The sequence below is a fragment of the Haliotis rufescens genome, unplaced genomic scaffold, assembly GCF_023055435.1.
Source record: "Haliotis rufescens isolate VD_foot unplaced genomic scaffold, xgHalRufe1.0.p SCAF_8, whole genome shotgun sequence".
Taxonomy (NCBI): domain Eukaryota; kingdom Metazoa; phylum Mollusca; class Gastropoda; order Lepetellida; family Haliotidae; genus Haliotis; species Haliotis rufescens.
This window is the reverse complement of record NW_025964372.1, coordinates 23038933-23183111: the sequence shown is the minus strand read 5'-3', so window position 1 is coordinate 23183111 and position 144179 is coordinate 23038933.

The following is a 144179-nucleotide window of genomic DNA, read 5'->3' as shown; positions in this document are numbered from 1 at the left end:
GTGGGTTTGCCACGTAGCATTATAACGACAATCCTCCTTGCTAACGAATTATCTACCTTTACGAAACTTCTAAATATGAAAAATTGCACGTTAAATCTTCCCATCGCGTAAATACAAGCTTGAGGCAAGATTAGGCCGGTATATTTACGTCAAAATTATTACAATTTGCTGCAAGTATTACAATTTACCTTTTTATTACAATTTACGTCGTAACATGACGTTTGTGATCGGCATACGACGAAGAAGTTTTTATACTCCAGCAACGTAATATCATAAATTGGCATTCAGTTGCAGATTTGGGAGGATTTGGATTGAATGGTTGTATGATTTGGTAATTTGTGTCTGCAGGAGTATATAAGATACCAATTCGTTCTCTTTTATTAATCATTTTACTGTCTGTTATTCTAACCAGATGAAAAGACTGCAGTGGTTTTTCCTCAATGAATCCCCTTAAAACAAAATCTCTGAAATAGGTGCCTGATGTGAATGCCCGCTGATCTATTTCTTTTTCTTACTAATGAGAACGCTACAGTTGTGAAAACAACAACCTGTAAATAGAGCCATTTACACTTAGCGAATATTGGAAGCTAAAAGACGTAATAATATTTCCATAGTGATAAGTAATATCTGCTAAAAGTATATTGCTTGAAACATGTCTGAAATAATCACAGTACGCGCATGTCATTTTCTATTCCGTTTCATCAAGAATTTTAATTAGAATCCGACTTTATAGCCATCTAAGAGACAAGTGGCAAGAATTAATCTACCTGTTGAGATTTAAATCTGTTTATGACATATACGCGCGACTTGAATTGCTTGACACCTGTGACCGGACGTGGAAGTCACGTGACTAGCCTCCCTTTGACCCTCAGAGGGCGATTCATGGCCATGCACCTTATGCGTCACATGTTGACCTCGATTGGGGCTGGTATTATTAACGACCGTGCCCGTATTGTGAGTAATGAAAACTGAAGCCTGGAGTCCGCGGAAACATATTGACCTGTCCAGTTCAAAGCGCTACAGTAGGCAGTGTACATGGCTTTTAACACCTACAGTGGTGTGATGCATCGCTCACACGTCTCAAGACTGGGTCGTTAAGAGGACGACCTAGAAGAAAGGGTTCTCTTCACGGGGCAGCATTTTTAAAATTCCTGAAACTGTCCCTTGATTCCATTGTATACGTATTGTTTGTGTTCAAATATTGTTTGTTTGTTGTTTAACAAACACCGCACTTTATGACAGTGGTCTTTAATAAATCAAGTCTGGGCCAGAAAATCCAGTGATTGACATCATGAGCATCGGAGTACGCATTTGGGATATGATGCCATTCACTAACCAAGTCTGCGAGCCTGACCACCCGATCCCGTTAGTCGCCTCGTACGGCAAGCATGGGATGCCAAATACCTGTACTAGGTAGATAAGGGCCATTGGCGGACTATTTTTTTTCTTTCTTACGTTTATAGTCTTTTATTTTTGACCAGATCTAGTATAAACATTAAAAAAGAGTAGTGAAAAAAAGACGAACGCTTGCATTTTTTGTGAGCAAGTCTTTTATCCGAAATAAATTTTAGACCATATGTTTGTACTTTTTTTCAGTATCTCACAAAAATGAGGTTGGCTAAAGACTTGTTGATGTTCAAATATAAGAAAACAACTTGTAGTGTTGCTGTAAGTCCCAAATAAACACAAAGTTGCTGGAAAGAAAAAGGAACAGTTTTCATTTATATGGACACATTCAATAAAGTTCATAACAAGTACATAATAAATTGAAGAGACGCTGTGGGTTTCTTCATGCCTTGATCTTTTGTTTTAGACAGACCTTGATCTAATTGAATATACTCCGCGGAGATCTAGAAAGGATTATGTCGTGGGAGAAGACCGACATGCGAATCGTGTGACTGCACAAGCAACGTGAGATTAATGATATGCCTGGATATACAGTCGCTCTTGGTCGATGCCCGTGTTATCGATCACTGGTCCCCAGTACAGCGCGCTTTCCCTGGTGCGGACAAAGTAGTCAGGATCGGACTGCCCCGATCTTGGTTCCAATCACTTGGTTGTCGAGTTAAAACTCGAATTTTATAACTGCCTCCCGTGAATATGCAACACTTTTGCTGGCGTTTAACATCATCCATTCCCTTCTTCCCATCCAGCTGTATCAAATAATAACTGTTTGCATATTTATTTTCCCAAATAAATGGTACGGTTGCCTTCTATTTTTCGTGTTCGGGCCGGAGCGATCAACAGATATCACATTTCCGTTTCCATGGCGACATGGATTTAAAAAGGAACAAAAAGGGTTGATCGAGAATAAGATAGAATTAAGTTTTTGGGGTTATAACGGATAACAGCTTTTGAAAATTTAAATAAAAATGTAAGGGATCGTTAGAAGAACATCTGGTCTGTAAGTGACTTTTTTGTTTGATCTGTCAGATTCCTTGTCCGGAGATACGTCCCAAAATGAGAGTTTTTGTGCATTCAGTTGTATTAAAAAGCACTGTGGGTATGTCTATGATCGATTTGTGGTCGGAGAGCAGACAGTAGCACTGCTGTTCAATATGGAAACGAAATACGTGCTTCCTGTTTCTTAATGCCTGCCTGCTCTTTTCTTGAAATAACTCGACATTTGGTGTCTTCTCCATGCATCAACGTTTCATGGTAAATAGTGCTACCTGTGAGTTCTGGAATAGGCCCCCAGTAACTTATGCTGGTCGTAAGGGGCGTCTTAAAGGGAGACTGGTTTCGAGCCAATTGGCAGTTGCAGCAAATGTGAATAAAATAGATAAACAAGCACGTTGTTTCTCAATAAACCCACATGTTTAACACGGCACTCAACATATTCCAGCTACATGGCGGCGGTCTGTAAATTATCCAGTCTGAACCAGACGATCCAGTTTTGACATAGTGAGCATTGATCTATACGCAGTTTGGCTACGATGACATGCACCAACCAAGACGGTGATCCTGTACACCGTTTCCGTTCACCGCGTCTTGCGACCAGCAAAGGTTTCTAAATAAATTCTAAGCCGGATCTTAACTGGATCTTCCTCCTGCATACACCAATGTATCTTCCTCCTGCATACACCAATGTATCTTCCTCCTGCATACACCAATGTATCGTCCTCCTGCATACACCAATGTATCTTCCTCCTGCATACACCATGTATCTTCCTCCTACATACACCAATGTGTCTTCCTCCTACATACACCAATGTATCTTCCTCCTACATACACCAATGTATCGTCCTCCCATATACACCAATGTGTCTTCCTCCTACATACACCATGTATCTTCCTCATACATACACCAATGTATCTTCCTCCTATATACACCAATGTATCTTCCTCCTACATACACCAATGTGTCTTCCTCCTACATACACCAATGTATCTTCCTCCTACATACACCAATGTATCGTCCTCCTATATACACCATGTTTCTCTTTCTCATACATACACCAATGTATCTTCCTCCTATATACACCAATGTATTATCCTCCTACATACACCAATGTATCTTCCTCCTATATACACCAATGTATTATCCTCCTACATACACCAATGTATCTTCCTCCTGCACCCACCCACGTATCTTCCCCATGCATACACCAATGTATCTTCCTCCTACATACACCAATGTGTATTCCTCCGACATACACCCACGTATCTTCCTCCTGCATAAACCAATGTATCTTCCTACTCCATACACCCACGTATCTTCTTACTGCATACACCCACGTATCTTCCTCATGCATACACCAATATATCTTCCTCCTACATACACCAATGTATCTTCCTCCTATATACACCAATGTATCTTCCTCCTACATACACCAATGTATCTTCCTCCTATATACACCAATGTATCTTCCTCCTATATACACCAATGTGTCTTCCTCCTGCATACATCAATGTATCTTCCTCCTACATACACCACGTATCTTCCTCATGCATACACCAATATATATTTCTCCTACATACACCAATGTATCTTCCTCCTATATACACCAATGTATCTTCCTCATGCATACACCAAAGTGTCTTCCTCCTAAATACACCATGTATCTTCCTCCTATATACACCAATGTGTCTTTCTCCTACATACACCAATGTTTCTTCCTCCTACAAACACCAATGTATCTCCCTCCTATTTACACCAATGTATCGTCCTCCTGCATACACCAGTGTATCTTCCTTCTACATACACCAATGTATCTTCCTCCTGCATACACCAATGTATCTTCCTCCTACATACACCAATGTATCTTCCTTCTGCATACACCAATGCATCTTCATCCTACATACACCAATGTATCTTCCTCCTGCATACACCAATGTATCTTCCTTCTACATACACCAATGTATCTTCCTCCTACATACACCAATGTGTCTTCCTCCTGCATACACCAATGTATCTTCCTTCTACATACACCAATGTATCTTCCTCCTGCATACACCAATGTATCTTCCTCCTACATACACCAATGTATCTCCATCCTATATACACCAATGTATCTTCCTCCTACATACACCAATGTATCTTCCTCCTGCATACACCAATGTATCTTCCTTCTGCATACACCAATGTATCTCCCTCCTATATACACCAATGTATCTCCATCCTATATACACTAATGTATCTTCCTCCTATATACACCAATGTATCGTCCTCCTGCATACACCAATGTTTCTTCCTCCTACATACACCCACGTATCTTCCTCCTACATACACCAATGTATCTTCCTCCTACATACACCAGTGTATCTTCATCCTATATTCACCAATGTATCTTCCTCCTACATACACCAATGTATGTCCATCCTATATACACCAATGTATCTTCCTCCTACATACACCCACGTATCTTCCTCCTACATACACCAATGTATCTTCCTCCTACATACACCAGTGTATCTTCATCCTATATACACCAATGTATCTTCCTCCTATATACACCAATGTATCCTCCTCCTGCATACACCAAAGTTTCTTCCTCCTACATACACCCACGTATCTTCCTCCTACATACACCGATGTATCTTCCTCCTACATACACCAATGTATCTTCACCTTATACACACCGACTTATCCTCCTCCTACATACACGAATGTATCTTCCTCCTACATACACCATGTATCTTCCTCCTACATACACCAATGTATCTTCCTCCTATATACACCAATGTATCTTCCTCCTACATACACCTTGTATCTTCCTCCTGCATACACCAATGTTTCTTCCTCCTACATACACCCACGTATCTTCCTCCTACATACACCAATGTATCTTCCTCCTACATACACCAATGTATCTTCCTCTTATACACACCGACTTATCCTCCTCCTACATACACCTTGTATCTTCCTCCTGCATACACCAATGTGTCTTCCTCCTACAAACACCATGTATCTTCCTCCTACATACACAATATATCTTCCTTCTATATACACCAATGTATCTTCCTTCTACATACACCAATGTATCTTCCTCCTACATACACCAATGTATCTCCCTCCTAAATACACCAAGGTGTCTTCCTCCTACATACACCATGTATCTTCCTCCTACATACACAATATATCTTCCTTCTATATACACCAATGAATCTTCCTCCTATATACACCAATTTGTCTTCCTCCTATATACACCAATTTGTCTTCCTCCTATATACACCAATATATCTTCCTCCTGCATACACCAATGTATCTTCCTCCTGTACACACACATGTATCTGTCTCCTTCATACACCTATGTGTACTAGTATTCCTCCAACATACACCCATGCATCTTCCTCCAACAAACACCCGTGTATCTGTCTCCAACATACACCCGCGTATCTCCCCCAATTTGTTATTGACAAAATGAAGCTGGGAGGTTGTGTTGAAGCAACCACAGATATGTGTATTCCTGCAACATACACCAATGTATCTTCCTCCTGCGTTGTGTTGAAGCAACCACAGATATGCCCTGAAAAAGGTGTTCTGTTTCAAGGATGCTGAATATATAACAGTCAGCGACAAAAGTAAGTCTGTAACACATTATCTACACAATGTAGCAAAGAAGTATGAATCATAGACCACAATAGTTCACTTTTTGAAAACTCACCAGTTTCCATCCAAGGATGTGTGGAACAAAACCGTACAGAATAAAATAACAGAACACAAAACTGCTCATTGACCCACATGTCTGTGAGATCACCCTGAATTAAACATATTTAGTAACATTCACAGTAAACTTGTACCACATGGACTGTGGAATATGTGTAATTTGTACAATATGCCAACTAGACATATGTACATTCATGCACTTGTGAAGCTAGGAACACTACCAATAACACCTGGAAAGTGTTAAATGTGTGATGTCCAGTGCGATGACATAATAAAGCACCAACTGCTGTGTTGTACAGCTTTAGCTGATGCAAGGAACACCCTCTATGAGCATCTATTTGACACTTTAAGCCTCGAAAACTACATTTGTATTAAGGACTGTGCAGATGACGAAGTAAAACTTGTCACAATACTAAGTTGTATATCCCTATTGTAGAGGAAATGAGCCTTAACAGCTGGGCTGAATTCATATCTTCTCTATCACGAGACACAAGCTCCTGGAACCTGCGATCAATGATCTATCTGAAGACAGTATATCTCATACCAGGATCAAGACATGTAAATATTCAGTATTGTTAATTTCTCTGCATAATGTTCTTGTAAATATGTTGTGACAACATGATTCCAAATGTATATCACTCTCCGAAATTAATGGAGGAAATAAAGATCATTCATACACCCACGTATCTTACTTCTACGTACACCCATGTATCTTCCTCCATCATACACACATGTATCTATCTCCTACATACTACCATGTCTCGTCTAACATAGTTATTTACAGTCACTTATTTAAAGTGGCGACGAGAATAAGGTAGTACTTTGCATTCCTTCATTCAGGCGCATTTGCCGAACTAGCAACAGACCCCACTAAATCAAATTAAGACCGCATGTTCTAGAATTTGAAATTTGCTAACAGGGGGGGGGGGGGGGGGGGGGGGGGTGTGTATTTGATACCTTAAATTTTAGTAACATTCCGTTTCCCAAATGTGACACAATATTTAAAATTTCAGGAATCACCAGCGATTTCATTTTCATATACGAACAACATTTCATCTAGGTTGTTTATTATCAGGAAAGTGTTGCAGAACGTGAACGTAAATTCCACTACTTGTGGCTGCCATGACTCTGCTACCAACCAGTAGGTCATTTTATCACAAGTGACTTCTCTATTGTTGACATTATAACACATTCGTCAGTTATGCAAATATGGACCAAAATATCGTAAGCATCCTAATACCAATTGGGATTACAGCTTTAAAATCATTATGGTTGCTGTCGAAGCATATGCCAATAAATGGGCCCAATAAAGAAGAGGGACCTGTTGAATGTCTTTCAAAGTGGGTTATTTCAGTACGTGATGTTGTCATTGGTAGAATGCACAATCAGAAAAAGAGGAAACAGACAGAATCAACACATTCTTTCCCAGCCAGCTGTCACCCGAAGTCTGGCTGACCTACATGAAAAGAAAGAACTTGAAAGAACTTGGTATATCTTTGGAGGAAATCTTCCAAAACCATGCATCAGTACTATCATCTTTTGGCTTGGCTCTAAAACCTGAAGACATGTCTATTCCTCTTTTATTCAAAGCTCCGTAAAAAACCGTACAAAGAGAGATATGTTGCTGGGTCCAGCAAATGTACCACCAAATCCCTTTCTCAACGGTTAACCAAAATCCTTAATACAATCAATGATGGACTTTCTTTATAAACTGACGTCCAAAAGAAACTTTACCAACTGAAAATATAAATTTCAGACAAAGTATAATTTTTTTTCGATTTAGTCTATCTAAACACATAACCTAAATACAACAATAGTGCATGCAGAAAATGTTAATCGTCTGTTACATGTTTGCGAGATAACACGCGAAAAAGTGAAAAACACGTGCACCACGGACAACTGAAATTGCACGTGCGGGTAAGGGTATAAAACGATTGCAACGGCAAGTCAGACATCCACAGTGATAAAAAAACACAAAAGAAATGCCACGACTCACAGTCGAACAACGTGAACGAGCCTTGGGTATGGTACATATGGGAGCCACCCACGCCCATATTGCACGAACCTTCGGTTGCTCCCGTATTGCCGTTACCAACTTGATGCAACGTTACAGACAGACAGGGCGGACCGCTTACAGGCCAAGAACAGGCAGACCCAGGGTGACCACGCCCCATGATGACCGGTACTTGCGTACCTTGCACCTCCGAAATCGCTTCCTGACAGTGACGTCATCGGCGACAAATGCCTTAGGTCACAGGGTTACTCCACAGACAGTGGCCAGGAGACTCAGGGCTCATGGAGGACAGCTAATGACAGCGCAACATCGTCGTCTGCGATTGAGATGGGCCCGAACTGTACGACGTTGGCAACGACGTGACTGGCAGAGGGTTGTCTTCACTGACGAAAGTCGATTCTGTATGTTTAGGGCTGATGGAAGACAACGTGTTTACCGCCGAAGGGGTGAACGAACGGCGGCGTGTTGCGTGCAGGAGGTCGTACCATATGATGGAGGGAGTGTCATGGTGTGGGGAGGGATCTGTGGGCAGGAGAGGACACCGCTGGTCATCGTTGACGGAAACTTGACAGCTCAGCGTTACATGGTTAACATTCTTCGTCCAGTTGTCCTACCATTTCTCCAACAGCGGCCACGTGGTGTCATTTATCAGCATGACAACGCTAGAGTCCATACAGCCAGAATTGTCACTAACTTCCTCGCAGCCAACAACGTCAACGTCCTGCCGTGGTCTGCACGCTCACCCGACATGTCCCCCATAGAACACCTCTGGGACTTGATGGATCGTCATGTTCGACAACGACCCCACTCTCCAGCCAACCGGCAAGAACTGATCTTGGCCCTCCAAGAAGAATGGCGTCAAATCCCACGTGACCTCATCAGACGACTGACTTTTTCTGTGCGTCGAAGAGTTTTTGCGTGTATTGAGGCATTTGGTGGTCACACACGCTACTAATGACTTGTTATTGAACGTGAGCGATTGTTTAAGTACTCTGCCTATTGTCCATGATTCTGAAAGCTCCAGTTTTGTACCACATCCAACTTTGGGGGGCTCTGACGTCATTCTCGGTCGCGGTATGATTGTCATTTTCAGTGTTGATTATGTTGATTTATTGATCTTCTCAATACACTTTACTTCATGCATGTATGTTATGTTGTTTTTGAGCAAGAGTGATTTCAAACTCTGGTAAAGTTTCTTTTGGACGTTAATTTATTCACAGAAAGTATTTGAGACAAGAAGAATTAATACTACGTGGATTCTCAAAAACTCAACATATTTGCTTGAGTTTTTACAATCTTTAAAAAGAATCAGGAAAAAATCCATTCCTTGATCCATAGGGCTTTTGTTTTTGCACGTAGTGACCATAGTTATAATTACATATCTCTTTTCAGAGGTACAGGTTAATTTGTCAAAAATGAAAGCAAATGCCATCTGAGGTGAGGTGAAATTGGGTTTAACGTCGCGTCCAAGATTATTGCACTTATATAGCGACGTGAAATGCCATCTGAAGTTTACTGAGAAAGTAATATGTGAAATGCTGGACTACATCATTGATAATGTCTTTGTAAAATTTGGGGGTAAGCCATTTTTGCAAGATGTAGGCGTCCCCATGGGCACTAAGTGCTCCCTTTCTTGCTGATCTGTTTCTCATTGCATATGAACCGGAATTTCTGTTCGGATTTACAAAGTCAAAACAGGGTAATTTGGCCAAGAAGTTTAACTTGAGCTTCAGGTATGTCGATGATCTGATATCGTTTAATAACCATCAAACAACCAATTCCCTTCCACTGACTTACCCACTTGACATATACTCAACAACAAAAGTTCCTGTGACACCAATATTTAAGTGTATTTTTCAAACAAGTAAAGTCACAAAAACGCAACTGCTACAGAAAAGCATGCATTCCATGCAAAAGTAGACTTTTATGCAAGCCCCATGCATGTCACTACCCACGAATGACGTTAACGGGATTATGCATTGTTTAGCATCGTGCTGACAACAACCACTCAGAAAATCAACAAAATTATGCAATTATACAACATTACGCAATGCCACGCCTGTCCGAAAATGAGTGCTGCGAGCCATGATTGGTATGCTTGAAGCAGGATCGAGTCAACGTGATGTTGCAAGACAATTTAACGTCCACAGAAACACCATTTGGTGTTTATGGCAACGTTGGCAACATACGAATGCAGTCAGAGAACATCCTCGGAGTGGCAGGCCACGCGTAACCAATAATCGACTGGATTCGAACAACACACCTACGAAATCGATTCCAGCCAGCAACAGTGACTGCAAGAGGCACCCCTGGCCTTCGACGAATATCTTCACAAACCGTACGTTGTCGCCTTTGGTGTGCAGGGATTGTCGCCAGAAGACCCGCCAGACGTCCCATTTTGACAGGAAATCACCGTCAATCACGTCTACAGTGGTGCAGACAGCGTTTACGCTGGACGACGATGCAGTGGGGACAAGTTCTATTCTCTGACGAGTCTCGTTTTCACCTCAGCCACAGCTATGGACGGATTCGACGTCGAGGTGAACGTTACATCAATCATTGTGAAATATGGAAGAAGATCGGTTCGGGGGCGGCAGCGTTATGGTATGGTGTGGGATTATAGCAAGACAGAGGACCCGTTTGATAGTGGAAGAGGGAAAGGAAAGGAAAGGTAGATATGGACAGATATTCCACCGGACTTTGTGCGGCGTCTGGTCCATTCCATGAGACGAAGATGTGTTACTTGCATCGCAACCAGAGGTGGACACACGCTATTGTTTTGTAAATTGACATTTTGGCATGTTCATGTTTTTTTTATGAAATCACACATTTTCTGAAGTCAGTATGGCAAATTAAAACATTTGAACACTTACAGGAGTTTATTTATCTATTGCACACCGAAATTGTTTCAGATTTGGTAAAAAACATAACTTTGCATTAAATCTTATTCAATGTCACAGGGACTTTTGTTGTTCAGTAAAGACAAAAGGAGACCAATGAGACAGCATCATCTGTTTTATAATTTTAGATCTATGTACAAAGATTGAGAGTGACAACACATACTTCACAAGACTGTATGACACGAGGGATGACTTCAACTTTCCAATAGTTAACTTTCCCTTTTTGTTGAGCAATATTCCTGCAGTTCAAGACCTTGATGTCTACATTTCAACACTTTTGAGGTACAATCGAACATACACTTTCAAAGAACGAAATCTGCTCAGAAGCTGTTTGATCAATGTTACGTTCAGGGCCCCAGTAATGCTTCTAAAAAGTGTTCTGGTAGACATGTGGAGGACATTTCAAATATGACGCATAAGTGACAAGAATGGTGTCTGATGCAATTTCCTATTTTGACATGTACCATATGTTCTCGTGTTTTTTTCAGTTGAAAAAAGTTTACTTTCCTCTGCATGTGTTTGTGATGGATACGCTCACCCTTTTCACGAACACCTGGTCTCATCACTATTTGATAGTTCATTCATAAACACATGCTTATGATATAGTCGGAATCGTACAATCGAATCTGCATTTGGTAGAGATTTCTAATGAATATGGAAAGGGTTTTGTCGCTTGTATTCAATCACCTGTGCGCTCGTTTATTCTTTCCTGACTCTAACTACTCTGAATATCATTATGGGTATTTCGTCTTTATCACTTTCTCATAATCTGACATCTCCCTTTCTATCCGTCCCTTGTCATCTTTTCTCACACGCCTCTCTTCCTCCCCTTTCGTAATCAATATTCCACTTATATCTTATTGAAAGGCATAGCTAAAAAGGTCCCATTTGGCACGCATGAAGAAATATGCCAGTTTATGAGAAAGCTGAACAGCGTCCAACATTGACAAAAATGGTCCGATTAAAGTTTACTTGATGAACTTGGGCTTCAACTTATTGGATAAGACCGCCGTCATTTACCTGGAATTTTGCTGAGTGCGGCATTAAACAACAAACAAACCTATTGGATAAAACAAACACCTAATAATGAAGGCGTGTACTTTTCACTCATTTAGAAACAATAAAAGTGTTTTGGAGTGGCTGTATGGTTTAATTTGCTGAACGTTCGATCAAAATTCCATCAAACTGATTGGAACCTAACCATAAAATATTGTTCATTCGGTTAACTGTTGGTTGCTGAATGAGAACCGCCGAGCCCTAGGCGAAAGTTACGATTATGTTTGTGGAAAAAATTTGAAAAGTAAACCGGATTTCTTTGTAGTTTGTACTTCTAGTCTGGAGTGTCTTCACAGCTGCTGATGCCAGTGCGTTAAGCTCCAGCGTGAGTTGATCTTTACAATGCATGGTTCAAGGCTGTTTTACAATTTATTGGGGTCCTAAATGAGTTATACTTTGCAATCGCTCGCACGTTGTGAGTGAGTGAGATGGGTATAACGCCATTTTGATCAGTATTTACAGGTACTATAGTGTAGGTGACTACGGTGGAGTATGTGACTATCCGGAGATGTGAAATGGGGTTTAACGTCCCATCCAAGATTATTGCACTTATATAGCAACGTGCATGCACACGTGTGTGTGTGTGTGTGTGTGTGTGTGTGTGTGTGTGGCTGCTTGTACGGACTAATGCCGATTGAATACTGCTAGCCGACTGAGATAACATGCCGATGGTATTTGAATACCCCTCTCAGACACAATATGCTAACTCTGAGCCGACCAGCACTTGTTTTAACCCATTAATGCCGAGCACCTGGCAGGGTAACAACAAATACCATCTTTTAACGTTTGTAGGTATGACCTTCCGATCAACATCACTACAATTTCTTGATCTTCGTTTTGACAACTAGTTTAAACTTCTCAAACTTTATTGCGATTAATAACAACACAAAAACTACACATGAAAAAATCATTTCTACGTGTTATCATAAATGGTACATTTCTTTGTTTGTTATTTGAAGAACATGTGAGACTACTTCATACCCTAATGCGGTAAATTGATTTGGCAGTATACATAGTTATCTATACAAGAAGCAGTATATTACAAATCTTCTTAAATCTATTAATTTGTGTCGTAGAGATGTAATCCGATGAGTACACGCCCAGTCTCAAACCTAACGAATGTTTTTGACACGAGAATCTATTACGAACATATTTCCGAACGTGCCATTACGCAACCATCTAGTTTAAAACAACTTGCTTGCCAGTTGAGTCCGTGATTGGAACTATCGATTTGTTTACATAATAGCTTCAAATGTAATTACGACAAAAAGCCAAACGACATTTAACCGTAAAAAAACACCACATGCTTGCAAAACAAACTCTAAAGTTGGATTTAAACGATTATTTCTGCCCAAGGTATGGACGGGAATGAAATTGAACAGTGTAATATAATGTTATAACCTTGCTAAACAGGGTGATGAAACACATTTGCACTCTGTAACCAACAAATTATGAATCAATCGTTTTCGTGTTCATACATGCACTGAACGTATTGACATGTATATGTTCTGTGTTTGTTTATACATGTATATGTTCTGTGTTTGTTTATACATGTATGCACACGCGCATAACACAAGGGACGGGGGTTGGAGTTGGGGTTGGGGTTGGGATTGAGGTTAGCGGACAGAGTGTTGTTTGCACTTTAAATAGAAAATACTGGATTCAGTTTAAGCGTGTTAGCCACAAATTAGTCAAATAAGCGTTATTTTTATGATTAAGTTATATGGTATTTTTATACGTCAACATAATATTATGCTTAAAAAACGACAAAAACTTACCCATCCACCCATCTCCCTGGATCACTTCCAGTGTAAACGTATTCGAATTAAATTCTTTCTCTTGGTCTATCAATAGCATACACATATCCCTCACTTATATGTTAGCGACGAACAGCCACAACATGTTGTACTTTGTGCTATGCTCAAACCTCAACTTGTCAGGTGGTGAAATTCCGTTAATTACTCTGGACTGTACCAAACAATTTCGGCGTCGTATCTTTGAATATAATTATATCAACACAAGCCTATTAAAGCAGCAAAACACTGATAGCTGGGGAGGTTTACTTCTTCTATTCAAACGACAGCAGAGTGAGATAATATGTATTATCCAATAGCAGTCTCAATCATTAAGAACAAAACGACCCGTGAAGATCCGGTTTAGAATTGATCTTCAGAAACCCTTACTTGTCGTAAGAGCTGACTAATGGGATCGGGCGATCAGGCTTGGCGACTTGGTTGATGAATGTCATCGTATCCCAGACTCGATTATTTACAGACCTCCGTCATATAGCCGGAATATTGCTGAGTGCGGCGTTAAACAAACCAGAAGACAAGAACACAATGATATCTTTATTTGACGACCACATTGACTTTGAGACCATCTTGAAATTAGTAAAGTCTCGTCACTTTGAAAGAAATTCGACTGAAACCTTTGAAGCCTATTTACTACAGCGGGACGACAAATCAGAACCTTAATATTTTGTAGCGTTACTATGCCATGTCCTACTGTGATGCCCGTGCAGGTATTGGCCGTGCACTCAATCATATCCCAACTTATCAGAAATCTTTATTTTAAATGTCATGGCATAGACTGAGTGAAAGAGAACTATGTTTTTGAATAAAAACTATTTTAAAATAGAATCACTTGTGGGTTTTTTACATTTAAATGCCAAACTAACACTTGTTCCAATCAACCATAGGGGGATCAGGAAAGTAAAATTTCTTCGGATGTATTGTTTTATCTCTCACAAGAGATCTAAATTGGGAGACAGATAGATATTGCATAATATTTCAAATTCAATCACGCTTATATTTTCGGAAACGATTTTGTCGCTTTTATTACAAGGTAACAATCCAATGACAAACGCAAGTGTACCTAACATTTAAAAAACGTACACCAAACACCCAGCAAACAAATGTACAGAAAACGTACACTAAACATACACCAAACAACCGTACAGCAAACATGCACCAAGGAAACGTAAACCAAACAAAGGTACACGAACATACATCAAACAAAAAGTACACCAAACATAACCAAACACACACGAAGATACACTTACAGTCCTAAACAAACACTAGACATACACCAAACAAACGTACACCAAGTATACACCAAGCGGACTTATATGTTCGGACAAATCTAAATATAAAAGAGTTGCTTTCAGCATTTATATCGAATTTCGAATAACAGGACAATTGTTTAGATCACTTTAAGTTCATCATATTCGGAATAAAAATAAACACGATTAACCCAAATCGTGTCATACATGTATGTCTCGTTAATGTACACCAAACAAACGTGCACCAAACACACCAAACAAACCCTCACTAACAACATTTATACCAAACAAACAAACATGCACCAAACACATACTAAAAATACCTCATAAACATACAGCTCGTAACAAACGAAGAGCAAACATACCAAATGTCTCGTTAAAATTCAAGTATCGATTGCATAACGACGTTCATCACTGTCACCACAAGACACCATTCTGTGAACGCTAATACCCTAACGTATTAAATGCATATTCGGATGCTCGAAGACTTAGTTAAGGTCTTTACCCCGCGATCAGCAATATTCCAGTTATTTCACGGCGGTATGTAAATACTACATTCTGGACCAGACAAACCAATGACCAAAGGCATGAACAATGATTCACGGAATCAGGGTACGATGATACGCAATCAGGGACGCCATACATTTGTGACTATCGATGCTCAGTTTAGTCGACCCTTATAACAAATTAAGGATGCTTGAGACGTATGTTTGGAATGTATTGTTGATGTGCAAGTCACAATTAACGGATACTTCAAAAGTTCAATGCCCCGTGGGAATTGCGAGTTAGAACTGATTCCTGGTAAGCATTTGTGAGCAGAGGCATATTGTTTTCTTGGAACCAAACGCTCAAAGACACATTATTGAACACATTTAATCGCTAAGGAAGCAACAGCATTGGTCATGCGATGTTCCCAACGTTGCTGAACGTAAACTGTGCAATAGGCATGTTGCAAGTGGACACACGTCAGAATATTGTTCCCCGAACGCTGCATGTTTCTCAAGCTGTATCAGCAGATCGTTGGCCCGACACCAACAAACACATAACGTCGATGATAGACGCCGCTCTGGACGCCCATGGACAATAACTTTAACCTCAGGACATATAAGTCAAAACGACTATTGGTTGCAAACTGCCACTCTGATAAGGGACCGGTTGCAACAGGCAACTGGTGTAAGAGTACATGTCCCGATGGTGCAAAATCGTCTGCACTGGTGGCATTTGCGTCAAAGGCGTCCATGATCAACCAAAACGTCATTCGAATCAGAGGCGTGATGTGGGGAACGTCAGCATTGGGATAATCGATGTTGGGTGTTAATGCCATGTTTTCTGACCAAACGAGGTTCACTCTCGACTTCCAGGACCAAAGGGAGCGAGTTTAGAGACGTTCTCATGAACATTTTATTGACGTTAACGTCTAACAGCGTGATCGTTCTGGGCCTGAGTCTATAATGGTATGGGGTGGTATCACAATGACTGCGAACTGAGCTCCATATTGTCCATGGATAGCATGCCATGGCCAGCACTGCGTCCTGACCTTCCCCCACTGAACATGGACGTCATTGACAGACGTGTACGTCAACGTCAAAATCCACCCCCAACTCAATGTACTCGGTGTTGCTCTCACTGATGAGACAAACATGTGACAAGCTGACATTAGATGCATGCCTCGATGAACTTGTGCATGTCTGGCCAACAGAAGTGGTTTTATCCAAAAATAGTGACCTTAGCGGCAAAATGTAATTTAGAATTTGACCCCGACCTTTTTCAACTATCTAGTGCGCCACTCCCCGGTTGATATGGTTATATCATTTCCATATGCCAATGCAATACAGATCAGAAAATATTGCTTGATGATTTCCACGATCCCCTACTTTTTTGGCGTAGTATTACATGTCTGTTCTGCAATCTATCTGTGAACTATTGAACCACTGGACGTCCAAATAACGCCATCTTCTCTTTAATTTCAAGTTTTAAACTTAGTGACCAAAGATGTCAGTATTTCCATCTGCAAACACGTATTTTCCTCTCCCTCTTTTCCTGGTACAAGCACACACCTGAACATATAGAATTATGTCCGAAATCGGAAAAAGAGACAAGAATGAAAAAAAAAATCGATTTTCATATTGATGGGATATTGAGAACCCCTCAAAGATACCGAGAACTAGCCACACAGGATTAATCTTTATTGAACACAGCTGCCAAAACACAAACGCTCAAATGAAAACTAGTCAATGTTATTCATATGGAATGTATGAGAGATATGCAAGAAACACTGGAGATGGCGAATCAATGCTTACTTCCATGCAGCAGTATTAGGATGGTGAGAGCTGCAGCCTCTCAATGTCAGTTTCATTCGCGGGCTTCTCAATGCGCCATTGATTCCAACCATTACTGAGGGGCTGATGACATCTCTACAAGCAAACCAGAAGAGAGTTTTTAGGCTGTGGATGGTGCTTCGCGTTGGTGGTGACACGCATACGTTGTGAAGAAACGTGCATTCGGTGTTTGGTGTCAGTAAGATGTACATTTCTTTACACGCTAAAGCACCATATTGGTTCATAGTGGATAATAGTCTCGGAAAGGTTTGGACTATGTTTTGACTGTGTGTGATGAATAATGATGAACACGTTGGGAGGACGCGGCTCAAGATTACAAACATATCTTTACAGACAAGCCCAGACAGTATTTTCAGGCCCCATCATTAAGCTGAAATATTGCGGCGTTAAACAACAAACTATCACCACTGTAACAGACGCTGCTACTACAAATACTTTTCGTCTGTTGGAGCTTCCACTATTGAAACTATCGCTAACATGGTTGTCAATTACCAAAAAGTCTATCATTGCAACTACTACTACTACTACTACTACTACCACCACGATTTCTACTATTGTTTTGTTGTTGTTTTTTAACGCCGCACTGAACTGCGCATAATCGAGTTTAGACCAGACGATTCAGTGACTGCTACTGCTAACCTCACCGCCATCACACCACCAACAACACTACTACCAAGGCGACAATCACGCTATAAATTAACTTTAATGTATGCTATTTCTACTTCACACAGAATATCCTTTTGATCTGTTTCCATATGTAAATAAAACGCCACGGAGGGGATCATCCTGGGTTATCTGGTATACACATCTCCCTTCTACTACTGTTAATACCCACTCGCCCTTATAACCCCGTTTTAGTCCCGATTCGAATCCATTGTCGCAAAAAAAAACATTTCCAATCCAATGACTCTTAAGTTACTGATACGACACATGGTTGAGTTGAACTCACTCCAAAGCGAAGCTATGGTGGCGAAATGGTCAAGGATATTCCACATAACACAATTGATATTTAATACACTGCATAATTGAGAATGGTGCAGGATCCAATCTCTCTGAAATATGTTTCTCAGCAAAAAGTGTCTAATCACACGTATTCCCAGATGACTAGTTTCCTGAAAATAATACGGTGTATTATCTGCACTGCTTTGCTCGAGGACAAGGAATCAGGGGCAAAACACTGAGATGCCAGAGTTGATTATAAGACAGGGCTTTACCAATTCGCTGCAGTGCGGTTCTGACGTGACTTATTGGCGTTGGAACATTTTTATTTGTGTGGAGCTGTCACATCCTCAAATCGTCCAAGCCCACCTTGTTACAACTATTAGCTAAATCACAACCTCGTCACCTTCGAGGTTGTTCTAGCTTCATGCAACAGTTTGGACGATTACGCAAAGAAGAAGAAAATAGCCACGTGGTCATCGAGGAATTTCTTGAACCACAGACCGCCCCCATATTGTTTCTGCTCAACGTGGCTCGTTTATGCTTGATCTCCTGTTTCATCACAGCGTTATACCTTCCTTAGGAATCATAACGATATTTCCTAAAGGTGTTTGAATGCTACAACAATTTCTCGCACATTAGGTTTGGTTAAAGTTACTTTGTTGTTTGGGGCACAGGAGGCCAAATCAACTTAAAGCGCCGGAATTCACTGTGCTGAAATGCGTCTCTCAGGAAACAAGATTATGTTTCTAGCTCTGCCAGTGACACACATTTGATTATCGGAATACTTTGAATAAGTACAGAAAATGAATTATTGAACTTTTACGACGAAATGACACCGTGACGTGTAATGAATTTCAATATGGTTCAGTGTATCTCGTTATGAGATATGGCTTAAAATCCAAAATGTACTCTGATTGTGATCCCTCGTCAGCGATGTTTAGTCACAAAATCAGTCAATTCTCCGACCTGTTTCACATAGGCCTCCCAAACGCAGTAAAATAACTGTAATAATGTTCAAAGCGGCGTTCAATCCATTTGACTCCTTGACTTCCAACGGGGCCCATATGAAGGATTGACGTTCCCGATGTGTAATGATACTGTCATTGTAACAAACAGAAACAGGTACTATTGATTAGCAAATCCGGAGTATACCTAGCACTGATTCCGCTTAATTCAGAAATACACATAACGGTTATTCCTAAAACTTGTGTTGTTGGAAAAACATTGCTAATAATTTCTGATAAAAAAAACTGCGCAGTGTCACTGTAACAAAAACCTGCGCACTGTCACTGTAACAAAAAACTGCGCACTGTCACTGTGATAAATACACATCACTATTGATTGGCAAATCTGGACTATACCTAGCACTGATTCCGCTTAATTCAGAAACACACATAATGGTTATTCCTAAAAAGTGTGTTGTTGAAAAATATTGCTCATCGTTTCTGATAGAAAAAACTGCACTGTAACAAACAGACATCACTATTGAGTAGCAAATCTGGATTATACCTTAATTTGGAAACAAAAATTCCTACAAATGTCTGGCGGAAAGATATTTGCGCCTTGTCCCTAATAAGAAAGTGTTTGTTTTGAAGCAATGACGTGAAAACACACATGACACACATGACACAGAATTTGACATTTTTAGTTTAAATAAACAACTTGTAACAAATTCAATTATTTCAAAGGCAAAGCAGCCCCAGAATGACCAAAGTCAACACAACACCTTGTCTATCACAATGGCACTATTATGCCTCAAGCTTGTTCTAGTAGTTGACATAAATTAATGTGAACTTGTGGTTCAGGGTCTCGTTCTTCAAAGCGATCTCAGCGCTATGACAGTCGTAACACTGTCTTTTGCCGATATGATCGCTTTGAGGAACGGGACCCATGGGTTTAGTTGTCTTCCCTCGTCTAAGGAGGAATCTTCAGTATATTGACTGGATAAGGTGACGAGTACGTCTTGTGAAAGTGGAAGTCCCGAACAGCACTCACAGTGTTGGACTGCTTCAAACTCAACATCCATTAACGTGCTACCGCACATGTCCGGTCAGGGGTGCCGTCTAATTTTTAATTCAATTTAAGCTCATGAGCTAAACACGTTTTACTCTCCGTTATAAACACATGGACTAAAATGGGTAGGTGTTAAATCCCGGTATCCGTTGAACACCTAATGCCGTCATTGTTGTGTGCTTCTAAATGCAATATCAAATACATTATTTAATTTGTTCTTCCTATAATGCCCGTGATATATTCCTATCTAGGAGACCGAGGTTCGAGTAGGAACATACTTAAGTAAAATGTCGTTTCAATTGTGTCGTAGCGGCATGTAAATCATGTCCTTGCGGCGATCTCGAAAAAAACATAGCGTACAATACGTACGTCAAACAATGACTGGTAGATAAACGAACACGCAAGTATACGAACGCACACGACGTCATGTTACACAAAGAGAAGAAGATAATCACATTCAACATGAGATTAGCATGGCTGTTTTAAGCATCAAATCATTTAAAGTAATTATTGTGCAACCTTTTCAACGCATTGTCTCCCTTTGTGGGTCCACTCTTCCCATAAAGACATCAATGCATCACTGTCCCGCGTTAGATGACAACGCCCGAAGGGCTATATCTTTGATGGCGTTCTGTATTGTCTTCAGAAGCTAATGTGACAGAAAGCGTATTGCGATTCGCTGTTTTAGGTTTTCTATAGAATCTCCACAACGACGTTCATCCAAACCGAAAATAATCAAACAGCACGTAATATCTGAACATATGGTTTTAAAAAAGTGGCGAAAATAAGTATTATTGTGATCGGCCCAAGGTCCTCTGAGGCGTGAAACCAAATAGGGATGATATTAGAAGTGTTGTTTTTTTTCTTTGAAAAATTCATTGCGCTACAGTGCGCATAGTTATTGTTAGCATAGGGGAATATTTTGACGACGTCGGTGGTGTAAGTGACCATCCGGAGAGGTGAAATGGGGTTTAACGTCGCGTCTAAGATTATTGCACTTATATAGCGACGTGCATGTACGTGTGTGTGTGGCTGCTTGTACTTGTCCGGACTGGTGCTGATTTATAGTGCTAGCTCACTGAGATACCATGCCGCAGTTTCACATGAATACCCCACTCAGACACAGTATACTGACTCCGAGCCGACCAGTCATCTGTTTAAGCCCCTTAATGCCGTACGCCAGACAACAACAAGTACCATTTTTTCTTTTGGTATGGCGCGGCCGGGGATCGAATCCGGACGGACGCTCTACCACTAGACCACGGAGGCGTTTTGTGACTATCCGAGCTTGTCGTCTTTGGTTTATGTGTTTGTTATAAATCATCAATGTCTTCTTCATAACCTGTTTTCGTGATCTTTATTATTCACTGTGTTATTTTTGATCAACCAAAGATGAATGATGTCCTAATGACATACTTATTAAAGATAGATTTACAAGATACAACTTTATATATGTGAGTGAGTGAGTTTGGTTTGACGCCGCTTTGAACAGTATTACAGTCATATCACGGCTTGTCAGCTTCACGTGGGAAGAAAGCCGAAAGTGATGTCAGGTCGTAGTCGTTTACCATTTTTTGTGAAACCCAGGAGCACGGGTATGGTACTGGCAGACCAAGAAGCATTACCAGGGGGAATCGGGATTCGAACCAACAATCACAGGTTCCTGGAGTATACAAGGGACGCAACTCTGCACAGCGAATTGTCTTTACACATAAATCATGCTCATACTATGTCAAGTGTAAATTTAAATAAAATGACATAATACTATCCCTATCACAGTTGTATATACCAAAGTATATATGCATACCAAGCAATGTTATTAAAGCAGTCCTTATCACAGTGTGATGTTTCCTCACTCAAGATGATGGCTTTGTACCCTGAATCCTTGGCCGACATGTGACGTTAATGTACCGCTGAATCTGGTTTATTTACGTCGTTTCCTACAGATAACTGGAGTGAGTGAGTATGGTATTACGCCGCTTTCAACGATATTCCAGCAACATTACGGCGGGAGCACAGCAGAAATGAGCTTTACACATTGTACCCATGTGCGGAATCGAACCGGGGTCTTTGGCGTGACGAGCGAACGCTTTCACCACTAGGCTACCCTACTGTCCTTCAGATAGCTTGAAACAAACACATCGATACATACACACCACACAATATTCCAGCTATGTCATGCCGGCCTGTAAACAGTCTCGAATCGAATAGCAGTATCAAGGTCCCACAAGAAGAAGAAGAAGAAGAAGAAGGAGAAGGAGGAGAAGAAGAAATGCGGTAATTTCCACGCAACAAAGAATGCCACACATACCTATGTACACTGAAGTTAAATGGCTTTTTGTTGAACAAAAATGTTTTAAATCTTGACCTGAAATAATAAACCGATAGGGCTGTTCTGAGGGACATTGGAAGACCATTTCATTTCTTTGCAGCAGTCATTTCAAAACATCGGACACCAAAAGATTTAAGCTTCCCAACAATGACCCCAGATCAGCCAAGTCACATCTTTATTAGAACCACCCAATCCTCAATGGTCGGCAGGGGCACGCGGGGATCTATTAGAATTGACTGCGAGTAGAAGAACTATATTTAAATAAAACCTTACCGTGAAATTGTACGCACGTATATTTGGCTTTTGTGTTTTCTTTGATTTTAAATCTACATGTTTTCTTTTTTTCTTAATTATTTAATGCGTTAAATATTCCAGTTTTGCACTCCGGACCACCTGATCCCCATTGTAGCTGGCTCAAGTTCGAGGTACTGGCGACCTATCCTGACCTGGATTTCCCACAGCCCGTTACACTATGTAATGTTTGCTGAATCATTGAAATATAATACGTTTTATTATAATCTGTGTAAACCTGGTATTAATATCGCTCTATTCTCAAATCTCCTAGCTTGTGCATAAACACGTACAGCCGAATAAACAGGTTGCGCGCAGGATTATTTGTCCATGAATTATTCAAGGATTGTGACAATAAAAAACGATGAAGCGGAAACAGCCGCAGTCTTGTAGATGTGCGCGATTTCCTTTGTGGATGTTATCGACTACAAGACAAGACAATGATAAGACCGCCGTTAATGACAGCCAGGGTTTCCTTATCAAAGAAAAGATCTTTGTGTTTAAAAGCAGCTTTGCTCAACATCTGTTGTATCTTATACGGAATAGCTTCATCCCAACATCTGGAACATAAAGCTGCCAATGTAGACACCGATGTTTTCTGATTGTCCCACGTAAGCTGATAACAGGGTTTCATCAATTGGATTAAGTCCAAAACATAGTTAACTGCTATAGTCAGATAACCTTTGTTTGTCTTCATTCATTTAATGACCACGAAACACTTTTACCTTTCAGGTTGTTAACCTTAAACATTCACTAATTGTGACGTTATTAGTTTGTTGCTACGTTGGTAGGGAAGGGTATACATGTAAGTGTACTCTATTTGTTCACCTAGGAAGATCGTTAAATAGTCGAAAACAATTCCTGAAGATAGTCTGTGGGACTATAAATTGTTATTTTCCCTTTTTTAATGACCATAAACTGATACAACTAAATTGTATTTTTACAAACTGAAAGACCCTTAAAGATCCGGGTAGAATAGATCTTCAGCAACCCATGCTTGCCGTAAAAGGCGACTATGCTTGTCGTAAGAGGCGACTAACGGGATCGGGTGGTTAGGCTCGCTGACTTGGTTGATGCATGTCATCGATCCCAATTGTCTGGTCCAGACTCGATTATTTAGCTGGACTATTGCTGAGTGCCGCGCTAAACAACAAACAAACAAACTGAAAACATTCAAACTGATTTTGTCATCGTTGCAGGTTGGTTCGCAGTCCGGCATGTGGAAATAGAGTTTGTAGTTCGAACCTACTCTTCTGAATTTCGGAAACAAACTAAGTTATTTCAGGTAATATCGGTCTACTCTTTCTGTTTTTTCAAAAGTTTATAACACCCCTCCTCGGACCTGGTTGAACGCCCTCCTCATGAGGTCAGGAAGGGTCATCTCCCCCTAGGGAACCAGTTTTTGCTGCCAACCAGTCGTGGCCAACATGTCGCACACGTAGGGCGGGAGTATGTCGGTTCGTTCAGGTAAGTACAGGTATATACTTGTAGCAGATCTATGGTTTTCAGGAAGGTGAACATGTCTAAGTGCATATTTGGTGATATAGAGCTATATTTGAGGGCTATTTTAGCATACTACATGGATGTATACATCGAGCCTTGACCAGATACACCAGGGAAAGAAAGATCTACGCCATCGCGCGAACGATGACTCCTATAATCCGAATCACAGAGCCTTACCACACGATCCTCTATTTATTCGGCTCTTACAACCAGCCATATTGCTGAAAACAAATTAACAAATCTAACAGTATGAAACTGTTTATCGATACAAGGTTGAAGAATAAAGTGTGAAGTCATATCTGCTGTGAATAGTTGCGTCCCTTTGGCGTGCCAGAAAGCTGTGATCGTGGGTTAGAAACCCGGTTCGCCCCGATTATATTTCTATGTATGTCAGCACCAAACCCGCAATCACGGGTTTCACCAAAGTGGTAAATGTCTAAGACCTGCATAACTTTGGGCTTACTTCAAACATTAAGTGATGACACGCCATGATATAACTGACCTGGGTCCACATATAACATTCGAGGTTGTCATGACGATATGTCTCCCTAAGGTCGACTTTCTTGTTTTCAAAAGCCTACAATCTCCAATATCTCTTACAAGTTTTCCCTTCGTAACAGCGGGTGGCACAAACATATGTCATTAAGTGATGGATTTCTACCAATTTCATTAGAAGATCAGTCCAAGTTAATCAAACAGTTTCAAGAGGCAGTAAATCACACATGTAGTGCAACCGTATATCTGATCCACTGGGGAAATCATAAAATAAATAGTCTGTAAGCATCTCCATGCGGTTCAAATATAATATATAAAGTCAAATGAAGCATATTTCTTAGACCGGTGAATTGCCTGACCGTGGAGCGCAGAGCGTCTCAATCAGAGCTATATATTAACTCTGTCAGAGTCAGAGGCAAGGATCAAAGATTGACGAAAGCGTTATGCGAGATCATTGTCTGCCTGGTGTCATTGCAACACGTAGTGATTTGTGAGAACTTGCGCCCTGTGTAGAGACTGAAGTTATTTGAGTAAACGGGAACATGATCATATAATGGCAAATTAAATATTAAGAAATTTAATCATCCTTTTTGTTTACATGTGTGTTCTTTTAGATTTTCCCATTTAAGTGTTTTGTGGGCAGATGAATGTAATATCCGGGTAAGGAGATCCGATTAATCATGATTAGCTTGTTTCTTTAATATTCTGATAATGGTCTCTGTGTGAAATGGCCATAGTTTCAAGAAATAGCCCGGATTACAAGGGACTCAATGCATTGGTTTTGTAATATCGTGCAGCGTGTTTTGTTGTAATAACAGATGAATTATGTGATGCAAAGTGTTGAAAATGTCGATGCAGTTTTATTTAGTCTTAAAATGTGATCATGTGTTCACAAACAGTTACGAGACTCGCATGCATTTGACCTGTACTGGGCAGTGGCAGCAGAACCTCGGGGACAGGCTTCATTGCACAATTTGTGCAACCTGCATATACACTAAAATGCAGAATGATGTACTTATGCTAATTGTAGATGTACATGGCACTTTAACGTAGGCTTATGACAGTCATAGTGCTTTGTGGAACGGACCCCAGGACATTAAAGTATGTGAGTGAGCTACGAAGAGTATTTCAGTTATATGCCGAGAACATCTTTTAACGGCTTTTGGTATGACGTGGCTTGAAATCGAATCACCGACCTTCCGCTCTCCGCGCAGAAACCCCATCCACTAGGCCAAGGTAGCAGTCTATTATGTGCACATGACACTGTCCATGTACATAACAGTATTTACGGACGTGACGCTTAAAATGTACATGCCACAATCCATGTACGTGGCATTCTATGAGTACATAACTCTGTCCATGTGCATGCCACAACATACTAACATGACACTATACACAGACCAGGCGCTGTGCATGAACATGCTAACGCTCGTCCGTGACAATTTCCATGTACTTTTCATATGAAACGTCATAGCCAGAGAATAACCAGTCTCGATTATCTGACAAAACAGATTAAAATGACTGCACGATGTCAAAATGGACGATGAGATGGACGGGATGGCGATGTTGTGTTGGTACGGACGGTGTTGAAAGTGATTATACAGGTGTTGAATAGCTCATTTCAAGATGAAAACTGTTTAAAAATATGCTGCTGCAAAATATATCATCAGGCAAGACGTAGAGTCGATAATTTTTATGGATATTCCTTTCCTGGACAGAATCATGGAGAAGATGGTCCATCAAGGCACACGCGGTCGTAAACAAATCTCCATGTTTTTATCTTAAGCAGAAACACTGGCTGTAAGATTTAAGTGCCTAAAGGATAATGAACAACTATTCGTGTGGTTTTTTGCCAAAGGATTGTTGGGAGAGTCTGACAGTGTTCAGAAGATTCGTGCATCGCAGTAAATTAGAATCATCATGAAAAAAACGAGTGAGTGAGTTGGGTTTAAAGCCGCTTTTAACAGTATTCCAGTTATATCACGGAGTGTCAGCTTAATGTGGGAGGAAACCCCGAAGTGATGCAAGTCTCAGACGTTTACCACTTCGGTGAAACCCACGAGCACGGGTATTGTGCTGACAAACCTAGAAACATAATCGGGGCGAACCGGGATTTGAACCCACAATCATAGGTTTCTGGCCCGCCCAAGGGACGAGAATGGAAAAACGAAACCTGTGTGCAAATATTCAAAGTAGAAACAGAGCAGTGACTACTCGGTTGACCGTAGCCATAGATCTTCTCAACCACCATCGGGAAAGAATCCATAGCGGGACTGGATTCATTAGTTTCACTAGTTTACGTGACTATCACGTGACAGAACACGGTCATTCGGAAGTCATGACCCGTAGGTAAATGTTGCTCGATATCAAAATGTAAACCAAAATTCTTTTTACCATCAATAACCTGATTGTAAAACTAGCCTTCAAGGTATACGAACTGAGTTGCCGGGCAAGAGTAAGACGTATACACCCATGTCTGATGGTAGCTAAGAATGAAAGGAACAAGAAATAGTTATACGATGGTGATGTATATGACAAAGGTATCAAAGTTGTGTTTTGGACCCTAAGTGTGCAGTGTTTCGGCGACTGTAATTCTTTGGTCATTTTCAATTGCAAGTATATACTTTCTTTGGTATATATGCTGAGGGATTAGTCGGTAGGCGGCATATGGTGAACTCATGTGACGTCACTACTTCACTGCAAAATGAGTGAGTATTGCTTTACGCCGCTTTTAGCAATATTCCAGCAATATCACGACGGGGAACACCAGAAATGGGCTTCACACAATGTACCCATGTCGGGAATCGAACCCAAGTCTTCGGCGTGACGAGCAAACGCTTTAACCACTTGGCTACCCGACCGCCCTGAAGCATAATGAAGGTAACGCCATAAGCTCATTGGGTCAGAAGACATGTGACATGAATAATAAATGAGTCTATACCAGCCATCATCACTTATAGACGAACCAACTGAATTGTAAGTTTTGTTTTTATTCAAAACTGGGATTAGTAATAACGTGCTGGGCACAAGAAAGAACCAGTATACACACGTATATATTTGATGGTGGTTAAAAAATGAAACAAAGAAGAAATGGTTATTCGATGGTGATGTATTTGATACGGGTATCAAAGACGATATCATAAATTATACATCATTTCAATGAATATTTCACAAATGGACAGCCTGGTAACGTTCTGATAATGTTGGGAATTGTTTGAATCCAATTTTAAAGTATACACTGCAACCTTGTTTCCCTTCATGTCGAGCAGTATTCCTGCAGCTCTGGCTGTCTACATTTCACAACTTTTGAGGTACAATCGAGCATACTCTTTCTATCAAGATTTCAAAGAGCGTCGATTCTTGCTCAGATGTTGTTTGATCAAGTTGCAACATTCAAGGCCTCAGTGAAGCTTTCAAAAAGTTTTATGGTAGAAATTGTCTAATGTTCATTTTGACGTGTGCCATATGTTCACGTGTTTGTTTCAGGTGAACGATTGACTTTCCTTTGCATGTGTTTTTGACGGGTGCCACCGATGGGGCAGATTACGCTCGCGTTTTCCCGAACAGCTGGTATATCATCACTATTTGATAGTGAAATGATTCACAAACACATGCTCATGATATAGTCGGAATCGCACATTCAAGTCGATTTCTAATAGCTATGGGAAGGGTTGTGTCGCTTTGATTTGCCCGTCAATTTAGTTGCTGAAGCTAAAAAAACTTTAACCCGGCCTGTTTGTATGTCAATAAGTCATTCGTCGTTCTTCGTGTGTTGCGGTAAACGATAACGTTAATTTCTTAAAGTGAAGAACACATGACACATATGGGCGGAGGTCTTCAAGATACGTATAAATATAAACATGTGTGAGGTTACACAACGCGTGACAAAAGAGCTGGCGAAAGTGTAAACATGTGCGCCACAATGGACACGTTTGCATTATGATATCAACTGTTGCTGATAGTGAATACTGGTTTAAGGATTATATTTCAAGGCAGTTAAATGAGTCCATGACAAATCTAGTCCACGTTAAGAACCAGGTTGTTTAACGCCGCACTCAGCAATATTCCAGCGTTATGACGGCGGTCTGTTTGTAATCGACTCTGGACCAGACAAACCAGTGATTGACATTATGAGTATCGATCCACACAGTTGGGATGCGATGACATGCAAATTCAATTCTAGCCCGGATCTTCACGGGTCCTAGTAAACGTACAATAAGCAAAAATTCAGCGGGGAGTGGAGGTTAGCATCTGCCCCTGTACTTGACGATGTGCGGAGGGGCGGTCAGGTAGCCTGGTGGTTAATGCATTCGCCCATTACGCAAAAACAACAGTTCGGGTCTACTCATGGATATAATGTGTGAAAAGTTATGTCCACTGATATGATATATGCTGTTATATTGCTGAACGCGTTTACGGGACGGCGTCGACAGACCAAATAAAATTTATCAATATTAACATTGTTCCATACGTTGGGGTATAGATTTATCGTTTCTGATCATTTGGTCGAAAAAAATAACCTGTAAAGAGAATTCCAATTGTGACTAATGGATGGAAATAGATACCGAACAGCGTAATATTTCTCACGTACATTGTAATTCCATGTTTGTTGCCATGAGATACGGATCCATGGAACATAATCAGGGCGAATTCGAAGGGATGGTCATCGGATCCTGAACAGGCAAACTCTACTGAACCGTTTGCAGCATTTATGTCCTCTCGGACACGTTGTTCCGTACACACAAAGTTATGCTTGATGATACATGTTTCTTCTTGAAATAATAATACTAATAATAATAGTTCCTTAGCAAAGAGGAAGGTTATCATCCTGGACCTCCTCAGCATAGATCCCCAACACCCCTTACTCACCTCCTTTACATGGATGACCTTGAACTTATTGCCAATTGAGGATCTACACTCAAAAAACAGATTCTGCTTGTCGAGCCCTTTTCTAATGATATCGTAATGTCCTTTGGACTCAACAAATGCAACATTATTCATTTGAAACGTGGCAAGGTAGAAGAGGGAGGATCTCGTAAGTTTACTTACTATTGTCCATCTTGTGGAAGGTCAGGCCTATACCTACGGATGCAGATTGGGGATAAACTCCCGAATGCCCATATGAAGGAAAAACTCGGGCAGAGAACAAATGTAGACTTAAGAAAATCTGGAGTTCAGAGCTGAAAGCTCGCAATAAAGTAAAAGCCACAAATACTTATGCTGTACCCGTCCTTTCATATTCTTTTGGTGTTGTTGATTGGACGAAACAAGAAATTCAGGGTATTGACACCCTCACACGAAAAATCATGTCATGTCATGTCCCTCAATCCCTTATATTAACCAATCATAATGAGAGAGCGTGATTTGATTAACGTTGGGGCTCTTCATGATGGAATTGTATTGTGCACTTTTGCACACATTTATTCTCATTTATACTCAGTTTTTCAAGGAGAGGCTATCTGTGTTGAGAAGATCAGCAACCCTACAGTGTCCTTCGCTTGGATAAAGTCGGCTGGCCTGAAAAGTGAAACAGAAGGATTTCTGTTTTCTGCTCAGGACCAGTCACTTCCCACTCGAAACCGTCAATGAGAGATTTTGCATCAAAATGTAATGAATTTAATGAGACTGTCCAACACATTGTCAGCGGATGCCCAGCTTTGGCACAAACACAGTATCTTAAGCGACATGATTGAGTGGCTCGATCATTTTATTACCGTCTTCGCAATGCATGTGGTTTTGACACAAATGGCCATCCATGGTACGACCCAGAATATGTAGAGAGCATCAAGGAAAATGATAAATATAAAATTATTTTGGAATTTGCCCGTATACAACCTCAGACATATCCAGGCAACAAACCCGATCTTGTCCTTTTTTATAAATCAAATAAATCATTTAAATATTTGAATTTTCTGTCCCTTTTGACACTAATGTGATTAACAAGATTCAGGAAAAACATGTCAAATATGCAGACTTCGCTTTCGAAATGTCATGCCTGCATCCCAAGTACCAAGTTGTCACTCCCAATTGTTCTCGGTGCCCTTGGTTTGGTACACTGTACCTCCTAAACTGTTGACTCATTGGGAGAGTTCCCGGGTTTCCAACCAGGAATACAACCCTTCTGATATTCTGGGGAATGCAGAAGGCTGCAGTTTTGGGGATCTTCACATTCTCCGAAAAGTTGTCGGTGGGTTCGACTAGGTAGTCCTTCCTTGGAGAAGTACCATTCGCTGTCAGGGCTGCGCACAGAGGGGGGCAAGGGCCCTGAGCTGATGATGAGCCTAACCAGCCTGACTGTGCCAGGATCACTCAACCTCTCTTTGCTGCAGTTTATATTTTAATCTGTCAATAATAATAAAATACACCTTCACATTTGATTTGCGCTACTCAGCGTGTTCATGTGTCTATACAATTATTACCCCCGTCAATGGATAAATGTGCTCTCAAACTGTAGTCTCTTGTGCCTGGGGTGTATACAATCCATGCTGCCTTTTAAGAAACTCCGTTCATATTAGGTACCCATTTGCAGCTAGGTGAACAGAGACATAGTTTTAAAAAAGTCACTTGCCAAAGGAGACACCATATCTAACATGTGTTTGATTGTGGGAGTAGGATCGAAGCCCTGCCCCCGACCATCAGGCCCATCGACCTTCCGCGACCAACGTTGGGTGAACTTGCCTTTGCGTGTGTTTGTGACGGATGCCTCAGCCAGGGCAGGATAGTTTTACGCTCACCTTTTCCCAAACATCTGTATCATCACTGTGTGATTGTGATTCATTACCACATGCTCTTGATATAGTAGGAATCGTACAATGGACTCTGCTTTGAGCTGCCTGAGAGATTTCTTATGAATATAAAGAAGGGTTTTGATGCTTTTATTTTAACGAAGGCAAACGTATTTTTCCCAGCAGTTTCTGGAACGAATTATTATTAAAAGAATCATCCCCAGAAATAAAATGGTCGGTTCCTTTCAGATATAATCTTCAATATAGACTATCTTCATATAGATCCGCTGATCCTGTAATTACGTTTGGCATATTCTAGACTCTAGACGTGTAAAGAACATTAAAACGGCTAGGCCGACAGTGTGGCTGGTTATGTGTTTTTATCACTCTTGACCAGTTCTCTATACGGCACTAAAACAGAAAGTGTCTCGGCGGGAAAATATCACATTTATTCACTCTGCAAATTGACAGACATGAAACGAGTTTCATTGGCGTAAAATTACAGCGTATTAAATAAAAGTTATCATAAACCGGGCCCGGATGCCTTAAAACGTATTTGATAGAATAGTGCGAATCTTCTATCTGCGCATGTGACTGCTCAAGTTAGAATAAATGTAGTAATAATATATTCCTGGTTACAGTGTTTTTCCTTGGTTGGGAGAGGAAATGGTATCACTCAGTTTGCATTCCGTAATTGTAGGCAGCTTAGAACTACGAAATTGAAGACTAACAATAATTTCCAAAAACAATAATTTACAAGATGTATGGGTTATTTGTCACTGAACACAAACCAACAATGTTGTGAATGTTTCTAAATTAAGGGGCAAAATGAAATACACCAAGTTTTTGTTTTTATGTAAATGAAATTGAAAGAACTGTTGTTAAATTTGATTGTGTCTATTTAACCATCACCCATTCCTGCAACAGTTTGTGAAAATTATTCTGCGGCTGGGTAATTTTATGTAAAAATAAATTGGTTCAATAATGAAATGAATATAGAACACGTGACTCCTGCCATGTTTTAAATGTAAATTTGTGCAGAAAAAAGCAAATTTATTGAATGTCAAAGAAAATATGTCTGAGATACCTATCAGCAGTTCTATATTATACCAATATTTCTAATTTTTTAAATCAAATTATATTTTGAAAATCAAACCATGAAGAAGTATTCTAAGTGCTGACTAAGTGCAGTTTTGGATACAATATCGCTAACTTAAGATATTTTCAATTCGAAATCAAACATTTGATAAATGGTATGAGGCCTCACAGGTAGCTGTGTTGTAGCTAACATATTACCAACTGTTGTTTAAATTATTGTGCCAAGACAGCCAATCGGCCCCAATACAAGTGATGTGATTTAAAATAGTACTTTTATTGAAAACGTCATCATATCACCAAATGCTGACACCAAATCAAAATATTTTTTCAAGAATATTGACGACGTCATCCGGCAAAGAGTGATCTCACTGACAACAGAGTGACACATAGTTCAGTTAATTAACCTTGATCAACCTTATCACTGAGTCTAAAAATGAAAACTACTACCACTACTACTACTACTACTACTACTACTACTAAGCACACCATGCTTGTCGAAGAGGCGACTATGCTTGTCGTAAAAGGCGATTAACGGGATCGGGTGGTCAGGATCGCTGACTTGGTTAATGCATGTCATTATATCCCCATTGCGTGATTGATGCTCATAATAATAATCACTGGATTGTCTGGTCCAGAGTCGATTATTTACAGACCGCCGTCTAAAGCTGGAGTATTGCTGAGTGCGGCGTTAAACAACCAAACAAACGTTGACTAGAGTTATCATGGTCTCATTCAACTGCCTTGATATCAAATCTTAAACCAGTAGCTGATGTAATAATGAAAACATTTACATCTAATTCAATATCAATGCTCAGCTACCTGGGCAGTATACGGTCCTGCATTCGCTATTCCGTCGCATCCTATAGGGTACCTATTCAACGCTGAACCTCTAAGGGGCGGTCGGGTAGCCTAGTGGTTAAAACGTTCGCTCGTCACGCCACAGACCCGGGTTCGATTCCCGACATAGGTACAATGTGTGAAGCCCATTTCCGGTGCCCCCCGCCGTGATATTGCTGGAATATTGCTAAAAGCGGCGTAAAACCACACTCACTCACTCACTGAACCTCTTAGATCCACCGCCCAAATACCTATTCGCTTGAAATAGCTTTAGAACACACACCCTCTGTATCTGTTATCTGCATTTGTTTACCACATACAGTAATTTTACGTTTTATTGGACAAAGCCTAAGCAGTGTTATCAGTACAATTACATCCTGACCGTTCGAAAACCTAAAATGACGTTGATCCGATCGGTCAAAAAACGCCTGAGTGCATTCCTTCCAATCGGTCGTATCGGTGTAGCTAGCAAGGCACGGTAGCCCCTTGGGATCTACTTATTTATACTTATTTTGTTAGGGTAAGACATTAGTGAGTGGGCAGTGATTGGCGACCTAGTGTACAGCTTTGTACTTGCGTAATTCAAGGGACCGCCCAATCCGCGGATTACGCAAAAGACTGTGTGACAAGAGGGATAACTTCAACTTTCCAATAGTCAATTTTCCCTTTATGTTGAGCAATATTCCAGCGGGCTATTGGTGTCGACACTTCACAACTTATGTGGTACGATGGAACATTCAAAGAGCGTCATTCGACTCTTGCTCAGAAGTTGTTGATCAAGGTTGCAACTTTTAAGGCCTCAGCAAAGCATTCAAAATTATACGCATCATTGTCAAAAAATGATTCATGCAATGGTTTAATTTGACTTGTACCTTAACAAAAATAATTACGTTACAATGGGTATTTTAGGAGGACAATTGACTTGCCTTTGCACGTGTTTGTGACGGGACACGATATGCTCACCTTTTCGCGAACACCTGGTGTCATCACTATTTGATAGTGATTCATAAACACATGCTAATGGACTTTTATGAAAACTTTTTGTCGCTTTTATTGTGTATGTGGGCCCTCGAGGATGTCAGGCTATCGAATCTATTGTTGTCGATATCAGCACGCACATCGATGGCCACCAACGGATAATTGTTACGCTAGTTGTATGGAGTAACGAAATGTTACAACAGGAAATGTATCTGCTGATTGGGTCATCCTGTCAAAGCTAATCAGCTGAATCTGATTCAAGAATCCACAACACTTGATTAAGCACATGTGATTTCTTCATCAGCAAAATCGGTGTATACCACAACAATTAGACAAATTGATAAATGTTCAGTTCCGTAGCCCGCCGGGCCGGGGGGTGGAGGGGGGGGGGGGGGGGGGGGGGGGGGATGGGGTTATAAATAAAAGTTTTATTTGAATCATGAAAATACAAGTTGGGGACAAGTGATACAAATATTTGTGTTGAGAAGTACGAATCCGAACTTATTTAGAAATAAAGCATTTTAAAATGGGACTTTTAATAAATGTAAAAATGAATTACATATGATCTCAGTATGTGAGATACGGGAATGTTAGCAAATGTAACGCTGCGGTACAAATGTCAACAAAAAGTTTTCACTATTACATATTAATTATGTGAGACCTCATCAATCAAGCAACGTAACGTTTGTAGAGATCGCAATAATAAGAAGAGAAGAGAATTAGTATATTTGTGTATCCCACAGTACACAAAGTTACAATCGTGAGTGAGTATGGTTTTACGCCGCTTTTTGCCATATTCCCGCAATATCACGGCGGGGGACACCAGAAATGGAGTTCGAACATTGTACCCATGTAGGGAATCGGCGTGAAGAGTGAACGCTTTAAACACTAGGCTATCTCACCGCCCCCTACAATACTGAAGACAATGATGTATACTGTCCGGCCAACATGGTCTATGAGTTGGTTGGTTGGTTTGTTGTTTAACGCCGCACCAAGCAATGTTCCAGCTTATAACGGCGGTCTGTAAATAATCGAGTCTGGACCAGACAATCCCGTGATCAATATCATGAGCATCGATCCGCGCAATTGAGATCGATGACATGCCAAGTCAGCGAGCCTGACCACCCGATCCCGTAAGTCGCCTCTTATGACAAGCATAGTCGCCTTTTACGGCAAGCTTGCGTTGTTGAAGACCTATTCTACCCCGGAGCTTCACGGGTCACATGGCCTATGAGAAGCAAAAAAAACAAAAAATACATTTAAAATGGCATATCAACACAAAATCATAACACTACATAACTTACAATTCTAACACCCTCACCCATACCTACATTCATCGCCCCATACCCATCCACCTACTCATCGGCTGAGCCATCCACACATCTGTGCTTTCTTGTATAAACACATGTCTCACTTATTCAACTTGTTTCATTGGTGTCACTTACTTTGTTTGTTTGTTTAACACCGCACGCAATAATAGTCCAGCTATATGACCGCGATCTGTAAATAATCGAGTCTGGACTAGACAGTCTAGTGATTGGTATCATGAGCATCGATCCACGCAATTTGGAAAGGATGACATGCATCAACCAAGTCTGCGAGCCATCAGATACCGTTAGTCGCCTTTTACAGCAAGCAGTTGTCGCTGAAGGCCTAGTCTACCCCGGATCTTTAGAGGTCGGTCACTTACTGACTTACTGACCACTTGTTATTCTAGTGAGGTTAATGTAAATCTCTCACATTCTGTACATATCAGTCATGAGCATTGTATTATTACTTGCCCGTGAAGAGATCACCCGTTTAATAAACATACAGCTGTATTACACATTGTGTAATACCAAAACGCGTGCTTATGTACTCTCGGAACACGTTTCACGAACAAATATTGAAAGCTCTCAACATACCTTGGCTTATTCAACGACATTGTGTGTGGAGATAATAGATCACTGAGAGGAGCTTATGCACACTCGATGACCCCAGCAACCTTGTTGCTAGGCTGACGTCACATGGCATTGTTTCGCCGAAGGATCTTGCAACAAAATTCCACAAATTACGTCATCGGGTATTGTGACGTGATTGTAAACTTTGAGGTGCAAGGCCCCGTTCCACAAGGCGATCCTACTGTAGCGCAACGACAGTCGTTGGTCTAAGTTAAAGTATGTGAGTTGCGATAACCTTAACGCTACGATAATTTTGTGGAACGGACGCCTGAATTCTAAAGGTGGACCGTTGTATGGTATTAAATTCATACGTTTCAACTATTGACGTGTTTGAAGTATTACTCAACTCAATCCAACTCAATTGGATTATGCCGTGGATCGTGTAGGTGTCAGCCTATTCACACTCTAGAGGATAATTCTAAAAACGTTACAAATGGCAAGTAATAAATAAAATACTAAACTCGCTCCCGTGTAAAACCAATTTTATGAAACTCGTGAATAGTTGTGGTATCTGACTCGCTTTCGCTCGTCGGATACCACAACTATTCACTCGTTTCATAAAATTGGTATTACACGGAAGCTCGTTAAGTATTCTATATTTTTCAATTCCCACAATACTGTCAATACTAATGATCATGTGAATTATGTAAAAAGTGATCGAAAATTGGAGGACAATGTCCACGTCATTACAGAGTCTATTATGACAATCCAAAACACGAGTGTGCAAATCCTGACCTGCGAAATACCCTCCCACGTCCTTTCGTCCCCAATTTAGAAGCAATTTCCGGTACTACCAGTATTACTTGTATTGATAATGGACTTGATGTTCTTCTCGCAAGTCTGTATGTGGTCTCAGAAAAAGTCTTGAATTTCCCGAATTTGAAAAAGAGAATTCACTCTCTTGATATAATAGGCTTTCAATGATCGAAAACTGATGTATTGGATGATTTACACATTGAAGGCTATCAGCTGTATCTGCAACAGAGAGCATGTGTAGGAAGAAAGTCGGGAGGTATTGACCTTGAGATGAAGAATCATTATTCTAAAAACATCACTCAAGTAGAAGAGAAACATGATTCCTGTACATGGTTTAAATTATCAAGATCAATGTTTGGAATTGACGGTGATGTGTATTTAGGAGTGATGTATTTGTCCCCAGAAGGGTCGAAATTCTGTTCAGACGATATGTTTTATCAATTAGAACTTTAAAACTGTCAATGTTGTCTGCTTTTGAATATGTCGCATTACTGGATGATTTTAATGGTAGAACAAGAAACCTAAGCGATTATACTATATTTGATAAACATATGCTCGAAGAATTAGAATAGGTTTTAGAGGATCTGACATATGTTTATGCCTGAATCACTGTTTGACGACTTAAACATCCCCTGTGTCAGAACTACAAGTGAATATTATTCTGTTAATATTAATGGTAAAAAGTTCATTGACATTAACTTTTGTAAAAAAAATAATTTGTTTATATATAACGACCATCTCGGTAAAGATCGGTCTACCGGAGCTGTTACGCATAAAGGTAAGAGTGTTTTTGACTACAGACTTGCATCTTCTTCATGTATATCTTTGTTTAGTGGCTTTGAGATAGGTGATTATGCGCCGTTATATTCTGACGTTCAATGCCCAAACCTCTTTACATTAGCAGACCCGTGAAGATCCGGGGTAGAATAGGTCTTCAGCAACCCATGCTTGCCGTAAAAGGCGACTATGTTTGTCATAAAAGGCGACTGACGGGATCGGGTGGTCAGGCTCGCTGACTTGGTTGATGCATGTCGTCGATCCCAGTTGGGTGGATCAACGCGCATGACACTAGATCAATCACTAGATTGTCTGGTCCAGACTCGATTATTTACAGACCGCCGTCATATAGCTGAAATATTGCTGGGTGCGGCGTTAGACAACAGACCAACCGACCAACCAACATTAGCAAGTGCAGTAAGTGATAATAGAAATGAGGATTTAAATACCCACGATAATTAAAACAATAATCAAATTCATATACAAAACCAAAGAAGTATGATCCAGACAAACCAGGGGTATTTTGTAGAAACATACATGCAGATGAAATTGACGTTATTACTAAATTCTCTGAATCAGCACTCGTCGGTCATGATGACCCAGTAACTGCCACGTGCTCGTCGGTGCAGCACAAGAAACCTTGTACGCATCCTAATCATACATAAAAACAGAAATGTAACAGTAATAAGGTACATAAACCCTGGAATAAGGCCAGAAAAAAAACTATTCTAAAGCTAGAAAACTCTTCAGAAATTTCGGAACTGAAAGGAACTGATTGCATTATCGCCAAGTCGCAGAAAATTATACAATATGTCTTACAAGACAAATTAATAACACAAAAACGAAATTGGCACCAAAATTAGGAGGAAAGTAAAGGCCTCCCAAAAAGAGTTCTGGAAAATATTAAGCGGGAAAGACGACAGCACTGATGATAGTTCTATCCGGATGAAGACAGATTTTGCGAACTTTTCAAAGACATTAATTCTACAAGATATGGCGATGAGGAGTTATTAGACGTCACTGAACGAGACAACTATGACACAACTGTACTGAATAAAAAGAGTGAGTTGGGTTTAACGCCGCTTTTAACATTATTCGAGTTATATCACGGCATGTCAGCTTAATGTGGGAGGAAAGCCCGAAGTGACGCAGTTCATAGACGTTTACCACTTCGGTGAAACCCACGAACGCGACAAAGTTTAGCTGACAAACCTAGAAACATAATCGGGGCGAACCGGGATTCCAACCCACAATCATAGGTTTCTAGCGTGCTTAAGGAACGCAACTCTGCACAGCGAATCGCGGCGCCTTAGACTACCCGTGCCCCCGTACTGAATAAAGCAACATCGGAAGAGATACGAGAAGGAATTATATCTCTAAAACGAGCCTGTGGGTTAGATTTGATAGATAATAGCTCTTTAACTGACGCATTTGAGTTACTACAGGCCCCACACACGTTGTTATTATTTAATCTTGTGTTTACTACACCTATTATTCCTAATGCATGGTTAACTGGCATCATTAAGCCTATGTACAAGAGAAAGGGTATTCGGCTAGACACTGCTATTTATCAACCTGTTACAATACTGATTTGTCTTGGTAAGCTATATACTGGCATTTGAAACACCAGATTAACTAGCTATTTGAATATGAATAACTGTGTATCGCCAGACCAAGTTGGATTTCGTAAGGGAATTGATAATATTTTTGTCTGGAATATGCTAAAAATAAATAAACTGAAAATTTGTTTTGTGTATTCAGTGACTTTTCAAAAGCTTTTGACCGGTGGGTCCCCGGTTGTAATTTTTGTATACTATAGGCTAACCTGAAGCCCTCGGATATGAATTCCAAAAACAAACTACAACGATACTTTGCTGGAACTATTCAGAACTTCCACATCAGATCCCAAAGAGCAGTATCGTCATAGATGCTCGGTCTATGGATCATGCAAAGTTCTACTGACAAGGTTAAGCTATTATATGTTGGTCGACTATGCAGGACTCAACACAGTTTGTTAAAAAAAGTGTTCCACAGTGTTAGACAATATATATATATATGTATGTGTGTGTGTGTGTGTGTGTGTGTGTGTGTGTGTGTGTGTGTGTGTGTGTGTGTGTGTGTGTGTGTGTGTGTGTGTGTGTGTGTGTGTGTGTGCAATAACATTTTCAAGAGTGTCGGTGATCCATGACCCATTGAACACAGTGACGACATATGAACTCTTCAAATATATATAAACTTATTGGAATGATGGACACCTCCCCAAGAAAACAACTTGTTGCATCGTTACAAAGATCGTACCATAAGTCTTAACAACAAATACAAGTCAAAGAGTGAATTCTATCCTCAATGCTATGACGATGGCATTAATTAAACATTCTATTTCTAAGGGGACTTTTGGACGTGCAAACCTTCCCAACACGATTTGGAAGGGCAGAGTGCCTGATCGATGTTTACTCTGAACACTGCGGTGTGATCTATATAGAGGAACACTGACATATTGTTCAACTGTTAACGTATAACCTTGAACAGGCGATATGTGCAGTGTTCGTTTCCATTTGTTTACCCCTTGTCATTCCACAGCTGCATAGTAAACCCAAACTTGATAATCTAATGATATTAAACAACTTTTAGCGTGATAACATTCAGCTAATGGAATGTTGAAAATAAATGGGTAGTTGCCAGGAAGTTATTAAAAAACAACACAATTAAACCAAAGATTTTCTAAAATTTGCAACCGGCGCAAAAATCGTAAAATTGCAATTTCTGTTAATGGAAGATTCCAGCCAATGTCACCACCGACAGCAAGATTTGGGATCTTACTGCCTACGGCAAGAAAACATCGACAGGCACGAATCTGAACAGAATTATTACAGTTAAACCGCCTTGTTCTCCAAATTGCCAACCAACACGATAGAATTGGCTGAACTAAATGTCCATAAAGTGTATTGTCAACATCATTCGCCAAACCACCGGCGGATTTAAATTTACAAATAATGACACCCAGTGCTCGGCTAGCAGGCTCAGCTGTATCATTAGCTGTGATATTCAGGTCCAAGTTTTCGTAAAACCAAAGGTCAAGGTGTTTATAAGGATAGGTATAATCGATGGTGTTGTTACAAATAGTGACCTGTGAAGATCCGGGGTAGAATAGGTCTTCAGCAACCCATGCTTGCCGTAAAAGGCGACTATGCTTGCCGTAAAAGGCGACTAACGGGATCGGGTGGTCAATCTCGCTGACTTAGTTGATGCATGTCATCGTATCCAAATTGCGTAGGTCGATGCTGAGGATGTAAATCACTGGATTGTCTGGTCCAGACTCGATTATTTACAGACCGCCGTCATATAGCTGGAATACTGCTGAGTGCTGTTTTTCAGTGGCAGGCAGGTATAAGATCAGCAGCCTTCCCACGTTTGGACATCTATAGGTCACTAGTGTCAAACATTGTGTCAAGCTCTTGACGTACCTCACCTAGGTGATCTAACTCCGACGAGGGTCTATCCACGAACAGAGAACTGTTATGCAGTTTCCACTTGTCAAGCACGTTGGCTGTCTGTAGACATAACATCGCTTTGTAGGACTTCCCATGGCACATTGTTATCACCGTCACTCAGCAATACCTAACTTAACTATAGTTTTCAAAAAACGCACATGAACATGTTGGTCGCGCTGAAGAGAACGTTTACGTAATACCCCCATCACATACCCCCAATATGTTCGTGAAAATATCGAACGGGCTCCAACTGTGTATGAACGTAGTGGACGTAGTAGCAACTATTGACAGTCTTTTTACGAACTTCATGGACGGGTTCGGACGGGGAGGGTGCTCTAGAACTGTAAGTCTGCTCAACATTTTATCCCGTCCATCCCGTTCGGCAATTAGTCGGATTGACAACATACTTAAAACGTATTACGAACGGATTTGTCGTACTTCGAACCTACTAGGGACGTGTTACGACGTGGTGCAGTCGGACATAATTTCAGTACGTGTGCACACCGACCGGGTCCGTTTGTTGCTCGTTCATGATGTGTACAGCTCGGAGCCCTAGAACGCGCTCGGTTTTCATAGGAGTCGGGCCAGTACGGGCCAGGAAGCGAATACACGCGCACTGGGGACGAGATGAGGACGTCGTGCGAACGAGTTGTTCGGGTTAAGAATTAGTAAGAACTGGCTTGGACGTATTGTGAACGAGGTAGAACGAGGTTGAACTGGTTAAGAACGGGTTGAGAACGGCTACGGGCGTGCTCGAACTACTTCGAAACCTTGTCGGCATGAGGTGAACGGGCACTTTTCTCGATCTGAACTGGATACAAACGGACTGCAGACTGGCTCTGAACGAGATAAGAACGAGATAGACGTATTGAGGACTGCTTATGAACGAATTAGCATCGTATTTTACGTCAAACTACGCCTTCTCACGTGATCACAGTCCGTTCTTGTATTTTTTTAGAACGGGGTAGAACGGGATAGAACTACTTTGGTGTGATGGTAGCACAATACAGAGTCTTGAAAGTCCCCCGATCTGCAGTACACTGCTATCTTAAAGATGTTCTTCGGACAGGAGACTTATTTTCCAGCCCCAGATAATAATAAAAGCTGGGCATCAGCCGAGAGGCTGACAGTTCTCTTCGAGCACCAAGATGTCTCATAAGAAACAAGAAGCAACTAGTATTGTATGAAAATATTAATTTTTGTTTGTGTTTCTCTGCAGGGCACATGCACGATTGCATGCATCGAGTCGATGCTTTACGATGACTTTGTAACGAGCTAGGGGAACTTGGTAGAGACATAGTGCTGTTTTCTGTTGGATATTTTCAAAGTGGGAATTCCTTGTCACCTGCAGCCTCTGCTGGTCCTTCGAGACGACTAAGCTGATCGGGTGACTTGGTTAAAAAGAGTGTCAGCGTACGACGACGGTGTGTGACGTTGCTCGTGATATCAATCACCTGTTTATCTAGTCTATAATCAGTTCTTAGATGCCCCATCCTATAGCTGGAATAGCGCGTCGTTTAAAAATGCAGATCTCTGTGTGTTTCATTTCTTCCATTCAGCATACATCATATCACCATGTTCTTTAATGGTTTAAACAAGGGAGACAGCATCAGTACAGGCCACAATTACTACTAGAACGTCTTATAGCATAAGACATTCCCTCCCCTAGTCTTAGTTCTCAGGAAAACATATTTTTCAGCTAAACATTTACAACAACAGTCTTCAGATTCGACTGAATAAATAGCCCGCTAGAACCAGACCGTGAGTTTGAAAGTAGTTTTATGCTGAAGACAGATTATGCATTTTGGGAAGTTGATTTCAAGCTCATTGGCGAGAGATATGCTGTACTAAGTCAGTGATAAGATATATTGAGCTTCTGGCGTCATTTCTGAAACAATTATACAGTGTCGAATGCGTTCAGGGAATGTATCCCAATACTATGGAGATATAACACACTTCATATTTCAAAATCACAGTGGGTCACGCAATAGTATCGCACTGGTGTATTAACTATTGCAATAATGTTGCAATAAAAAATATTTTCGTCAGTCATCCTACTTCTTTTCACTCTCCTAATGAAACGTATCATAAGTTATCACCAACCGCAACAAGAACGCCACCTTCAGCCGAAACCACACGGAACTAATAACACGAGTGTTGGCCAGAGATAATAAGCTAGATGTGTAGTCCCTGCAGATTGGGTAATTAACCATATCCATTTACTTAAGCTTTCATAGCTCCTTCAAGAAGCCAACAGGCCGGGAGTGCTTACACTTGATTGCAGTTTACTGGACACGATATTGCTGCTTCGTTGAGACCGAGCCCTAAGTAAAGTAACGCGTGCCTTTCATGGATTGTGTACTGTAGTAATTGTGGTATGTTTGTGTCAGGAATGATGGCTAGAATAAATAAACTTTAATTTTTCACCTGTGATGGGTTCCAACGAACAGGATGCTTGGGAGTTGTTAAACGCGAAGTTCAACTTTCGTTGTCATTTTGTTAGGCTAACCTGTTATTCTGGGGTCATTCTGAGGACAACGTAATTTGATCATAATTTGAAATATTCTGTGAAAAGGAGTTCACAGAGCCTCTTTGTTTGAGAGTTGTTATTTCTGGCATAGTTAATTTTAGAATGTTACAAATATGGACCTGCCAATCATACTTTGAAAACGCCATGATCAAAGAAAGATCATGACGTCATTACCTTGAAGCCAATTTAAAAAATGATACCTTTTTGTTTTAAGTTTCACGGTTAAAGCATATGTGTTTACCTATTGAAATAGTGTTTAATCTCCCGTTGGGCATGGCTCTCTCAAATTATTGACATGGCGAGGAAATAGAAAAAGAGAAAATATAATAAATGTTCTTATTACAGACTTAACGCCTGTTTCCAACAGGAAGCAATTGAAAATAATGGGACGATAAAAGTATGAATGAATCATTTGAAAATAAATTGCATGTCATTATCAGCAACTGTTGCAATGACGATAACAGTTTCAGTTAAAGAGTTGAGAAGTTTATAAGAGGTACTTGTGAACATGCTGCCTTCACTGTTGTGAAACATACGTTAATTCTTGCCATGTACTGTAAATATATATTTTATTTATGATTGTACATGATGTCCTTACTTTTTGTGTTTGTTTGTTTTCTTAGCCACCCACATTCTGAACCATTGAGAAAACACATTGAATTCAACAATCATGGGCCATCAAAATATACAACTTGTAAAAACGTTAATTAGCAAACAACATTCAACCCAACGTTTCATCATCTTAACAACGTCTTAACATTGTGGATGATTAGGTCGGATACCTAATTCTGCATCTACAGTGCATGATGTATGTAAGTTGTAAAAACTATGCATTTCACTTTTGAACTTTGGAACTGAGGGAGGGCCATATCAGAGGAAATTCAAAATTCAAATCGTCAACACCAGAGAATAACCAGTCTCGATTATCTGCCGATATACACAAAAGGCAAAATAGTGATGAACGTTACATCAATAGATCACTGTAAATCAGTGATGACACCAGGTGTTCGCGGACCAATTATGACCGTTCTTTTATCAACAGCGTCATTACCCCCCTGGATTCCTGAAGGAATTTTATAAGTTCTCCTCATAAAGCACCGTTCTCTGAGTTATGTTTACGTCTTCAACCTGAACATAATGAGTTTTCAGTACATCCAAATCCGTCAAACTGCGCAAATGCGTAAAACCAAACTACTCTGATAATAATAATATAATCATAAGGAGAAGAAGAAGAAAATCTGGAGTTCAGAGCTAAATGCTCGCAATTAAGTTAAAGCCACAATATTTATACTGTACCCCTCCTTTCATATTCTTTTGGTGTTGCTGATTGGACGATTTTTCAGGGTATTGACACCCTCACACAAACAATCATGTCAGACAATAGATCCCACCACCCTTGCTCTTCCCTCAAATGCTTATATTTACCAATCATTATGGGAGAGCGTGGTGTGATTAAGGTGGGGGCTCTTCGTGATAGAATTGCATTGTGCACTTTTGCACACATTTATTTTTCTCATGATCCTCTTCTGAAGCATTTCAATCCATGGTAAGACCCAGAATATGTAGAGGGCGTCATAGAAAATGATAAATGCAAAATTTCTTCGGAATAGGCCTGTATACAGCTTCAGACCTATCCGGGCCAACAAACCTTATCTTGTCCTTTTTGATAAATCCAATGAAATCATGTGTATCATTGAATGTTCTCTCCCTTTTGACACGAATGTGATTGACAAGATTCAGGAAAAACAATCAAATATGCGAACCTCGCTTTCGAAATGTCACGCTTGCCTCACAAGAACCAGGTTGTTCTCATTGTTCTCGGTGCCTTAGGTTTGGTACCTCCGTATCTGTTGACTGACATTGGGAGAGTACCGGGCTTTGTTGCCAGGAATATAGCCTTTCTGACCATCTGCAGAATACTGCAGTGGTGGGGAGTCTTCACATTCTCGGAAAAGTTCTGGGAGAAGCTCCATTCGCTGTCTCAGCAGCGGGTAGAGGGGGCAAGGGCCCTGAGCTGATGATGAGCCTAACCAGCCTGACTGTGCCAGGTTCACCCAAACTCTCTTTGCTGCATTTATTTATTTTATCTGTATATAATAATAATGCTCCCACCCTCTTAAAAACACAAATAAAAGTCCAAAGTTGCTTCGTTTGGCGAATTGGCGAGCAAAGGTTACTGGGGACTAATTCTAACCCTGAATTCCCAGGGGGTCCAATGGCACGTACAAAACCTTCTTAATTTGAACTTTCATCATTCAACCTTATAACATAAGGGATGTGTTATTTAACATACAATAATTAATGTTCGATTGGATGAAATCACGTTTTTCTGTCGTGGCCGGCACATAACGTCACGCTTACAGCCTGTACAATCAGCTAAAAATACACGAACAAACTGTTATTAGCTAATACTTGATCCCACAAGTGATAAGGTTTGTGTGAGATCAAGCGATGTCACAAGGGAAGATATCGCTTTGCCGATCAGTTAATGTTTGGTAGAAATTAGCTATTGAGTAAGGCTTGACTTGAGGATCAGCAGTGTCGCCATTTACTGTAAAAAATATTTTTTTCCGCAATACAATAACAGTAGGGGTATTCTCAGTTATTGGGAAATTGGTTGAGTTTGGTTTCAAAACGTCTTGGTTGTGATTTCGTAAGGATTTCGTAGATGATGAGGTTAGGCTGAATCAAGTCGAAACGTTAACACATCGATAAACTGTTTATTTATGAAGATCTCAGGCATAAACGTACTTTTAAAGTTAAAACAATCTTTTTGTAACTGATGGTTCAACATGAAATAGGGCAATAACTTTAATCATAAACTCCTATTTTGACATGAAATAACAAACATTCGTCCATTAAAGTATCAAAATCCCTCGAAAAGGATTGGCAGTTTTTTCCACTTTAATGGACTAGTGTCAGATGACCCTTTGATGAGATTCAGTATGTAATCACACATATCACAGGTACTCACGTAAATGCCTTTGCTAATATATTCAAGTTGATGGAAATTGCAAAACTCCGAATGTAAACTGATCGGTTGACTCAATGAGTGAGTCTTGTTTTACGCCGCTTTTAGCAATTTTCCAGCAATATCACGGCAGGGGACACCAGAAATGGGCTTCACACATTGTACCCATGTCGGGACGAGCGAACGCTTTAACCACTAGGCTACCCGACCGCCCCTGACTAACGAATGGCGGCGACTCAACTGAACATTAACGTTACATAAATATGTGATTTCACATATATCCAACTTAATGACCTTGCAGTAAATCAAATTCTTGAACTGAACTCAGCTCGGTATTTTGACGGCTAGTTCTTCTATGCAGAGAAAACCTGATAGAATTACGATAGAATCGCATGGTTCAGAGTTGAACATTAAACCCAGATAAGAGCGCTTATGCCAGGCGTTGTTTTTAGTAAATTAAATGTTGCGTAAAGGTGGGACAAGAAATCGGTTTTACATGTGGAACTCGTGTCTGAAATCGATCTCTGGAAATGGGCGTTACGAGCGAACGCTCAACCATTAGGCTATCCATTGTCCCTCACTGACAAGAAAGCAATATTTTCTTTGGGAACCTGAAATTCATAATACATAATATTTTCTTTTAAACAGTTTCGTTCGTTTGGGGCAGAGAACCTTAATAGCCCAAGACGCATAGCTCAGTTGTGTTCCCTAGCTTGCACGATGGGATTCGAAGGGTGAGAAAACCCAGATGGGTACACTTTTATATTTAGTCTGCTGTAACCGTCAAAAGTCACTAGGACTTTTTATTCCCTGGTACAAAACCTATGGAATAACTGAACTATTGTCAAAAGCGTCTTCAGACCACAGATCCCGATGTAAGTCCAGTTTTGTCAGTTTTAACACAAGTGTAAATTCTTGCGTCTTCAGAAAGTATGAAAACTATGCTATGGCTACATTAACTTAATTATCAGTTGTCTAAGCATTGAACAGCTGGATATTCAGGGAATTATATTGACTATTTAAGATGACCCGATGCGTGTAATGCACTTAGCACGGTTCAGTGCATATCTTTAATTAGAGCGAGCATTATTCTCGTTCCTTGGCTGCAGATGATGGCACCGGGGATAGATTATATATTGTCAGTAATCACCTTGAAGACGGTTAAGCATTGGTAAAACCCCAAGACACAGACATCATGAATCACTGGCACCATTATCACACATTTACATTAGGCTTTCAAGGGACATTACTTTCGGAGGTTTCATTCATGGCTAGAGTACATATATCGCGGAGTGAGTGAGTGAGTTGGATTTAACGCCGCTGTGATCTAATTATACCACGACGTGTCAGCTTGATGTTGGAGGAAACTCGAAACAGGTACCGTCTCAGGTGAAACCCACGAACACGGGAGTGGTGCTGATCAACCTTGAAATACAATTGGGCCGAACCAGAATCGAACCAAAGAGCATAAGTTTCAGGCTTACCCAAGGGACACATCTCTGCACAACGACTTACGGCATCATAGACGACGTTGTTTTATGTTTCTGCCAATTGTCGTCATCATTAGATAACTTGGCATAGATATCCTGGGAAAACTGCGTGTCATCGTTTCCCGGCGGCGTCGGACGTAGCTCGTAATATCAATCCCTGAAATTGCCACGTCCAGACTCGATTGTTTAGAAGTCGCCGTCATATTGCTAGAATATTGCGAGAAAACGTCAATTCAAAGGGCACATGTTACGAGACTTAATAATGATTGTCTGTGTTTAGTGTGACTGTCAAGCGTTCAAATTGTTGTCATAGTTAAATAAATTAATTTGGATTACCTTTACTTAAACTAGTACTCCAAGGATCGGGGATCTACCTGGGTAATTTTGGAGGGCCCATGGGATGACAATTACCTGTAGGGATCCCAGGTTTAAAAATAGGGTCCCAGAGAAAGGCTAACAATTGAATGATAACATTATTTTTCTTGCCTGTTTTTTCATCTTATAAATTATAGTATCACATATATATGCTTACAAACTGACAAGCACAAATGTCCCGACTCCTTTTTGTATATTCAATGCTTATACACCAAAAATCACTTCATAAATCACTTATATTTTGTTTCTTCGGTTGTTGTTTTTGTTAAATTACTAATTTATTATTACATGAACAAAGGGAACATGATAATCATTGGCTCATAGGTATTCTCATATCAGAACAAACAAACATGTTATGTGATCATGTGTTACATGTAAGTATTGAGTAAAGTAAATCTTAAGTTTATTTCATAATTGGTAGATATAATATTAAGTAATAATGTTATGTAACAAACCTGAAGCTTCTTATAGTTATTCAATGACATAATAACTTAAGCTTCTCTAGTTTTGAGAAATACCTTTTAAACCGTATGAACAGAAAAGCAATAAATAAAATAAGTATAATTCTTGAAAATTAATGTTTTCATAGTTAACACATTGAAGTGATAGTGTTGTGATGACAGATGAACATCGTCCTCATCTTCGTTCTATGTCCACCAGGCCACTCCATCAACCCCTTTCAGTCAAGGCTTGCATGCATGGGCACTGTTGAGAGAGACAATTTTGCTTGAACTAAAGAAGTACTTGAACACATAGTTTGTTTTATTTCGTGTATGTGGTCATGATTTGTCTCAAATAATCTATTTGAATCGGCAATGACATTTATTAAGCATTCATTGACAAGCTGTAATTTAACAGATATCAATTTTATTTTATAACATGAAATCATTATATACAAATGTGTAAAGGTTTTGAGGTCAGGAATTGTGTACCTAGTCCATTTACCGAAACTCGAACTTGGATGTGTCGAATTTTCGGTTGTCTCGAACTGACTTTCCGGTACCTAAACTTCCTTTAATATTTATCATCATTATATTCGGATCTGTCAAACTGGATTCCCGTTTGTCTCGAACTCATTTGGGATTCCCAAGTATCGAAATAAGCATTTAATTCCCCTGATGACTCGAACAGTTCAAAACAACGCCCATACACCCACACTGGTCTGGCCAAACTGTCAACATTCAAATTACTTCACTTAAATTAAGTGGCTTCACTGCGACTGACGCAATAACATCAAAGCTTGATACCTTCTAACAACATGCCAATATCCAATAAAGCCTAATTAGCTAGCACACCTTACATTAAATATACAAGCTCAAGCAAGTCACTTGCGTGGTTGTTGAGGAGAGGTAATAAGAAACATACAGTAAACTACGTTCATAACGAACACGCTTATAACGAGCAGTTACTGTTTCTTGGTCCAGTCCATTTTGTGTATATATTTTACACAGATGCTTACATGTATATTGACAGTAGCGGGTGACCTCGCCAAGGTGAACACTACAAAGCTGACTGTCGTTCATTTCCCGATGAACGTCAGTATGTCACGTGATTACATTGTCAATCGCGCGGAGACATACAGAACTAGTTAAGGGGAATTCCTCAATGTCTAAAAATAAGACTAAATTAAAACTGAGAGTGACATCGATTTAGGCTATGACTGATGCTGGCTTTGAAGACAGACAGATGATGTGTATGTCGGGTCACCAAAATGAAGCGTCCATTCGAAGCTATAACAGAGAATGCTCGACTTACTAAAAGAAATCACCGACCTCCACACTATCGTGCCTCAGTAAATCCAACCGCGCCGCCTCCAACGGTAATCCCCGTCATCAGCAGTCGTAATATGACTCAAACACACACCAATAGTTCAAAGAACGTTAATATGTATCCATTTTGAGCATGAGTTCTTTCCAAAACTAACTTTACTGGGTGCAACTTGTATTTCAAGTGAATGACATTGCGGTAGCCGCCATTTTCTGCCGTTTGTAAAACCAAGGGATGTCACTCCAAATAGAATGTTTGGGACGGATGACGTCACGACGTCACTACTCTCCGCGTTCAGTGAGTGAGTGAGTTGGGTTTAACGCCGCTTTTAACAGTATTCCAGTTATATCACGGCGTGTCAGCTTAATGTTGGAGGAAAGCCCGAAGTGATGCAGGTCTCAGACGTTTACCACTTCGGTGAAACCCACGAGTAAGGGTATGGTGCTGACAAACCTAGAAACATAATAGGGGCGAACCGGAATCGAACCCACAATCATAGGTTTCTGGCGTGCCCAAGGGACGCAACTCTGCACAGCGAATCGCGGCGCCTTAGACGACTGGGCCACCCGTGTCCTCTCTCCGCGTTGATATAGTTCTCTTTCAATAATTAAAGTTTGATATTTAATGGATTGTTTTGTTATGATTTATGTATCTGTCAATATGAGGATTGAAGTTGCATTTGTTGACGTTCATCAGCTGATGAAGAAAGTGCCTCACGTGAGCAAATTCCATGATGCGCGAAGCACTGTCTTCATCAGCTGATGAACGTCAACAAATGCAACTTCAATCCTTAAATAACGAACTACGGTATATTCGAGGTCCTTACAAATGTAAAGGGTGTACTTGCTACTATAGTTAGTGGTCCATCTACATTCGTGGCCATGTACCTACCACAGTTGATTTATTTTCTATATTCTGATATAAACATATTTATTTCCACAAAGTGGGGGGATTGGCAAGCAAGCAAATTTTGCTTATCTGAAAGCCTCTCCCAAACATGATACATATACAAATAGCAATGTATTGATAGTGACATGAGAAATAGCATACATTGTATAATTGGCATTAAAGGTAAGTATTGTTCTGTAAGTGTTTAATTACTGGATTATCTTCCATAACTACAGTTACATTATTATTAATTTTACATTCAGCACAACAACATCGCAGTATCATATAGCAAAGCCATCATATATTCAATAAGAGAATCACATTTTGTTACCCAAATATTTCATAATAAGAGAATCACGTTTAGTTCCCCATATGTCATCATAAGAGAATAATGTTTAGTTCCCCATTAATTGTATAATTTCAAGTGGCGTTAGAAAGACGGAAGGTAGACACGTCGTCTTCCACTGCGCAACAAGTGTTATCACGTTCCTGCCGTTGACACGTGTAAATTAAGATATAAGTGAAACGAATTAAGATTACGTTAGTGAATCTATTATTTGAGCAACAACGCGGATCCAGACAGTGATATATATGATACACGTACAATATTACATGATACACTACTGCCTAGAAGTTCATTCCCCTTACACGCATGGGCAACGCGTTACGCAACCAGTGTGCATCGGGTTGGTCACGCGTGTGAGACCCGTGTGCAACGCGTTGCACACGGGTGTGCACCCCGTCCGCCACTCGTGTGCAACGCGTGACACACTCATTAGAGGGGGAACAAACTTTTGACCAAAGGAGGACCCGTCTTAAACTGAACCTGGAGGTGGTAACAAGGAGAGAAAATTTTGTTATCCTGACGAAAAATGATAATACACATGTATTTCCTAATGTCTCCTTTCTTTATGTGATTTTGTGGGAATAACATGAATACTGTTGCGATTAAATATATCTGTTTTGTTTTATACGACCATTGCTTCTAAATCCGATGGTGTTAATTAAGAGAATACATGGTCCTGGAACATGTTATTGCAATTGAAATGCTTTTATTGTGATTTGACATTAACCGTCTGTAGTACGACTTTCAGTGATAATATGTATGAGGTTTGGCGGCGCATTGTTTTTATTGGACCCTGATTACTTTATGATGACTTGGACTCTTTATCACAGCTCCATAGCCGTGAGGCTGGAAAAGAGCAGCATGTAATTAATGAGGGTGGGTTATATCATTGAGGATACACTTGAGGGAGAGAATACTAATTACCGTACTACAGGAAGAGACCTGTAGACGTAAGCGCGGGGTTGTGTTTTAGCTGGCCGTTTGATAATGGCCGCCAGGAGAAGTGAGCTTTGCCTGCATCATCTAAAATAAATAATAAGATACAGCAGTGTTATTTTCACGGTCTGTTGAATAAACTCCCAGCGCAACGGTCAATGTATCTTCTACTTGATCCTTGATACATCATTTTGACTTTCACAATATATAGTATTTCAACGTACAAAGGACACTGATCTAAAGCAATTCCGCGGGAGTAGTTGTTACCTGTGCATTACTGTATTTTCCCAGTGAGTACCCGGATGATATAGCAGAAATCTAGACTTGTTCGCGACCTGTGCTCGCCATTCGTAAGCGCATTTTAATTGAAAGTAGAAGGACGTATGGTCACACTGATCAACAAAAATGAAATACAGTTTTTGAAATGTAGGTATATTTGTGGGGAGCATCGGTAATGGTGATGCAGTTTTGATAAGTCACTTGCTTAGTAATTGTGCAATCTTCGTGTACACTATTTTGACTTGCAACACAGAGTAAATATTTCACTGAACATTGCTTATTTTACCGTGTGTATATGTTTACATTCAAAATGTAAACAGATTTCACTAAGGAAATGTATTAAAACGCCTAAATATTCAGTTTATTTCACAAATTAACTGAAAAATATGTCCATCTTTATTAATATGATAACGAATTCCAAATATGTTTAATACCATCACCAAGTACAGTTCTGTATTGTTTGGCTTCTTTTCTTAGCATAATTAATATATTGTGATGTGTTTAAGCTCTCTTGGTCGTCTTTATCATTTTTAGTCAGTCGGTTAAATAAATGAATGGATTATTCAGTCAATTTGTAAAATGACTGAAATATTTAGATATTTAATAAATTGCCTGAGTGAATCATATTTTACACATTGACTGTAACATATACACGCTTACAAAAGAAAATACTTGTGAAAACACCGTCTATCGCGCATCGAAAAACTTCCCAACCAAACGGAAAGGAACAAGAATGATTCTATTCAAAGCTGCAGCGAATGAATGAAAACAAAATGCAAATATCATTATAACAACCTACCAAAGTTATAATGTATCCGGGAATATCAACATACAGGAACAATATCCATTGCGTCTGCAGCTGTACAAAAATACTTATTCGATGTAAAATGTCTATGTGAGAATCAAATACTTTAATAATAATTATTTGGAAACAATATTTGGAAACAATATTTGGAAACAATATTTGGAAACAATATTTGGAAACAATATTTGGAATATATATGAAATATATTAAAATATTTAAATATATCGTTTTTTAAACGTTATTTAAATGTATCGAATAGTATAACCCGTGTTTGTTTCTTAACTGATCACTTATTTTGTTTCAATTGTTTCACATAGGTGCCAAGTTAGCTGAGAAAGCCCACGTGACAACTATTTTTATAATGTCCACGGTTCTTAAAAACATACATTGAGTTAGATAACAATGAACAACTAGTCAGTGTATTATCGGTTACCCTTTGAACAAAGTACATTCGATGGTCCTTCAGCATCAACATTGTCGAGGTGTAATTTCATTTGTTTCTTATAATAAAGCTTGAAATTCTTTATGATCCTGGCATCTAGTGTTAATTGTTAAAGTTAATCTCTGCAGCCGGTGCGTGTCAAAACATGGGGTTGTGTACTCGCGGGCAGATGACCACGGAGTACGCTGACCACTGTGTCGGATTAACGAGACTGATTAATGAGTGATTTCAGTAATTCGTTGCAAATTAGGTGTGTCGGAGTCGGAGTGCGAGAATGTCGGATTAACGGGACTAAATAGCGCTGAATCAATCGGTTCCCATCATTTGTGTCGGATAAAGCCGAGCGTCGGATTAACGAGTGTCGGATTAACGAGACTTGACTGTATGTTGTTTTTACATCTGTACTTCACGCCATGATATGAGTATTCCCTAGGTTTAGTAACCCTACCTTCACATGTAAACACTTACTTTTGACGTATCCACTGTGCAAGATAACAGTAATTAATCAATCAACGTATTTCCTGTTGATCCTTTGATGTCTGGGAATGATCAGTTGATTTACAAAAAAAGTAAAGCAACTGATCATACATCACTTGCTGGGCTGCGACGTGCATAACTCACATTCCACCTCACTTCAAACCTGGATTTAGATTAAATAATTACCCCACGTACAAGAAAGACCAAATTTGAACCTTTATCGGGTAATCTGAGTTGTGCTACAACTAAGTATACATGTTATAAATTCATTAACTGAGCAGCAAGTGAATTACGACAAATACACAAGTGTAGGGTTATACCAGAAAATGTGGATGACAACAAGGGAGTAGTAATTGTATCATCCACGCAATCCGAAATCCGCAAATGCTTTCACTCAGGGATACTTTTTTATTATCAAACTGTAACAATCAGGGGTATTTCCAAATGACGACATCCGATGAGCTTTCGCCGTTATTTGTCTGTTTGTTTAGGCTGAAGAAATTAATTACCATGCGCCCTTTGTTGAAATCTTCATAGATCACGGGTAACCAATCAGTTTTCAAAAATGCGTAAGTTTATTTAGCTGTCCTTGCAGACTGGTAGCCCAGTCTCTTGTCACGCTCGGTTGCGTTAACGAGCAAATTGACTCACGGCAGCTAGTAAGCCCAAGCGGAAATCCAAAGGTCGTGCTACCTGAAGAATCAACCTTCATTTGCGAAATATCTACTGCTCTCAAAATCAATATTTCTCCCAATACTAAAAGTCAGAACTTTCTAACCAAGGAGTACCAGTTGAAACTGGTCGATGGCTGAACATTCCCAGGGAAGACAACCAGTGTCCACTCTGTGATTCTATCGCCGTGGGAGATGAATTGCATTACATCCGATGTGAAGCTTTTCACCAACGGCGATATGAACTCTTAAATAAGCAATATCTTAAGTTTCCAAACATTTAAGAAAATGATGACCACTAACAGTGTAAGAAATTTTAAAGGCCTATCTAAATTCCTTAACAATGTGTACAATACAATTGGTAAATTGTATTAGTATCCACGTATCCTATTTTTATTAAATTGTACATAATAAAAATTGTAGATAATTGTATGTCATGTTATTCTAAGAATAAATGAGTTTGAGTCCGACACCCGAGAAGAAGCCAGAGATTAGTGCCCCTTTTTGAATAGTTTACAATCATGTGTTTTACCGTTAGCTGTGTTGGCTTAAACGTATTTTTATTTCAAAAGAAATCTGTATCGGTAAAAAAGCAAAACATGCTTATGTAATACCTCTCCAGGTAACAACTTAACAACCGCTGGATATATATAAGAGAGTGATGAACATAAACATACAAAATGCACAAATGAAAGCAAGCAAGTGGTGTCTTTGAAATAAGGTAATGCAGTTTTCCTTTACTACATGCATAAACTTAAGCTACTCAAACCTTTTGCTTTTGACAATGATGTCATGAACTGATTTAAGAAGAGTCATGTTTGTAGAACTGCTTAACTACTGCCATGTAATATAATTTTTAGAACATACCCATGTGTGTAGAAATACACAGTGTTTCTGATATTATCGTATTTTTTAACAGTTATAGAAAAAGTGAATTGCATCTTCAAGGTGATATCCACAAGTGCAGTCTGGTATGTCTGATACATGTCGTCTAAACTTATCAGCGTTTAAGTCACTGCAGCCGAGCCTAAGGCGACAGTGGACAATTTGGCATGATCTATGAAAATATTTGAAGTCAAAATTATTAATAATTGCATCAGAACGATTAATTAAGGATTTGATTTCTTTTAATGAGCGAGCATTAGTTACTTCATCGGATAGAGGGCTCCGCAGGTTGATCATATCCAGAAAAAATGATAATAAGCATAGGACTGTGTTCTACATTTGATTGTTTGTATGTTGAATCTTTTCCTAAGGTTATATTTCCTGTTATCAGAGAATTGAATATACACTTTTCAAATAATTTGGCTAAGCAACTTGTGAGTGCTACAAGTCTATAATTTGAGCATTCATGTTCATCGCTGACACTGACACCGCATCAGCCCGGCAGTGGACTTGACACAATTATTTGCGCACCGATTATATAACTCCTACAGACAGGTGGGGTGGTTGTTCAAAGCGAAACGGACGACCCCGTCTGTTATCTAATAAATGCTGTGCGGCGCCTTTGATCTTGCCTCCAACCATACACCTTATAGTAGTAAACGACGATCAGGATGGCCTGGAAATAAACACAATTCTGTCTGCCCGGTGCATCCACAATTAACTAGAATGCTTCATATCTACAAATATATATAGAAAATAGATTGCACTTCTTTATTTAATCATTACCCTTTTTTACCCTAATAGTACAAGTGCTTCCCCGTGTGCGAGATAGGCTTAAGTCGGAAAGCGCACGTTATATCTCCGAGGTACCTATCTACCAGAACTCTATTTGCTGTTCTGGCCATACATAAATATATGTAAGTTACGTACATGGGGAGGCTAGATTATTTACAGCTTACAGCAATATAGTGCAAATATTATGTTCAATAAAAGAAAACGTTGATAGATCTATAACACACTTTTTGTACTATTAAACCAACTGTGGACTTTTAAGACATTTTCGCTTATTGTAATAACATCTAGCTAACCAATCATGTCTATCTCTGAAATCCACAAGCATAGTTGCTGTCAAACCTAAAAAACATATTCAGGGAGGTCAGTTTTGATTTGCCAAGCACCTTAAGGTGAGTTTATTTTTAAACTGTCAAAAGCGATTGTCCCTTCAATACTAGTATATGTCTGGAAGCTGTCTCTCGGACTGTTATGGGTTATGATGTATTTTATGATATAACTGGGGAATGTTCAAATTAGTTACTGTCGTTTAATCCAACGTTCTAACTGTCAACTGTCTCAACAGGATCATAGGTTTGGTTATATATCTCCTCCCTGTCTCTATGTCTTAAGTTGTTAATCGGTAACTGCGGTCCAAATGTATCAACTTATTCATCTATTGTTGCAAACTTGACTGATTTAAACATATCTTATTGATCATGAACTACTCAGTCAGTCAAGCACCTGTATCAGAAATGTAAAACCAGCCATGTTTCATGTAGTCCCAATATCACTGAAAAATGCCGATGTAACGTGACAAATAAATTTACTCACAGGCAATATATTTTTCGTGAGAGTGAAGCACAATTTTATTAAAGTTTTATTAACAATTTCATAAACTATAATAATATTAATATTAAAATTCATCATCACTTGCCAAGTTTATGAAAATGTCCCCATTTGGGAGATGTCACATATAAACAAGGATTCGAACTAAGTTTGATCGTCTTTGACACTGAGGTTTATCCCCACTTTGCCAGCAAACTGCAGAAGATTAACAGTGAGTGAGTGAGCATCGTTTCTATGTTTATACAAGAAAAGATGTCATGCCAAAAACGCTCACAGTAGTTAGTAAGTAAACTCACGACCTGTCATGACCTGGTTGAGTGACTTCCTCAAATGAACGTGAAAGGATTACCCACAGAGAAAGAAAGGATTAAAGTCACCCATAAATCTTATCCTAACGTAGTACTCCAACTTCTAAATGCCTCTCAAAGAAGGATTAAAATCCTAAAGATATCCTATCTACGTGGTATAGGTACTCACAACCTCTAATAATAAACTGTTACGTTTGGTATCCCCAGCAATACTCACTATGGTAATTGGGCAAATGTAAAAATCACAAACCCTAACGAGATTCTGTCTACATGGTCACACCCGGTGATTGTGAAGATCTCAAATTTTATCAACTGTCAGACAGCATGGCTGTTCATATTCATTTACAACATCCTCTTATAATTAGTATAAAAGTGTCCCACACAAAACCTTCTTTTATTTATTTTTCAAAATACAACACAGAAAGTTGGGTGTGGGGAAATGGGACATATTCCTACGTGAAATAATAAGACATTAGTAGTGGTGACGGCTATGTCATAATTGAACTGTCTAAAGCATAAATTTGGCGAACGAAAAAAGTTATATTTGCAATCAAATGGAATGACTCGTGTGGGCAAATGAATATGTTCGCAATCCACAAACAATTATTTTATTAATGGCGAACATTTACCAACCCGCGACAATCGTGTCAACACGGGGGTTTCTTAGCAATAAACTCGCATCTAAATTCACTACTGTTCTACTGTCGGCTAGCCACAATGGCTAGACTGGACCCTAGTGGAATGGTTCATGCCATAAAAGTCTAGCAACCGAACACTAATTAAGATGGGCCGACCTTGTATTTACGGTCTGGTGAACACAGCTCAATGGCCGCTCATTAACTCAAATTTCACATCTCACTGTTTTGTTTTATTTCACTATTCATTTGATAAATTTGTCAACTTCAACTGGAACCCGGTCCCGTGTTACACGCGTGGCACACGCGTGTGCAACGGGTTGCACACGCGATTCACACCCGTTGGACACGGGTGTGCAACGGGTGTGAATCGCGTGTGCAACCCGTTGAGCACCCGTGTCACATGCGTGTTACACGCGTTCTCAACGCGTGTTAGGGGAATGAACTTTTAGGCAGTAGTGTACATGTATTTTATTTTTTGGTACAATATGGTTATCGACATCGAAACGTTACATGGACTATCGTGTCTGTTCTTCGGAAATTTACCTTGTTGGTTGTCTTAAAACCCGTATAAGTCGAACTTTTTCCAATGTCCCCCCGAGTATCTGTTAAGGACCGACCATTTGATTTTATCACTGGGATTTTATCGAAAAAGATAAATTGTCCCCGATAATTCTTGAAAATAATAATTTGGCTTCAGATCTTTGAAAAAGGAAGACATTACCTGCCACAATAATTACATTGTTGCAAAGTGTCTTTCTTAAATTAAATTCAAGCTCATAGGTTTAAATTTTAAAAATACTATACCAAATGCCAGGTTCCTAAAGAGGATCCACGTGTTGGACGAGCATTATTTTTTTATAGATCACTGTACGTTCTTTGTTTGAAATCAAGACTGATTGAAAGGTAACATAATAAGGATGCCCACACTCGAATGCAGCTGGAGTACTAATTCTATGATAGTGATGTCTACTGACAAATTCATTCCAATCGACTATCGAGGCTTGTGTTTGGACATAAGTGCAGTCTATCGCTCCTCAGTTGACTTCAGAAACGCCGTCGCATTCCGTCGCACATCGTGTTCCACAGACAAGGAATCACTCGCTGAACTACACTGTTCGATGCCAGAATTTGTTCAGTGACATGGACGCCACGGGAAACATTGAATTGACTCATTCCATGGGCAGCTTCTTCGCATAACTGAAACTTTCCGGCAGCAAGAAAGCGCAAGATTATCATCGTTTTATCGTGGCATGATGAGCGAGTTTGCGTATAGTTTGAGGCGGAACGCCGAGGGCAATATAATCAGAAACAAATATTATATATCTAATATGAACCTCCGAATCTACTTGTCATTATAATATTCTAAATTCTGACGTCTGTAGTTGACGTGGTATAGCAAATTCCGACGTGTTATAGCAGCCGTTTTGTTTACTAACGTAAGTCAAACACCTTTTAGTTAAGCATACCCCTACCCTGTAAGATTTAAGTCAGAAATTGCCAAAACTTCAGCTTAATGAATGCGACCTAAGTAAACTCTAAATAAAAATAAGTCAGAAAAGGTGAAATCATTTTCCCGTTGCTTAGCTTTTGTGAGACTTACTTCTTTGGTAAAAACTGTCCCTGGACACACCCGACCAATTGAGAGCCGCTGTCATATAACCCGAATATTGATGAGTTAATTAACAAACAAACAATTACTCTCTAATCCATCATACTTCTTTCATACAGCCTGTTTGAATCTATATTTATCAACGTATTTTATGTTTGTAATGGAATATTTGACAGTAATTGCGATATATAACTAACTCAGAACCTTTTGCTTTTCTTTATTTTAACAAATCGCTGTCATAATGCTTGCTAACATTGACAAACGTATGTTTTCTGCCAAGCAGGGGTTTCTCATCAGGCAAACAGTTATTCATTACATACGACTTTCTTTCTTCATGGGGCGGGCAATCGATTCAACAAAGACATGGAATATATTCGATTCTGATTGGTCAGTCACAAGGTGGTATATGATGAAAGCGTCCTCTGATGGATAATGTTCGATTCTTTTTAAACAAAATACATGATGATCAGTGTTAACCGTTCAACTGACTCGCAATAAGCCATGGATTCTTTGCCGTTACTTTGGCATAGTTTGGTCCATTGTTGGTTAGAGTCCGTTTGTCATGATCTTAACTATTTATATCATTGAGGTTAATGGTTTGGCCATTTGTGAAAGCATTCGTTTCCCAGCGACATTTCGCGGTACTTTTAAACACCGATCGTTCAGAAAATGGTGTTTAGAAACACTGCATTATGTAGTGACGTCTCCATCAAGGTGACATGGAGGAAAGTGAATCCGAGCCGAAGTTCCTGTTCAAGCCTCAGAAAGCAAGCAAACCGGAGTTTTGTTTATCAGCATTCCCAGCTTGTACTCCGTGGACACTGAAAGTCCGACCCACCGTGAGTTAGCAGTGGCCTAGCTAAGAAAATCAGTGGTCAAGGTCGTAACGGATTAACGTTGGACCAATAGAATATCAGTTACCATACAATTGTTCTCTATCGAGAGCAGTCAACATATGGTTACACACAGTCGAAACAATCTTATGGGTTTTTTTACTTCAAGACGTACGATATTTTCTTTGAAACCAGGAGCAGACCGATTTTAGTTTATTTAACACATTCTTTTCAGGACAATCAGCATTTCCAGTGAACAATTTCTTTTTTAAGGCAAAATTCTTTCTGCTTGTCAAGAATGGGTTGCTGAAGACCTATTCCACCAAGGAACTTCACGGGTCGGTCCCGAAGAGCTATAAACATTGCGCTGACGCATTAGCTTTGCAACCTACTTGTGTAACGTAACTGTGCCAACGGCATTAGCGATCTCCGGTACGGGTGGCATAGTGTTTTTAAGGTGCAATAATATGACGTGCAAAGTTCAGTTCTTCGATTTGATCACTAACAATGTCGTATGTAATAAACAAAGCCTTTTAAGCCAACAATATTCAAATGCCATCTTAAAAGAACCTCGCTAATTGTAGAAATGACACCGTGAGTTCTCAAGGGCAAGGTGTTGACAGGCCAATGATCATAATTGGCTCGAATAAAGAACTGACAGTACAACCTTGACGCCAATACACTTTCAATGAAACTATGTACAGCATGAGTTTACTTATATGTTACTGTGTATCAATTCAATTCAATTCTTTATTGTATGAAAGGCCACAGTCCCATATACAACAGAGTTACATAACATATTTTATAAAATACAAAGTCAAGGTAACAATTCACTTCGTAACAAAAAAGCATTATGTATGTACAAAGCCACTTGATGTTGTGTTATAAGATCCTTGCAAGACAGTAATGAAGACAATCTTTTAGCATTAAAATGAGATAAAGACCACTGCGGTAAGTACTTGTTTCTTAGATTTTCGTATATAGAGCAAATAAACATGAAATGGTATTCATCTTCGACAACAATGTCACAAAATGGGCATAATCGTGTCGATTTCTCAATAGATGAAAATCTCCCTGTGTTAATTTTTAGATCATTCAGGCCAAGTCTAATACGAATAAGGGTGTTACGAGAATTCCTGTACCGTAAATTTGATAAGGTGGGCAAGGTGTTGACAGGCCAAGGATCATAATTGGCTCGAATAAAGAACTGACAGTACAACCTTGACGCCAATACGCTTTCAATGAAATTATGTACAGCATGAGTTTACTTATATGTTACTGTGTATCAAAGCTTGCTACATTTGAATGCCTACGACAAAACTATTTCAAAGCTCCGAATATCTGGATGCTGTACGAGCAACCTTGATCAAACAGCCTCAGAACAAGAGGCATTTGACATCTGTCAATACGGTCATGGAAGGAAAACTGTCGTGTGTATTTGAGAACTTAAAATAAATTAAATGGTGCCCGACATCAAAGGGGAACTGTCTTTCAAATAAATCAAATCCACCTTTTTCACATAGCTGGTGATGAGCTGAATATGCAGCCGTACTTCAGAACTTGACTGGGTATTAGTGGTTGTTTGAACCTTCCTCGGTAGACAGATAGGCAGAAGATATGAAGGAAACTTTTTTATAAAAGTCAAACATCTGTGTTCCAAAACATATTGATCTGTTTGTAAAAAGATATTGATGTTTTTCGATTTGATCAGATGCCTGCCATTATTCCTTTCGGAATGAAAAGTGAGGAAAAGTGTTTACACGATGTGTATCGAAATGATCTCAGTCAGATTCCGCAGGTCGTAGGTTCAAATCTGATATCGCTTAGATATTACGCTTCATGTTTCAGCTCTATAGTTATTGTCTTTGGTAAACGTCTACAAACCGCGTCTGATCGGGGGACCATTACACATTCAGCTGACAAGCAGTGATCAAGCTGAAATACTTGCCAGAGCAGCGTCCCTTGAACTCTGTACCTCAGACCTATTTGTACTCAACACATACCTTGTGTTTACTCATTAACTTCTGGCTTTATCACCTTCTTGACACCAGAGAGGATGGAGAATTAATATGAAATGAGCGTGGTGTAATTTGCGAGAGCACTATCCAGAATGACGTATCCTCAAGAGGTTTTGGTGATGGGGAAGTCTTTGTTCGGGTTCGATTCTTATCATGGGTTCAATATGTAAAGAACATACCTGCTCCCATCTCCGTAGTAGCGATATCCATGTATGAACGATACCCATGAATCAATGTACTATGTTTTTCTAGCTTAGAGCCGTGGCAGAAACAAACACGTATCCACTGAGACAGTGGTGTAGGAGCACTCCAAGTGATGCAGGTCTTCAACGTTAATCACCTCGATGGAATCTAGTTGTGCGGGGGTAGTTTGTAAAAAACAATGATATTAAGTTCAAATAGGCTTTGACATATTGCAATGAATATATTGAATACTATGAGTTTATATATTGAGCGTGGAGTTGTAGAAAAAAACATAACTATATGAAATATCCACTAAAAGCAGAGTCTACGTGTTTATGAATAACTCTCAAAATAGTGATGATACCAGGTGTTAGCGAAATGATGAGCGTATCCCGACACCGGTGGCAACCACATGTAAAGGTGAAAAAAACATGGATTATATTGTACAAGTCAAAATAGGGGATGACATCGGCTATCAAACTTGGAAATCATCACTATTTGCTTATAAACACTTAACCATCATATATATAATAGCATCAATGTCTTTGATGTTTTGCATTTACCTGAGCATGTGTTTTGCTTAAATTCTTGCCAACGAGGCTTTCTCTTAACTGTGCTTAGAGGGAGAATGAAAGTATTGATTGAAACACGGAACAGATCATCCCCGAGAAGACTTTTGTTTGAGCCTTGTTTTCCTTTGAAAGTCTGCTGAACAGTTGCTTTGTCATCGATAAACTCGATAATCACTATGTCCCAGAGAAAAGAATGTAACCATTGGTATCTCCGCTATATGGCCTACATCTGTACGAAATAAAGAATTGAACATATGTCCCCAAGTAGCCCATGCACTAAAAGGATCGTGTGGGCACGGTAATTGCTGAGAGCGTCCACTCGTTAAACAAGTTGCCCATAGTTGTTGTAAGAGGTAACTAAACGGATCGTTTGGTCACGGTAATTGCTGAGTGCGTCGTTAAACAAGTTGCCCATGGTTGTTGTAAGAGGTAACTAAACGGATCGTGTGATCACGGTGATTGCTGAGTGCGACGTTAAACAAGTTGCCCTTAGTTGTTGTAAGAGGTAACTAAAAGGATCGTTTGGTCACGGTAATTGCTGACAGCGTCGTTGAACAAGTTGCCCAAAGTTGTTGTAAGAGGCAACTGAAAGGATCGTGTGGTCACGGTAATTGCTGAGTGCGTCGTTAAACAAGTTGCCCAATGTTGTTGTAAGAGGTAACTAAAAGGATCGTGTGGGCACGGTAATTGCTGAGTTCGTCGTTAAACAAGTTGCCCATGGATGTTGTAAGAGGTAACTAAAAGGATCGTGTGGGCACGGTAATTGCTGAGTGCGTCGTTAAACAAGTTGCCAATAGTTGTTGTAAGAGGTAACTAAAAGGATCGTTTGGTCACGGTAATTGCTGAGTGCGACGTTAAACAAGTTGCCAATAGTTGTTGTAAGAGGTAACTAAAAGGATCGTGTGGTCACGGTAATTGCTGAGTGCGACGTTAAACAAGTTGCCCATAGTTGTTGTAAGAGGTAACTAAAAGGATCGTGTGGGCACGGTAATTGCTGACTGCGTCGTTAAACAAGTTGCCCATGGTGTTTGTAAGAGGTAAATAAAAGGATCGTTTGGTCACGGTAATTGCTGAGTGCGACGTTAAACAAGTTGCCCATAGTTGTTGTAAGAGGTAACTAAAAGGATCGTGTGGGCACGGTAATTGCTGACTGCGTCGTTAAACAAGTTGCCCATGGTGTTTGTAAGAGGTAAATAAAAGGATCGTGTGGTCACGGTAATTGCTGAGTGCGACGTTAAACAAGTTGCCCATAGTTGTTGTAAGAGGTAACTAAAAGGATCGTGTGGTCACGGTAATTGCTGAGTGCGTCGTGAAACAAGTTGTCCATGGTTGTTGTAAGAGGCAACTAAAAGGATCGTTTGGTCACGGTAATTGCTGACTGCGTCGTTAAACAAGTTGCCCTTAGTTATTGTAAGAGGTAACTAAAAGGATCGTTTGGTCACGGTAATTGCTGAGTGCGTCGTTAAACAAGTTGCCCATAGTTGTTGTAAGAGGTAACTAAAAGGATCGTTTGGTCACGGTAATTGCTGAGTGCGACGTTAAACAAGTTGCCAATAGTTGTTGTAAGAGGTAATTAAAAGGATCGTGTGGTCACGGTAATTGCTGAGTGCGACGTTAAACAAGTTGCCCATAGTTGTTGTAAGAGGTAACTAAACGGATCGTGTGGTCACGGTAATTGCTGAGTACGTTCTAAAACAAATAAACAAACTTTCTGTCTCATATTTTCACCTCTGATCATTTGCAAAAATGATATCGATGTAAAAAAACAACCCAGGTAGCATGTAATGCACATTTTATAGAAAACAAAAATATAGAGCTAAACTTAGACGCCCCAAGGTGTGCATACACACATACCAAAATAAGGCCACCAACCATCTATCGTCGGATCCGAGGTCAAAAACAGAAAAGCCGTCTGTGAAAATTTATTTTCAACAAAAAAATACACTCCTAAGATAATTAAGCATTGACTGTGTATGGTTTAAATATTTTTGGTTCATTGAGGTATCAATCTAAAACCAATGTGCAAACCTACAATAGTATGCACATCGGATTTTCGATTCATGCTCTAATGAAGTGTAAAAATACACAGTCAAACCTTAAAATTGGAATTCGACAATGAAAACATGTGTTTCATGAAAAAATTCTATACATCGAAGTAGAAAAACATATGTCGGGATTCCAGGCGAATACATACCGTGGCGTGACTTGAATCAGTTGTTTAATTTATGCGTATAAAATGACACGCCCACAAAGTGAGTTGACAAACAACGGAGAGTAACATCAAAGTTTATAGGAATTGTCAATCGATGCAAAAGGCCAGAAGAAGGATTCTCGTACTTTTAGGGGGTTGAGTGGCTGAGAGGGTTAAATTGCTGACTTTGCGTGCTGGCGATTAGGTGCCTTATTTTGGCGGTATGAGAATACCGGACGGGAGTCAACCAACAAAAAGTACGAGAATCTGTACTTTACTATGAAAGTCTTATCCCAAATGTAACATTTGTTACATTTGACCACTTTCTAAATGACATTGTGTGTTCAGAGCTTTCGGTCATGGGAGACGTGCCAATATACATTTGTCAGGGGGATACGCAACGTTCGTGATGCCACCAGTTGTCGGACCTTCATTTTTTGTGGAAGCCTCGATGGCTAAGTGGGTTAAATTGCTGGCTTTGTGTGCTGGTGATTAGGTGCCTCACTCTGACGTTGTGGGTTCGAATCCCGGACGGGATTCAACCCAAAAAAGTACGAGAATCTGTACTTTACTTAGAAAGTATTATCCAAAATATAACATTTGTTATATTTGACTTTCTAAATGGCATTGTGTGTTAAAGACAACAACTGTAACGATTCTTTCCGGAGAACTGGATAACACAATTGGCAAAAGGCGAGTTATAAACGAAATCCGAACACATGAAAATTGTGGAACTGAGATTATGCCATGCCGGTTTGTGTGCAGTGAGTGTGGAAGACGACCGTAATTGTATTTAACTGTATGGTGGTGTGATGCAGGGTTTGTGGAGTGACACTGGCTGTTAAAGTCTAGCTAATTCTATGTTTCTCGGAAGTTGTATTGCAACTGAAGCTACGCACAGAACTTTCGTTTCTGTCCACTCATGAACATAATGTGACGAATATCGAAACCAAGACAACTCAGCTTGGACAGATGTTGCACGAAGGCAGTAGGCGATGTAGGACTTGCTGCATTTGGCGTTGCTGTTTTATAAACTAGCACAAACATGTTACCAGGCCTGATAACTTCATCATGATACAGATATGCAGAAAGGGAATTCCCTCGACTGTAATTGGGATTCCCCGACATTCTGCAGTGATAAAGGTAGTCCGCTTTGGTGGGCGTGACACAATTCAGCTAATCAAAATGCAGGAGTTACTATGAACACAGAAAAAAGTAAAAATATCGGAATAGTGAGTGAGTGAGTGAGTGTAGTAATGATCAATGCCCTTTACTCCAATTCGACCAATATCACTGCGAGTACCGGTATCACACTTCGTACCAACTTGGAGAATAAAACTTGGCGTGTGTTTTAGTTTGCTTGAGAACAGATTGTGTTTTACAAAGTTAATCCATTCATGATTTGTAATGTTCAGATTCATAATCTGACAACAGCATTTAAGCCAACTTATCACATTTACTTTGTACCAATAGTTTAGACCATTAACATAAAATAAGTTTGTGACGTCAATAAATACAGGGGATGAACTCGAATCTCCATATAACATTTTCAAAGGCGTACCTTTTTTACAGACAATATAACTTTTAGAAAATGTGACTGTACATTTTCTAAAGCCAATATATCTAAACCCCAAACTGATCAACCGTGTATTAAAATTGGCTTTTCTGTAGATTCGAAGAGTTTCAACTGAACATTCTATAGAACAGTAATGATATTTACTTTGATTCACAACATAGAAAATTGCTTTGGTGGCAGATTCGTGTAATAATACATCTGTATAATGCATTATTCTTTCAAATCCATAAATATCATAGTTTACAACAAAACATAGCGAACCTCAAAAGAAACGTCACCATGGATAGATATATGAGAAACCATATTTGTCCAAACACTGTAAACATACTTTGAGACATATTAAAAAGATGAAACTGATCATCAATGTTGAAATTAAAGTGACAAATGTTCTTAAAGTGAAACACAACACCAGTCTCTGAAAAAATGGCATCACAAGTCAGTATCTCGTGTGTCCGCCATGTGCATTGATGACTGCCGTGCAAAGTCGATACATGGAATGGATGAGGCGGTTGATGAAGGCCATATGCACTTGAGCCCACACTCTGAGGAACGCCTGACGCAGTTCAGCTGCAGTTGTCGGCCTTGGTCGGACGTCAATCAGCCGTCTTTGAATCTCGTCCAACAGGTGCTCAATTGGGATTTGAATCGGGACTGAGGGCAGGCCACTGCATGGTTCTGATGCCTTTCTGCTGGAGAAAGTCTCTTGGTGCTATCGCAGTGTGGGTACGGGCGTTATCATGCGGAAACACGTGGTTGTGGCGACGTGTCAAATGAGGTATGGCGTATGGTTTCAAGACATGATCAATGTACCAAGCTGCTGTGACATCATTGCCTCTCCCTGGACCGATGTTTTGGATGACCACAAGGCCGACCCTCTAGATCTGTGCAAGACCAATTCCACCCCACACCATGATGCTCGGATCACCCCACGAGTCTCTCTCAACAACACAGGCATCAGAATAACGATCCCCACGGCGTCGCCAGACTCTCTCTCTCTCTCTCTGCCATCTGCTGTTGAGATACAGTAACGGCTCTCGTCTGAGAAGACTCTTCTCCACTGCTGGTGGCGCCAAAGCTGGTGCTGTGTTGCCCACTGAAGAATGTCCCGACGATGTCGTGGTCTCAGAATAGGTCCTCGGTGTGGCCTGTGACAGTGGAGGTGTCTGCTCGTCAATCGTCGACGCACGGTGCCCGCACTAATGTGTCGCTGGTGTGTCCCCATAGTCTGTCGAGCAGTTTCCGCAGCAGTAACAAAGCGATCTTGAAGATGCTGTCGCCCAATCTGATGATCCTGACTTCCACTAATTAGTCGGTTATCTTGGATAGTTGCCGGGTGGTTTGTCCAGGTTGAAATCGTTCAAGGGCTTAGTGACGCTGATTTCTTGTCAATGTTGGCATGTGGTAGCAATTCAATAAAGAATGAATGTTATCCGATCTGGGTTGATTTTTATAGGGCAAGAAATGGGGGGAGGCATGTGCATTTCAACTTGCACGGAACTCACGTGCATCGGGTTACCATGGCCGTTGCCGTGATGCGTTTGGGCGATTGGTTTTATTGTCATCACTTTGTTGCTTTTCATCAAATTTCATTTTTCCGGACAAGGTAATGTTAAATTTTAGAAACTTTGACAAAAATGACCCGGATATTTAAATGACTACTTTTCATGCAATTTTACTTGGGTTGACGTTTCTTTTGCGGTTCAGTATATAAGCCAAATAATACCTTAGGCCGTAGCTGCCGATACATTTTTTACTAAACATCAAACATAAATGATTAGAGCGTTCAAAGATTCTTCGAACTGATAGAGTGTAAACATATCCAGTCTTTTGAAGTACATCACCGATAAAGAAGAGAATCTTCAAACTTTAGAAAGGAACAATATTATTTTTGCCTCTCCTTCGTATTCCCACTTACACTTCACAAAAGACATCTGAAGTGTTCTGCCGGATTGCCTTTGTTTGTTACATCGATTTAATGTCCGCCTTATGTTAATAGCGTTTATTCCTTACGAGCATATGATTATGAGTGGTGTCTTTGAATGAACGTTCACACTAATTGATAGTGATGGAAGCGTTTCTGAAAAGCCTATTGAGAGTGGACAACGGTTTGCCATTTGTAGTGTTGTACGTGCTTGTCAATAGTGTTGTTTGAGTCTGACATTGAACGTCACCTTGACACCTTGCGTTGTCGTGGCACATTTAAACCGCCCAATGATAAAATATCTGGACCATATCATGCAAATGCTGGTCTCTAAAAACACCAATACTATATCAACAATGAATAAGAAACGCTGAAGAATCGAGTCACTTACGAATGTAATTTATACCAGGGAGAAAGTCAGCATCACCCCTCCGTTATTTTCATGTATCCAGAATGTCCTTGTCTTTATCCTTTATTTGTTTGTTTGTTTGTTGTTTAAAGGCACACTCAGCAATATTGGAGTTGTAAAACGGCGGTCTGTAAATAAGCGAATAAGCGTTAGTCGCCTCTTACGGCAAGCATAGTCGCCTTTTGCGACAAGCATGGATTGTGTCTTTGGAAATATATACACATGACATTGATCTGATCAAAATGTCCAAGATAACACGATACGTTCCTCCAGGTGGTCGCATTTACTTGGTCATACCATATGACTACAGACGTTCATTCATAAAGTAATTCAAAGGGTAGTGAAATAACTACTGCACTGGAGTAAGTCAAAACATCGATTTCTGTATACCAATGTGAGTATGTCGCTTTGTGAACACAACATGTGTTTTATAATAACACTCAAAATATTTAGATGTTAATTTGAAAATCTATGGTAGGCAGTGCTTCACCTTTTTGCCAGTGCATGCACATGTATATTACAGGCATATCGCGGCGGAAACAGCAGGGAAGTGCTTCACGCGTGGTTCCGATGTACAGAAATCATGAACAAGAGACCCGTGAAGGTCCGGGGTAGAATAGATCTTCAGCAACCCATGCTTGCCATAAAAGGCGATAATATTTTTGGTAAGAGGCGATAAACGGGATCGGATGGTGTGGATCGATGCTCATGATGTCAATCGCTGGATTGCCTGGTCCAGATTTTGATTATTTACAGACCACCGTCATATAGCTGGAATATTGCTAAGTGCAGCGCTAAACAACAAACAAAGATGAGCAAGACGAGCGAATGCTGTACCTACTATTCTACCCCAGCGTCTAGAATTGCGTCATACAACTCTTGCTCAAAAGATGTTTGATCAGGGTAACAGAATTCAAGGCCTAACTAAAGCATGTAGGTGACATTTCCAATGTGACGCATCAGTGACCATAATAATGTCCGATGCAATTACCTTCGTTTCCGTCTTTGTTCAGGTGAACAATTTCCTTGCCTTTATATGTGTTTGTGACGGGTGCCGCCGATGGGGAAAGATACGCTAACCTTTTCGCGAACATCTGGTATAATCACTCTGTGACAGTGATTCATAAACACAGTAGACGTTGGGTGTCTTATGATTATTGAAAGGGTTTTGTCGCTGATATATTCTTAAAAACATAGGGGATCATGAGATATAAATATGAATACTAAGTATTAGAACATAGGTAAGTGTTGACAACAAACATCCTATAAAATATATGTAAATTGCAAGAGAAATACCAGTATAAATTTTCCACCGAAGCAGATACCATTTTGCGAAAAAGGAAAAATAGCTGTGAAAATGATATGAATGGACCACTGCAAATCAGTGATGACACCAGGTGTTCGCGAAATGAGAAAGTTTATGTCTGTAAAACGTAACAACGAAACACGTCATATAGTTTGCACATGCCTCACACAGTAGCACCACACACGTGTGTAGGGTGTCATTCCTGATTTTAACACTTTCATGGAAGGTCGATAAATCTCTGTGGACCATTATTTCTGCTAATCGTATTGATTCTGCTTATCATACAGTTGTGATTTACTTGATTTCATTCATTGTTTGTGTATGAACTAGTGATGCGGCATCTGCAACGTGCGGAGCGTCTACAGGTTATTGGCCTGCTGGAACCTGCGTTCAATGGCCAATGCGTTCCATGTTTCACGGTCTGTGATTTGCAGACTAGCGAACAGGTACCAACAAACCAAAATGATGACGATCGACAGCTTTCAGGGCGTTTCAGGTCAACGACACGAGTACTGGATCGAATGATCCGAAACCAGGCTCTACGAACTCGCGATCAAACAACGAATCAGGGATCAGGCTACTGGAGTACAAGACTAGAAATCGTCTACGTGCCGCTCATCTCCATGCTCGAAGAACACGTGTTGTGGCGCCCCTTATAAATCGTCATATTCCCAACAGCCGCCAAAGGTGTAAACAACGTCTAAACTGGTTTAATCTGATCACGTCGAAGCTCGTCACGTGTCTTATGATTCCCAGGTGGCATGACTGACCGAATCCCAATTCACGCAATTGGGATCAATGACATGCATCAACCAAGTCAGAGAGCCTGACCACCCGATCCCGTTAGTCACCTTTTACGACAAGCATGGGTTGCTGAAGACCTATCCCGGAATCTTCACGGGTCCGACGTTTTAAGGACAACGCCCATGCTCAGCATTCACGAATCGCCAGTGCTCATCTCCAGCACCACAACATCCATAGAATGCCATGGCCAGCAATGGGCCCAGACCATTCCCCAATTGAACACGTCTGAGGCATGGTAGGGAGAAGTGTGCAATCAACGTCATAGGCCTTCGACCACGTTGGGTCCCTAAATCGCCATAGGGTGAACCATACGCAGTATGCCTCGTCGAGTGAGCTCGGGCGTTGTCGTCCTGAAAGACAAAACGTTATCAAGATAATAATGGCTAATATTCACCAACGTTTGTGATTACAACATACCATTATTTATGATTCGTTTAGAAAAGATCTTTGGAGACGATTACTGTTGTGTGATGTAGGCTTTAACCAATCACACATCTAATGCCTATGGCTAGTACGAGCGGATACCAGGTGTTTTTCAACTGAACCTACACACGCCGTGAATCCTGTTTGATTTCATCACATGAGCTATATTTTAAGCCCTGCTGTGAGATTGCCAGAGCCGTGTTAAAAGCAAAGCGACTTAAAGGACAAGTCTACTGAACAAAGCAACTTTGTAAATTTTAATACTACAAGCTTAATCACAAATACTTGACCAAAATCAATTTTTTTTAAAAACGGAACTAGCGTAAAACAGACGATAAAAAATGATAGGCCAAATCGTCACCAAAACGAAAAAAATCCGCTACTAGGGTTAAAACGGCTTCCTGGTGTTTGTCGAGCTGCGCAATTTCAACGATCAGGTCGGCGCCCAGTCTGCCCGCTTCCGACACGAGCTTTTTAATACCACGAGTGTTTTTTTCTGTCTGCTCATCCGTTTGATTACCATGTCCACAACTTATGCCAAGAATACGCTACATCATAGAATATGCCATCAGATGTCTACTGAGAGGATTAATCCCTGACACGTATTTATTATGTGGAATAGGACCGAGGGCTTGTTAGTCTTAAAAATATCTTAGTCATAAAAAAGCAAGTTAGGACATTAATTGTTATTTTGACTATTCACAATGCAACGATGAAAGGTCCTTTTAACACACTCAATAATGTATGCTATGTTGACTATTTTGTAGGATTGACAGAAATAGCCACACATTCGGATTTGCTTTTGATTGATGTTTGAGTTGCGGCTGGCTGTTTCCTGAAGTAACTAGTTGCTAAGCATCCCAGGATAGATTATAGAGTAGACAGACGTTGCAACCAAATCTGTATATCAACAAATGAAAACATTTGTCAAGCACCGATGGGCCCGTAGCTTTTTAGACCACGCCCCCAAATAGTTTTTTTAAAAAGTTGATTATGGCGTATATGATTTCAGCACTTAAATACTTCCCACGGACGGTATTAAATATCCCCTCCGAAATTAACTTCATGTATGAAGGAAAATTTATATTCAAAATTGCAAAACAAAATGTTTATTGTACCTGCAGTTTAAAGCCACTTTCTCTCATTGATGATGCCCTAAGAGGCGACTAACGGGATCGGGTGGTCAAGCTCGCAGACTTGGTTGATGCGTGTCATCGTATCAAAAATGCGTAGATCGATGTTCATGGTGTCAATCACTGGACGGTCTGGCCCAGACTTGATTATTTACAGACCGCCGTCATACAGCTGGAATATTGCTGAGTGCGGCGTTAAACAACAAACAAACATTAATGATGCATAATTGTGTTGAGGAATGCAGTTCGGAATAAAGTTGTACTGATGTCACAGCATCCCCAACATCTCTCTCAGACGCGTCATTAACGTAACATCCTTCTCTACGAAAGGATGCTGAACAAGCTAGTTACACTAATATAATCTCATAAGGAAGTGCATAATTTTTAACTGCAGGATTCCAAAACTTATATTATTTTACAATGATTTATGAAAATACATGTTTGCTTGAGTCTTCACGTTTTGCGTGACATTTGTCTTGTTAGAGTGCACATGTATCATTGAACGTTGGCAAGGACGTCGCTGTTCAACTTCAAAAGGTTTGGCTGTTTCGGGGTCGAAGCCCAGGTGTCTTTGTCGCAAGCAAACACTCTGTTAATTGGACAATAATTACGTTACCCTCTAACGATACTGAAACAATCTACTCAGTGTTGAAAAAAAGACGTAAGTAAAATATTTGTTATATTGATACTTTGCAAGATTTAGACTAAATATTGAAACGTTAAAACCAAAATATTAAACTGCTAATACCAAAGATTGTTTTGTAGTACACCAAGAAAATATATACCACAACGAACTTGAATCTAAGTTAAAATCTATTCCAACCAAATTTAGGGGTGTTCACACAGTCCCGGTCATCAATGAAATGGATACTCCATCGCGAGATCAGGTCGCTGATCGGAAACGTGTTGCGATTCAGCCTTATATATAGGAGAATCGATTTAATGTATATAATACCACCATTGTGTCATACATTCACGTGTCTAGCCCAATTACACGAAAATTACCATCATCAGCGCATCTTATATTTCCGTCCTCGAACACGACTCCTTGTTAATCGACTACATTGTGACAAAGTAAGGTTATTTCGTTTTCCAACATCCTGGCACACGCTGTGAGAATGCAGCGATAATAGGCCCACTGTTCAGATGACCAAAATAATTTAATTTTCTTGATGATAAGTCTTAGTGCTTTCTTTCACGTCTCTCGAGAAAGAATGTCTCCGCGCCGAGATGAAGCTTACACACTGAGGCACTGCATCGATCCCAATGGCGATTCAAAATTAGAATAGGTCTAATACTGAACTGAACTGATCTTTATTACTTTCAGGTGGTGGTCCACGGCATCAGAAGAACATATACATGTTCAGTACAAGTGCAACATGCAGTGGCATTCAGAGGACAGGCAGTGTTGCAACATAATAAATAATAGTTGATAAAAGATATACAAAATTATATTATCAATTTTTTTGCATAATAACTTCACCAAAGTTCATTCATTTTTTTAACAATCCTATTTTTGGTGTGGAAAATAACAGGAGAAAATTCGGAATATCGGAATAGTTACGATAATATAGTGTGATACAAAATAACATTTCTCTGAGCCCATTCATAGGTATGAAACTCATCACCGATGTATCTTGTCACATAATGGACATAATTCATTTTTAATGGCATATTGTTCCATCTGCCTTTTTCAATCGGAAGTCGATGATTCGAAGTTCGAAAATGACATATTGATATCCTAATTTATCATCCAAAAGTTTAAGATATGGTTCAAAATATGAATCAGATTTAATTAACATGTTGCAGTATTTTCTATTTGTTTCTCCATACTTGCAGATATTGATGAATTTATTAATCTTATGAAAATAAGATATATTGGCTGAAAGGTTGTAAAGTCATTTTGGGATTGACATATATTACTGAAACCCAAATTATCCAGATTGTGTTTTACGAATTTAATCCATTCATGATTTCTAATGTTGCAGATTGTGCCAGTTCATGTTTGGCTTTCAGAAAGAATATGTTTCTGAGATTAGTATGCCAAGATATTTGTATGTATTTACGTTTTGTAAAACAACATCACATGGCTTAAAAACGTGCTTGTAGTCTTTCGTTAGGCCGTTTAATATAAGAACTTTAGTTTTATTCGAGTTTGAACTAATCTGTTTTGTTTACAATGCTCTGCAAATATATGCATGGTATACTGAAGATGTTTACCATTGACTGACATCAGGATAGTATCGTCTGCATACAGAAGTATTATAAAACGTACATCCTCATTTAAAACACAATCCAAATTAGAAAATATAACGCCATTGCACATCTTGCACATCATTAAGGAACGACGAGAATAGCAAGGGTGATACATTTTCGCCTTGCCTTAAGCCGGTACAACAGGGAAAGAATTCTGAAAATTTAGTATTATTAACTATGCAAGATTTTATACCTTTATGCATATTCATAATTACTTTGCATTTTGCATTGATTCCATATGTAGCTAATTTATTCCAAAACCCAACTCTCCATATACTGTCAAACACAAATATAGTTTCTGTTTGCGTGCTTTTAAGTAGTTTAATAATATTTACAGGGTGTAAAAATATGATCCGTTGTTGAGTTGTTCAATGCAGTCTGCATTTCAGATAAAAGTTCAGTTTCTTCAATGAAATTTGTCTTGTGTTTAATATTGTGAGCAATTTACAAAGACTACTGATAAGGGGTATTGGTCTATTATTTTCGAGTAACCATTGGTCACCATTATTATATTTAGGTTTGATAATTCCACTAGGCCATGATGTTTGAAATATACCTTTGTCAAATACAAAGTTGAACAAGTTCACGTGCAACGTTAAATATTTTAGAAGAAAGTATCTGACCCGCTCATAAATAATATCGTCCATATGTTTTATTATTTATCAACTTTGTACATGCCGTCATTATATCTTCATCCGTGATAAGGCCATTGATATGGTTAATGCTGTAATCGTTCTAATAATTGAGAAATTGTTCAGGAATCTCAAATTCTTAATCTGAAGAATTAAGATAACGAAAAAACTCATAAAACTTTTTTATTTGAATAATTTCCAATAGGTTTTAGCGTCTGTTTGTTGTAATTCCGATAGTTTATTTCTGTTTTAAAGTTATCAAGTCTAGCATATTTCAAAATAGTTGTTTTGTATGTTATACTTGCATTTACTAACTTTTGTTTGTTCTGCATTGTATTATTATGTATAAAAGTTGAACTTTGCATGCAAAGCCGAGCCAATTCTTTACTGTTTAGAAACAGGCTTTCTTTTAGGCTTAACAGTTCCGAACGAAAGTTTCGATGAATTATGTAAAACTTCACCAATTCCTCATTTATTCTACTCGATCGTGACTGCATGATATTATCAATTTCCGCTACTTCTACATCATGACTGTTTTCGATAAAAAGGTTGATTTGGAATTATTCCATTTCCTTATTGTTTCATTTTTAACTATTTTTAATAAATCCATCTACATCAACAAAACCTAGGTTATGCAAGGTCAATACAATCGGACAGTAAATGTCAGAGAACATTAACTTTGTTCATATGAGTATGAACTTTCATAGAGTAAGGGCCAAATTGTATAAACGGCGTGTAAACTTCACATTAAAAAAAATATTTGATGTTCAACAACATCACTTTGAACAGTTTCAAATGTATCGAATGAAGTATGAAGTATGGTAAACCCTCAGGGGGATGTACACGGCTCCGATAGGTACAGGATTCACGACGCCTCTGAAGTGCAGATTCACCCACGATATGTAATCAATGTTCTTATGAAAAATCACTTTATTACAAAGTAAATCATCTTTAGCAGCTATTTAAATGACACTTGATTTGTTGATGTGTTAACGGAAGAAATAAATTCTGGAATTAGAAGTTTACTCTTTAGGCTACATACGTGTAAGGATAAAACATTCAGAGAGTGGTTTCCAGTCGTAATTTTACTGTTACTTACCTTTTGATTACATTCCCGACTTCATGCTTCCCCGTACATTATGGGCAGCACCTACTTTACGTCGACGTCAGGTATTTAGGTTAGATGTTTGACGTGTCCTCTTCGTTGTCCCTATTTCGGATCGAATTGACTGTCCATTCTGTCGTCTCGTGGGACTGTTTCCTGGGGAGAATATTCTGGGCGTTGTCTCTTACTGGGGTTGTGAGCTGAGGACAGTGCTGATGCATGTTGGCGGTGATATCTGGAAGCTTACCGCCTGACGTTGATAGTACAGAGTTGTTTAATTGTCTGTTGTCTATATCATTGTGATGAATCCGCTAATCATTCTCAAACAGTTTGTCTCCATTGGATGAGCTCGCAGTCCCTTTTGCTTTTCTTCCCTATTAGCTTTGCTTCGTATACAGGTCATAGTGTTTGTCTACAATATCTTTAGGGTATTGCTCACTTATGTAACAGAAGTTGGGTTTTTTTCAAATTTCGTGACTCACCCCTTATCAGTTCACTTGGTTTATAGTCCATGAATTTGGCGACTACAGGGCGAGGCTCATAAGATCGTTTTGGGCCCAATTTGTGAACTCAGTTGAAAGGAACTGTTTCCGTTATTTTCAAATTTTGACAAATGATATTCTGGATTACCGCTGCTGGATGTTCCTGGTAGCAATGCTTTTAGTAAGAGGCGACTAAACTGATCTGGTTGTGACCTGGTTGATAGCGTGTCATCATACCCCGACGGCATGCGAGTATCAATCACTTGTTTTCCTGGTCAAGTCGCCATAATATATCAGAGTCGAGCTTACCGCTTTTACTATTGCAGTATTTAATTCTGTTTTTAAGAAATAAATGAGTGGGAGCTGTTTTTACGGACAATAAAACAAAGACCACGAGTCGTTTATTTCTTTGTTTGTTTGTTTGTTTGTTGTTTAACGCCGCACTCAGCAATGTTCCAGCCATATGACGGTGGTCTGTAAAATAATCGAGTCTGGACCAGACAATCCAGTGATTGACCACATGAGCATCGATCCACGCAATTGGGATCGATGACATGTATCAACCAAGTCAGCGAGCCTGACCACACGATCCCGTTAGTCGCCTTTTACGACAAGCATAGTCACCTTTTACGGCAAGTATGGGTTGCTGAAGACCCCGGAATCTTCACGGGTCCGTTTATTTCTAATATGAGATATCAACATTGTGTAAAGTCCATGTAGGGATGTTGATAAAATGTACCAGGTTTATGAATATTTACCCAAATTTTAATAATGATACTCCCTGAATAAACAAGTCCATTTTACGAACAGGTAGGTTAAGTTTGGTATTTCCCGCATGTTCTCACAATCCTCAAGTCGATTATCTGTACTTCTCCTAAGACCTATTTGCCTACCTCTTGTCATATCTCTCTCAGTTTTGGATGCGCGTTCGGCCACTATGTTTATTTACGTAGCCAAGCTACATCTATGGAGAACAACTTACTAGACACTTCCATCTAAAAAAAACGTCGTCCAATATATGACGTCGTCAAGTTACGAGCACATATTCGAATCTCCAGAAATGACGTCATGACAGAACAATGATTTATCGTGAAATAATCCACGCTTCGTGTTTCATTGTTCTTTGCGATTTATCGCGTAGCTATCTTATATACAAGCAGGTAGTAGCAGGAAGAAAGGACTGACCACTTACTACAAAGTCCATTTCTTAACCTGCAATGCTTATCTATATCTATCTGTCGCGGAGCGAGATTATAACATATTCTGGACCAATATTTTGTACTAAAAACATAGCAAGTGTGGCACCAAAAATTGTTCTCAGCGGATCAATATGAAGTTTTTTTCTGTTTACAAGTATCCCATATATTGGAGTTGTAATCGAGTACAGGCAAAAATAACGGGTCAAGCGGTATTTATAACTCCTGAAGCAATTAATCACAGAACAAGCTTTCTAAATGTCACTGATATGTTCATGCCTTACTCATTAATGCTTATGAGAGGCTACCTTAACTAATAATCTTTCCTTCCGCGGACAACGGTTCTCTTTCTCAAGGTGGACCCTTGCGTAAAACTTAATCACATATCCGGACACTATAATTTCCTAAAATCTGAATTCGTTTTTTTGTCTCCGTTGACTAAATGAGCCTTTTTTTATCCCGGCGTATTATCGCATTTCAGAACAATGTCAGCATTTCCTGTCCAGGGAATAAAAAGACAATCAATGTCTCAATTTTTTTAACTGCCGTTATGGAGTCTCCTGTATTTCATCAGTTTTTCTCGCCTGTAAACGAAGGTTAACATCTGAATGATGATGTAATCAAAGTTTTGAACAACTTGTGGTCCTCGGAAGTGAACGCAGCGTTTATGTTAACTGTCAGCGATATATATTGCATGAGGAAAAAACAAATTGGCCATGCAAGATAACAGAAAGGACGAAGCCCACATGATATATGTATCATGCATCTTCTTAGGGACCATAGAGACTGCACAACGTAAGAACAAAACTATTTTCTGTGTCATTGGTTGGTTGGTTGGTTTTTTGTTTAACGCCGCATTCAGCAATATTCCAGCTATATGACGGCGGTGTGTAAATAATCGAGTCTGGGCCAGACAATCCATTGATTAATATTATGAGCATCGATCCACGCAATTGGGACCGATGACATGTATCAACCAAGTCAGCGAGCCCGACCACCCGATCCCGTTAGTCTCCTTTTACGACAAGCATAGTCGCCTTTTTCTGTGTCATTGAAGGAAATTAAACGACTCAAGTAACTTTTGGTGATGGGTGGGTCTACATACAGTAAGAGAGCACAGTATCGACCAGAGAGTATAGTGCTTGGTATTGCTTTGAAACGTTTGGTCAAACCAGAAACAGACACTACTATATCAGACAAAGTCCGCATCTTCTTGAATTTGATATTTGGGGATTAGATGCCTTAAGTTTAAGTAGCATTCTAAGACAACAATCAGCTTCCCAAAATGTGCCACATTATTTCAAATTTCAGGAACTACCAACAATTTCCTTTTCTTATACGATTTCTTATTTTATCCAGGTTGTTCAGTTATAGGAAAGTGTTGCAGAACGTGGACTTGGCAGCTCGTGATGTAAATTCCACTACTTGTGGCTATCAAGACTCATCATACTGCTATCAACCAGCAGGTCATATAATCACAGGTGACTTCTCTATTGTTGACCATAACAACCTTCGTCAGTTATTCAAATATGGACCAAAATATCGCGAGCAGCCTCCTACCAATTGGGATTACAGCTTTAAAATCATTATGGTTGCTGCCGAACCATATGCCAATAAATGGGCCAAAAGGGAAGATGAACCTGTTGAATGTCCTTCTAAGTGGGTTTATTCAGAGTGTGATGTTGTCATTGGTAGAATGCACAAACTCACAAAGAGGAACAGAATTAGTATAAACCCTGCTGGATGCCCTACATGAAAGGCCAGTGTGTTAACTGAGGAGGAAATCTGCCAAAACAATGCATCTGTACTATCAGCTTTTGGCTTGACTCTGAAACCTGAAGACATGTCTAGTCCTCTTCTGTACTGGATTCCACAGCTCCATAAAAATCCGTATAAAGGGAGATACATGTATATTGCTGGGTCTAGCAAATGTACCACCAAATCCCTGTCTCAACGATTAACCACAATCTGTAATACAACCAAAGAAGGACTTTCTTTACATTCACAGAAGTATTTGAGGCAAGTAGAATTTATACCATGTGAATTCTCAATCTCAGAAAATAACCAGATCCAATTCTGTCAAAACATTTTTTTTTTCAACTTTGTACACCGCTGTCCCTCGTGACAAACTTAACGAATAACAACTTCCTTGATCCATAGGGTTTTTGTTACAAAACATGGTTCAGGTCAATTAGTCTAGGATGAAAGCAAAAGCCATTTGAAGTTTACTGAGAAAAACAGTATGTGAAATGCTGGACTTCTTCATTGATAACATCTATGGAAAATTTGGAGTGAGACAAAAAAAAAATAGGCATCCCCATGGGCACCAATTGTTTACCCCCGTCTTGCTGATTTGCTTCTTTATTTCTGCTCGACCTGGCAAAGTCAAAACAAGGTAATTTGGCCAAGAAGTTTAACTTAAGCTTCAGATATATAGATTATCTGATATCGTTCAATACTAGTAACCATCGAATAGCCAGTTCCCTTACACTTCCAGTGATGTACCCACCTGAACTAGAAAAAACGGAGACCAGTGAGACCGCCTCATCTGTTTCATATTGAGATCTGAGCATAAAGATTCAGCGTAACAAATGCTCTCCACAAGTCAGTATGACCTCAACTTTCCAATAGTCAACTTTCCCTTTGTGTCGAGCAATATTCCTGCAGCTCCAGTCCTTGGTGTCAACATTTCACAACGTTTGAGGAACAATCGAGAATGCTCTTTCTACCAAACTTGCAAAGGGTGTCATACACCTTTTTTCTTTTTTCAGGTGAACAATTGACTTGCCTGTACATGTGTTTGTGATGGGTGCCACTGATTGGGCAGGATACGCAAATCTTTTCGCGAACACCTGGTGTCATCACTGTTTGATAGAAATTCATTAACACTTGCTCATGATATAGTCGAAATCGTACAGCGGAATCTGCTTTTGGCAGAGATTTCCTATGAATATGGGAAGGGTTTTGTCGCTTTTATTTACGTCAGGGAAAAACGTTATTCCGTAGGCCTATATATGACACCTTAAAAACAAGATATTTGTTTCTATTGTTACATTTGCCCTGGTATCTATTTCAAGAATGATTGTGTCGCCCTTGAGTCGACAGAGTGTAATAGAGAAATAGACAACGCTGAGTAAAAGTTAATGAAGTATAAAATTGAGCATTAAGAAACATACTTGATATCCAAATGTAATGGAAACAAAGTAGAATTCACTGAATCATACAGCCATGGTCGTAAAACAGTATCATAAATACTGATCGTATCATGTAAACTTTGTTTTCTTATCGTTCGACGTAAATGTTCCCACATAAATCAACTTCTTTATTCTTGCTTATGGTTTTTATCTGAAATACAATTTCCTTTTGAATACCAAATTGCATCGTTATATTTCAGCGAACTTTCCGCTTGCTCTGCACCAATGCCGTATTCTCGAGAAAAAATGTTTTATCTTCTATTTTTCATGGGTACTGAGAGAGAATACTTGATTGAACAGTACTAATATCCCTTAGAGCATTGGCCTCTTGTGCGTGGTTCAGCAATAAGTTTGCAAACTACACAATAAATGGTAAGGGCGATGGGTATTTTCTATAAGTATGCCGCAGTACTCTGTCCAATGACGAATATTTTTGTGATTTATTGACTTAAAGGTTAAGCCTCATGATATGTCACATTTACGGAACTAGATATGTTTACACACTTTACATTCATCTATTCGGAGGTCACAGATATGTTAGGTTGTGGTTGTAAACGTGATGGCATGAAATAACATTGTATCGGCGTATCGGAAGAGGTACTACCGTTGTGGTTTAGTGTCTTGTAGAGAGGTGTTGTTTAGACGAGGTTGTTGTTGAATGTCTGGTCGAGCTGGTTGTTGGTTTTTTTGCGTAGAAGAGGTTGTGTTTGTGTGTCGGGAAGGACGTAGATGTTGCGCAGAACATGTCGTGGCTAAGTGTCTGGTAGAACATTTTTGTCTCTAAGTGTCTTATGAGACCTTGGACCCGTGAAGATTCGGGGTAGAATATGTCTTCCACTACCCATGCTTACCGTAAAAGTTGTCGTAAGAGGCGACTAACGGGATCGGGTGGTCAGGCTTGCTGACTTGGTTGATGCATGTCATCAATCCCAATTGCATGTATCGATGCTCATGATATCAAACACTGGGTTGTCTGGTCCAGGCTCGATTATTTACAACAAACAAATATATGACCTTGAAGCTTTGCGTCTGCACTGAATTGATGAATTGTGTTCTCTTGATAAAATATATCTTCATACCAAGGTCACTAGTATACCTGTTGCACCATGTCTGTTACAACTAATGATCGATGTATGAATTAACTAATAACTGGAAGGATTAGGTATTTAAGAATGATTACATAAAAGTCCTTTACAACATTAATGGAATCATTATGCAGATAATCCCAGATGTTTTTTCACATTTAGTTTGTTTGTTTGTTTGTTGTTTAACGCCGAACTATGCACTGTTCCAGGTATATGGCGGCGGTCTGTTAATAATCGACAATGAAGTCATTGACACCAAGACCATCGACCTACGCAGTTGAGATACAATGACAAGCATCAACTGAATCAGCGAGTCTGACAACCCGATCTCGTTTGTGGCCTTTTACGACAAGCATGGGTTGCTGAAGACTAATTCTAACACGGAATGTTCACGGGTTGATCTCATTAAGTGTAGTTGGTAGCTGACTGCACAAAGCTGAACAGAGACACACTTAGCTTTTTTGGGATTGGGAAAATTCGAAAAGACAATATGTACATAAGAACTTTTTTGAAGGATCGGTGTAATTTCCTATTTTGACTATTTTGACCAATGCTTCCGTGTTTTTCAGGTGAACAATTGACTTGCCTTTGCATCTGTTTGTGAAGGGTTCAAATTCAATTTCCAGCTTTGTTTGAAATATTCATAATTATGGTGTTCATATGTCCCGAAATAAACGTTTCTTAAACATCGAATGGTCACTAAAACTGTACCGGGGAGAATGTTGCAAACAATAAGTTTCCCCTTTCAATGATTATGTGACTTGAACAAACAACAACCTGTTGTAAAAGGAGATTACACTGAAATAAAAAATATATCTTTGAATATTTCCTTAACAATACTCATCGTTCTATTGCCAGGTATGAAACACAGTGTCGTCACTGATTTTCAGTGATCCATTCAAATATTTGGCCCCTTAACTCACTGGAATGTGTTTTATTGGAAAATCGTGATTGGTTGTTCTTCAGCATGGACGTTGCATATTTCCTGTATGTTTACCTTTACGAACTGACAATAAGTAATATTCTCTCTTCTGATTTCAAGTAGCACTCTCAGACTGACATATTACTTCTGTGACTGTGTCTGTGAAAGGTGAACGTGTCTTGATCATGAACGCTGAAACGGGTAATGCAGGCGATTATCACGCGGAAATGAATGGGGTTAACATGGACTTGAACATCAACCAATGATACTGTCATGGATAACTCAAGTTATCATAACGTGTAGCGTCCTGTCGTACAAACTATGAGCAGTTGAGAGGCAAAGATGCAAGATTAATTCACATCCTGATATATTGCATACAGACCATTTGAAAGAATTCGCCGCAAATGGCACAGATCAGCATAACACAATGTTAGGATACGTATAATTGTCGCGATTTGGGATAACTGGGATGTTGTGTACATGATTATGGAAAGGCGTTGAAAGTTGGACAGCTTTTGTCTAATAAATTTGACCATTTGATCCAGGTTAATTAAACAAAACAACACAATTTGAACCTTGCAGTCCGGCTGCACATGGAATAAACACTTAAAGGGACGCTGGGCAATTTACCTGTTCGTGATTCCATTTGGCATTAAAGGCAGTATAGAGCTAAAAATATAATGAAAGGGTCACTTAAAATCAGCGATGTCATCAGATGTTCGCCAAACGGGTGAACCTGACCTGCTTTATCGGTAGCAGCCGCCACTCACATAATTTGCATAAAAAAGTAATGAGGGAATATTCACTAAATTGTGACGAAAATCCACATCGTGTACATAGGGTTTGATGAAACGTATGTGTTTCATGTACATGCTGTATGCTACAATGAATAGTATTACTTATTCCCTGAGCTTGTAGTGTTTTTGTATAAGGTCGCAACTACTACGTCCGCATACTGCTGTTTTACTCAAGGAAACAGGACCATCTAAAACAGTAACATATACTTAATTTCTCACAAACATACAGTGTCCCATGACATGTCGACTGGACATCTTGTTAACAAGTTGGACGGCAAATTTTGACATTGACTATGTAGGGTAGTCTGATTGTTCTACATCGCACACCCCTGACATCAAGTTCTCACTACTTTAACTGGATTCGTCTGTAGAAACCTTCATGCACTTGTGTATAGTAGACCCTCTGAGTACGATGCCTGTCAAATACAAAGATTACATGCCGAACTTGTCTTTCTCCTGTCATAATGGATACTAACTGCTTTTCATAACTCCTTCCAAATGGAGTTTCGAATGCGTCTGGTTTCTTGAATGAAGTGTGTTATCTGTCACAATGTCATACATATACCCTATCATAATTTTTTTATCGTATAGTTTTAACATGTGGGGAGACATCATTGGTTGTTTGCGAAATGTCATTCCTTGTAAACCGCCGCTATGGTGTAGCGAAAAGAGCATCTGCCCGGAGAGCTGAAGATTGGTGGTTCCATTTCCTGGCCACGTCATGTCAAAAGAATGGTATCTCATTGGGCACTATACAACCGACGTCAGTACGGACTATTACAATCACACACACACACACATACACACACACACACACACACACGCACACACGCACGCACGCACGCACGCACACACACAGAGAAAAGCTGGATTGGTTATCGGAAATAAGAAATGAATTAGTTGGACATTTCACAAGATGCCTTGAGAACAAAGCGAAATAAGAGAGCACCGATAGATAGAGGTTATCACGCGAGTGTGTTTGGGGATGGTAAATATCCTGCATTAGGAATACACATTGTATTTAGCGAGCCTTGGCGAGCTTAATACATAGTGTTTATTCCTAATACAGGATATTTACCATCCCCAAACACACAAGCGTGATAACACCTTTATCATATAATGTCATTCTTTAATTCTGTGCTTCAAAATCTTCTTCCCTCTCTCACAAACATTACCGAAACATTGCGAGTTTTCCTGCAATGCGCGCATTAATATACATTTCGTCACAGGGTAAGTGATGTGTCAGTCGGACAGTGACAGTAGCCAATATAGTTCCAATTGAAATCTGGCGAAGCAGCATATACGCAAAACAAAATTATTGTTTTTAATTGCCTTTCGCAGCAATCCATCGGTCTGTCAATTAGAGTAACCGCCCTTTGTCAAAGGGAAGCTACTCTAACCCTAGTCCATCAGACGTCACGGCCACAGTCAGACGTTGTTGACAGTCGGTCTGTCCTATCATAACGTTAAGAAGTGTAGTCAGATGTACACACAGCGACAAAACGAAACAAGGTAACAATTCAAACATATTTCGGCCAAATCCAAATAGTTTAATTTGTGGAGAAGGTTTCAAGCCGCAGAGGTCTACAAGCACAGATATGACTACTGATCCCGCTTGGCTAGGCCTCGTGCCCTCGCAAAATTGTTTCGAAATTTATATCTCCAAAGTTGCCAATGCCTTAGCTACGTCACAGTTAGACACTGATTTTCAATATATTAGACTGTTCTTTTGATAATGATAGCAATTATCCCTGTAGTTTATCCAGATTCCCGATGGTTAATTCTGACTCGATCGCCGAATGACGAGGGCGACGCCATGTTTGTTTATAAACAGTGAAAGTAGTCCCTACTTGACCTTTGAAATTTGCATCTCTATCCGCATATGACCCCAACGGATATCGTTTTTATCCGTATACTCCCCAACGGATATCGTTTTTATCCGTTGGCTTTATCTTTCCGAGAAACCAGCCCATTATATGATAAAAACCGTTTATGAAAGTTAACATATTTCGCCCAATTTAACCAGTTTGTTCATTATGACATCCAATGACATGAGTGAGTGAGTATGATCTTCGGCGTGACGATCGAACGCTTTAACCACTAGGCTATCGACCGCCCCTCCAATGACAGGCGATAGGGGTACAGCTATTTTACCTTCTAGGCAGTTTGCACAGGTCACAGAACATGAAAGCAAGGGTGACTTAGAATATGTTTTCTTCCCTCTTTGATTATATTATCTACATACCTATTGTAAACATGACAGATTTGAAATCCCTTTGTCTCCTTTCAAACATGCATGCAATTTATTCATAGTTAACATGATTCTATTTTAGTGATATTTTTAGGGAAGTGAGGTGAAATTGGGTTTAACGTTGCGTCCAAGATTATTGCACTTATATAGCGACGTGCATGTACGTGTGTGTGTTTGTGTGGCTGTTTGTACTAGTCCGGACTGATGCCGATTTATAGTGCTAACCCACTGAGATACCATGCCGCAGTTTTAACATGAATACCCCACTCAGACACAGTATACTGACTCCGAGCCGACCAGTGTTCGTTTTATCCCCTTAATGCCGAGCGCCAGACAGGGTAACAACAAGTACCATCTTTTAACGTCTTTTGGTATGACGCGGCCGGGGATCGAACCCCGGACCTTCCGCTCTCCGGGCGGACGCTCTACCACTAGACCACGGAGGCGGTCTTCAGGGAAGTAAAGTAATGAGTTATGGTTGTAACATGCACATGGGGAATAAAACTTAATTACATCAGTTGGAATGTTGATGTCATCTTTTATAATGCGAAATTCATACAACAACTTTGCAAAAATAATGTAATATGTTTTGTATATATTGAATACGATACACTAATGAAATAAGCTTTATGTAAAGCTAGTCCAAATAATCCTCTCAAAGGTATCACTTGTTAATGTCGTATAATCAGTTTAGTTACCTGAGACACTTTGTTTCCTAAACGGATCAGCATCTGAGGTCGAAGAACTTAAAGGCGTGATAACAGAAATTCTGGTGGCGCGATGGTTTTCTTATTAGATTACGCCATGTGCCGACTTCCCCTGGGTATTTGAACAGGTAGAGGAGCAAGACGATGGGCAATCATTCAGGAGCAGTAATATTTGCACAATTACATGCAGCAGGCGCATCAAGGCGTCCCTAGGTAATATACAAATGTATCTACATTTTCGCCATTAATATTGCATTTTGTATGCTGTTGAGAGCCACACGCTTAACGAAGTTACAGGTCCAGCTGTACGATTATACACAGTATGCGCTTGCATGTTCATCAATCTACATGAAATATTTAGAGACATTATGACAGGTTTGACCGTGTGTTCCGACGTCTTCACAACATGATAACCCCAGGACCAACACAGCGGGGTGTGTTCAGGACCAACAACATTAACGTGTTATGTGGCACACTTTTCCGTGATCGCCTCCGTGGTGTGTAGGATGGAGAGCATCTGTCTGGAGAGCGGAGGGTCGGTAGTTCGATCCCCTGGCCGTATCATACCAAAAGATGGTAAAATATGCTATTTGTTACCGAGTCTGCATTACGGAGTAAAACAAGGACGTGCCGCTTCGGAGTCAGTATGTGTCTTAGTGAGGTATCCATGTTAAACGTTAGCGTGGTATCTCACTGGCATAGAACTATAAAGATGGCACGTTCAGACAAGTGAAATTAATCTCTGTCTTCAAACCCCATTTGGGGCGGTCGGGTAACCTAGTGGTTCATGTGTTCGCTCGTCACGCCCAAGACCCGGGTTCGATGCCCGACATGGGCACAATGTGTGAAGCCTATTTCTGGTGTCCCCCGCCGTGATATTGCTTGAATATTGCTAAAAGCGGCGTAAAACCATATTCACTCACTCACTCACTCACTCACTCACTCACTCAAACCCCATTTCACATCACTTCACCTTCTTGTGGCCGCCAGTTTAGATTTGAGTGAGTGGATATGATTTTACGCCGTTTTAAGCAATATTCCAGCAATATCACGGCGCCCTAGTTTATATTTTGACACGAAGTTCGTAAGATAAGTAGAATATGTAATACACTCTTTCTACTTTGTGCGGATAGTCTGCGATGTACTGCCATGTGATGTGAGAAAGGTTTTGCGGAGTGTTGCTTATAACTGATTTTGATCACTTCTTTTCGCCGGATATCAGACAATAGCAGTCGATGAGAGATTTAGTCTGAGAAAGGTATTGCAGTCGTGAGAGTATGGCACGCGTATTTCAACAAGCTGACTAATGGCTGATGATTGCTGTAAGACTGGAAGAAGTCAGTGAGGGATGATTACCAAACTGAAGACAGTTTTGATCACTTCTACATTTCCGGATGTCAGACAACAGCAATCGTTGAGAGATAATCATATATAGAGAGAGGCAATAATTGGCTGTCTTGACTTTCTACATTCTCAGACAGAATGATAACCACCAGTGGTTCCAGGCGTCTGCGAATTACAACAATGGTGTACCAGTAATGTTTAGTGAAAAAACGTACGAAGATCAGTTGTCATACTGATTACACGCGTACTGCATCTGTTGGTGTATGAACTGGAAGGGCAATCGTGCTTTGTACTGAGTATTAGAAAATAGATGTAAATGACACAGACAATATTCATCATGATATGAGCGATATGAGCGGTATATCATGCTATATATACTAATACATGAAATATCCTCAGTTGCCTTTGAGTGTGGAGTAAACTACGGTTATAACGAACACGCTTATAACGAACTGACGGATATAACGAACTAGCCTCTTTGGTCCCGACGATTTGCTGTAGTTATGCTGTATATAATTATGCTTATAACGAACTACGGTTATAACGAACTAAAATTAGTAGTCCCTTTGAGTTCGTTATAACCGTACTTTACTGTATTTGTTTCATTACCCACGTCTCATTATCTTTAGTGATATCATGCATATACATGTATGTTTGTCAAAAAGACAGCTCACTTTTTGAACGTTAACAACAGTATTGAAATCGGCATGCCCGAGTAAGGAGAATTATCAGATTCTCACTTATATAACTCTCTCAGTTTATTTATGTTATTAATATCCACGTGACCATCGTGATGGTTTAAAGGATTGCAATGTTATATACACTATTTATTGTTATTATGGTTTCGGCAATTGGAATATTTATTTGAAAACAGGACGTTACTTCATATCACACCTCAGGAATTGTTGCTTGGATCAAAATGGAAGTTTTACCACAAAATCTTTGTGGATATGAATGTAACTGACTGAGAAATTTCTTGTTCATTCTGCGTTGCAGATCAACATATATCCGCGATAAATAGTGTCCGATTCTATTCCCTAGTTTGACCTGTACCAAATGTTCCCGTGTTTTTGTAGGTGAACACTGGAATTGCCTTTGTATTCTGTTTGTGAACAGTGCCACCTGTGGGGCAGGATACGGTCAACTTTTCGGGAACACTTGTTCATTCTGCTTTGCAGATCAACTAATATCCGCGATAAATAGTGTCCGATGCTATTCCCTAGTTTGACCTGTGCCAAATGTTCCCGTGTTTTTTGCATGTGTTTGTGGCGAGTGCCACCGAGGAATCGTACATTCCATGAATTGCTAGAGATTTTTTTATGAATATGGAAAAGGTTGTGTCGCTATTATTCTCATAACATTAATCCTGTTCTTCCAATTACCGATCGATCGCGAGTGGTTGAGGGAGTGGCTTACCGAAACGAGATATTAACACTGTATATTTGGATCTACTGAGCCATCTACTGTCAAAGATAATCAACTTACATAGCAATAAAAATATGCCATTGAAACAAATCAAGTTCTGACAAACAGCAAGCTTCTGTTCCGAAAGTGGTTTTGTAGAAGCCATTGATATAGATCACTACGGGCAAGACAGACAAAAAATATCTTGATTAAATAAAGGATAGTGTTCAAAAGTTTACTTGTTATTTACGAAACATATGTGCAACCAAATGTATCAATTTGTAATATTTCTTAGTTTGGCTATGCTTTCCTTTTCACTTTTTGAAAGTACATAGCTGATTTAAGTTTATATTCGAACATATAAATAACTGACAGTTTACCGCCCTTATTAAAGCAAATACCTTTCTCAAACTGTTTTAAAGGCGATTACAAAGATTATTACATAAATAAACAGAGAACAAAAACATTAAACACAAGAAATCTATATGAGAAGCATTGCACAATTCAGACAATTTCATAATTGAGAGTCTAGTGTACGATTCATCATAAGTGGCTATATGATATTAAACAATACGTGCAGAAAACATTATACCCATGTTCGACATTGTCACAAAGCTCACTGTTTTTTAATTTGTTGAAACAAGTATAAACCTATCAAGTGCTTATTTCAAAAAGGTATAATGTTTATATAGGTTGCAATAATAATAATTGAAATGATTCTCATAATTTGCACAAAAATGTAATCACAAGATTTAAACAGTGACTATCAATGATCTTAAAACGTACAAAACTAATATACTGGCAACTAATCAACATCTAGAAACTGTCGCAATTATCCTCATCGTGATGTTAATCAATTCTCTAATTCTTATACCACTGGTACTTTGCAGCAAATCACACACTTTATAAATTATTATTTTCTGCGTTTACTTGCATGATCCTAATCAGTCCATAGATGCACATCTTGTTTACTGGGCAAGGAAGATAGTTTAATGCATATACCACCTCTTTATTGCAATGAATGCGACGTTTCGGTGTAGATACTAACACCGTTATCAAGCAAGTGATGTTTGCTGGGGTCGTAAAAATGAAAATCCAAACCAAGATGTGCCGGTTGAGGCAGTAAACACGTATGGTTCTCTCCTCAAGCACGGCTATGTTTGCCCATGGCCTTGTCTAACTGTGGATTCTGATTGGTTTAGAGGACGACGGCGAGTTAGAGCATGCAAACAATGGCGGCTAATGTTGACTTACACGGACGTGGTGGTCACTGGCTGAGAACCATGAGTGACCTCCGATACTAGTTTGACCTCTGTCTGCCTGTCTGACCACAGTCGGTCTACATCAAAGGTTCTGTCACTGCAATATTGAACATTATGTATCAATTTGTCTTCAGACCAAATAGCAGCAACATGCATTCGTTCGTCAAATTTGTTTTTTCGTTCATTCATTTGCACATTCATCCCTCTTATATGCTGGAACAAGATTAAATATTTCATTCTACTGAACTTGTTTGATGAATATATTTCGTAAGAAGGAATACAATTCATGGCTAATTTCATCTTGCTTGGTCCCGAAATGGGTTTATCTTTCATGTATTCCTTTAATTCAGAATGCTGAAAGGGGCTTTAAGACAAATGAAGAAAAAACAGACCATGATTTACTGACATTTCCACAGCGACGCAAACGAATCTGCGTCACTTTACTCCGTACCCATATACTGCGATCAAATATTCGTTGATATTAATGGAAATATAAGTACTTTAAGAAGATTGATACGTGTATTTAATATTACTACTTATCATTACTAGATTTATATACGTCTTTACTCAATCGCTGCTTCAAAAGAATATATCGCAAAGGTACATTAAGACTTAATATGGTCTATAACTTGTGTCATATAATGCATAATGCATGTCGATGCGAGCAGTCAAATGCATTTTCAAACGTTTAATGCTTAAAAGGTAGGTTCTATTGTCAATGTTAGAAAATAGGATTATACGATTTTTCTACCTTCCTGCATAACTAGTAGCTGGACAAGCATTGTACTTTATACAGCTCGAAGATTGTTACTTTTTAAAAGTCACGTTATTGATGAATGTAGTAGTGAGTGAGTAAGTGTGGTTTAACGCCGCTTTTAGCAATATTCTAGCAATATCGGACACCAGAAATGGGCTTCACACATTGTACCCTCTTAATGTATTTGTAAGAATCAGGAAAATATTAAAGTTTACAAATTTGAAAAGTATCATGGAAGATATTAGAGTTTATAAGAGTGAACAAATTTGTAAACACATTGGATACCATTCATTTCATTCACCTGAAGAAGGAATAAGTATATACTCCAAAATGTTGTGTTCCTCAGAATAAAGAATTTGACATCCATACATTTCTCTTCCTTACTTGGTTACGTTTGGAGATTTTGGTCATTTCCAAATATTTCCTAGGTTGCAGGGGCGGTCGGGTAGCCTAGTGGTTAAAGCGTTCGCTCGTCACGCCGAAGACCCGGGTTCGATTCCCGGCATGGGTACAATGTGTGAAGCCCATTTCTGGTGTCCCCCACCGTCATATTGCTGGAATATTGCTAAAAGCGGCGTTAAACCATACTCACTCACTCACTCCTAGATTGGAAACTAGTATTTTTCAAGTACATCAACTATCGATTTTTCCTTACAATATATTTCATTCTATGAGCAAACTAAAATGTAATTCGTAAAACAATGTGTCATCGCAAAAATGCGAAACTACAATATTCTATCAGACTTAATTACAAAGCTTTTTGCTTCCTTATAAATATAGTATTATGCCTTTCTCCAGAAAGGCATGCATACATTCAATTTGTTTAATATCCCCGAGAGTGAGCCGGATTACATTGTCAATATATTGTCAAATAAATCGAGTACACTCATCCACATGTGCATCCTTGAAATAACTTACATGACAGAAGCTTGGGCTGTCTTATCGAATAGAAGCGACAAACCCTTTCCATATTCATACGCTTGAAGAGTCGACTCCGAGGCATGAATTCTTAAATAGTTGGAAATTTAATGAATAATTGAAACCCATCACAATTTACAGGCGTTGACTGATAGGTCTTGAGCCTAGCATCGAAGGAATTGCATATTAGCGAAATAATTTGTTGTGGCCATTACGTGATGTCAGAGAGGTATACCCAGAAAACCTTGAGTCAACTGAGCAAATCGTTACACTGTGACAGGTCAGTAGTTTGTGGTCTTTGAAAACTAGACAAACGTGAGGAACGATCAGTGATGACGTACTTGCAGCAAAAGGGGCCACCCATGAAAATATAAGTATATTACTTGGGAATGGTGTCCTTTCCTTTGCCACTAAACATGGGTGGGCAGCATAGATGCAGACACCCGTTCTGAAAGGCCTATGACGTCAGCAACACTAGAAATGATCCAGGATGACTGAGCGCCATATTGCTAATTAAGTTGAAACTTCCAAGGAGAGAGTACATTCCATTATCACAGAAACTTGGGCAATGAAGAAGGTGTCAGCTCTCTGACAATTAATGGAACGCACACAAGGAACAACGTGTTTCGTTATAATGTAGTTCTGTCTGAAGTTGAACCAGAAAGGTTCTTGCAATGACATGTGACTTCCAATGAGAACTCAAAATAATGGGAAGCTGCGAACAGTGCATAAATCAATCATATTTTCTCTCAAGAAAATGTAGGTGATAATGTAGAGATAGTAGTTGTTGGTAATAGTTGTATGACAATAATGAACGAATTGAGAACACATTACATCAGGTTGTGCAGTATGACTGTGGATGTTAGATGTTATGACAGCCAACGCTGTTTAAGGACGATAGGTATAAGATGGTAATTTTTAAGTTGACATTGTTTTTATATGTGCGTAATACCGCAACGATTGGTAAAAAATTCATTCATTCGACGAGGCATACGGCAAATGAATCTCCCAATGTCGATTTGAGGGAGTCTGCCCCACAATGTAAACCAAGGTGGTCGGCGGCAGGATCTCCCTATCGTGAAGCAGACGTTTCCAAGTAGGGAAAGGTATGGGATCATTGCTAGTCGGTATTGCTGGTCACTATGCTGTCCCGATAGTACCGTCCAGTGACCCAACATGGAGTAGGATTCGGTCAGTCATAGTGATGCCACCCCACAACATAACCCATCCACCGCCAATTGAAGCTGTCATGAGGTATCAGGTTGACATTCGCTTGACGTACATTTGTGTAGACCATTGACTTCTCTTGCCAATATGACGGTTTTTAAGGGGCGGCAAAACACGTGGCCGTCTGGCTTGGAGATCAGCTGCATGAAGACGATTTCTAATCGCCTTGCCCGTAATTTGTACTCCTGTGGAGTGATGAAAGTTTGCAGCAATTTGATTCGCTGTTTGAGCTCGATTTTTATAGAGCCTGGTTTCGGATCTATCAATCCTGTAATCATGTGGTTGACTTAGGACGCCCTGAACGGTGTCGATCGTCAATATTTTGCTGTTATTTTTGGCGCCTGTTCCATTGTCCGATAATCACAGACTGTTAAACATTGAACGTACTGCCCACTGCACGCTGACATTTGCCCGTTTCGAGCTTGCCAATAGCCCGTCGACGCTCCGCGCGCTGGAGACGCCCCATCGCTAGTTTATACACAAACAATGAATGAAATCAAGTAAATCACAACTGTATGGTAAGCAGAATCTACTAGATCATCAGAAATAATGGTTCTCAGAGATTATCGATTTTCCTTGAAAGTGTCAAAATTAGGAATGACACCAAACGCACGTATGTGGCGCGACTGCAAACTATAGGATGTGTCTTGGTGTTTACAGGTTTACAGACATCAACGTTCTTGCATAGGATGTTTGTCGTCAACACTTATCTTTATTATAATACTTGGTAATAACATTTACATTTCATGATCCCCTACTTTCAAAAAATTGATCTCCATAAAATCAAACTAAACTGCAGATTTATCATTCCATTAATCAGAGTTTGTTGAACAATTTCCTTTCAACAAGTAATCTGGCACAAACAAAGTTTACTTTCAATTTTACAACATTCATGCACGATCCATTGGCACATGTTTTTTCCACCGAGCTGATAAAACACATTCGTTTTCAACGCTGCCAGAGGGGTTAAATAATGTGAGCATTCTCTTGAACTGTAAGATCGACATATTAAGAAAATTAAACAAATAAAAGTACAAGTATAACATTGAACATATTGAGAAAATATTTCTATGAAAATGATTGCATGGAAACATAATTTTTATGGTTCGACCTAATGGATATTATATATTCCTGCTCATGGTATCTATCGAAATATAACTTCCTATTGAGGACAAAACTGAACCGTTTTATATCTGTGTATTTTCCGCATGACCGCATCAAAGGAGTATTCCTAAAAATACTGTTATTGCTCTACTCTACACGGGCAAGAGGCGGAATAGTCGATTGTATTCTCCTTTTAAGAAGAAGCTTTGGCCACTGCTCAGCATACATTTCAGAAATAGACAAAAAGAGGTCACGGCGTGGAGGGATTTTTTTCTGGACAGAATATCAGTTGGGGCTATCCTATCCAGGGTATGCATACAACCATAACCTGACCTATTATTAGATGTCGTATCACAGAGCTCAGTCACAAAAATGAAAGTTGTTTTGGGACCTCTGCCTCAACCTCAACAACCTCAACGTGGCCTTACTAAAGGAAGGTCCTCAAAAAGCATTTTGCATACACCAATGACGTTTTGTCAAAACAGTCCATCGTTTAAATCACAGTGTATTTATCAGACACTGATATTATTAAGCTATCAATTCATATTTTTTGCAGGCGGGGGCACGGGTGGCCCTGTCGTCTAAGGTGTCTCTCTATTCGCTGTGCAAAGTTGCGTCCCTTGGGCACACCAGAAACATGTGATTGTGGGTTCGAATCCCGGTTCGCCCCGATTATGTTTCTAGGTTTGTCAGCACCGTACCCGTGCTCGTGGGTTTCACCGAAGTGGTAAACGTCTGAGACCTGCATCACTTCGGTCTTTCGGTCTTTCGGTCTTCCGGTCTTTACTTTAAAGCGGCGTTAAACCCAACTCACTCAATCTTTTTGCAGGCTATTCATGGATGGTTTCGGGAGGAATTGTCATTTTGGAATATCAAGAAAATAATTTGCAGTTGTTTTCCGACGGGCAGTCTGAAATAAACACAAATGATGTATTGGTGACAAACATTTGTTTAACGTACAAAGGTGTATGTGAGATATTACCACCGACTAGAACTTGTATAGATCATATACGGATGTAATACAGTTTAGTGGACCCCAATTCTTCCCTAATGCACACGTATGCCCTAAAATTTATTGTTAAGGCACGAAGTCCCAAATACATAGGTCCGTACAGGCCGGTAATAGAGCCTTTGTGGTTGTTCACTTGTTAAAAGCACAATGTATCTAACGACATATTGAATGGAATAACTACTTGGTAAGAAAAAGGTAGGACCCAAAGTATTTCTGACTGACATGAAATAAGATAATCATACTATCTCACATTTCTCGCCCCTTCCTTTATTTCAGTGAAACATCATGCTTCGTATACAAGTTTAACATCTGTGTCTGTCAAAGCCAAATATTTCACGCCTAAACTGTCTTTCTCCTATCATAACGGTACACAAAAATGTTGTTAATCCTATTTCCGTTCAAACGATACCTTAATGTGTGTCTGGTGTGTGTTGGATCAAGTTTATTATCTGTCAAAGTGTCAGTTTTCACGCAAGCATATATGTGGGGAAACCTGGTTGCCTGGTTAATCCTAGAGATACATGTATAGAGATGTATGCAATATGGGTGGGTAACATCAACGGACAGATATTTCGCCAGATATACATACCGGGGATAAAGAAATTGAGCAAAACAATTTAGAACACTTTGGGGCAACATTTGCACACTCGCGTATGTACACACATTTTGTCATTCTCACAATCTCCACTTCGCGCAATATATGTTAACTTGGCTTCCGGTTGTCACAGCCAGTGTGTAATTGACCCATTTGAACGGCTTCCACCCGGCACAAAAGTTATTCCTGGTTAAGATGGTGGTGCCACAATACCTCATGCTTGTCATGAGAACCAAACAGTTTGGATCGGTTTGTCATGCTCTGGGATTTTAGTCATTTGACTACTTCACACAATACCTAATGCTTGTCATGAGAACCAATCAGTTTGGATCGGTTTGTCATGCTCTGTGATTTTAGTCATTTGACTACTTCACACAATACCTCATGCTTGTCATGAGAACCAATCAGTTTGGATCGATTTGTCATGCTCTGTGATTTTAGTCATTTGACTACCTCACACTTACGAATGTACTTTGTGTCGATATGGAGGATAGGTCAATGTATTTCACCGGAATTCTTTGTACAGAGTGTCTGGAGCTGATGATGGTGAGTTCGTATCCTAGTTTTGTATTGATTTCCATCCCTGTTGGGTTTTTTCAGCACCATACCCGTGCCCCTGGAGTGTACAATAATGCATGACATGCGTCAATGTGGCTTTTGTTCCAACATTACTCCTTCATTTACACACCGTGTTATACTGAAATACTATCAAAGCAGCGGATATTCTGATTCGTTTATATTGTACAGACAGCGGAACGCGTATCCCAGCAGGCTGGCTGATAGCTGATGATGACTGCCTTCAGAACTATAACATGGTAATTCCATCGTGGGTGTCAAAGAATTGTCTTTGTCTATATGAGATATGTTCAAGTTATCATCCAGGATAACCAATCATTCTGTGTGTTGGCGTGTGTGTGTTCTTATACATAGTCAATATTTGCCTGTCATTTGACTACCTCACTCTTCCGAATGTACTTTACAATTTGTGTGGATATTTCACCTGAATTCGTTGTACAGAGTGTCTTGATCTGATGATGCTGACTTCATATTGATTTCTATCCCTGTTTTTTTCAGCACCATACTCGTCTCCCTAGAGAGTTCAATAATGCATGACATGCGTCAATTTGTCCTTTTTGCACACATAACTCCTTCATTAATACACCGTGTTATACTGAAATACTGTCAATGCAGCAAAAGACAAAACACAATTTTACTGATCATTTTCATGTTGTAGAGACAGCGAAACTCGTATCTCAGTAGCTGATGATGACTGCTGATCCTTCAAGGCTGGGATGTGTCAGTAAGGTATGATGAGAATACCTGAAGACAGTTTTGATCACTCCTACATGTCCGGATATCTGATCGTTGAAAGATAATCATCTATGGAGAGAAGCAATAATTGCCTGGTATGATTTTCTACATTCTCAGACAGAATAATAACCATACCGTTTCTAGTTGGTGATTGCACCATTGGTTCCAGGTGTCTCCGAATTAGAACACGCTTGTACCAGCTATGTCTAGGAAGACCTTCACAAAACGGCTGTGATACTGATTTCACGCATATGGATCTGATGGCATATCGACTGGAAAGGATGACGTTTCGAACACAGATTCTTTTTAAATATATGTCCATGGCTCGCAGACCATTCATAATAACATTCCGTTTTTCCAATAATGATGTTTTATCATCCTGTGCACTAAATTAGCAAAGGTCGTTAGCTCTAGCCTATAAATGTTTTCATTTTATAACTGACACTTAATTATCTTTAGTGGGATCACACTAAAATCTGTTTTGGAAAACGACAGGAAGCACTTCAGTTCAAAGAAATCAAGTACACAATAGTGCACATGGAAAAATTACCGAAATTGTCACTTCACAACTTCTATATGCAGGTCTATTAAGTGAATGGTTTGTTTGAAGCAAGCATAGGTGAGCACCGGTTAAGTGAGTTATATATAAATACATTGATCTTCGGAACATCGTTAGATGATATTTGCAAGTTAGCAATGTTATGAACACTACTGATTTCAATGTTTCAGTGGTTGTGGAGAGGAATAAGAATTTGAAAGCAGGAAATGACTGTCTAAAGCTGATATAACATGGATGTGTTTCTTAATGGTCTCAGTAGATAAATATAAAACTGACCGTTGTTTACCTTCCATGAGCCATGATTAAACAAAACACATTGTAGTCACAGCATTGTTTTATTCTGGTACACATATACTTTATATCCGGAATAAAGAAGTATTCCCAATAGATGGGGTGCATTATTTGCAACTACCGAGTTTGTAGAGAATGTCTAACATAGCTCAACAAGGCTAAACAAGACCAAGGATTGTGATAGTCAGCAAAATATGAATACCGTTTTCTTGTGTCACTGTTGCCGCTAAGGATTTAGGGGAAATACGATTTTGCCTTATGCAAGATGCCATTTCAAGGGTTCTTTACTGAAACCTACTTTGTTAAAGAGATTGTCTGGTCCAGACTCGATTATTTACAGATAATATAGCTGGGATATTGGTGAGTGCGGCGTAAAACAACGAACCAAAAACAACAACAAAATACAAGAGGACCTAAAGCATTGCAGCATAGTCAGACAGAATTAACCAAGATTCCCCGCGTTTAACAAGGCTATGAATAAATCTACTGACGCGGAACATAGAGAAAAGACCTCGGCACCGGCACCGGCACAGACAAAAGCCTTGACCCCACAGAGGGTGAGAGTAGGTGCCCGTTATCACTGTAGTTGGACAACAGCAGCAATCAGTGTTCGCTCGATGAAGGCTTGCTTTTAATCTGTTATGAAGACTAACATATCGGCCAGTAAAAGCAGACTCTCGAACAAGTCAATAAAGCTGACCAGTGCAGTATAAGGGTGAATTTAATTATGACTGAAGGTGAGCTCCATTTTGGATTTGGAGATTTTAAAATGAAATGAGAGTAACTTAACCCGGACAATGTTTTAACCAATCGCCTGTCCCATTCTGTGATTTAGTCATGTTTCGTAATGTAGATAATCCATGCAATTTGTTCATTTTGATTTTAAAAGATGTAAAAATCTTTAGGGGAAATATATCTCCTTTCGCTAAAGTTCACCGGTTTATATTTTGTAAGAATATACTTTTGCACTTTGAGCGATTATTCTTCTTTAGCTATAGGCGTAGTATAGAGCTTTATCTCGCACTGACCTTGCAATGCTGAATATCGTATATTATTCAAGCTGTATCACCGATAGTGAGTGATTATCTCCCTTAAGCGCATAGTTTCATTGCGCACTACCTTTGCAATGTATAGGATGCTATTCAGGCAGCCAGCGAGAAAGGTTCCAGTGAGGAATTCAGGTCAAGCATGTAACGCGCACTAAATCTTTCACACTGCTATTGCAACTTATTGGTCAACACGGTTACATACTTCTAGGCTTCTATATAGGCTTCTATAGAATGAGTGAGTGAGTGAGTGAGTAGTTTTACGCCGCTTTTAGAAATATTCCAGCAATATCACGACGGGGGATACCAGAAATGGGCTTCACACATTGTACCCATGTCGGGAATCGAACCCGGGTCTTTGGCGTGACGAGCGAACGCTTTAACCACTAGGCTACCCGACCGCCCCTCTATAGAATGACTTTGTTCAATGAACAACACAAGTAAAACAATGGGTTTGATATGAGAAATTTGTAATTAGTTGTCTTCATAATCACATGTATGGTGCTTGCTGTGCACAGTTGAGCACAGTGTTGTTTCAAGTAGTTCACTGTATGTAATGTATGATTCATACTGTTTTATGCGGCGGTTTACGGTTCTGCATGGTTTATTGCTTTGACCTTTTTCTAAACTCCCGACAGAGATTTTACAACCGTATGTGTGCTTTGCTTCTGGATACATAGGAAATCAACAGGTTGGACTGGAGTTTGCAATTATTTTCCTTAAAAATAATATTCATATATTCACGATATTTGGGTTGAACATAATAATATCCTCCTAAACATACTTCAAATCTAAACCGGAAGTAGTCACAACACAAACCAAGTTAACCAAACAGAACCGTACACAAGAGTAATGAGTGAGGGAGTGAGTGAGATGGGTTTAACGCCACTTGGATAGTATTCAACTTATATCGAGGCGTGTCAGCCCGAAGTGATGCAGGTCTTAGACGTTCAACATTTTGGTGAAACCCACGGGCACGGGTATTAATGCTGACATTAACATAATCGGGGCGTACCGGGATTCGAACACACTGTCATAGGCTTCTGGCGTGCCCAGGGGACACAACTCTGCATAGAGAATACAGCGCCTTAGGCCAACCGCACCCCCATACACAACTGTAAACAAAGTATTGATGTTTTAGATGAGATATGTATTGCGTAACATTCCATGAAGAAAAAGCGGCAGTATAACACTACCATAAACTTCAAAATATGTGCACAATAAATGCAAAACACTCAGGTACATTCAAAATACAAAGGTGGTACATTACAACAGTATTATTCTAAAACAAGTGTATTATGATGGTATGAAAACACTATGATAATTGTGCAAAAGTATGGTTATGTTTAACATTCAAGGAATTTATATTTATGTTTATATTTGTAGATATGATAACCGATCTTGGACATTGTTTCTGTATGACAGTTGGTAAATATTATAAAGAAATGTTCCTTTTAACAGAGAGTACTAAGTTCTTGATCATGATTGAGGATTACTTATGACTCTCTTTCTTGGTTGTATTTCATACAAGACATAATCTTTTAAGACATAACATGCTTCACAGAGACGTTGTTCCAGTGGGGTTGGTGCTTTTGTATATCTACCAGTTTCAATGTTTAGTTTGTGATTACTTAAACTTAAAGTTTTGAGAAATGTGACCTATGAGCTTTGTTTTTACAATATGTAAGATAATTCTCAATATTTATAGATTGCTTGAATTAACTTGTTCTTAACTTTCTGATGGATAAATGTGAATCCCTTAATGAATGCGTGAACATAAAGATTGATGTTTGCTGCCAAAGCATGTTTAATTAACCCCCTTGGTCCCGCGGGACCATATATGGTCCCTCACTTTTCACACCCGCATAGTGCCAGGGGACCATATATGGTCCCGAGAAAATGCCCTTTTTTTAACTGTGAATTTTGATATTTAACACTGAGTGCGCAAAGTGAAAACTATATCCATCATCACCCCAATCATCTTAGCTTTAACATCGTGTAACTCATACTTTATACAATGCTACGGATTGCGAAATATGGCGAGATTAGTATAGTGGCTACCGCTCTTCTCGGCCTTTTTCTGCCATGTTTGAACACCAAGCGAATGACGGCGAATTATGATAATGCACCCATGTCACAAACACGTAAATATTTTCAGACAAAATCCTTGTTCATAAGAAAAAATATGACCTGAGTGGTCAGAAAGCCATATTTTTCCAACTGTATACTTATTCACGTAAATACCATTCTGTTCACTCCTTTATGAACAAGTTTATTTACACGTTTTGTATATTTTTATCGACTATCGGTAATGGCGGAATGGTCGGTACACATGAGAAAACGACAGTGTATATTTCCATTACATTTATGACGTTCATTGAAGGAATTTATAACCATCATCACCCTAATCATCTAAACGTTAATATCGTGTAACTCATATTTTATGTAGTGCTACGGATTGCGAAATATGGCGAGATTAGTAATGTGGTTATCGCGCTTCTCGATCTTTTTCTGCCATGGTGAACTTCATGCGAATGAAGGCATTTTTTTATTATGCACCCATGTCACATACACGTAACTATTATTATATCAGACAGCCAATTTGAAATCGAAATCTGATCGGACTGGTCAGAAAGATTTACTAGTCCCCACTTTACAGTTATTGGCGTAAGAGTACTAACGTTTAGTCGGCCACGGACGTTTTTTGTTCAAGTATTGCGTATGTTTATCGACTGTGTGTCGTGGCGATTTAGCACGGCGCTACATACCAACCGACAGTGCAGATTGTCTTTTTGTTTATGATGCTGATTTACAGAAAATATTCAAATCAAAGATATGGAAAGATAGCTATAATCGTTAATATTAAGTTGGTTAGTGTATATTTATGGGCAGGAGGTTCATGATCAAAACCTAAACATTGAATGGCCAAGCCCAAGTGATCGACAGGGCACGTTCGCTTCATATCTGTGCCGCGATTTCTTGTTTACCGGTTGTCCTACATACTCGCCCGTTCAGACAAATAACTGCTACTTTTTTCATATGAAATGACTAAGAGTCATGTGTGATTGCTCAAAGTACCTGACCGTGTGAGTGACTTGCCCTAACTGTTTCACTTTTTGTCGCAAATGGAGATTTCAAAAGTGTGGCCACGACATCTAACGTGAGTCGACGCCATATTGTAAACAAATTGTGTCAAGGTCGGTTCCACATGTGGTAGCTCGGCCCCCGTTTCTGTCGATGGTACACGCGATACAAACATAATGCAATTACTGAAAACATCAACATAACTTGTACAATGATGACATCAATACCTTTTTGTATTTGGATTAACCGCTTATGGATACGCTGTGCTGTTAAGTTCGATTTGGATTTGTTTTTCCTTTCATTGAAACTGTGATAATGGCGCTGTGATTGGTTTGCTGAAATAGTATTTTCAATGAGTCTAATGTACATGGTACATGCTGTGATTGTAGAAGATAATTCATAACCAATTGTGTATGCATATATATCATCAAATACACATTACTAATCTCTTCAGAAAATGGAATATATTATAGCTCGTTTTCAAACATTCTGCCATGGATATTAGATCAAAAATTAATATTAGATTTACAAATTATTTATGTACACTGTACTCTCGATTAACGTATGATAATCTATTGCGAGTCTTCAACTCTTATTTGATATGTCATCTGAAATGTCAGCAATGAGTAAAATTAATTTTATTTCGTTACAATCTGCAATTTTATTCAAATAGGCTAATAGACGGTCGGTGATTTCCGGCCGCTGTGACGTCTGGACAGGTGCGCGTGATTTGACCTCGCGTTTTGCATTGTGACGTGGATGACGTCACATGAAACAGCTGATCTAATGTTGTGGTAGTATAATGGATACACGTGGTTTCATTTTCCCCAAAACAATATTTTCTTTGACTGAACTAGAAAGCATATCTAGTACATCACGATTAGAAAATGTCTAAGGCGACCGACGAGTGAATGAGACCGCTTATCATTTGACTAACAGTGTTAAAATATTTGGCGCAGTTTTCTAATTTTGATATGTTGACATGTGCTTTCCATATCTGTTTGATGGCTTGATATTCCAAAAAAATAATGTGCATTTAGTTGAGCACAGTGAGAAAGCTGTCAAAATGGATCCAACATTAAAAAACCTAGATTTTTTAATATTTTAGCTTCATCCATTGGAATCTCGAATGGTTCAATTTATAACATAAACAGTAAAAGTAATTAGATCTACTCACAATATATAGATAATCAATTTCTGAAAGACAAAACGTTTTCAGTGTAAAGGTGATTTCGTTTTGATGTTTTATATAGTTATATTTATGTCTTTTTTTCACTCTGCATTATCTAAATTACCAAATACTTCGACCAGTGACATAGTAGTAATTAGATTCTACTTTGTTTTGTATCCTAAGTATGAAATAGATTTTTTTTTAAATAAATATTTGTCTAAGAGCAAAATCAATGCATTCTTGTGGTTTTGTTCTCCACCATTTTAATTTGTATACCTTCCCTCCAAGCTGTAGTTTAGCTAGGCCAAAATTAAGAAAAAAAGGAAAGACATAATAAACCATTTTTATGTAAGATTTTGCTTGTTAAATTTTCGGAGTTCAATACCAAGAATATATTTTTCCTTTTATGACAAATAATTCCATTACTTTCATTGACCTACGATCATTATCTATTTCAAACTTTTCCTTTAGTAGAATGGGATGGAATGGGAAACTAGCGGAATTAAACTATCACGTATGTCCTTAAATGTACATGTACATACCTAGCTAGGTGTAAATACACTTCTAAAGTCGTATTTATAAATCAAATGAATAAATGAACGAAAAAGTGGTACATTGTGTATTTCATGGACTGGCCATACAAGTATATTTAGAGCAAAGATCTAAGTTAGGCAGCCAAGTGCGAAATACGAGCTGATACGAGGATGTATGTTTTCTGGTGGTCATAGTGAAACAATGATATATGGCGCCCGAGTTGCGAGTGATCGAAAATAGGTTTGTTGAATAGATTTGCTGCCCATGAAAACGTTTCAACAATTTTGATTGAATCTACATGTACTTACTCTTGGGTGGTATTACGTTAGTATAATCTTGTTAATTATTAAGAAATAACAATGATGCCCGATATTGAGCGATGTCAATTTGAGTATTGTTAGGGCTGTTTAGCGATCTTTCAAATTTTGTCCTTTGAAAATGTACGATGTCAATTACCCGGAAGTTGTTGTTATCACTAATAAAAGTGCACGATCATTGAAACATGCATGGACGGAACCGAGATTTCTTCACGATATACATTCCAAACCGTCATTCGTTTTGTGACATAATCTTTGAAACAGTCTGCGTATGAATTAATCACGATCACTTCCGTCAATTTTGTTTGGACGTCAAAACAGGCACAATTTCATGGGGATTTTTTATCGGTAAATATAACTCACGGAAAATTATCAGTGAATGTGTACTTCAACATAAATATCATATGTCTATCACTGTTAGGACATGTACTTGCCAATGATATGAATTATTGGACATTTAGATTTCAAACAAGGGCGCTTACTTGACCTTGCTTGCCATATTCGGGTGCGTCCATATTACGATTAATGTGGAAAAGTAGGAAACTTATAATACCAGCACATTTATCGATGGCTGGGCAGTGCATAGATCTTTTTGATTTGGTGACTTTAGATACTGTTGGAAAGACAATCAACTCGAGTTGCATGTTATACAGTTTGGTTACACTGTGTGAAGAAATAAAGACGTTGCAACACTTTTGATACAATGTATACGTTTTTGTAACCGCGACGTCAGCACAGTGCGGCACTGAGCGGTTTGCAGGCTGACTGACGTCCAGGCACCATGAGGGTTAAGAATGACATTTCTTGTGTTATCTATATAGGACTTGTAATCAATTATTTCATATATTACTGGTACTAATAGTGAGTATATACCAAGTTCTGCCTGGCAGGCCCAGTTATGTGTATTCTTGCCTTGGTTTCCCTTGTGCTGACCATTTAAAGACACTGTTTCTTTTATTGTGATTTAGATAACTACATTAATAACAACAAATTTGTACTTTACACCAATCCTCTCTTCCCATTGCTTACACTTCCTTCCTCTGCATGTGGCATTATATGGCGGGAAACAATTGATGCTCTGCAGCAATCTATACTTGGGAAGAATAACACAACGGCTCTCTTACTGATCATTTTAGCTGCCAGTGCTTCTTCCAGAATTCGCTTAGCCTTATTTCCGCATGTAACATTAGACGCTTGGTATCCCAATCTTGAAACAGAATCCTTTACCGTGATCTTTAACTTGGACTGCAAACTTCATCTTGAAATTAAAATTTCGAGCATTATTTAAATGTCGGTGACAATATATTGGTTACTGACCCATTGTTAATCAGAATAAAAATACGGTTGCAGTCATATAACCCTTGATTCCTCTTTTAAATCTCTTAACTTTTCAATAAAAATTATTTACATTTTCGTAACTGGTTTTGTTTGAACACACTAATTCTGCTAACATATCAGTTCGTAGATATTTCAGGGTCATTGAAATGTCAAATATGAGTTTATGTGTTCAAACATAGAGTGTATTTATTAATTTGATCAAGTTTCATAAATTTCAGTCATCGATATCCTACCATTATTTCAGTTCATTCAACAATCGATTATTATCCCAGTATGTCTGTATAAGATTGTGTATTAACCTATTTAAGATCAATATTATTATGAGTGTCAGTGAGATAGTTGAAGAGTTAAATGATCGTAAAACAGGGAAAACTAAAATATTCAGTAAACCAAGACGGCCGGAAACCTTTTTTGAAAACAATTCAAGATCTAACACCTCCCGTGCAACTCTTCACAGCATACTCTTTAAATGGAGCACATCGTCCATATTTGAAAGTGAGAATGGTTGGGTAGCTTAGTAGTAGGCTCATGAAGGCGAATGCCCATGTTTGATTCACCACATGGGCTCAGTGTGCGAAGGCCATATCTGGTGTTTCCCCTCCTGGTATTGCTGTAATATTGCCAACACCGTCTTTGAAACCTTCTCACTCAAAGTAATAATAAATCTATAATCCATCTAATGGCTATCCTTAAAAATGTACGTATGTATTCATTCTTTCTCAGAGAGGGCCACGTTTATTAACGTTCTTTTTGTCAAAGATGCACATAGCTGCAACGTGTGCATACTTCTAATAACGATATTTGGGCTGGTTAGCAACACGATCAAAGGGATGCTGAGTTTAAAATTATCACTAATTAAATTGATCTTCATGCTTGAAATAAAAAAATAAAATTTTAAAATGATCTTCATGCTTTCAAACTAAACAGAAAATCAGTACATTTATCGACGTATAGTGAACGATTTCTTTTCATTTATAATTAATCGCTGACGAATCTTGCGGTCACTGTCAATTTAACGAAAATCATGCACGATCCCATGAAACATGAAGTGTTTCCACTTTACTGATAAAACGCACAGCCTAGGGGGCTGTAACGCCACCAGCTCTGTCGTTTGAGTCAACAAATGGAAGCAGATACACTCTGGAACTGGAAGACATATCAAGATATCAAATTCAATACCATGTGACAGGATAAAGGTCATTCGGTTTTCATTGAAAACGGTGTTTTTAATTCAAATGATGAAAATGAATTTATCTGGCCATGTGATACTTTAAAGTCCATGCAAACATTCCGTTAGCTCTTGGCATACACACATGAGTTCAACAAGCATTAGTGATTGTGCACATGCCGCATTGCGAATTCGCAACAATAATGTAACGGGTTATGAACAAATTCATATATATTAGTTATAGAAGAACAATAATGTAGCCATTTAAAAAAACCAACATGTGTTACAACGGTTATGTAACCATTATAGAAGCATAATAATATCCACCTTACAATGATAAATCATAATTATGAAAGCATACCCATACCAAATTTCGAACAATAATGCAACCAAACCCAAATAAGAATTTACAAGTGATGTAACCATCATGGGGGTAAGGAAATATCCAAATTACAAAGGTAATGTAATAATTATCGAAGCATAACAGTATTTAGGTTACAATGATAATGCAACCATTATGAAAATGCAATAGTATTCAAATTACTACGATAAAGTAACCATTATGAAAGTATGAAACCAGTAATGTAACCAGTATGGAAGCATAATAATATATGAGTTACAATGATAATGTATTCATTATGAAAATGTAATAATAACCAAGTTACAACGGCAATGTATACGCAATCATTTTGAGAGTATTAACATATCCAAGTTACAAAAGTAATGTTACCATGAAGGAAGAGTACTACTTTACAAGTTACAACGGTTAAGTAAACAATATAGGAGTATGAAAAAAACACAAAATGGTCGTTCATAATATCATATAAAACAATTTATACGCCCTCGCTGGGACAAACAATTGTTTCATCACCCATTACATTGAAGGTAATGGAAAAACGACTGTAAAAGAATTGGCAGCAGTGACGTTTTCCCATCTGTTGCCGACAGATTATATGTGGGTATGTTTCTCATGGGACACAGCTGCAGCTCTAGACAGGTGTAACATGTCCAATGTCTAGACGGATATGTTTATACCGCCACAAACCGGCCACTTATTGGACTCCTGAGCATCTCAATCTGTTGCCAATGCAAAGATGGTAGATATTAGTCTGTCATACAATCAGATATTGGTGAACATGCAGTTTTCCTTTCGGGGATATACACAGTTGCTACTTACTTGTGTCGGAATTACGTTGTGGTGTGTGACATGCAATGAATTACAAATTTGTATCATCAATTGTTACACTGATGGTGACCATACTTATTAATGATAGTGGTAGTTAAACACTGGATTCATTCATTCATTCATTCATTCATTCATTCATTCATTCATTCATTCTTTCATTCATGACATTTTCGGATTGCATACATATATGTCTGTGTTGTGTCAGTAACTAAGCAGTGCCACTGCACATAAAACAAGCAAATTGACTCGCAGTTGCTTATTGACGGCCAGTCTAAAGTAAACCAAGGTCCAAATGATGGATTGGTAACAAACATCTGTTAACTGTAAACAGATGCATGAAAGGTATGACCTCCGAACAGAACTGTGTCCAGAGTATATTCCAATGTTTTAAGTAAAAATTAAGAAATACAGTTTGGTGGATCCGTTAGACTTTTCTAATGCAAACGTTTGTCCTGACCTTTTATTGTTAAGCACGAAGTCCCAAACACAAAGGTCCGTCCAGGTTGGTAACAGATCTGTTATCGTTGTGCGCTTGTTAAGAGCACAGTGTACATGTATCTAGCGACATATCAACTGGAGTAACAGTACTACTTGGTATGAAACAGGTTAGACCCCAAATGCTTTTGACTGGCATGAAATAAGATAATCATACTGTCGCACATTACACTCCCTTTTCTTTTATTTCAGTGAAACATCATGCATTTGTGTACAAGTTTAACATCTGTGTCTGTTAAAGGCACACACCTTTTCACACCTAAACTGTCTTTCTCCTATCATAACGGTACACAAAAATGTTGTTAATCCTATTCCCGTTCAAATGAAACCTTAATGTGTGTCTGGTGTGTATTGGATCAAGTTTATTATCTGTCAAAGTGTCAGTTTTCACGCAAGCATATATGTGGGGAAACCTGGTTGCCTGGTTAATCCTAGAGCTATAGAGATGTATGCAATATAGGTGGGTGAGAGAAACAATTTAGAACACTTTGGGGAAACTTTTGCACACTCGCGTATGTATTCACATTCACAATCTCCACTTCGCGCAATATATGGTAACTTGGCTTCCAGTTGTCATAGCCAGTGTGTAATTGACATATTTGAACGGCTTCAACCTTGCATGAAGTTATTCCTGGTTAAGATGATGCTTTTGGTTTAAGAAGATATTGTCTGCAAAGGCAACAACATAGGCCAATGTTGTGCAAGTTGGTGAATGTATGTTAAGTTGTCATAGCCAGTTTGTAACTGACATACTTGAACTGTTTCTGTCTTGTTTCAACCATGCATGAACGTAATTATGGTTAATAATGGTTAATGCATGGTTAAGACGATACTTTTGGTTTAACATATTGTCTGCAAGAGCAAAAGCTAAAGGCTAATCGAATGGAACTGCACCATGTGGAATCAATGGCGAATGTCATTCTGTTTTAGTGTACTATGGCGTTAGGATTACAATATTTCCCTCGCTCATGTTTCCGAAAATATAATACAAACTATAACATATTAATTCCATCGTGGGTGTCAAAGAATTGTCTTTGTCTATATAAGATATGTTCAAGTTATCAGCCAGGATAACCAATCATTCCGTGTGATGGCGTGTGTGTGTACTTGTACATAGTCAATATTTGCCTGTCATTTGACTACCCCACTCTTCCGAATGTACTTTACAATTTGTGTGGATATTTTACCTGGATTCGTTGTACAGAGTGTCTTGATCTGATGATGCTGACTTCATATTGATTTCTATCCCTGGTTTTTCAGCACCATACTCGTCTCCCTAGAGAGTTCAATAATGCATGACATGCGTCAATTTGTCCTTTTTGCACACATAACTCCTTCATTAATACACCGTGTTATACTGAAATACTGTCAATGCAGCAAAAAACAAAACACAATTTTACTGATCATTTTCATGTTGCAGAGACAGCGGGACTCGTATCTCAGTAGGCTGGCTAAAGCTGATGATGACTACCAATCCTTCAAGGCTGGGATGTGTCAGTAAGGTATGATGAGAAAACCTGAAGACAGTTTTGATCACTCCTACATGTCCGGATATCTGATCGTTGAAAGATAATCATATATGGAGAGAAGCAATAATTATGTAGCATGCTTTTCTACATTCTCAGACAGAATAAAAACCATACCGTTTCTAGTTGGTGATGGCACAATTGGTTCCAGGCGTCTTCGAATTAGAACACGCTTGTACCAGCTATGTCTAGGAAGACCTTCACAAAACGGCTAATGGACACGCATATGGATCTGATGGCATATCGACTGGAAAGGATGACGTTTCGAACACAGATTATTTTTAAATATATGTCCATGGCTCACAGAACTTTCACAATGACATTCCGTTATTCCAATAATGAGGTTTTATCATCTTTTGCACTAATTAAATAAAGGTCGTACCAAAAGCTATTTGGAAAACGACAGGTAAGCATTTTAGTTGACAGAAATCAAGTGCACAATAGTGCACAGGGCAGAAACTTCACTATCACTTCACAACGTCCAAATGCCGGTTTGTTAAGTGAATGGTGTATTTGAAACCAACAAAGGCGAACGCCGGGCTATGCAGCTATATATAAACATATTTACCTTCGGATCATGGTTGGATGATATTTGCAAGCTAACAATCTTATGAACTCTATCAATGTTCTGGTGGTTTGGGAGAGGAATCATCATTTGAAAGCAGGACATAACTTTCTAAAGCTGGTGTGATCAAATATAACATGGCTCTTTTCTTAAATGGTCTCGGGAAACAGGTGGCCTAGTCGTCTAAGGCACCGCGATTCGCTGTGCAGACTTGCGTCCCTTTGGCACGGCAGCAACCTATGTTTATGGGTTCGAATCTCGGTTCGCCCCGATTATGTTTCTAGGTTTGTCAGCACCATATCAGTGCTCGTGGGTTTTACCGATGTGGTAAAGGCCTGAGACCTGCATCACTTCGGGCTTTCCTCCCACATTTAGCTGACGCGCCTTGATATAACTGGAATACTGTTAAAAGCGGCGTTAAACCCAACTCACTCACTCACTCACTCACTTAAAAGGTCTCAGCAGAACAATATAGAAGCTGTTTACCTATAGGAACCATAATAAAGTTAAACACATTTTGCTCGGAGCATTGTTGTGAAACATTTGTATTAAAACAAATTGGGGGTAAGACATTTAACCAAGAAGTTGGCAACCACCAGTTGCGCTCCCCTTCTTGTTGATCTGTTTCTTTTTGCATGTGAATCAGAAATTCTGCTTGGATTGGCAAAGTCAAAACAAGGTAGTTTGGCCAAGAAGTTTAACTTAAGCTTCTTATCGATTATATGACATCGTTCAATCACTATAAAATAGCCAATTCGCTTCCACCGATTTACCTATGCATAAAGATTCAGAGTGACAAAACGCTCTCGAAAGGCATGACAAGAGGGATGACTTCAAATTTCCAATATCAACTTTTCCTATATAGAATAAGCTCACCTTTTCGAACCCCTGGTGTCATCACTATTTCATAGTGATTAATAAACACATGTTCACGATATACTAGTAGTCGGAATCGTACAATCAACTCGTTTTTGACAGATATATTCCATGAATATGGAAAGGGTTTTGTCGCTTTTGTTATAATTGTTTTTATTATGTCACACGATATATTTTTTCCGGGCTAAAGAAGTATTGCCAGTAGATGGGAGGCATTATTTGCAACTACCGGGTATGTAGAGAAAGTCTAACATAGCTGAACAAGGCCACAGAAATGGGATAGTCAACAAGATATAAATATATCAACGTTGTTATCAGTAAGATCGCTGAGCATTAGGGGGAAATACGATATTTGTTATGCAAGGTGCCATCTGAAAGGCTATTTTAAATAAATACATCTGTTGTTAAAAATGATCCACTTCTACTGTGATGTCAATACCACAGTTAAACTACACTTATCTGTTCCGATAAAAGTGTCGTAGAAGCCATTCTTATATATCACTGTACACAAAGGGACCCGAAAGCATTGCAGCATAGTCAGACAGAATTAACAGACAGAGTTCCCCTCGTTTAACATCGCTATGAATGAATCTACTGACGCAGAACATACGGAAAAGACCTCGGCACCGACACAGACGAAAGCCTTGACCCCACAGACCGTGAGTGTAGGGTCCGTTATCACTGTAGTTGGGTAACAACAGTAATCAGTAAGTGCTCGGCGAAGGCTTGCTTTTAATCTGTTATAAAGACCGACATGGCAGCCAGTGAAAGCAGACTCACTAACTAGTCAATTTGGCTCTGACCAATGCTTCTTCCAGAATCGCTTAGCCTTATTTCCGCATGTAAACATTAGACGCTCGGTACTTCAACCTTGGAACAGAATACTTGACCGTGATCTTTAACTAGGACTGCAAGCGCCTAATTGAAATTATTTTTGAGCATTATTCGAATGCCGGGGATAATATATAGGCTATGAGCCCATGTTTCCTTTGCTTAATCAGAATGAAATTAATCGGAATAAAAGTATGATTGCAGTCATTACCCGTGTTTCCTCTTTTAAATCTATTAATCTTGAATCAAAATTATTTACATATGCGAGACCTGGTTTGCATTAACATAAATTCTCTTGACATGTCATTTCGAACATATTCAGTAAACCCACTGACAATTCCAGATGGTCGAAATCTTTTTTGAAAACAATTCAAGATCTAACACCTCCCGTGCATATGTATACGACAGCTACGCGATAAATCGCAAAGAACAATGAAGTAAGAAGGGTGTTTTATTTCACGAAAAAACATTGTTCTATAAATGACGTAATATCGTGGGATTCGAAATGCGCTCGCAACTTGATGACGTCATATATTGGACGACGTTCATTTGAGAGGGATGTGCCTAGTACGTTGTTCCCCGTAGATATAGCTGGGCTGCGCAGATGAACGCAGTGACTGAACGATAGCATCCCAAGGTGGGAGAGATATGACAACTGGTATTAGGAGAAAAGGTAAAGATAATTGACGTGAGGATTGTGAGAACATGTGGGAAATACCAAACTTAACCCGCCTGTTCGTAAAATGAACTTATCCGACATTTTCGAGGTCGGATCGTTCTTTATCGTACAATAAGCATTGCCGGAAGAATAAACCATTTTATATATATTTATACATACTCTCACACCTGCTGCCATCACATATTATATATACATGTAGGATCGAGTGAAAGTGATACGTTTAGTGTTAGCGGAATGATTCTGCCATGAAACTTAAGAACACGGGGATGACCAAGGATCATAATCAGGGCGAATCTTAGATTCGAGTCCGCCATTATAGGATCCTGGCACAAAGGGACGCAACTCTTCACAGCAAAAATAATCTCTATATAAAGCACATCGTTCATATTTGAAAGTGATAATAAGAATGGTTGGGTAGTTGAGTGGTTGGCTCATGAAGACGAATCCCCGTGTTTGATTCCTCAATGTGTGAAGGCCATATCTGGTGTCTCCAACCCCCGGTATTGCTGTAATATTACCAACAGCGTCTTTGAAACCTCACTCGAAGTAATAATCAGTACATTTATCGACGTATGGTGAACGGTTTCTTTTCATTTATAAGTGATCGCTGACGGATCTTGTGTTCACTTTCCATATTACGAAAATGATGCACGATCCCATGACTCATGAAGTTTTTCCGCTTTACTGATAAAACGCACAGCCTACTGAGCTTTAACGCTGCCAGAAGGCTCAACAAATGGAAGTAGATACACTCTTGAAACGGAAGACATATCAAGCTGTTTTATTCAATACCATGTGACAGGATAAAGGTCGTTAGGTTTTCATTGAAATGGTGTTTTGTATTCAAAGAATGAAAATGAATTTATCTGGCTATGGGATACTTTAATGCCCATGCAAACACTCCTTTAGCTCTTGGCATACACAAAATGAGGGTTTTTTTCTGGAGTTCAACAAGCTTTAGTGATTGTGCAAATGAAGCATTGCGAATTCACAACAATAATGTTACTGGTTATGAAAAAATCTATAAAATAACTATTATGTAAAAAAATTTAACAGGGACACCAAAATATATGTTACAACGGTTATGTAACCATTATGGAGTGAGTGAGTGGGTTGGGTTTAACGCCGCTTTTAACAGTATTCCAGTTATATCGCGGCGTGTCAGTTTAATGTGGGAGGAAAGCCCGAAGTGATGCAGGTCTCAGACGTTTACCACTTCGATGAAACCCACGAGCACGGGTATGGTGCTGACAAACCTAGAAACATAATTGGGGCGAACCGGGATTCGAACCCACAATCATAGGTTTCTGGCGTGCCCAAGGGACGCATCTCTGCACAGCGAATCGCGGCGCCTTAGACGACTGGGCCAACCGTGCCCCCTAACCATTACGGAAGCATAATAATATTCATCTTACAATGATAAATTAATAGTTATGGAAGCATAAACATGCCAAATTTCGAACAATAATGCAACCAAAACCCAAGAATAAAAGTATACAAGTTACAAAAGTGATTTAACCGTCATGGAAGTAAGGAAATATCCAAGTAACAAAGTAAATGTAACCATGATCAAAGCATAACAATATTTAAGTTAAATGATAATGTAACAATTATTAAATGCTATATTATCCAAATTACAATTATAAAGTAACCATCAGTATAAGATTAATAATGTTACAACGGTAATGTCCCTAATATCGAATATACACGTTACAATAGTGATGTAACCATCATGAGAGTAAGGACATATCCAAGTTACAAAGGTAATGTAACCATTATCGAAGCATAACAGTATTTAAGTTACAATAATAATGCAACCATTATGAAAATGCAATATTATTTTAAATTACAATGATAAGTAACCATTATGACAGTATGAAAATGACATTGTTACAATTGTGAAGTTACAATATTGACGAATAACGATATACAAGTTACAACAGTGATGTAACCATCAGATGGTTATGGAAATATCCAAGGTAGAAAGGTAACGTAACCAGTATGGAAGCATAATAATAGTTAAGTTGCAATGAGAATGTATCCATTATAGAAATGTAATAATAATCAACTTACAATGGTAATGTATACACAATCATTATGAGAGTACGAAAAAGTTACAACAACAATGTTACCATGAAGACAGAATATTAATAATTGATAATAAAGGAAGATTACTATTTCACAAGTTACAAAGGTTAAGTAAACATTATAGGAGAATGAAAACAACCAAGTTACAATGATAACATAACTATCATGGAAGTATAACACGAATCAAGTTACAATTATGTTGTAACAATGAATAAAGTAGCATAATGCCACGTTACATAGGTTATTGAACGATTTTAGGAATATGTATGTCTCTACGTTACAAAGGTAGTAAAACAATATCCACTTTACAAAGATAATGACTCAAAGTATCTTTTTACATATTTATCCATCAATTAAGCATTTTTGTTTACATTTAACCGTCTGTGATTGTCCACCTAGATTGTAGTGTAAAACAGTTGTAACTATACAATAGTTGGGAAATACATGAATTGTAGACGATGCAGTGCATGGAGTCTTAAAACACAAAATGGTCGTTCATAACAGAATATACAACACTTCATACGCCTTCGCTTTGACAAACAATTGTTACATAACCCATGACATTGAAGGTAATGGAAAAAAGACTTCCAGGGATAGGCACCAGTGACGTTTTCCCATCTCCTTCGGACAAATTACATATGGTTATGTTTCTCATGGAACACAGCTGCAGCTCTAGACAGGTGTAAGATGTCGAATGTCTAGACGGAGATGTTTATACCGCCAATAAGCGGACACTTATTAGACTCCAGAACATCTCAATCTGTAGCCAATGCGAAGATGATTGGCATTAGTCTGTCATACAATCAGGTATTGGTAAACATGCATTTTATCTTTCGGGGATATACACAGCTGTTTCGACTTACTTGTGTTGGAATTACGTTGTTGTGTGTGGCATGCAATGACCTACATGTAGAAAAATTATTGCCAATGCACTGGTTTCAAACTAAGAACAGCTTGATGACTTTTCGTCAACAGGGTTTAACTCTTTTGTTCTAAACACTGGTAACATGGTGTACAACAACCCATAATATCCAAAATAAGAAAGGCGTATGTGTGTTAAGTAAAAATCTGAAGTGCAAACAAGGCACCCAGTATCATAAATAATAATGACAAAACACTTTCCATATTCAAGAGATTTCTGCCTAATGCAGAGACGATTATACAATTCCGACTATATCATGAGAATGTCTTTATGAATCATTGGTGATCCCTATCACTATCACTATCACTATCAAATAGTGATGATAACAACCGTGGACTAGTCAATGTTATGGTACCCTTAATCCACATTTAGCTAAAAGAGGGGCAAAGGGAAACTTATGGGCAAAGGGAAACTGAGGGGCAAAGGGAAACTGAGGGGCAAAGGGAAACGGGCAGAGTTTGTTTTTTATGTGATTCAAAATTGAAAGAACTATTCTTAAGTTGGTATTTGTCTATTTTACCATCACTCATTCGTGCAACAGTTTGTAAAAAGTAATTTCTGGCTGGCTAATTTTGTGTAAAAAGAAATTGGTTCAATACAGAATTGGGGTTAGAAATTAATTTGCAATCACACGACCCCGATCAGGTTTAAAATGGCGCTATTTATTTATAGAAATAAGATGTCTAAGATTCCTATCAGCAGTTGTGTGTTATTTCTTTTTTGAAAATTTTAAATCAAATTGTATTCTTTGAGTGCTGACAAAGCGCAGTACAGTTAATTTTTTAATATATTATCGTTTACATGAGATATTTTTATTTGAAAATGAAACACATGATAAAATCAACTTAGAGGTATAGATTCTTTTGCTCCTCCGTGTGTATCAATGTCGGTTTATTTTGAATGATTCGCAGCATCAAGTTGATGTGATGAAGTCGATTGATTCGCAGCATCAAGTTGATGTGCTGAAGTCGACAGTGAAGTAAAAGTACAAGTGAAGAATTGAACAGCATGAACCCCCAAGAATCAGTGTATTTCTGGAAGTAATGAAAACAAAGTAAGCTGTGTGGAAGAGTACGCTAAAGTTGCAAGAAATTATTAAAATGATCATTTCGCGGAAACGTGTTTTTATGGCGTGATATAAAAGTCCCGATGTCATATTTTAGATTCATGCTCACGATATTTATCGAAATATAATTTCCGTTGACTATGGTTGCATCATTTTGTTTCAGTGTCCTTTCCTTTCTGCATGTATACGATATACCTCAGAAAATATGTTATTGCTCCTCCCTGCATTTGTCAGAGGTGGAACAGTCGATTGAGTAAAGCTTATATCCTTTGGAGAAGTATATGACTACTGGCGTATTGTGCTGAGCAATAAACTCGAGAAACAGACAAGAAAGTAAGACAGCCGCGAAAGGATTCGCTCAGCGCGCCGGTTCACACCCATGTCCACTTGAGATAGCATTTCGCTCCACTGACTTACATTTGAAGCCTTTATGATGAGCTGCCCTGATCTATAATGGTTAACGTCCGTTCAGACCAGCAACAGACCCTTTGAGGTTGTCCACTTGTTACAAGCACAATGTATCTCATGGTATATCGACCGGAATAACTACATTGTACTTAGTACACAACAAGTTGGACCCCAAACTATTTTTGACGGCACTAAAGTAAGGTAGTCTGCCTGTCCAACATGATACACCCTGCTTTTGTTTCATTGAAATTCGTCAATAGAAACTTCTTGTATAAGTTAAACAAGGCATTGTCTTTCTGAGGTTTTACATACATACACTGTCTTTCTCCTGTCATGATGGTAAAACAAGTTAATCCTAATTCCTTCCAAACAGAAGATCCATATTTTTCAGATGTGAGCTGGATCAAGTGTATTATCTGTCAAAGTGTGTCAGTATTCACGCAGGTACATTGTATATATGTGGGGACATTTATCTCTGATACCTGGTTTAAAATAACTCATTCATTGAGTTGTAAAGATGTATGAAAGGTGTTTGATATGACTCATGCATTGCCTTGGGACATCGGAAAACATACGAAACCAAAATGACTCAGAAACGTTTATACGCAATTTTAGTCACTTACCTATGTCTTAACATTTTGCAATTCTCACAATCTCTGACTTATCATTTACAATAGGGTAAAGCATATTTGGTTTCCACATATATCGGAACTCAATGAAGCAATTGAGGTTACTTGACTGACTTGTTTCAAACACGCATGCAAATTATTCCTGGATTAATCGCATTGTCTGTAAGAACAACAACATTTGACCTTTAGCTTAATAAAAATGCACCATTTGGAATGAAATGAGGTGTGTCGCGCTTTGTAATTGACAATAGCGCCAGATATCCTTTCTTTCCCTCCCTCTGTTTCAGAAGATAATAATGAAATATGACAGTAACGCATTAACCATAAGGGTCTAAGTTTTGATTTATGTATGGGGTATAATCAATTTATTTACAAAGTACCTTGTTTCATCCATGCACAATTTACAAAAAGCATAATCCGTGGGGATTCCGGGTGAGAATGTAGGTCTCACCATATAATTGGGAATTTGCTGAGTTCGCCGTTAAACAACAAACAAACATAATAAAAAGTGTCTTTGTATTATGAACCACTCAACATCAATGGCCGAAAAGCACTTCATATTCCAAAGCCACGACAACAGAAACTTCTAAAAACGAGTGATTTGATTTCTATCGACTTCCTGTGCTCCCCTGTGCATACATGTTTTTTATCTTATAATATAAAATACAGTTTCATCGCCACAGTTTTTTTTCTTAGGTTATGTATCAGCGTATGTCTGCGATAAACATATCAGTGTTCCCATCACATGGTGTGTATTGTTTTCCAGTTAATACATAAGTAGAAAATGGCATCTTAGCTGAACAATCGCATGGGAATGGGTTAAATCTTAACACTATACGCATGTGTTCTACCAGCTAGACTTATAACGGTTCAGACAAAAATGCTGGGGCTGTAGGGTAGCCTATAGGTTAAAGCGTTGGCTCGTCACGCCGAAGAGCCGGCTTCGAATCCTTACATGGGTACAATGTGTGAAGCCAATTTACCGGTGTGCCCCGTCGTGGTATTGATGGGATATTGCTAATAGAGGTGTAAAATCATTCTCACTCACCCACTCAGAAAGAAATACTGTATAAAGCACCTGGAAATGTTATCTACCTAATCATCTGTTCCACCCACTTCCATTACTACACGTTTCTGACAAATGGCAACAATGAGCTTCGATTCCAATAATTGTGTCGTAGAAGCCATTGTACATCACAACAGACGATTATGACCAGAGATCACTGCGGCATAGTCAGACAGAATTAACACAGTTTCCCAGACAGACTGTGGATAGGAAAGAATCTGCTGATTTGGAACAGAAGGCTGTATGCCCACCACTACCACTGATTATACTTATTACCCTACCGACCAGAGAGAACTCAAAACGTCAGACTTGATTATCTGCCGAAAGACAGATTCCACTTGTCGTAACAGGCAAAATAGTGATGAAAAATATATAAATGGGTCACTGGAAATCAGTTATAACACCAGGTGTTCGCGAATAGGGTAAACTAAGCATGTCCTGCTCTACCGGTAGCACCCACCAGTCACACTCTTTTCTTGAAAATGTAATGGTTCGTTTGTTGCCGCAACCAGCAATACTCCTTCCATACAACGGTAGCTTGTGACAAATCGAGTCTGGGGCACACAATCCAGTGATCAGTATTCCTAGCAATAATCAGTGGCGTCGAAGAGCGACGTCAAACGTCAATCAAGTCACCAAGGAGGTGTGTCTCATCACTGTAGTCAAGAATGAGTAGTCGTTAGCGCTAGCACCCGTTGTAAAGACTGACATAGACACCATTACATCTAAAATGGATAGAATTTATCTATCATTAAACTGCCCGCATGCTATCAGAAATGAGCGGGCCACTGTAACTTGATAATGCCCTCATATTGCTTGACGACAGGCCATTATCACGCCCGTTGTTAGGTGATGTCATTGGGTAGGGATAGGTGACGTCACGTTCAATAGTGACGTCAGTTTGTTTGTTCTATGACGTTTCCATATTTGTAAAAGTTAGTCAGTGACATTCATGTTGATTGTAGTGAATGTTTCAAAACAAATATTGTTGTTTCTTTTTATTTGATAGCAAATTCAATCCATTTTAGCTATAATAACGGTAACGCTCTTTTTCAGGGCATTATAACTTGCAGAAGCCCTCGGTCTTTTCAATGGAAAACCTCGGGCTTCTACGGGATAATACCCCGATAATAGCGTTACCCTTATAGTAATGGCAGACTCCCTGACTTGACAATGTTTATTCTTTTCACGTGTTGCATTTCCAACAAATAGACGTCTACGGTTCAACATGTCTGGATTCAGTGAAGGGCAATATTTAGCTTTCTTGAGTTATCGAAGACAAATAAACCATACCATTGAAATACAACTGAATTTTTGGTTAAACTTGCTTCAAATGTGATTTGCCTCACGACATGTTAAAGTAATAAAAAAACTCGCTTTTAGGGAGTCCACATATATAAGCATAAAGTCACAGATTAACAGCTTTCTTTTGGTTTATATTTGTACATGTATTTTGTATTCTTCTAATTAAACTACTAAGCTTTGTCAACGTGGTATCTTAAAACGTTGAATACAAATGTTATGATGGGTGCTAAAGGTAGAGCAGAACGCCAATGATACGCTTTTCGCGAAACCTTTGTATCGTCACTGATTGTCAGTGTTTCGTTCATGTAATGTTCACACTATTTCACATGTTACGCCTACTAGAATCTGTTTCGGCAGATAATCGACACTGATTATTCTCGGGCGTTGAAGTTTTATATTTGCATGCCATTGTATATTACGTACATATTACATTACAATCTTACCAATAAACATTGCGTTGGAGCTAACGTATATAATTATTTTTATATCAAACATGTTAATATCTGAAAAGTTATCGTGAAGCATTTTCCACTTTTCGGAAACTATAACCAGAAAAAGATTAATATATATGGCACATCAAAAGCAGTATAAAGTATCCCCAAGGAAGTCAAACTAACAAACAGGCAACCAAATGACATCCCCAAACGGTCTTCATGTTGATCAGATCTCCCACTTGTTTAATAACAATAGTGTGTCATCAGTACTCAGCATTAACAGACGCCTTATGTTCTTACACATCGAAATGATCAATTTTCGACTTTCATGTACATCAAATATGATTGTTCCAAGAAAGTACAATGTGTTTGCTGTGGGGGTGGGACACTGAAATGCTATCCAAGAGTTGCTGTTCAGGGCATTAAACACGTATGCTTTTCTCTTCAAGCACCAATAAAGTTTCATATTGATTTGTCTAACGGCAACTAACGGGGCTAGTGACTGGCTGGAGTGTTCCTCAACAATCTGAATGTTCGTATCCAATTTAATGTGTATAAACAAGGACGGTAAACCCGTTTGGTTATTGTTAATGCCACACTCACTGTACATATTGTCATAGTAGGTATGAGAAAACAAAAACCGTTAAAAATCATGGAATGTATAAAATCAATTCATGACCTAATACCTACCGTGGATACGTCGTTATATGTTGGCATGTTCATGGTCCAAACGAATCTGGATCGAGTTTGCCATTGAGAAAACTCACCCATACATCGCATCATATAATTAAGAGTGAGTGAAAGAGTTCAGTTCAACGCCGCTCTGAAAGTAATGTTTACTTACGGTGCCGTAAATTGTCGCGTTAAAAATTCCCTCACACCCGTGAAGATCCGGGGTAGAATAGGTCTTCAGCAACCCATGCTTGCTGTAAAAGGCGACTATGCTTGTCGTAAGAGGCAACTAACGGGATCGGGTGGGATCGATGTTCATGATATTAATCACTGGATTGTCTGGTCAAGACTCAATTATTTTTCAGACTGCTGTTAAATAGCAGACAATCAAAATAAAAACTTCCTCGGTAAGAGTCATCTCAACAGTTCAGAAGTCACTGTGTCCGGGTTACCATGGGGCCTGAGGAGACAGTATCGATACATTTAGAATAATGTCCGTCAATGTTTACATACGTTATCAACGTTTAATAACAATATACAAGGCCAATAACGCTCAGATAACCCTAGTGACGTACATGTACGCAGCACTTATCAAAAGCGAACATCGATCTGCCGCCTGCGGATCAATCTTCGTATCTCAATTAGCACAAGTAGCTCGAAGTTTCTGGCAATTCCCAAGGTGTACTACACATCATTTTTCGGCGATACTTGTGCTGCATAATGCTTCTAGTCGGCAAGCCACATTAACATCAACTTTTATAACAGTAATGTTTGTAGCGAAGAAGAACAACTCTCGAGTGGCTGCGACCATGTTTCTAAATTCGATGTCAAGCCTACTCAGTGACTCATAAATCAGGGGTTCCTGGTACTCTTCCAACATGAAAATTCACCATATCAAACACACAGTTCATATTTCATAGTTATAATGGGAACGGTAAGGTAACGAAGTGGTTAAGGCACTAACTCGTCACGTCGAACTCCCCGTCGTGATACTGCTGGACTATTTCTCAGAGCGGCGTTAGACCCTGTTAATTCTCTCGGTCACTCATAGTCATAATAAATCTATAATATATCTAATGACCATTCGTATGACATCATTCTTTATTGGACAGGGGCACGCTTATCAAACACTATTTTTGTCAACGATGAACATAATTTGTAAATGAGCCTGTGCGTAAATCTAAAACGAGGTTTGGGCCGGTTTTAGAACACGATCAACACGAATAAAAATCTGTCACAATCTCAATTGATCGTGATGCCATCACACTAAACAGAAGATCAGTCCATTTATCAATTTATGGTGAATGATTTCATTTCATTTTTGTAAAAAGTAATCGCTCACGAAAATGTTTCTCTTTCATTGGACGAAAATCATGCTCGATCACATGGCACATGACGTTTTTCCTCCTAACTGATACATCTCACAGCCTGCTGAGCTTCAGCGCTGCCAGAGAGTTCATCAAATGGAAGCAGACACACTATAGAACGGATATTAAGATGTTCAATCCAATTCCAGGTGACAGACTTGAAGTCGTTACGTTTTCATTGAAAATTGTATTTTGTATTCAAAACATGAACATTAATTTATCTGGCTAGGGTATACTTTGATGTCCATTCTGCTATTGGCATACACAGAATGGGGCCATCAAGAATCAGTGGTTGTGCTTGTCGCTCACTTGAGAATAAGCAGCGATAATGTAACCGGTTATGAACGAACTCCACATCACATGTATTTCAAAACAATATTGTGGCCGCATTGTAATCACTTCCATGTGTAAATACGCAATGAAATTACAACGATAATGAAACTATTCGCAATGTGATTACAACATGCATGTAACAACTAAGATTTCAATGATAAAGCAACCGGAATGACGGTGCTGCTAAGGATTATATATGCATCAGCTTAACACCATGTATGTCACCGATATGTATAACGATAATGAAACCATGACATTGTTATGTATAATGTGTAACTGTAGAAAACAAGGAGAAGGTTACAATCATGACATTTTAGCATAATATGCATGTTCAACTGTAGAAAACAAAGACAAGGTTGTCTCCAGGGCCCATTTGCACAAAGTGATCTTAGCGCTAAGATGATCATAACTTCCATACTTTAACATAGGCTTACTATAGTCTTAGCACTGAGATCGCTTTGTGCAAGTGGGCCCAGGACATTGTAACATGTGTGCATGTTTAACCGTAGGAAACAAAGACAAGGTTGCCATCATGACACTTTAACCAAATGTGCAAGTTTAACTGTAGTAAATACAGACAAGGTTGCCATCAGGACATGTTTATATGATGTACATGTTTAAGTGTAGAAAACAAAGACAAGGTTGCCATCATGACACTTTAATAAAATGTGCACGTTTAACTGTAGAAAACAAAGATAAGATTGTCATTATGCATGCTTGAGTAAGAACATCACAAACATAACTTCAACTATAGCTATACAAATTCCTAAACAAGAGGTAACATTCCTTATTGTACCTGATGTATTAGTCAGTGGATGGGTGAGTGAGTTTTGGTTTTGTGTTTTTGTCAATTTTATCAATCGTGTCATCGTTAGCCTGAAGTGAGCAAGGTATTTTCACCACTTGATGAAACGAACAAACGACAAACGAACTTTCTAAAGCAGCGCCAATCTGGGATTCGAACCCACGATCATTGAATCCTGGCACGATGTATTATGGGACACAACTTCGCACAGCAAACAGACGGACCTGAGACGGCCGGCCACCTTTGCGACCAAATCAGTCCGTTTACACCTAACAGTGTTTGCCTGGCCATGAGTGTTGCATTAAACAGCAAGCACTGAAGATGTAGTCGTGAAACACTTACATGAATCTATATTTCATTTGCGAAGCATTGCATGGAAATTAAATACACAATTAGGTCGTTACCAACCTAATATACAACACTTCACACACACCAACTGCGACAAGCACTTGTAACAGAACCCATTACAGTGTAGGTTATTGGAAAACGACTTATAATAAGAGAGGGATGGCATGACTTTTGGACTTTTGCCATCACTGTCCGATAGATTATATGTGGGAATGTTTGGCATGGGCCACAGCTGTAGCTCGAGACAGTTGTTACAAGATGTCCAATTTCTTCACGGAGATGTTTATACGGCCAATAACCGACTTCAGAGCGTCTCAATCTGTAGCAGAGGCAGAGGCAGTTGACATTAATCTCTAACACATTCAGATATTGGTGAAAATTCATTTTTTCTTTATGGGGTGTACATTGTTGTTGCCATATACTCGTGTACTTGACACTTATAATTACGCTATGGTGTGTGACACAAAGGGACAATAAAAAGGACATGCTTTGCCTGTTGATGACAATTGTCAAGACACTACGTGGAACGGTTCATGGAACTATATCACATACGTCTTTGAAAGGCATTTAGAAGTAATACACATAAGGAAGAGAATTTATGGATATCAACTTCTTTATTATGAGGAACAACGTTTCGGAGTAAATGCTCACTCCTTCATTTACCTGACGAATCTTGTGTTCCTCATAATAAAGAAGTTGACATCCATAGATTCTCTTCCTTATATCACATAAAATGACATCTTTCTTGTCCAGGTGGTGTAATTATTGGCACTATAGTATATTTTGGAAATACGCTTGTCTCGAACTATGGATGTTATTATTATCATCGAAACTGATGTTTCATGAACAACATCCATGAATATCACCTTCACCGAATTAGTACAACGGTGTATGTGTGACATGCAAACAAAGCAGCTTGATCTTTAATAAAGACTGGTCTATTTTAAATAATAGTTAGTTTTAGGTATTAAAGATACGTTTTAGTTGCGACTTGAAGGTTGTTAGTCTGCAGAGTTTGATTCGAAGAGGTAAGGCATTCCAAATAATTGTGCAGCAGGATCATTTGTCATAGGAAAGGACAGTTTGAATTTTGGACCTTGCAGTAAGAACTGATATCAGTTTCGAGAGGTTTTATGTGCACAGATACGAAACTGTATGTGATGTCCTGAAATCGACGTGTGCATTAGGAAAATAGAAAAGAAAATAACAAGCACAGAATTAAACACAAGATACAGGTCATCAAAATGAAATGCACAAAATAATACACGATTGTTCATGTAAACGTGTGTTATATCGTGCAGCATAAAACGTTCTGATATGATGCTAGTATTTCATACTCATGATCACGGTGTATATTGAAATTTAATTTGTTTTTAGTATCAACTGGCATGTTTTTTATTCCGCTTGGTCGCATCAATACACTATTCCTTCAATAAATGAAATATAAATGTTACTGCGCCACTTTACATTGGTAAGAGGTGGAATTGTCGCATGTGTAATAAATGCATATTTGACCACGTCAATATGTTCTATAGACAATAACATGGTCACAAAAGTGCATTGTGGACAAAATAGTTATTATTTTTATTGACTTGAATGATTGGTCTTTATCAATAAACAAGCGATATTGTTCTTGTTGAATAAACATCAAATACGTTGGATTTTAATCAGTTTGTATTAAGCTATTTCAGAATGAAGTCATCTTCACAAATACGATAAATAGGCTTCCAGTTCATTAATTACAAACCCATGTTCGTGTTACATATCTGTCAAGGCATTCGTTAAATTATTCAATCTTATATGCATTCTCTCTCGGTTGAAATATATTTAATTACATATGGAATTGAAATTGATAATAATGGCAGAATACCTTGACTATATGGCGTCTGTACCATACACGTACGATATATTTCCTCGACCTCAGTTTTTGACATAGAGCACCGGGAACACTGTTCTACTTGGCCATATATATGACGTCTACCTCATTTGAAAACTGCAGCTGAGGTTCGTTTATCATATATCTATATTTACATCACCACAAAATACTACAAGGATCTGTTTGTTGTTAAGTCACAATATATATTAAAATGACATTATCAGAGATAGCATCCGAAAAGTGTGTGAAATGAACAACATTTAACTAAATCAAAATGAAAATGAAGATGATGAATCATGAAAATGTACATATAGATGTGGAGAATGGAAGAATCTTATATAGCAGAGTTTTCTGTGGATGCAAGGAGTGGGCACCAATTGTGTTCCCCTTCTTGCTGATCTGGTGCTTTATACATGTGAATCAGAATTTCTGCTCGGATTGGCAAAGTCAAAACAAGGTAATTTGGCCAAACAGTTTAACTTAAGCTTCAGGTATGTCGGTGATATAAGTCAATAACCATCAAATAGCCATTTCCCTTCCACTGATTTTACCCACCTGAACGACGAATAAAGACGACCAGTGAGATCTGCTTCAATCGTTTGATATTTAGATCTATGCATTAAGATTCAGAGTGACAAAACACACTCCACAAGACTGTATGACAAGAGGGATGACTTCAACTTTCCAATAATCAACTTTCACTACATGTCGAGCAATATTCCTGCAGTGCCAGCCCTTGATGTCAATATTTCCATATTTACTTGTGAGGTACAATCCAGCGTGCTCTTTCAATCACGATTTCAAAGTGCGTCGTTGTTTGATCAAGGTCATATCTTTCAAGGAGTCAGGAAAGTTCTCAAAATGTTCTAGGGTAGATATGTGGATGGCATTTCCAAATTTGACGAATCAGTGACAAAAATTATGTATGGGTGACATTTGACTTACCTTTACATGTGTTTGTGTTGTTGCCGCCGGTGGGGCAGGATAAACTCACCTTTTCGCTGACCCCTTGTATCAGTATTTGATAGTGATTAATAAACACGTGCTCATGATATAGTCGGAATCGTACCATTGACTCTGCTTTTGGCAGGGATTTCATTTGAATTTTGAAAGGGTCTTATCGTTTGTATTTAATATACTCTGAGTTTGGATTCATGCGCGCATTTGTTTTGAATAAAACCCATTTTTAAGTAGACAAACATATTACATCACAATCTTTCTAACAATGTAACTGTGCCAAGTGATTTATATTTACATATATTTATTATGATTAATTCTACATTTGCAAATTTCCTATCATTATAGTTAAGATCCTGGTATATACAGAAGAGTTTTCTGAAATTATAACAAAGAGAGAATTCGTATACAATGTTTATTGATTATCCAAAACTAATATACAGGCAAACCACTGACATTCCCCAACGATAGCAGAAAATGCCATCCTTATGTTGATCAAATCTCCCACTCGTTTAGTAGCATTATGCAATCACTATCAAGCATTAAATCAGACACTTTACACAAAAGAAATGCTTAAATTCGGCTTTCATGCACACAATTCTATCACATCTGATAGATTTAAAGAAAACAATTGTTTTCTGTGGCGCTGGACATGGAAATGCAATTGCAAGAGCTGATGTTTAGGGTAATAAACTAGAATGCTTCTCTCTTCAAGCACGGTGTTGGTTGCACATGGCTTTGTCTGGCGGTAACTAATTCGGCTTTTGATTGGCGAAATCGTTGGCTCAACAAGCTGGGGTCGAATGTTCTAATCTAATGCAATGTGTAAAATGTACTGCTGATAAACCCGCCGTGATTTAGCTTGATTATTGTGTGGGACATGCTCACTGTACATATTCTCACACTAAGGATAGCACAGTAGGTATGACAGGCCACACAGTCTAAAGTCTTGAAAAGCCTGTTCATGACCTTACACCTGCCATCTTCATGACCTGAGCGACTCGGAATCGCGCTTGCAAATGAGAAAAGACACACACACACACACACACACACACACACACACGCACGCACGCACGCACGCACGCACACACACACACACACACACACACACGAACACACACAAACACACACACACATTGTTATCAAATGTTTTATGTTTTGTATCAGAGTGGGAGAAAGAGTTCGGTTTAACGCCGCTCTGAACAGTATTTCAGTTTCATACCCACGTGTTAGCTAAATGTTCGAAGTCAGACGTCTAACTCTTCGTTGAAACCAAACAGCACGGATATGAAGGTGAAAAAGCAAGGATCAAAGCAAGGTTAAAGTTCCAACCATTTACTGACTTGGCATAGGGTGTATACAATATTTCTTAGACAGGGGCACGTTTATTAAACGCTCGTTTTGTCAAAGGTGAAAATAGTTGCCAACCCTCATGTGCGTACTTTAAGTAACGAGGTTTGTGCTAGCTTAGAAACCGATCAAAGTGATGCTGTGTTTAAAACTGTCACAGTCTTAATGGATTGTCATGAGATCAGACGAAACAGAAGATCATTTGCTTTATCCAAGTCTGGTGAATGATTTCCGTACATTTTTTAAGAATGTGATCACTCACGAAAGTTTCTCTTTCAATTTCACAACACTCATGCACGGTCATTTGGCACATGCAGTTTTCCACCTGACTGATACAACCCACAGCCTGCTGGACTTCAACACCGCCAGAGGGATCAACAAGGAGACACACTCTCGAACTGGAAAACATATTAAGATATGCAGTTTAATTCCAGATGACAGAATTCAAGTCGTTACGTTTTCATTGAAAATAGTATTTTGTATTCAAAACATGAAAACAAATTTATCTGGCTTTGGGATACTTTAATGTACATGCAAAAACTTCTTTAGCTCTTGGCATACACGAAATGAGTTTCTATTTCCGAGTCCAACAAGCATTAGTGTTTGTTCAAGTCGCGCACTTAAGAATGGGAAACGATAATGTATCTGGTTATGAAAGTATTTTACTTAATGTATGAGCCATCGATAAGTGTTACAAAATGTACATTACAACGATATTAATGAAAACCTAGTGACACGACAGTGCATGCACACACTGACATTATTGAAACCCAAATACAATATGTTAATTTTGAACCACAAAGGCTGAACTCAATTGCAGAGTCTGCTGCATATGCGCAAAGGAAAACGTTTTAGAAATACGTTCGTTTTGCTACAGTTTTAATGTCATGGTCCAAAGATTTCCTTCGTAGTAACAATGTAAGAATTATGCTACTGAGCGTATTATGAAACTCGTGTACTTCAGTTCACCAGCAGAAACATCAACCCAGTTCAAATAAATATAAAACGTTCAACGCCAGAGAACAACCAATGTGGATCACCTGCGAAAACAGAAACCGTAGAAGCCATTGTACATGTATATATATCACTACAGACATTATGACCCGAGATCACTGAGGCATAGTCAGACAGAATAAACACAGTATCCCAGACAGGCTATGGATATGAAAGAATCTGCTGACTTGGTACATAGGGCAGAATGCCCATCACTAGGACAGACACAATCACATACCCAGAGAAAACTCAAAACGTCAACGCCAGAAAATAATCGGTCTCGATTATCTGCAGATAACAGATTTTTCTGGGCGAAAAGGACAAAACAACAGTGAACAACATATGAATGGATCGCCCAAAATCAATGATTCCCTGAGCTTGCGAAAAGTTTAAACATGTCCTGCCCTACCGGTAGCATCCGCCATTCACAGAACCTGCACAAAATGCACGTGCTTGGCCCCCGATGTGCAATAACAATAACAGGAATGGAAGTACGTATACAACGGGTAGGCCCCAGGGGCAATGTAACCATTATGAAAGTAATACAACCATTATAGAACGCCCATGACGTTTTTACATATACAACTGATGGAGATAAATATACTGTTACCATTATGTATGCTTATTAAATCATGCCATTAACCGTAAGATAAAGAATCTAAATAATGTAACTTCATGCAATGAAAGTTTCTATTCAGCAGGCATGATGTAACAATTGTGAAAGTAATACAACCATGATAGAACGCCCATGACGTTTTTATATGTACAACTGTAGGAGACAAACATACTGTTATCATCATGTATGCGAGTTTAAATATATCATTAGCTGATTCTTTATGATGTCATAATTTCACTTATTTCCATATTGTAAATATCCTGCTTTGACAAGTTAACTGCCTTTTGTTACAAATGATAATATTCCTTAATGAATCTGGATCGGTCATTGGATGAATGAGTGATAGGGTGATGCATGCCTTGGACGTTTATCACTTTGGCGGAGAAAAGGAGGAGGAATATGGTGCTGACAATGTATCTTAATCAGTGTGAGTCTGGAATCATAGGATCCTGGCCTGATCTATTGTGTGTCACAACTTGCAAATGAAAACAAGGACCCTTAACCGACTGGACCTCGATTCGATCAATGAAACCATCTAGCCAGCCAATCAGTCAATTAATCAAAATTCATCTTTTCCTCTATTGTTGGACAGGGCTTGCTTTTGTCAACTGATAAAGCAAGTTCCAAGCAAGATGCACCTCTGTACGTATTTATCACACTTCTACGTAGATTAGTAGGTGCCTCTAGTATGTATTCTATTTGTCTGGCTCAGACTCCAATGTAAACCAACACTCGCGAAACATCTGGTCTAGGAAGTACTTACATGAATGTACAATTCATTGACGACACAGTGCATGAAATCTTAACGCACACTCTGGGTGTTCATTTACGAAATGACTTCATAGCGTGAGGGCCAAACTGTGAACGTCGGAGCTTCCTCAAATGAACTCCCACAAAGTGAACGTCAATTCTTATATTGTTATGTCACTAAATAATACCACGAGGGATGTATTACACAATTCCATTAAGTACTTGTGACTGCATGTTTACACTGACTGATATACAACAACTTACTGTAACGCAGAATAAAATAGATTATCAAAATTAAAGGTTACATGAACGTGTGTATGCTCACATTGCTCAACAGGAACATCTTTTTGTAGTTTGGTTACAACAAATAGATTCACATAAATATCATCAAAGGATGTACAAGGTCTCTTAAGAACTACCTCAGTAAGTCGGTGAGGTAATGCAGGACGTAAAAATGGCAGACACGAGAAAACGTGACGGAAGAGATTTCCGATGTTGTTCATGAACTTGTGGCAATTAAAAGTGTCAGTAATGATTAATCAATTGACTGATCATTGAAAGGTGATTTAAACATGTGTCAAAGAAATACTGAGGTTAAATTTATAGTTTGCTGCAGACTGACACACACCAGTCAAGACACCGATCGAGCCTTTTCTATGCATTTTTTCGTTTTGTTCACCATGTGGAAGTAGTCCAGCAGTCATTACGTCATTTTAAGAATACATTCTCGTGAAAGTCGTTTTAACGTAAAAAATGTGTCGTTCATACACTTATGAACGGCAGCTTCGAGGTCATCTGACCGGCCAAAGGACCAAAGGAAAAGCTGTGTATCGTGTAAACTTCACCTCAAACAGTTATATCATAATATTCAATACTTCATACGCCCCCACTGCAACACACACTTGTTACATCACCCATGACATTGTAGGCAATGGGAAAACGACTTATAAGAGTTAGAGAAGGAAGCAGTGACGTTTTCCGATCCCTTGCCGACAGATTACATGTGAGAATGATTCTCTTGAGACACAGCTGCAGCTCGAGACAGGTGTAATATGTTCGGTGTCCAGACGGAGTTGTTTATACCGCCAATATCTGGCCACTTATTAGACTCCAGAGTGCCCCAAGGTGTCGTTAACACGGAGATCTGTCATCTGTTCAGATACTGGTGAAAATGCATTTTATCTTTCGGGAATATACAATGTTGCCACTTACCTGTGTCCGAATTACGCGGTGGCGTGTGACACGCTAGGACTTAAAGACTTTACCTGCAATGTTTTAGACTTAAGGTGAATATAGTTTAAGGCTAAAAGTGTCGGATAACGGATGTCTCAGTAATCACGTCATGCGATATCATGGCATATGCTCGAAAAATACGTGAATCAAACCTTTCAACAAAATACACACCAACATTGCTATTTGGCGTCTCAACAAAAGATCAGGCTAGTGTCCCTTAAACAACTCTCCGATCTGAAAGCATTTAGTCGCCATCCGTCTAACGCAATGCAGGTACTGCTTCAAGAAACAAGTAAGTAGCCAGAACATCGTAAACGCCTTGATGACAAAATAATCTGATTAATGCGATTAACCTGATGGGCGTGCGTGCGTGCGTGCGTGCGTGCGTGCGTGTGTGTATGTGTGTGTGCTTATGTGCGTGCGTACAGACAATCATGACACGCCGCAACCTTTATGTGGAGGAACGTCCAAAGTGATGCAGGTCGTGGATGTTTACCACTTTGGAGAAAGCAACAAACACGAGTGTAGTACGATCAGCCAAAGATAATAATCAGGGGTAATCTGGGAGTCGAACCCAAGATCATCGAATCACAGCTCTAGTCACCTCTCTATTTGAGATACTGGAAGAGAACTTAGCATATCAAGCTATCATTACACCGGAGCAGCGAAGTAGCCTTAAGGTTAAGGCGTTTGTTCTCTACGTCCATTACACGAATTTCAATCTCCGTATGGCTAGTCATATGTCCAATACATCTGTGCTGCCCACCAGTTGACAATAGTTCATAAGGGAGAAGGGAATACTGGTACCTGACAATGTGTTACAGAAAATGTTTTCTCCCATAATGTTTACAGCTAGTTGCATCAGATGAATATATTACCTTGTTTTAGTACTGATCTGTTGACAGACACAGAGCCAATAACAACCGTAAGGCCATGAACATGTGTTGCATTAACAAGTGTCTTTATCGGTATGCAAATGACACAAGTTAAAACAGATGAAGTGTCAGATAATAATAATAATCATAATCATAATCATAACGAGCCAAAGATGTGGAACATAATCTCAATGTCAGTGTTGATTTTGTTGATTGAATTTTTTCTGTACCCTTTGACACTAATGTGATTGACAGGACTGAGGAAAAACATGGCAAATATGCGGACCTCGCTTTCGAAATGTCACGCTTGCATCCCAAGTACCAAGCTGTCCGACTCCCCATTGTTCTCGGTGCCTTAGGTTTGGTAGCTCCCAATCTGTCGACTGACATTGGGAGAGTACCTGGGTTTGCTACCAGGAATACAGCCCTTCTGACAATCTGGGTAATGCAGAAGGCTGCAGTGTTGGGGAGTCTTCACATTCTCCGAAAAGTTCTGGGTGGGTTTGACTAGGCAGCGCTTCCTGGGAGAAGTCCAATTCGCTGTCTGGGCTGCGTGTAGAGGGGGCAAGGGCCCTGAGCTGATGATGAGCCTTACCAGGGTCACCCAAACAGCCTTTGCTGCATTTTTTATTTATATCTGTACGAACTATTAATAATAATAGTAATAATAATAATAACAAAAACAACAACAACAACGACGACGATGATGATGATGATGATGATGATGATGATGATGATGATGATGATGATCCACCAAATTCACGCCCCAAAGCATGCCCAAGCGCTACAAGACTGTAACTGGCATACCTGGATTCAAAGCAAAACCGTCACTACGTGAATTTGCCCTGGGCAGCAGATAATCCGACTTAATTTTGACACTGCAGCTTTTCGTGACATATTTAGCAGCCAGACATATTAACAACATTCAAATTTGTTACCCCTAAAGCCAGAATATATGCCTCATCGTAAAAGCAAACTAAAAGGATTTCAGAACAATTCAATGTGAAGTGCTCCGTCGTATGTATATGTTTCTTGAATGGTGGCCTGCCGCTTTCAAACAGAAATACAATATTATTAGAAACGGTATAACAATCGTCATCACCACCACATCATTATCATTATCATCATCATCAACATAATCATCATCGTTATCGCCATCATATCCATAGTCAGTAATAGTAGTAGTAGTAGTAGTAGTAGTAGTAGTAGTAGTAGTAGTAATCAATCAGTGATTGTATAATATAAATATCTGATCAATTCCCTTTCTCATGACCATAACCATGACGAACTTGTCAACGTTAACAAACGTGTCAATCAATCATCAAATTAGTTTGGAGAATTTTCCACCGACGACTCCTTATTAAATAAAAGTACATTCAACAAAGCCTTCAGGTTTATTTTCTTCCGAAATAAGTACAATTTAGGGTATTTATATGCCTTTCAAGGGAGAAAGGCGTTAAACGCAACTCGTCCCTCACTTAAAACCAATGCAGCTTCGAGAACTACTGTGATAATTCCCTCGCGTAAGTACCTTGACCATGTGGTAAGCTTGACATGGTCCGGAATCGACCAGCTGTCTGCAGTTCGAGACACACAATCTGCCAGCCATCACCATCAGATTAGTCAGACGGACATGATTTGTTCCAATGTTGTATGACCTACAGTGAGATTTCAGCATTAAGATGCTGGAATTCCTAGACAGTCATTACAGCTGGCTTCTAATGCCGACCTGTAAGCTTCGAAGTACCCATACCGCGTAAGCATTATGCTTATCTCAGAGATGATAGTATTTAGACTATAATCTTTATGTGATTAGTCTTTAGACTATTCCGCAAACCATCATGATAATTCATATAGAGTCCACTGTCTACATTTATCTGTTTGTAAGTATGCTAGTCATGTTGCTGTGCAGAGTTGCGTTCCTCAACCGTGCCAGGATCTGCTGATGTTGAGTTCGAATCCCAGATTCCCCCTGATTTTGATGCTAGGTTTGTTGGCACCATGACTATGTTAATACCCTTGGTAAACGTCAGTGACCTGCATTCTGGGAGTTTAAGGGTATCACTCTGGCACATCGTGTTATAACTGAGATACTGTTTCAAACGCCATAAAACCCAACTCACATTTGTTATTTAACTATACGCCTGAGAAGGTTTGTGGACCGTGTAAGACCCCGGCATCCTTTGTTGACCATAAGCCTGGACTCGGGGTCAGTAGATCACGATGTGTTGAGCCTTCGAGATTATTGTGCCTGTTTCTCATCTCCATATTCAGATCCACATGACGTGTGCGAGCTGACAAGCAAAAGAAAAATATATAAACTACAAATTGAATGTAACCATTATGAAAGTAATACAACCATTATAGAACGCCCATGACGTTTTTACATATACAACTGATGGAGATAAATATACTGTTACCATTATGTATGCTTATTAAATCATGCCATTAACCGTAAGATAAAGAATCTAAATAATGTAACTTCATGCAATGAAAGTTTCTATTCAGCAGGCATGATGTAACAATTGTGAAAGTAATACAACCATGATAGAACGCCCATGACGTTTTTATATGTACAACTGTAGGAGACAAACATACTGTTATCATCATGTATGCGAGTTTAAATATATCATTAGCTGATTCTTTATGATGTCATAATTTCACTTATTTCCATATTGTAAATATCCTGCTTTGACAAGTTAACTGCCTTTTGTTACAAATGATAATATTCCTTAATGAATCTGGATCGGTCATTGGATGAATGAGTGATAGGGTGATGCATGCCTTGGACGTTTATCACTTTGGCGGAGAAAAGGAGGGGGAATATGGTGCTGACAATGTATCTTAATCAGTGTGAGTCTGGAATCATAGGATCCTGGCCTGATCTATTGTGTGTCACAACTTGCAAATGAAAACAAGGACCCTTAACCGACTGGACCTCGATTCGATCAATGAAACCTTCTAGCCAGCCAATCAGTCAATTAATCAAAATTCATCTTTTCCTCTATTGTTGGACAGGGCTTGCTTTTGTCAACTGATAAAGCAAGTTCCAAGCAAGATGCACCTCTGTACGTATTTATCACACTTCTACGTAGATTAGTAGGTGCCTCTAGTATGTATTCTATTTGTCTGGCTCAGACTCCAATGTAAACCAACACTCGCGAAACATCTGGTCCAGGAAGTACTTACGTGAATGTACAATTCATTGACGACACAGTGCATGAAATCTTAACGCACACTCTGGGTGTTCATTTACGAAATGACTTCATAGCGTGAGGGCCAAACTGTGAACGTCGGAGCTTCCTCAAATGAACTCCCACAAAGTGAACGTCAATTCTTATATTGTTATGTCACTAAATAATACCACGAGGGATGTATTACACAATTCCATTAAGTACTTGTGACTGCATGTTTACACTGACTGATATACAACAACTTACTGTAACGCAGAATAAAATAGATTTAATTTATCAAAATTAAAGGTTACATGAACGTGTGTATGCTCACATTGCTCAACAGGAACATCTTTTTGTAGTTTGGTTACAACAAATAGATTCACATAAATATCATCAAAGGATGTACAAGGTCTCTTAAGAACTACCTCAGTAAGTCGGTGAGGTAATGCAGGACGTAAAAATGGCAGACACGAGAAAACGTGACGGAAGAGATTTCCGATGTTGTTCATGAACTTGTGGCGATTAAAAGTGTCAGTAATGATTAATCAATTGACTGATCATTGAAAGGTGATTTAAACATGTGTCAAAGAGATACTGAGGTTAAATTTATAGTTTGCTGCAGACTGCCACACACCAGTCAAGACACCGATCGAGCCTTTTCTATGCATTTTTTCGTTTTGTTCACCATGTGGAAGTAGTCCAGCAGTCATTACGTCATTTTAAGAATACAATCTCGTGAAAGTCGTTTCAACGTAAAAAATGTGTCGTTCATACACGGCAGTTTCGAGGTCATCTGACCGGCCAAAGGACCAAAGGAAAAGCTGTGTATCGTGTAAACTTCACCTCAAACAGTTATATCATAATATACAATACTTTATACGCCCCCACTGCAACACACACTTGTTACATGACCCACGACATTGTAGGCAATGGGAAAACGACTTATAAGAGAAGGAAGCAGTGACGTTTTCCGATCTCTTGCCGACAGATTACATGTGAGAATGTTTCTCTTGAGACACAGCTGCAGCTCGAGACAGGTGTAATATGTCCGGTGTCCAGACGGAGTTGTTTATACCGCCAATAACTGGCCACTTATTAGACTCCAGAGTGCCCCAAGGTGTCGTTAACACGGAGATCTGTCATCTGTTCAGATACTGGTGAAAATGCATTTTATCTTTCGGGAATATACAATGTTGCCACTTACCTGTGTCCGAATTACGCGGTGGCGTGTGACACGCTAGGACTTAAAGACTTTACCTGCAATGTTTTAGACTTAAGGTGAATATAGTTAAAGGCTAAAAGTACCGGGTAACGGATGACTCAGTATTCACGTCATGCGATATCATGGCATATGCTCGAAAAATACGTCAATCAAACCTTTCGACAAAATGCACACCAACATTGCTATTTGGCGTCTCAACAAAAGATCAGGCTAGTGTCCCTTAAACAACTGTCCGATCTGAAAGCATTTAGTCGCCATCCGTCTAACGCAATGCAGGTACTGCTTCAAGAAACAAGTAAGTAGCCAGAACATCGTAAACGCCTTGATGACAAAATAATCTGATTAATGCGATTAATCTGATGGGCGTGCGTGCGTGCGTGCGTGCGTGCGTGCGTGCGTGCGTGAGTGCGTGCGTGCGTGCGTGCGTGTGTGTATGTATGTGTGCTTATGTGCGTGCGTACAGACGATCATGACACGCCACAACCTTTACGTGGAGGAACGTCCAAAGTGATGCAGGTCGTGGATGTTTACCACTTTGGAGAAAGCAACAAACACGAGTGTAGTACGATCAGCCAAAGATAATAATCAGGGGTAATCTGGGATTCGAACCCAAGATCATCGAATCATAGCTCTAGTCACCTCTCTATTTGAGATACTGGAAGAGAACTTAAACATATCAAGCTATCATTATACTGGAACAGCGAAGTAGCCTGAAGGTTAAGGCGTTTGTTCTCTACGTCCATTACACGAATTTCAATCTCCGTATGGCTAGTCATATGTCCAATACATCTGTGCTGCCCACCAGTTGACAATAGTTCATAAGGGAGAAGGGAATACTGGTACCTGACAATGTGTTACAGAAAATGTTTTCTCCCATAATGTTTACAGCTAGTTGCATCAGATGAATATATTACCTTGTTTTAGTACTGATCTGTTGACAGACACAGAGCCAATAACAACCGTAAGGCCATGAACATGTGTTGCATTAACAAGTTTCTTTATCGGTATGCAAATGACACAAGTTAAAACAGATGAAGTGTCAGATAATAATAATAATCATAATCATAATCATAACGAGCCAAAGATGTGGAACATAATCTCAATGTCAGTGATGATTTTGTTGATTGAATTTTCTGTACCCTTTGACACTAATGAGATTGACAGGACTGAGGAAAAACATGGCAAATATGCGGACCTCGCTTTCGAACTGTCACGCTTGCATCCCAAGTACCAAGTTGTCCGACTCCCCATTGTTCTCGGTGCCTTAGGTTTGGTAGCTCCCAATCTGTCGACTGACATTAGGAGAGTACCTGGGTTTGCTACCAGGAATACAGCCCTTCTGACAATCTGGGTAATGCAGAAGGCTGCAGTGTTGGGGAGTCTTCACATTCTCCGAAAAGTTCTGGGTGGGTTTGACTAGGCAGCGCTTCCTGGGAGAAGTCCCATTCGCTGCTGTCTGGGCTGCGTGTAGAGGGGGCAAGGGCCCTGAGCTGATGATGAGCCTTACCAGGGTCACCCAAACAGCATTGCTGCATTTTTTATTTATATTTGTACAAAATTATTATTATTATTATTATTATTATTATTATTATTATTATTATTATTATTATAATGGTGACGATGATGACGATGATGATGATGATGATATTGAAAAAAACCTTCTGAATTTGATGATGATGATGATCATCATCATCATCATAATCCACCACATTCACGCCCCAAAGCATGCCCAAGCGCTACAAGACTGTAACTGGCATACCTGGATTCCAAGCAAAATTGTCACTACGTGAATGGCCTTGGGCAGCAGATAATCCGACTTAATTTTGTCACTGCAGCTTTTCGTGACATATTTAGCAGCCAGACATATTAACAACATTCAAATTTGTTACCCCTAAAGGCAAAATATATGCCTCATCGTAAAAGCAAACTGAAAGGTGGTCATAACAATTCAATGTGAAGTGCTCCGTCGTATGTAGATGTTTCTGGAATGGTGGCCTGCCGCTTTCAAACAGAAATACAATATTATTAGTAACGGTATAACAGTCGTCATCACCACCACACCATTATCATTATCATCATCATCAACATAATTATCATCGTTATCGCCATCATATCCATAGTCAGTAGTAGTAGTAGTAGTAGTAGTAGTAGTAGTAGTAGTAGTAGTAGTAGTAAAAGTAGAAATAGTAGTAGTTGTAGTTGCTGTAGTAGTAGTAGTAGTAGAAGTAGTAGTAGGTGTAGTAGTAGTAGTAATCAATCAGTGATTGTATAATATAAATAGCTAATCAATTCCTTTTCTCATGACCATGTCAAATGTAAAACAGTGACGAACTTGTCAACGTTAACAAACGTGTCAATCAATCATCAAATTAGTTTGGAGAATTTTCCACCGACGACTCCTTATTAAATAAAAGTACATTCAAACAAAGACTTCAGGTTTATTTTCTTCCGAAATAAGTACAATTTAGGGTATTTATATGCCTTTAAAAGGAGAAAGGCGTTAAACGCAACTCGTCCCTCACTTAAAACCAATGCAGCTTCGAGAACTACTGTGATAATCCCCTCGCGTAAATACCTTGACCATGTGGTAAGCTTGACATGGTCCGGAATCGACCAGCTGTCTGCAGTTCGAGACACACAATCTGCCAGCCATCACCATCAGATTAGTCAGACGGACATGGTTTGTTCCAATGTTGTATGACCTACAGTGAGATTTCAGCATTAAGATGCTGGAATTCCTAGACAGTCATTACAGCTGGCTTCTAATGCCGACCTGTAGACTTCGAAGTACCCATACCGCGTACGGGTCTCACAGCATTATGCTTATCTCAGAGATGATAGTATTTAGACTATAATCTTTATGTGATTAGTCTTTAGACTATTCCGCAAACCATCATGATAATTCATATAGAGTACACTGTCTGCATTTATCTGTATGTAAGTATGCTAGTCATGTTGCAGTGCAGAGTTGCGTTCCTCAACTGTGCCAGGATCTGCTGATGTTGAGTTCGAATCCCAGATTCCCCCTGATTTTGATGCTAGGTTTGTTGGCATCATGACAATGTTAATACCCTTGGTAAACGTCAGTGACCTGCATTCTGGGAGTTTAAGGGTATCACTCTGGCACATCGTGTTATAACTGAGATACTGTTTCAAACGGCATAAAACCCAACTCACATTTGTTATCTAACTATACGCCTGAGAAGGTTTGTGGACCGTGTAAGACCCCGGCATCCTTTGTTGACCATAAGCCTGGACTCGGGGTCAGTAGATCACGATGTGTTGAGCCTTCGAGATTATTGTGCCTGTTTCTCATCTCCATATTCAGATCCACATGACGTGTGCGAGCTGACAAGCAAAAGAAAATATATAAACTACAAATTGAAAAAAAACTTCTGAACCTCTGCTGCAGAGTAACAACGTTTGTAAGTTGTCAGTTGTTTAAGATATGTGCGCAGTTGGTTCACGATTGATCGAAATAGCCCTTGCGTCGGTGTTGCGAACTTCAAAGATGAAAAGAAATCAAAGCAATCAACAGATTTACTTGCGATATTCCAACGGGTAATTTCTTAAAAGAAATGCCAAGGTGATATGTAAACGACGAATGGCTCCTGCGGAAGATAAGACACAAGAAAACACAGACCACTCTACCCGACTGAACCGTCTTATCCTACTCCGACGATGTTGATCGTTACTCATGTAATTCTTTGAGCCATACTCACTGTACATATTATCACCGCCGTCATAAAGCTTAAATATTGCTGAGTGCGGCGTTAAACAACAAAATACAACTTATTATCACAGGGGCACGGGTGGCCCGGTCGTCTAAGGCGCCGCGATTCGCTGTGCAACGTTGCGTCCCATTGGCACGCCAGAAACCTATGATTGTGTGTTCGAATCCTGGTTCGCTGTGATATAACTTGAATACTGGAAAAGCGGCATTAAACCCATCTATCACACATAATCTCACACACAAACAGACACACACACTTAACACACATAATCTCTCTCACACACACATACACTTATTAACACACATAATCTCACACACACACTTATTAACACACATAATCCCTCTCTCCCTTTCTCTCCCTCTCTCACACACACACACACACTAATCAACACACATAATCTCTCTCTCTCTCTCTCTCTCTCACACACACACACACACACACTTATTAACACACATAATCTCTCCCTCACACACACATACTTAACACACATAATCGCACAGACACTTATTAAAACACATAATCCTATTTCTCTCTCTCGCTCTCACACACACGTATCAACACACATAATCTGTCTCACACACACACATACTTAACACACATAATCTCACACACACACTTAATGACAAACATAATCTCTCTTTCTCTCTCTCTCTCATACACACAC